Source organism: Panthera onca, chromosome B1, assembly GCF_046562875.1.
Source record: "Panthera onca isolate mPanOnc1 chromosome B1, mPanOnc1 haplotype 2, whole genome shotgun sequence".
NCBI classification, from domain to species: domain Eukaryota; kingdom Metazoa; phylum Chordata; class Mammalia; order Carnivora; family Felidae; genus Panthera; species Panthera onca.
The window spans coordinates 144489903-144634081 of NC_138342.1; the positions used below are offsets into that span (position 1 = coordinate 144489903).

At 36.7% G+C, this 144179-nt stretch overlaps 1 pseudogene; it reads right to left on the reverse strand.

Moving 5' to 3' along the window:
• Nucleotides 1–86878: 86878 nt before the first annotated feature.
• LOC132693224 (peptidyl-prolyl cis-trans isomerase A pseudogene) lies at nt 86879–87447 on the reverse strand (annotated as a pseudogene).
• Nucleotides 87448–144179: the final 56732 nt, after the last annotated feature.

Sequence of the window (144179 nt, forward strand, 5' to 3'; positions counted from 1 at the left end):
GTAGAGTTTCAGTGGCAGCTTTTCTTTCTTTTTTTCTTTCTTTCTCTTTCTTTCTTTCTTTCTTTCTTTCTTTCTTTCTTCTTCTTTCTTTTTCTTTCTTCTGAAAGGTTTAAGTAAGTCTTTGACCAGTCAAAAGAAGTTAATGAGAGAAGGTCTTTCTTTCTATCATCTCCAAGATCAAATGTGAACAGAGTGGGCCTTTGAAGGTGATCTTGAGCTGTGATCCACCAAGGCACAGACATAATAAATAAATAAATAAATAAATAAATAAATAAATAAATAAATAAAATAATGTCCCTCTGCTAGACCTTACTAGGATAATGTAAGGGAAATAAGACGATGTGCCCACTTGTGGACACTTGGGCTAAACATGAGCATTTGGAGACACCACACCCCCACAACCTCCCCTGATAAATGTGCATTCTGCTTGCCTTCCCAGCTCCCAAAAGTTGCTCCAAAGATACAGCCTTTAGATAGAAATGTGGTAGTGAGACTCTCTGGGTGGTATTTACGTCTGAACCCAGTTAAGGGTTCAATATAAACTTTTAAGATTCTGGTAGACGATGTGGAGATACACGCATCTTGTGGCCACCCCAGGTCGAGCCTGATATGTAAGTTCTCTTGCTGATTAAAACTGTCATCTGGGGGCACCTGGGTGGCTCAGGCAGTTAATTGCCCAACTCTTGATTTCGGCTCAGGTCATGATCTCACCTTTGTGAGACTGAGCCCTGCAACAGCTCTATGCTGACGGCACAGAGCCTGCTTGGGATTCTCCCTCCCTCCTTCTCTCTCTGCCCCTCTCCTATGCTCTCCCTCTGTCTCTCTCTCTAAAAATAAATAAACATTTTTTAAATTAAAAAACCACACCAAACCAAACAAAACAAAAACCATGCCACCTGCCACTCTTGAGTGGCCTGCCTCTTTCTCCAGTCAGTCTTTCCTTGTCCTCTGCCTTGGGGACCAGTTTCAGATTAGACCAAGGGAGCGCCCAAGGAGGTTGTGACCCAACAGATGAGCAAAAACGTTCCCCTTATTTCCCTTATATGTATTTAGAGTATTTGTTTAAATTTATAGTTATCTGTTTGGAGTAATGCTTCATTACTTCATTTGTGGCAGTCCTCTAGATAAGCGGAATGTGCTTCTATAAACAGCAAATGTAAACCTCAATAATGTATTTTGATAAACATGTTTCTAAAACATTATACATTTGTCTGCCTTTGAAAACAGTATGCAATTTAAGGAGGTCTCAGAAATTTTTGGAGCAGTAAGAAGCCTATCTTCTTGAAAATTCTTCTGTTTCTTGCTGATATGATTACCATATAAAAGAAGGATAGGGGATTGCTGTGACTTGTCTCCGACAGTTTTCTCTGCCCAATCACAGCTCCATTGGGGATGACAGCTCTCCCTGGTTGTGCCGGCTTGTTATGCATGATGGAGTTGGGGGTGAGGAGAGATGGAAGGCTGGCATGAACAGAGAAGCCACATGCACTTCTTTATGAGCAAAGGAGAAAGAAAACTGCCATCCCTCACACGCGAATCTGAAGAAACAAGAACATGTATAGGGATATTCAGATTCAGAAGCTTAAGTGAGAATTCTGTGAATGAGTGATCTGGAAACATTTCCTGCCTTCAAACCCCAAGGGAACCTAACTCATTCCTGTGAAAGTATTTCCACTCAAACCAATGAACCCATCAGTGGCATACAAACTAATACAAAGGACTGATGAAAAAGAAGCAAACATGGTACTTACAAAGCTGTCCCATTATTGTCAATGGCAAGGTAATGACAGTATATCAGCACATTGATGATACAGCCCATTCAAAACCACAGGGAAGAAGTAATGGATATTAAGTTCTAATAACTTTATTTTTTTAATCTTAGAAGCATTCAAATCCTTTTTTTTTTCTCATTATTTTAGGATGAGACACAAATCTGAATAGTCTGGTTCCAGTTTAGTAGAAACTGTGATTCAGCTGTATTCACGCCCCTTGTCACATTCAGGCATATTTGAATCTCTATGTGTATCACAAGCTTAAAATCTCCTGCCATCTTCTCATTCCTGTCATATAATGTCTCTCCAGAAGACTAGTAATATTCAGACTGAAAATTATTTATTGAGAAAAGATATGAGTGATTAGTGCTGTTCAAAAAAAGATTAACACAAATTTCTAAAGGTTGCAGATATAAAAAAAAAAATGGCTTATCAGTTCACCTCTGGCTTTTCATTTATGGATTCTAATTTTAGAGACAAATCCTATTCCCAGGCTCTTGATCGCTTTGTAAATCTTGAATTTATTCCTATCAATGGAGTTGGTTCTTTTAATTTAACTCCCTTGTCTTGAGCATTTCATATTTTACAAACCTCAGTAGTCACAAACACCTACCCTCATACAGACAACATTTGGTCAGGAATCAATTTGGACAGCTTAAGTATTCTATTCTAAAGATGTTACCCAGTAAAACTACATAACAAAGAGCTTTCCAATCATACATATGCACAGAGCAACCTAGTCTTTGAGGTAAAGTTGAGAGCTCTTAGGTATCATCATGCTGAGACAAGTCAATTGAAAATGAATTCTAGTGGGCAGTTGCCAAAACACATTTCATTTGCCCCGTGAATAACCTGTAAAACAGGTCTTCTCAGACTATCTCCCTTGGGAGTGCAGTTTATTTTATTATTTTATTTTATTTTATTTTATTTTATTTTATTTTATTTTATTTCGAGGGAGAGAGAGAAAGAGCATGAGCAGGGGAGAGGCAGAGAGAGAGGGAGAGAGAGAGAATCTCAAGCAGGCCCTGGTCTGGCTCAGTCAGCACTTGCCTACTTGGGGCTAAACCCAAGGTTATGAACCATGAGGTCTTGACAGGAGCCTCAATCAAGAGTCAGACGCTTAACAGACTGAGCCACCCAGTCTTCCAGGTAATGTAGTATATTTTTTTAAAACATTAAAGAATTGATTTCTTTTGTTATTCCTACGAGACAGTATTCATTGAAAATTTTAATGAGAACTGCAACTAAAACCCATGAGAACTTCAGAAAAATTTCAGGTGATCTATACAGGTAAGTAATTGCTGGAGGCTCTCCTTTGACTCCTCTCTCTGCCCTCAAGCTTGCATGGCTACTAGCTACAAAAGCTTTCAAATTGTTCTTCCCACTTGCACCCCCCTCCTTCCTAAGATTCTCCACAGAATCTTCTAGTGTCCATGAAATTATTTTCCTGGAAAACATGTTGAAAATACCACATAGCTGTTCAACAACCAACAGTGGCTCATCATTAGGAAAATTTGTTCTCTTCATCACAAGAGTAAATGTAACTTTCCATTACGACAATCCTTTGATATGGAATGTTCTCTCCCATTTTTTTCTGCCAAATCAAACTCTATATGTTACTCACTGTTCACCTCCTACATTAAACTGTTCCTCTCGAAATTAATCTGACAGTTGTAATTCCTCTCATTTACATTTCCTAAGTACTTCTTTATGTTACATGAGTCTCACTATTGCACAATTTTAGATTTTGGAATAACATTCTGTCAACTCGTATTTTGTCTCCCAATCTAACTTGGAAATGTCTTTAAATCTGAATCACAGTATTCCTCTTTAATTTTGTTTTAGCTTTGTCATTTCTCAGTAGTACAAGATGTTACCATGGTATATATTTCTCCATCCATTTACTTTTAATCTGTGTCTTTATATTAAAGTGGGTCTCTTGTAGACAACCTATAGTTGGGTTGTGTTTTTTGAACCACTTTGATAATCTCTGTTTTTTCAATTGCTGTATTTAGACCATTGATGTTCAAAGTGATTATTGATATCATTGGGTTAATAGTTACCATATTTGTTACTGTTTCTGTTGGTTGCCCTTGTTCTTTGTTCCTATTTTTGTCTTCCACTTTTTTTCTGACTTTTATAGTTTTATTTTTATTGTATTTATTTTAATTTTTTTAACGTTTATTTATTTTTCAGAGACAGAGAGAACATGAGCAGGAGAGGGGCAGAGAGAATCCAAAGCAGGCTCCAGGCTTTGAACTATCAGCACAGATCCCAGCACAGGATTCGAACTCATGAACTGTGAGATCATGACCTGGCCAAAGTTGGACGCTTAACCAACTAGGCCACCCAGGCGCCCCTGACTTTTGTAGTTTTAATTGAAGATTTTGTGTGATTCTATTTTCTCTCCTTTCTTAACATGTAGGTCATACTTTTTAAATAAAGTTTTTAGTGGTTCCCCAGAGTTTGTAACATACTTTTACAGATAATCCAAGTTCACTTTCAAATAACACTATACTGGGGTGCCTGGGTGGTCGGCTGGTTGAGCATCGATTTTGGCTTAGGTCATGATCTCACCATTCATGAGATTGAGCCTTGCATCAGGCTCCATGCTGACAGTGTGGAACCTGCTTGGGATTCTGTCTCCCTGTCTCTGCCCCTCCCCACTTCATGCACTCTCCCTTTCTCTTTCAAAAATAAATAAATAAACTTTAAAAAATAAATAAACAACACCATACCACTTCACAGGTAGTATAGAACAAAATAATCCTAGTTCCTTCATCTCATCCTTTGTATCATTACTGTCATTCATTTCACTGTATATAAGGATATGTAAATAGATAGATAGATACACATATAAGCATACATAATCAAATACATTGTTGATACATTATTTTGAGTAAACTGTATTTGTTAGATCAATTAAGAATAAAAAACATAAAAATTTTCTTTTATCAGCACTTAGCCCTTCTTGAATATCCTCCCTTTCTTATGAAGATCAAAGTTTCACACGTATACTGTTTCACTTCTCTCAAGAATTTCTTTTAAAAATTTTTGCAAGGCAGCTCTACTGGCAACATATCCCTCTTCTTCCCTTCTCCCCCACCCCGAGAAAGACTTTATTTCTCCTTAAGTTTTGAAGGATAATTTCACAGCATATAAAATTCTGGGTAGTATTTTTTTTCTCTCTCAACACTTTAAGTATTTCACTCTACTCTTCTTGCTTGCATGGTTTCTGAGAAGTCAGATGTGATTCTTCTCTTTTTCTTCTGTAAGTGAGGTATTTCCTCCTCTCCCTCAGGTTCCTTTTAGGTCCCCCACCCTTTATTCTTGATTTTCTGTCATTTGAAAATATATGCCTATGTGTAGTTTTTGATCATATATTCTGCTTGGTGTCCTCTAAGCTTCTGGGATCCGTGGTTTGGTATGTGACATTAGTCAGGGAAACTTCTGAGTCATTTCTGTTTCAAATATTTCTTCTGGTCCTTTCTCGCTTTCTTCTCCTTCTAGCGTTCCCATTTTGCATATGTCACACATTTTCTTCTTGCCCCCCAGATCTTGGATATAATGTTTTGTTCTTGTTCAGTCTTTATTCTCTTAGCTCTTTAGTTTCCAAAGATTCTATTGCTAGATATTCTAGCTCAGAGATTCTTTTTTCAGCCATGTCCAGTCTACTAATAATTAGACCATTAAAGGCATTCTTTATTTCTGCTACAGTGTAGTTTGTATCTGGTATTTCTTCTTTCTAGTTTTATCAGGATTTCTATCTTTCTCCTTACATGACCATCTGCTCAGGCACGCTCATTTATTCATCACTGCCCTTACTATAATTGTTTTCATTTCCAGACTGATTATTTGAACATCCCTACCCTATCTGGTTCTGATGCTTGTTTTGTCTCTTAAAATTGTATTTTTTTTGCCTTCTGGTATGCCTTGTAACTTTTTCTTGGCAGACAGACATAAGGCCCTGTGTAAAAGGAAATGCTGTAAATAGGCCATTAGTAACATCATGATGAGGTGTGGAAGAGGGGATGTGTTCTATAGTCCTGTGTTTAGGTCTGTCTATCTTTCGGTGGGCCCATGCTTCTGGATTGTGAACTTCACAAGGGTTTCTCAGATTTTTCTCCCACATTAGATGAGACAGAATGAGCTGGACATGGGTATTTCCCTTCTCCAGGTCAGTTAGGCTTTGCCAATACCCTGACAAGTTAGGATCTGGTTAACTAGTTTTCCCTGAAGGCAGGCCACATTGAGAAGACCCGAGTGCTCAGGTATATTTTTAAATGGTTCTTTACCCCACCCTTCATCCCCCCCATTGGAAGCTGGAGGAGATTTTTCTCCAACATTTACTGTAGGAACCTGGTTGAGTTTCTGGAAGTAAGTAAACTTCACAACATTTTGGGGACCCCTGTGACTGAGGTCCCCTGGAGTTTTTAACTCTCAGACTTTTCCACACTGAGCCACCAGCAATTCAATTACAGTTCAGGTTCTCCTCCCTGGCAGTGGTTCATGTGGCTGTTATTTCAGGCGAGTCTCTGCTCTGTTAAAAATTGACTCTCAATATTTACCTGTCATTCTCTCCAGTCCTGTGTCTTCCCTATTCTTATGAATCCAAGAAGACTTGTTGATTTTTTCAGTCTGTTCACCTTTTACTTGCTGTTAGGAGGGGATGGGTACTTCTAAGGTCCTTACTTGGAGAGCCAGGAACTGGAAGTTTCCCAATGGAATGAATATAGCAAGGAATATAAATCAAGTATCCAAACAGAAAGACAGCTAAAACCACACGTTAGGGGAACTATTCTGGGTATGTTGGTAATGTCAGATCAGTGGGATATCTGAACTGCATTAACAAGTTGGTGTCTTTAAGGGAAACAAAAATATAGTAAACAATTCAGGATTCTGATCCAAGGCAACAGTTAAGTCTAAGATTAGGGATAAGTCTATGTGTTTCATTACAATTCCACATTTAATCATTGCTAAGACATCAATGAGTTTCTATTAAATTTTTTTTTTAATTTTTTGTTTTCATTTTTAATGAGTCAAGAGATTAAATAATGATTCAGTGATATTGGGATATATTGCATACATTGTAGAATAATATATTATTATTCATAGTATGATAAGTTATCACATCTAGAACTTAACATTGTTAACATTGAATTTCAGGCCAATGATTTTATAACCTTAGTCTATACACACAGATAAGAACTTTATCTGTGTGGCAGTTGAACATTTTTAGGAGGCAGAGCAAGAAGAGGAAAGAAAAAAAAAAGTGTAAAATACTTCAGGACCCAGGGACAAATTGGAAACTTCTAAATTCATTTTTATTTAATGTTTGTTTATTTATTCATTCATTCATATTTTTTTTTTATTTTAGAAAGAGAGAGCACAAGCAGGAGAGGGGCAGAGAGAGGGAGACAGAGAATCCCAAGCAAGCTCCACACTTTCAGCTCAGACCCTGACACAGGGCTCAAACTCAAGAACTGTGAGATCATGATCTAAGCCAAAATCAAGACTCAGATGCTCACCTGACTGAGCCACCCAGTTGCCCTAAAAGCTTCTGTGCTCTTAACCAAGCTTATTTTTCCCTCATGATCTGTACCAGCACTTCAAGTTCAGCTCTGGTGATCAAACTCCCTTTCCCATACTGTCTTTCATTCCATTTGCTTTTTTTTTTTTTTTTTTTTTTGACATATAACATTATATTAGTTCCAGATTTACAACATAATGATTCAATACAGGCATATATTGCAAAATGATCACCATAGTAAGTCTACTTAGCATCCATCACCACATATAGTTAAAATTCTTTTCTTGTGATAAGAACTTTTAAGTTCTACTCTCTTGGAAACTTTCAAATATGCAATGCAGTATTATTACCTATAGTCATCATGCTGTACATTACATCCCATTTGTCTTTAGTTTCCATATAGAAAAATAAGCTTTAATATGTAATAGCCTAATGTACTTGCCCACAGCAAAAGAGGATTTTAATTTAAAGAGAATTCTCAGGCAACCAGTAGTAAGAGAATGATTTCAGTCATGTTGTCTTCAAAATAAATACACAGCACTCCAAAATGAGTTGTCTTTATTTCACACTTATGCTACTGGGGAAAAAATTGCCATTGGATGACTATCACTTAAAGGCCATATTCTTTGTTCAAATGAAAGAAAATGAAATAATTTGGAGTTTGAAAGAACAAGAGATAATTTGACAATAAAATTTAGAATTGAGTTTGTTCTGAAATGTCCTTATCACACTTGAGAATAATCCTCTCCAACCACTTGAGGTAAAAGCTTCCTTCCACACAAAGAAAAGAAATGGATTTTAAATAAGAGGATTTTCAGACTCTGCTATATCCCATTCTTAGAGAGAACTAAGCAAGTACATCAGCACTACAGATTTGGTTAGTTCAAACCAAAGTACATAAAAAGAGAACAGATAAACATAAATAGACTTCTTAAATAAAAACAGCACATCTGTATAGCTGATTTATTTCTAAAAACTAACATACAATAAAAACAATAGGTAAATGGCACTTATATTGCTCTTTCAAAGTCACACTCAGAAAAATAAAATGAAAGAAAAAGCCCAGTAGACAGACTCACCTGAATCCATATTTCTTTAATCCAGTGGCCTTTTGACATTATAAAACTTTATTTCAGAGCAACTTTCTCTTTCCAAATGTATAGACTTTAAGTCAAAAAGTCATAAGTTTAGACTGTATAGGTCCTCAAACACATTATATGTTTAATGAAAGTAAAGGAAATGCCGTTTCTCAATGTTTTAGATGCTACTATTGCATTAATCATATAACATAGCAATGAACCAACAATTAGCATCTTCTATGTGCAAACCACTGTTTTAGGTGCAGAAATTGTCTTTTAATTTGTTTTATATTTACACTTACAAAGTTATATGCATAACTAAATATAATTCAAAACTAAGCAAACAAGTGCTGTCATAAAACTATCCATTACTATGGAAGGACAAAGGAGGGAAGTCATTTAGGATACAATTTTTAAACTAAATTGAGCATTTTTCTATGTCTTGGTCCATCTTTTTTTTTTTTTTTGCAGTTATATAAATTCTAAGTGTGAATCGTTCCATAGACACCTCCCAACATTTAATAGTATTAGGAATGGCCTATTTATCTTTAAAACAACACTAGGGACCTAAAGTATCACTCATTTGAGTCTCCCGAGCACAATTTCTTCTACTAGATCTTACTGTTTATTAATCTCTTACTTCAGTGTTTGAAAGCTTAGCTGAGAATATATTATCCTAGTAGATATATACCCTAGATATATATATATATCTATATATAATAGATAAATACTAGTAGACATATCTCAGAAAATATATCATAAATAAAATACCTAATATATACTTACAGAAATGTGTTATGGACTTCCATTTTAGAAATGGAACAGTATAAAGTAACAAATTTGCACATTTATCCTCTGGAAAAAAAAAACAGCCATTTTTATTTAGAATCATAATAAAAACCTCTCATTTTTGGAACTCTTGAGGCCCTATGTGCTCATAATCAAGCATCCAAAAAACCTCCAAAGGTTCTTTTTTCTTTTTTTTTTTGGACCTAAGAAGGAAACTAAATCTATTTTTGCCTCTGTGTCTTCCTGTGTTCTCCTGTGCATTTAATCTTTATTGCCTCTCAAATTTTAGAAGATTTGTTTGGGAACCTCTCTTATGACATGTTTTTTTTTTAATTGCACATTTATTAAATACTTATAATTTGCCAGTAATGTGCTGTAGACAGAAATATCTGTCAGAAAATTTTGAAGATAGTTTTCATAACTCCCCTTTACTAAGATGGAATACAGCTCAGGCTCAGTGTAAGTAATTTACCACAGGTTACATAGATATAAGCAAAAGACCCAACTATCCAAATGCATCTAATACAACATCTTGTGCTTTCTCCTCAACGTTCTATTTAGGAAAAATATGTAGATCTCCTGAAACATTTGTATATGTTGATATCAAAGAGACCAAAGCCTATAGGGATCACCGCCTCTATTAAGTTTCCTATCTGTAGGACAAAAGGTTCTGGAAGAGAAACTGAGGACTAGATTGTGTCTTACTTGACCACTTCTTCCCAAGAAATAAGCTTCTTCTTCAAAGGTGAGGACAAATTAGAAATCATAAATTACAATGAGTAGTGAAAGATGTGTATGCATGTGTTTGACTTAAACCAAACCCATAGGTCATTCATAACAGCTTAGAACCATGCTAAATGCTACAGATTCAGCATTGAGTAAAGCAATTCTAGCTCTAAGGCTCAAACTACAAGTATGTTTACCTGTGAAAGGCAAGGAATGTGGCCAATGTACAGTGGTGTATAGCAAAGTACCTAGAACTGGGTTTGGTTCATTTCAATAATCCTGTTTTGAATTCAGTTGAATTCAATGAAATTAATATCATACTCTTTTCTCCACAACAAGGGATTTAAAAAAACACCACATTAAATATTTTATTTCTATCAAAACATCAGGACATTCCCTATTTTATATATGATGTCAGAGCATTATAATTTAGTTTACCAGCTGAACATATAGCACTTTTTACTTGCAATGCATGAAGGAACTGCACTGCTAGGTATGCTCAAAAATAAGGTAATAATAAGTAATAGAGAAAGTGGCCTAATGTTTTCTAATTGCAACACCTAATTCTTCCCCTGCTGAATTTCATTCCATAGGTCTAATATGTAAATACTTCTAATAATGAGAATACCATTACATAAATTCTGACTTATGTGTCTGAGGTTGCCATCAGACAGAGGGGTAACCTGGCTAGAGAAGTCAGAACATTGTCAGTCTGAGTCTCGGCCATGTCACATTCCTCATGAGTCTGGACTAATACTATTTGGGATTGTTATTATTTTGTAAATTAGTTCCCACTGCAGACCCTTTCTTAAGAACTGGGGAAATTTGACAGAATTGACAATGAGGAAACTTGCTTAAGATAAAAAAGGCCAATGGAAATTAAACCAGAAGAAAGGGCTTCCAGGAATGGAAATGGAGGCCTCAAACACACCTCCTGTGAGACTTTACCTGCATTCAAGACAATGGTGCTCCATTGCCATGGAGCTGCTACTGAGCTCATCCCAATAATAACTCACATTGTGGCAATATTGATGATGCCATTGGGGTTAATATATATTTAGATTCCATCCTCACAGTTTGCACTACATGTATAAGAAATATACATATGTTAATAAGATGTAGATCTAATTGAATCAGGATGAGAGATTGTTTTCTTGTACATTGAGCACCTGTTTACACAGAGCCATTCAGTGCAGAGTCTATGAATAGAATTTAGGAATAAAAACATGATTATTTCCTATGTCTTTTTTACTTTTAAGAGGCCACAAATGCCTTTATGGAGAGTCATATTTTCAAATGAGCATTTATTTCCTTTTTCTTCTTTACTGTGTGGTGTGGTATTTGAGAGCATATCTATTCATGAATGAAAGCTTCCCAAACAGTCGTATACGCTTTTAGCCACAAAAATGGATTTGAGTTGCAAAATTCACATACACTAGATATGTTTCACAGGATTTTTATGTTTTTTCTCAGTTTCTCATTTCAGAAGTCCCTGAATGACTGAATACTCATCCTTTGTTTTACCTTCTGATTAATGTAGTTGTAACACTTTTCTTGAGTAGCAGATTGTGAAGCTGGGCAGGACATAAATGTTCTGTCTTCAGCTTTTAAAAGGCAGAAATTTGTAAGGAAATTTGTTTCCAAATACTAATGTCTTTTTCTTGTTTTGTTCTTTGGTCTATTGCTAAAAACCCATATAGCTCAATGTGTCACCATTTTCTGTGTGTTCCATAATTTTTAAATGACAGCCTTGTTTTAGGACTGAGGTCGATCTGCATCTGACCCAGAAGAATCATAATAACTTAAAACACATTTTGTGGTTTCATGTGCCCTGGTGTAATTGTGATCTGATTAAGGTAAAGATAAAGCAAGTGAGCACCGTGTGGCTACCCCTCGGCCTTCTGTCTGCTGCCCAGATGGGCAACTGACCTTAAATAACAGGCCTAATCTCTCCTGGAAGCAAAGTGAATTTCCAAAGATGTATACAATTTATTTCATGCTATCACTTACAAAGCATAGGCTAATAGGGGGGAGTAATATCTTGTGCAATGAACAATTCTAAGTGCTTTCTAGGTTAAGTGTCTCACTTTTTGCACAAGATAATAATGTAAATTAGAAACCACAATCCTATGCATATTGTTATGCATATAAGAACATTGAAGTTCATGAAATTTAAATAATACAAGATCGCGTAGCATTGATGTGGTTTCAGAGTGGTGGAGGTCCAGAGCTGAGGGCCATGAAAGAAGTCTTAGATGTCTTTGGTGTAAAACGGTGATTTTATTAAAGTACAGGGGACAGGACCCAGGGGCAGAATGAGCTGCACTGGGGTTGTCAAGAGTGACTGATTATATACTATGGAGTTGGGGGACATAAAGGCAAAAAGGAGGCCTCCAGAAGGACTTTCATATGCTAAAAAGGGCTCTTAAGATACTGGAGGTCTTGTTATTGCTGAGCTAAAGTTATTTTCCCTCTAGTAAGGCATTATCATTAAGACAGTAGGGGGTTACTGGAGGAATGTTTTACACTATCTCAAATATTTGTCAATAGTGTGCTGGTAATAAAGAAATTTAATTTTATTTATGTTTTCATCTTGCCTTTGTTTCCCACACCACCATGGAGGGGAAGGTGATGTTAGGATTCCAGGAAATTGAGTCTATGTGATGAAGTTTTGGGGTGATGGTGGGGTTGTCCTGAACCGATGGCCAAGAAAGAATTCTTGAAGATGTCTTTGGTGCAAAAAGCTTATTTTAATAAAGCATTGGGACAGGACACATGGGCAGGAAGACCTGCACTGGGGTCCTGTTGGGTAACTCATTATATACTCTCAGGTTGGGAGGGGGTCAGGGATAGAATAAGTCTCTAAGGTATTTTGGAGGCAGGGTTTCCAGGACCTTGAGAGGCTATGTGTTGCTAGGGAAATGCTATTTATTAGTGTTTAATAAAACCTCAGTCATGAGACCCTTCAAATGTATATCACAGGCCATAATATTGGAGTGTGATTGCCAGCATATATCTTGGGGCAGATGAGATAAAGGAAGGAGACTTATAGGATCCTCAAGGTTGGGATAATGTTAAGCTAAGATTCTTTTTTGCCCCTAGCAAAGTGTCATCATCGAGGCAGCTGAGCTCCTAGAGGGAGGTCACTCTGCAGGTTTCAAGGACTTGTCAATAGGCTGTAGGCAGTAGGGAATTTAATTCTTCATTTGCCCTAGTTTCCCACATTACCATGGCAAGCACTTAAACCCCTTTCCTCGTTCTTGGGTAGCCAGGAGTGTCCAAGGAATATCACACATGTCTCACCTGGGGGTGTGGGAGGTGCTTTTAGCCTGTATTGTGTCTTAACCTTGCCCCAAGCTCCCTCATCATATGGATTTCTGTATGTTAGGCTATTGATAAGATTTCCTTTTTCTTGTAATTTACTGAGACATTAGCAAACTGATGGAGATTCACGTCCTGTGTGACTGTGATCTCTATCAGTTAACCGTTGGTTTTTCCCTTTCCTTTGTTCTTGAGCAGGCAAGGGTGGCTGAGGAATATTACATATATCCCACCTGTTGGGGAAGGGGTTTGCAGGGTGTCAGTTTGCCTTATGTTCCCTTATCAGCATGAAGAATGCTAAAGAAAAGTTAGATTCAAACCTGGACTGGTTGGAAGCCAAGGCCTACAATTTTTCCTGGTCACCTCACCACCTCCCATTACCTTCCAGTTAAACTTGAAGAGAAATTTTAAAACAAAGAAATGTTTTGAGAAATGCTCTCATTGTTATCACTAACAGGAGTCTAATAATGACAATATAATTAAAACCTAAATATCTGGCTCTGTTCTCCCACTGCTGTAAGCTTCTGTCCTAGCCTTGCACCCCCTAATTGATGAGGACAAGCTGACAGGCCACAAACGACCACCCCCACCCCCAGGTGGGTTATGTGTGATATTCCGAGGGCACTCCTGGCTGCCCAAGAACAAAGGGGAAAAACAAATGGTTAACTGATAGAGATCATAGTCTCCATCACTCCTCCATATGATGTGGGAAACAAAGGCAGAAAGAAATGGCAGATAGAACTAAATTTCCTTATAACCTGCAGCCCTTTGACAAATATTTGAGGCTGGAGAGTAAAACCTTTCTCCAGGAACTTCCTACTGTCTTAATGCTAATGCTTTCCTAGAGGGAAAAACAACCCTAGCTTGACAATAGCTTGGCCTCCACTATCCTGAGAGTCTTCTTTAGCATATGAAAATCTCACTGGAAACTTCCCCTGGACCTCCCTCTAACCCCGTAATGTATAACCAGTCTCAGGGCATGTCTTCCTGTCCACAGTATTGTTCCCATGCTTTAATAAAACCACCAAAAAAGACATCTTCAAGAATTTGTTCTTGGTTATTGGCTCTGGACCCCACAAACCCCACTGTCATCCCCAAAACCTCATCACAATGACTTGATGAGCCCAGGAGACTAAGGTTGATTTAAATTGAAAGTGGAACTTAGGGTTTAGTCATTATTTCTACAAGTAAGCCATAATGTTGTCCAGATTTAAGTCTATATATTAAGTTCCCAGAGCATAGAACACCAATGGTGGAATTAAGTTTTATGATTCTGTTCATGGTGGGGAAATTGAACTTCTGGTAAAAAAAAAAAAAATGTAACCATGACAATTAACATATGACATATGCTGAAAATTAGTTCAGGTGCATTAATGTTGAAAGAGATTAATTTCGGCATAACATCAAGAGACATTTAAGGTGTAAGGTCTTTTATTTTAGTAACATGGAGACTGGAATCATTGCAGGAGCTGGAACACTGAGCTCTGTGTTGTCCAGGGCTCCATGAGACATTCAATTTAATTAACTATACAACTGAACTTGAAGTAAAATCTGACCTGAACCTGAAAGTGAGCCAGGATCAAATGGAACTGTTATGTTATTTCAAAAAAGCAATCAATAGAAGAGAATTCATCTTTCAAAACCAAGTTTCAATTTTGAAACTAATCTGTTTCTAGTGATTGATAAATAAGAAATTGGAAAGGCAAAGTTCCATTTAACAGCTCAAAAAAAGATAATTTGGAAGATATTGATGACTTGTATAGTTTTACAGATTAAAACCTTGAAATGTTTAAGTTGTTTTATATCAATGCCCTTAAGTAATCATCATGTTACATTTGTGAAAATCTAAGGATAGAAGTCTAAAAGCCAAGAGAAACATACAGGTTTTGTTCATCAGTTTAAAAAATGAAATATAGCAAGTATACTTTTATCCATTAATAGAAAGTGGTGACACTTCAACATTGGAGAAGAATAATGATCAGTATTTTAAAAGCACAAAAGGAGTCAATTATCATGTTTTATAGTTTAGAGCAAAGGATTTGTAGTAAATTGAAGCGAATACAGTATAAGGCAGTAATTATCCCACAGTATCAAATGAAAAATCATTCAAATTGCATTTTAAAACTGACCTTAGAATTTGGGTGTTTGTTAGTACTACTATACTATTAGAAGCATAGTTTATTGTTAACCTGAATAAGATCTTGTTACCTGAAGAACACTATTTTATTTTTAATACACTTGCAATTTTATCTTAACAGGCAATATTAAGAATATTCTGTACACCTGGGTGGCTCAGTTGGTTAAGCATCCAACTTTGGCTCAGATCATGATCTCATGGTTCATGAGTTTGAGTGTTGGGCTCTTGTGCTGACAGCTCAGATTCTGTGTTTCCCTATGTCTCTGTCCCTCCCCCACCCATGCTTTGTCCCTCTCTATCTCAAAAATAAATACACATACTTTGTTTTAAAAGAATATTCTGTTTAAATAATTTATTTTTTAAATCCTTACTTAGCCTCTAGCTATTGAAATTTGGATACCATCAGAAATTATGTCTACAGAATAATCAGCATGTTTGTGCAAGAAATAGAAGCTGTTTAAAAACGCAGTTTGAATTTATTAAAATTTGCTCAAATGTCTACGACTAGAGTTCTTCTAGAGGATAGTTCCCTCTGTCTCAAAAAATCAGCATGTTAGATGATTTCCTCTTCTTTCTATTTTTTTTTCCTGCTCCTCAGTGGGCTGTGTAAATAGTACTGGGACATGGGTCTTTCTTTTTTCAGAAATTTCAAATCTCTAACATTTGTATTTCTAACTTTTTTTACTGTTTTATACCAATATTTACCTTAGCTGAATGCCCTCTGTTAATGTAAATTCAAGATTCAGTCATTAAAGTCTTTTGTATAAAAGAGACAAATACTCAACTAATATAAATTTAAGAAAACATTTCACCCCCAAATTAAAAAGCTATGGGATAGATTGAGCCCCTTCTTGGATTCAAAAATCAATCAAGTTCATCAGGAATTTCTCTGTTCAACCCTCAACTATGTTATTTCTCTGATTTAGTTTAATTTTTAAGCCAGTTCTCCTTTGATGATGGCAAGGTGGTTACAGGCATTGATATGCCCCGATTCGAGAGACCCCCCTAAAACAAACCACCAGAGTCCAGAGCCAAAGCCAAGCGGCAAGGGTCGTTTATTGCAGGTTCGAACCCGGTCCTCCGCGCACTCGTCGCCGGTGACGCAAGAGGCCCCGAGCAAGGATCTTACAGCTTCTTTTATAGACAGGCACAAACAAGTTAGGGATTTTTTTTGAGGTTACAGAGTTGTTATAGGCTGACATTTAAATTTGAACGCTCAGCAGAACTTGATTGGTTCCCACCTTTATTTCAAACCATTCAGCAGAACTTGATTGGTTCCCGCCTTTATGTCAGACTACGACCGGTGCGCCCTGGCTGGTTTCGGGAACAGCGGGGGAAGGGAAAGATCTTTTCTTTGCAGTTGTGAGTACACCTGGTAATTTTTCTCTTAGCCTCTCAGCATACAAATACTCACATCACAAAAGCTCACTAACATTCTTAGTAAGATACGTGTTCCTTTCCAATAGGTCTAGAAAATGCCCATAATTTAATCCATCACCTGGCTTAGATCATTTGCTTCCTTTGAAACTAAGATAGTCAGCCACATGCACACCCATAGGCTGAGTGTCAGGAGGAAAATTCTATCAACACAAAATAAAGTTTACCTTAGAAGAATTAGGGAAAATAGAGGCACAGGAGGCACAACATACTTTGTGCTTTTTGTGTATCCAAAAGGGTCACATAAACTTCCAAAAGTTTGTTTCCTGGGCATTACTCTCATCTGCGTCTGCCAAAGAACCGTGGCTATCACTAAACAGAAAAATGTATGCTGCATAAGACTTCTGTCTAGAGCTCTCCATACATGTGTGCTTTGCAAAGAAAACATCCATCACCTTCTAATATCTTTTCTTCTTAATATCATTAAATTCTAGAACAGAGGCCTTCAATCTATAATCCTCCTCCTCATAAGAAAATGAAATTTTCTTGTCAATCAGACGGATCTTCAGTCTGCTCCCAAGTTTTCAATTCTCGTCCTTCCTCTCAAGTCAGTAAAGGACGCCATCAATTGATTCTCACCTCAACCATCAGTATTTGCTTTTCAAAATTAAAGTTAGTGAATAAATCAAGAACAATCTAACTGTGGAACGTCAACCTTTAGTGATCAGGGAGAGGAGGTACACTGGGGGATAAGACTGTTTAACATTTATTGTTGTGTAACAAAAGCTTCTAAAACTTAGTGACTTAAAAACCAATCATATATCATTCCTGATGTAAATGTGGTTTGCTTTGACAGTTCTTCTGGTCTGGGCCAAGTTCAACATATTTCAGCCAGGTTTGTTTATGTGTCTATAGTCAGTTTGTAGGTAGGCTAGGGGTGACTATTCCAAAATAACCTCATTCAATGATTTGGTGATTGACTGGCTATTAGTTATGGAGGCACGAGACCACATGCCTCGACACCCAGCAGGCTGGCAAAGCCCTATTCACATAGTGAGATCAGGTTACAAAAGGAGGGCAGAAGGATCAAGGCCTATGCAGCCTAGGCTTGGAACTGGCAGGCTCTCACCTCCCACTTCTTATTGGCCGAAGAAATTCACCGACCAGACTCCATCCCATGATGGCTGAAGCCACACTGCTTGTGGATATGGAATATAAGGGAGAGAGGTGGGCTACTTATACATAAACAACTGAGCACAGTCCTCCTTCTTAACCAACTGATACTTTCAGCATTCTTCCTTGAGACTTTTTTTAGCCAAATCCAAAGTATGTGAGGTATGTTTTCTATCTTCCTACCTACTGCATGCAATTGTTTTGAAAGTTATTTTATAACTATATAATATAGGTTACCATTTTCCTAGCCTCCAAGAACAATTTCTTCACATGTCTCAAACTTTGCTAAAAATTTCCTCTCCTTTTTTTCAGCCTCAAATGGCTCCTCAGAGCAAGGTTTTTATTATTGCAAGTACCCATTTCAGGAACCAATTTCCATATCAGTTATCAATTGTCGTGTAATAGTAACTTAAAAATATTTGTATTACTTATAAGTAATTCTTCATTGTTCCCATGTTTGCATATCACATGCTGTACTAATCTGGATTAAGCCCTGCTAATCTCAGCTGGGATCTGCCATGTGCTGTGGTCACCTGGCAGCTTGGCTGGAGACGGGTTGACTATAAAAAGCCACATTCACGTGTCTGTTGATTGGCTGGCTGGTAGCTGAGGCAATAGTGGTGATGGTGCCATATGAGTAAATGTCATGCAAAACGTATTCATATGGTGGTTGCCGAGTTCCAAGAAAAATAGTTAAAGCACAAAGGTGTTTTGAGGCCTAGACTCTATAGAGATATACCATCAGTTCTGCCACATTTTATCAATAAAAGGAAGTGGAAGTGACAGTGCCAGGTCAGATTCAAGGGGCAGACAATTCTACTTCACCTTCTGGTGAGAAGAAATGTGAAGTTATATTCAAAGGTTCGGACATAGGTGTGAAGAATCATGTCCATTTTTGAAAGCTGACTATTGCTATGATTACCAACGTTTGGAACTTGAGTTGCCATAAACATTTATTTTATAGCTATTTTTTTGTTGTTAGCTTGTTATTTTCTTTTTCTTGTTTGTATGTGAGTACGGTAGACGTGGTGTTACATTAGTTTTAGTCTACAACATAGTGATTCAACTTCTCTATACATTTTGTTCATGCTCACCACAAGTATGGCTACCGTTTGTCACCATACAATATTATTAAAGTATTATTGACTATGTTCCCTTTGCTGTCCCTTTTATTCCCGTGACTTATCCATTCCATAACTGGAAGCATTTTCTATTTTACTGAACTATTATTTTTCAACGGGGCGCCTTGGTGGCTCAGTCGGTTAAATGTCTAACTTCAGCTGAGGCCATGATTTCACAGTTCGTGAGTTCGAGCCCCACATTGGGCTCTGTGCTGACAGCTCAGAGCCTGGAACCTGCTTTAGATTCTGTGTCTCCCTCTCTTTCCGCACCCCCCAACCCCAGCTCACACTCTGTCTCTCTCTCTCTCTCTCTCAAAAATAAATAAACATCAAAAAGAAAATAAAGTAGTTTTAAAAATAAAATAAATAAATAAAATATTTCACAGTTTATGCTCAACTTGTCATTAGGACTGGAGAATAAAATGTAATGTGTTTTAAATATTCTAAATTTTGTCATGAAGTTAAAAGTAGGAACTCAAGAACAAGAAAGTGTGAACTCAAAATACAATTATTAAGAGTGATAATCTAAAAAATATTTTTATCTTCTATTTGGTGACCTTGAAAAAGTCAGACAAGTTATAATTCTATTATTTGTTCAAAACATATGATGTAATGAAATTAAGGAAATTAATACTAAATAAATTAGTTTTTATCTCCAAAACTAATAAATCATCATAACTATTTGAGCAAGTTGATCATGGTTAGAAATGAATACTCCAGGGGCACCTGGGTGGCTCAGTCGGTTAAACGTCTGACTTCGGCTCAGGTCATGATCTCACAGTCCGTCAGTTCGAGCCCCGCGTCGGGCTCTGTGCTGACAGCTCAGAGCCTGGAGCCCGTTTCAGATTCTGTGTCTCCCTCTCTCTCTGACCCTCCCCTGTTCATGCTCTGTCTCTCTCTGTCTCAAAAATAAATAAATGTTAAAAAAAATTTTAAAAAAAAAAGAAAAGAAATGAATACTCCAGATCTAGTAAACATACCTTTTATTTTGGGTTTTATTGTTGGACGAGAGAGGAAAAGCGGTGGGTCCTTGCTCTGGCAATTACTCAAGGACATGGTTGGTCCTATGGCAGAATGTGAGTAGTGAGAGCTTTGGTCAGCTTCAGAGTCCCACCATTCTGACATCAAGATTTTTACCTGTGGTCTACCCAGGGTAGAATATGGCATTGGAGAGTCTCTTTTTTAGCTACAGGAGGATGCCATGCAAACCCCTGTTTGTATCAGACAATTGGTCTTCTCTGCTGTCCTAAGAAAGTTGTACATCAATACTTCTGAAAAAAAATAAGAAAGCCTCTTCCCAACTTGCCCAACAAGGCAGAAATGAAAATTAGTGGATCATAGAGAAGTCATCTGGGAAGGGGTGGAGGAAAGCAGGCTTTTGTCACAGGTCAGGAGTAGAGGGACTAGAATAGAGGGATAGAGGAAACTTGCAGTTTCCCAGCAGGGACAACATGTGAGAAAAGAACTGGAGTAAATCATCATGTGTTTGAATTTCTTGAGTCTTATAATTACTTTGGAGGGAATCCCAGGAGAAGAGTAGATTTGCTAAGTATGCAAAATCGCATTACATATATTTTGAAGATTAAAACAATAGTGGCCTTTTTTTTCCTGATAGATCCCAAGCAGCGGAAATGGGTCATATCAGTAAAATAGATAATGGATTACATTAATGCTAAAGTCATTTCCTTGTCTGCAATGATCTTATTCCTAAGTGGAAATGCCAAGTGGAGGAAAAATGAAGTAAATAAAATAGTCTGTAGATAGTACAAGACAAGATACAAATATCTAAACAGCCGAAAATGCTTTGAAATATGAAAATTTTACCTCATGCTATTATGCATATTCAATAACACAATTGGCATGTAACATTTTTAAAAAAATAATCTATAATTTATTATTAACTGAAATACTAAGACAAATTCAAAGCACCCTTTCCATAATGACACAATAAAGTGCCATAGGATTGGATGTCACAACACAATTTGCTTTTCCCTGCCCAGAGCGAAATTTGGTCTGAAAAACGTGGTTGTCCAAGATTGCTTACACTGTAAAAATTGAGAAAGAAAATAGAGTTAAACTTTGTGTGCAGCAACTATTCGTGCTGTCAGCAGGAGCAAAATTTACCACCAAAGTAAAGTCTGAAGAGTCAAATGCACTGTCATGTAGAAGTCAAACAGCCCTCCCTCCCGAGATTTTCTTAGATTCCTAATAAAAGTCTTTGGCAAGAACTGCCAGAGCTTACGGTTTAATGAATATAGGTGAAAACAGACCCAGGTAGTAGCTTTTGTGTGGGAATGGAGTATTATTATTCTTGACATAAAATTTAGCATGGGGGAGCTATGAGGAGTCATCTACTCCTGAGCTATACTCCTGGGATATCTACTCACTTTCATGCACATTTTGATAGGAAACATGTGATCCTACCTGACTCCTGTTAGGCCATATATATCTGTGTGTGTGTGTGTGTGTGTGTGTGTGTGTGTGTGTGACCTATAACCATATGCTGGTCATTTATCTTCTGGCCAAACTGTTAATGAGGGGACTACCTTCCTTTTGAGAGAAATTCTTCATTAGGCATCTATCTTTGGTGTATTCAGTCTTTCTTCTCAAATTCTACATCCTTAGTAGCTGCCCCACAGGGAACTAGGAAGATGTAAGGCAGGAAAGCTTCTTATCAACAAATAAGCCAGCTTATTATCAATGATTGCTGGAAGCCGATCTACCCAACCAGCCTGATGGCAGGGCCAGGGCGGTGGACAGATGGGGACTGCATGGCAGCCCAATGACAGTGAAGCTTCTTGTACTCCTGCTTTTATGTAATTTGGCCTTAGCATTGGTCGGGGCAGCCCCCTCTACCAATGAAAGTACCTGGGGAATTGTCAGTTGGGGAATTGCCCACGATGGGCCCCCAGGGAAAAGAACCATTGGGGAAAGAAATAACAGTCCGCAGGGAAATCATGCGGCCCTACATCTAGCCCTTGCCACCCCCTATAAAGACTCCTCTACCTAAAGGAAGGATAGCCCCATATAGTTCCCAGTCAAGGAGGGGGACAAATGGGTTCGAAACCCCCACTCCAGCAACAAAGGAATGTATCTATGGATATAAGTTACTCCAACCCCTAGGCCCACTTGGCCCCCAGGAGGCATTCCAGACGATAACTGGACCTGGTGGGTTAAGGTACCGAATGGTTTACTAGTTCCTAGGTATATATTGTGTCTCTGGGAGCACATAAGTCATGGATTCCCAGGGCCCTCCTGGCTCCCTCCGGGCACCCCAGACCAAAGCGAATACTTTTCTTCCTTGTGCCGCAAATCACACAAAGGAACAATTTAGAAGTCATGTCCTTGTAAAACATTCCACTTGAGGTGTTGTGAGCTAGATGACCTTGTAAGGGTAGGAGGGAATGTTACAAGAAAATAACTATGTTGTTCCTTTGTGGGTGATCACACAAAGGAACATTTTTAGAATTAGGTAATGCCGAGGAACATAGATAATGCATGCTACAAGGAATTTGCTAGCAAATATAATGCCACACTTGCTACAATAAAGTGGCCAGTCTAACACACTGCTGTGTCCATTTTACTTTTGTTTTATTTTATTTTATTTTCACTTTTTCGCCGACACCGTTCATCCTTCGGGAACCCCTGGACCTGCTGGAGCTGGACTCCGGCAAATGATTATCACAGGTAATTCCGGCTGTGTACTTTCTAACTCAAGATGGCCACCTGGCAATATGCTCATTAGGTTTGCATCCTCACTCATACTGGCCTTCACTTTCGGAAGTTGGAAACTGTCCTTTATATTTTTAAGCAGTGAATGCCACAGATTCTCTGGGATATCCCTTATGTCTTTCAAAAAGCATGGAGATTGTGCTTTCTATAAAAAAAATGTTTCAATTCTCTTGTTAAGAAGAGATATTTGCCTTCATTATCTGAAATTGGAGATTTTGTTGGCATACCGTTTCTTTCTAGGGTAATTTTGCATTTTGCCCTTTACGATTAGGTGCATCAAACACAAAGAGTTCGTTGGACGGGGGCTATACTCACAACTCACACATCAGGGCACATCAGTGGTGCTCATCTGGAGACTATCCCATATACATTTTAGAGAGTTTGGCATTTGCTAAAGAAGACTTCAGTCAACAGGGGCAGGAAGCCGGCACTAGAGATCCCTAGATGAAGTACTAACAGCCACTGAGTGAGGGGGCTGGGATGGCAGGAGCCTCTGCATCTACCGCAAGAGGCAAGACTCCAAGGGACTGTCAGAGACAGATAAGCACGCATGCATGGAATTCAATTTGTGCTGGTCCAAAAATCAGCAGGTGCAATGAATGACACCCCAAAGAGCCTCCTTGAATTGTTTGGAAATTAAACCTCTCTTTCAGATCCTCTGATAAAATAGCAGACAGGGCAGCTCTGCTATGGGAAAGAAGTGGAAGATCAGAAAGTGTTGGATCTCAAGGGAAACTTCTATTTGGGGCATAAAAAGTGCATTAGTCACCTGAAGTCAAGACATTGAATTTTAAGTACTGGAAAGCCTGTCTTAGGCAAAGGTGATGCCATCAATGCTCTAGTTGCTGCAGTTTGGGAAGCCATGAAGCAACACTCTCAGAGGGAGCAGGGGAGTGCCTGTTCAAAGAAAAGAAGTTATGAAGGATTAGAAATGCACAAAGACTCCAAGTACTCTAGTTTCCTGCCAGTAAAATATTCCTCCCCCCATTTTCTCCTCACCCCACCCCGCAACCAGCCTCCCTGCTAAAAGCAGGAAATAGTTGCTCTTTGGCCACTGAGAATGTCTCGGTGTACTCCCTAACTGATGCACATACATCAGTATTAAAGAGAGGACAAATTATAACAATTACACAGCTTCCTACCACGAAGGGATTTGTGTTCTTCTTGGGATGACAATATATACACAGTACAGTGTCTGGATCCTCCCTTCTGAACCTGTCTCTGGTCCCACCATGCTAGACTAATTTCAGGGTCCTAGCCAAGTCATGCTCTTTGTCCCTGTTCTTTCCTCTGCCTGAACTTTCCCTTCTCTCCCCACTCTCTCTAACCAACCCATCCTCCTCCTTCATTTTAGACCTTAATCCCTTCAGTGTCCTTTCTTGATTCCTTTCATTGGGATAAGATGTGCATCCTCCTCTAACCATGCAAATATTTACCTGTGTACTGCCCCTACCATAATATCTACAACATTCTATTCAATTTCTGAGACTACTTCTCTGTAAACTTCTCTGTAAACTCTGTACATCCCCTAGATTATACATATTGTGGCCGAAGGGCTCATGTTAATCATCTTCACTATTACATCTTAAAACACAGATTTGTACCTGGCATATAGTGGAAATTCAGTAAACAATCTCTGCCTAAATGAATTAAAATTACAATAAAGAGCTTAAAATGTTTTTATAAATTTATTTTTCCTAGTTTGAAAAATACCAGTAGTTGACTATTTTCAAATGTCCAGACAACTAGTGAGGATTCATTCATTCCAGTTATCACCAGAGAGGACGAAAAGATTGTGAGACCAATAAACTGAAGCAAGGTGTTTGTCACTTTCTGCATTGTCTCTTTCTGGAATTCTTGTTCCAACCAACAAAGAGTTCTTCCTTTCATCTGCTCTCTGCCTCACATACCCACATAAACCATCCTCCATTCTATAGACAGAGTGGTCCTCCTAAAACAGAAACCTGAACGTATTGCTCTTTACCTAAGATCAGTCACTGGCCATCTAATTCATATCTACAGGAGAAATTTCAAACCACTCCATACAGAACATAAGTCTTTGTATTATTTGTCCCTTGCCCACCATTTTAGCTTCATCTATTATCAATCTGTGCCTCAAAATTTACACTTCAGCAAGGCCAAACACTTATTTTTATTGCTTTCACATATTTACAAATAAACAAAAGGATAGTAAAACACAATACAATACAATACAATACAATACAATACAATACGGATGCCTGGGTGGCTCAGTTGGGTTAAGTGTCTGACTCTTGATACAGGCTCAGGTCATGATCTTATGGTTCATGGGATCAAGCCCTACATCAGACTCCACTGTGACAGCACAGAGCCTGCTTGGAATTGTCTCTTTCCCTCTCTCTCTGTCCTTCCCCCACTTGCTTTCTCTCTCTTTCAAAATATGTAGATAAACATTAAATAAATAAATAAATAAATAAATAGTCATGATGTTGCGTTTCTCCTATACTTACCTAAACCATAAATTCTACCACCAAAGCAAAAATACAAGAAATTATATCCCTTCTTTCCATATTCTTCTTAGTTTGCAGGCAGTCCTACGGTTGATCTGTTTCTCATTTTTTAAGGTTATTTTATGTTCATCTTACACTTACGTCATCTGTGTAGGCTCTTTTAAAACTTATTTCATCACTGCAAAATTGTTAGTACAGGAAGAAGTCAGTGTTTAGTGCTTCAGTCTCCGGCACACTAGGGGTTGACCTAATTAAAAGGATGAGGAATCCACAGCACAGTTTTGCATACAATGAACTGACTTAGAGGGTGCATAGTCATAACACAGTAACCCTCCCCTATGGGTAACAGTTTGTCCTATATGCACCTGACTGACGACCTGCATCCCACAGGGTGTGCTAGGGTTCAGATGCCATTTTCACCTTGATAGAATACCTCTAGTGGAGAACATAATAAAGAGCATTGTTTTAGTGCAAATGCTAAAGATTTCAATCAAAACTACATTGAAATCAAAGCCTACCCAGAATGGCCACGTCTCCATGCATAGTTAGGGAATTGCATACATTTTGCAGAAGATGTGCAATGGAAAAAGACTAGCCACTGGTAACGCAGATTTGAATCAAAGGTGTGCATTATGTATAAATGCATAACTTTTACCTAGTGAATAGTGCCAAATAACACAGATGTGCCCCAGCTGTGCTGCTAGAGGGTTTCATCACATTCTACATAAAATTTATTTATTTCTAAGGATATCACACTTGACTTAGGTTGCAGTCATCATGAAAACAACAAATACATCTTATTAACTGAGCTCCTTATATTATTTCAGTTTAAAATTTGGTCATTACCCTTTAAAATATACGAAATTATTAATAATTTAAAGAAATGAATATTCTTCCCGCTTGACATTCTTCCACTTAACATATTCAAATATTCCTTTTTAACATTATGCTAAGTGTACTAGAACTTATTTCAGACCCCCTTTCAACTAATTTATATGAAATGGAGACCCCCATGCAAGAAGTCACAAAAGGCAGAAAATGATTTTCATAAGTTCAAACTTAAAGATTATTTTTTTCCTCCTTTCTATAAGACAGGCTCAAATGTCAACACATCAGCATATCATTTGCTTTTCATTGAGCTGTTTGCTTAGTATTCACAAATTCAATTACTTTCAGTAGCATCAAGCAAGATTCTTACATGATTTTATTCTGCAACTCCGAATTTCTTTTCTGCTGCTTTTTGCTTTGCTTGCTTAAAAAAACCTGCCATTTTTTGGTGATGTATCAGCAGGTTTCATCCCCATCATGGGTGAAACAAATACTCATCTAAGAGGTGAATAGCAGTCTTGCTTCACACTTTGAATCTAGTTAAGATGAGATATTCCTGTGTAGTTATTTTCATGCCAAGGATAAAAATCAGTTTATGACAGATATGAAACACTATTACCCACTTTACAATTTATTTTTACCAAGTACTTGAATCTAGATTTTCTTAAAACGTAAGACTTCTTAACCTTCAGACTCCACCCCCTTACTTTATGTCATATGTTTATACTTATTATATTCACAGAAGGCATATATGTAAAAAAACACCCTTTCTTCTATTTTCAAAGAAAACATACATGGGTCATTGCTTCAATTTGGAAGTGAATTCTGCATCCATTGTTTGCCATTGGTCACAAAGCAAACATAAAGAGAGGAGAGAATAGGAATAGATTAACTCAAGGCACATTTAGAACAGCTCATCAGTATTTGAGTTGTCTCATAGTTATGTCTATGTGTTAGTCAGTGTTCTCCAGAGGAACAGAACCAAACTCCATACATATGAGATTTGCTATAGGAATTAGATTACATGATTATTAACACTGAGAAGTCCCACAATCTGCCTTCTGCAAGATGGATAACCAGGGAAGCTGGTGGTTTATACTTCAGTTGGAGTCTGAAAGCCTAAGAACCAGTAAACCAAATGTCCAAGGGTAAGAGAAGATGTATGTCCCAGCTCAAACCAAGAGCAAATTTTCCCTTCCTCCACCTTTTTTTCCCCTAGTCAGGCCCTCAAAAGTTTGGGTGATACTCACCTGCATTGGTGAGGACAATCTTCTTCTCTCAGTCAACCTACTTATATGCTATTCTCCTCCAGAAATGGCCACACAAATATACTTAATGATAATGTTTTACCAGGTATCAGGCTATACCTTAGTCCAATCAGATTGACACATAAAATTAACCATCATAGTCTACCTTTGTAGTTTTTTCCTATGATTGAGGCTATTATTTCAGAAAATTCAAAAGTCAAAAATCTTCAAACAAATGAATGCCAATAGGAAATGTAGAAACTTGATGACATCATTTCTAAACTACTCTCTTAATGTTTCTGAAGCATGAGCCATGTATACTGGGCCACGCTGTGACATTGGCAATGCACTCTACAGCCAATGAACAAAGATGAAACTAGAAATAAAGATATTCTTTCTTCTAGATGAAGTTAAAAAAGCTTTACCGTGACCTATGAGGCATTATGTGGTTCATTCCATCATGCCTTCATCTTGTATTACTCTTCCTGTGATGTTAACTGACAAAATTTTGGTGCCATGATATTAGTCTATTAGCTTGAAATGGCAACCACTAAAAGTTTACACTTGGTATAATCCTTCCACAAATATTACTTCAAGTGATTTTCTTAACATCCTTGTGAGAGATAATAATACCTATTTAAAACTGTGGATACAGGATTGGAAAGGTTAAAAAAAAACATATTAGCTGGTAGAGCCATGACACAAACCTAGGCATTCTGATTCCACACCTCATGATTTTTCCAGTCTGCCATGCCTGTCCTACTGCAAACAAAGTGATTATGCCACTTCCTTTGAGAGATTGTCCTGCCCTTTACTTATCTAGTTCTTCTAAGATACCGTATTCTTTTGGTAGTTTCCATTTTAAGCTGCAGTAGATTTTGATCCATGTGTTCTGACTTGCATTTAATCACATTTCTGCATGCTTTCATAGCCTCAATGATTAATTATCCCTATACCTCACACCACCAGAGCAGGCCACCCAGAAGTTTTGGATATGGAGCGCTGCAGACTATTTAGTAATGGTAGTCAGCCTCAGGTGGCACATTGTAAGGATAGTAGAAATCTTTATTTCCCTTGTTCGCTCCAAGATGATAGCAGTTAGAAAAGTGTTATGCAATTAGGCTCCTTTCTGTCTTGAAAACAAATTTTTCTTTGAGATGTCTGAGATAACTGGCTGATTATTTGCCTATGGGTCCTAGAATTACATTTTATAAACGTAGAAGCAGACTCCATTAAAAAAATGTTTGAATTCCATATACTTTCATTAGAGGACTGTACAGCCCTGTTAGCAGACACAGGTGATGCTCACAACTGGTGAGGCTGCTTGACGTGCCCTCCCCAGTGCCAGGAATCCTCAGGCTGACTTGGAACCACAGTCCGCATTCCTAGCAGTCTCTAGCTGCCCAGGAAGAAGGCCCTGCTACAACAAGTTAGAGGCAGTGATGGCAGAGCAAAGCTGTGACTGAATGTGGCTCCTCACTCTCCTCACAATGACTCAGTGGTTTGGGTGCACCTGTATATTTCCTCACACTTCGATTTGGCCATGGGACTTGTTTTAGCCAATAGGATGTCAGCAGATGTAATGCCAACAGAGGTTTGAATAATTCCTTGCTCGATATAGTTTCCCTCTCCTGGATCACTGCCATGATCATGAGAAGAATTTGCTCACTGATCACATGAGGAGATAAACACACGGAGCATAGCTGAACCTCCCCAGCTGAGCCCAAACTAGATCAGCCAAACCCCAGACAACCCTCAGCTCTGTGATAAAATTAACTGTTGTTTAAGGCCACTGTGTTTGGGGTTGCTTTTCTAGGAAACATTTTTTTGTAGCATTGGCTAAGTGGCACATACTGTCTTTTTTTTTTTTTTTTTTTTTTTTTTTTTTTTTTTTTTTTTTTTCCAACGTTTTTTTATTTATTTTTGGGACAGAGAGAGACAGAGCATGAACGGGGGAGGGGCAGAGAGAGAGAGGGAGACACAGAATCGGAAACAGGCTCCAGGCTCCGAGCCATCAGCCCAGCGCCTGACGCGGGGCTCAGAGCCTGACGCGGGGCTCGAACTCACGGACCGTGAGATCGTGACCTGGCTGAAGTCGGACGCTTAACCGACTGCGCCACCCAGGCGCCCCACATACTGTCTTTTTTACTGTTATCTCACAGTCAAAAAAATGAATGTACTACCTTTACCAAGAAACATGTTGGACACATTGAGTTTTATACTAGGATAAAATATCATACATCATAATATATACACTAAAATGCTGAGTTACTTATGTTGATTTTACTAATGAGGAAACTGAAACTCAGAAGGATGCCACTATTTACAAAACTAGATGGAATAAGATGGAATTATGACCTCAGAACAAAAGCCTTTTACAATATATTATTTGTCTCTGGATTGAAGGTGATTTGCCAAAATTTAGGATTCTTGCCAGCCAAATTGTCCATCATAAACAACACCATAAAATGCATAAGCGTAATAAATCCATTCAAATATTAGTTAGATCCTTAGGGTTCATGATCCTAAACTGAATCATACCTGCAATTATGGGATATAATAAGCTTTGCAGATAGGTGAATTACTGACATGTGTTCCATTTCTACCCCAACCAATCATTATAAACATAAAAGTGACTGAGCAGTAATGCAGTCATGGCTGTTAAAAAATCATCACTATTGATAACATGACTTAAAAATCCATCTATAAAAGCAGTTCTGGGCTAGCCATATTCTGAGAGATTTGGCAGTATATTATTTTCCTGGCAAATGTTTTCTAACTTAAAACGAGAATTTGTAAATAAATTGGAACACATGCAATTTTATCTTACAGTAAAACCTATAATAATAGCGTTGTTCAATCAACTTCACAGAAAGAGTAAGGCAAGATAATGGGTTGAAGACCCAACTAAGGACCTAATCACAAAATGCCTTAGAGATCATATCAAGGATTTTGGACCTCATCCGAAGCAATGGTATGCTGTATTATTTTCCTAAGACTGTCATAACAAACTATCACAAGGTAGATGGCATAAAAAATTTTCTCTTGGTTCTGGAGGCTAGAAATACAAAATCAAGATGTCAGCAGGATCATGTTCCCTCTGAAGACTCCAGAAAGAATTCTTCCCCATTTCTTCTAGCTTTGAGCTGGTGAGTGCCAGCATTCCTTGAGTTCCATGGCTTATGGCAGTATAACTCCAATCTCTGCCTCTGTCCATACATGCCTATTTCTGTGTTGAAATCCCCCCTCCTTTTTTTTTCTTTTTTTAACAGGTAAATGTAAACTATACAGATGGGAGTCAAGATAGTGATTGCCTTTTCTTTGTTTAAAAAACTTTTTTTAATGTTTATTATTTATTTTTGACAAAGAGGGAGAAAGAGATAGAATTCAAGCAAGGGAAGAGCAGAGAGAGAGGGAAACACAGACTCCAAAGCAGGCTCCAAGCTCTGAGCCGTCAGCACAGAGCTTGATGCAGGGCTCAAACTCACAAATCACAAGATCCTGACCTGAGCCAACGTCAGACACTTACCTGACGGAGCCACCCAGGTGCCCCAAAATGTCCCTTTTCTTATAAGGACATGTTATTGGATTGTCACCCACCATAATCCAGTATGACCTCATCGTAAATTGATAGCACCTTTGGAGAGCACATATCCAATTAAGGTCATGTTCACAGGTTCCAGATAGACATGAATTTTGGGGAGACACAGTTCAATTCAATGCAGAATCATGAAAAAGTATTATGCAAGAAATTAGCTTGACTATGTGACCCTCTATACATATGTCTTCTCCATGTGTGGCACTAATTAGGAATCTTATTACCTCAAGTGCTATGTATCAGTATAGACTCTTATTTACAGACAGTATCAAACATCTCAATCATTTTAAAATGTTTAACACACAGCAAATCCAAAATGCATTTGACTGGATTATTTTGTTTTTAATGAGATAATACAATTAAACTTTAATTCCCACATTTCTAATTCACTTATATTTAAGTCAGCAGAAATTTCTATCTGTCCAGGTATCATAGTCCCCAAATTTTCATATATACCTACATATACATACATGAGAGAAAGATTGAGAGAGGGTGAGAGAGTCATTTGTACTTTATGCATCAATAACAAATTCAGATTAAAAAGCTTCAAGAAAAAATTAAAATCTAATATGATAAAAAGAGGGTTTTCTCAACTTGAAATTTATTTGAGATTTTTTATTGATAAAAGCATTTCATATATAATGAATAAGAATAAATTTTTATCCTATCTTGGAAGGTTTCTGGAATATAGAGTTTATTCTCATGAAGAATTTAAAAATTCAAATGAATTCCTAGAGATAACATAATATTGTATTTCCAACAAATTCAACAATGTAATAGTTTTTCTCTAGAATAGCTTTTCTCTATAAATTTCATGACTCTTTGTTAATTGTGGGCAGAAAATTCATATATATATATATATATATATATATATATATACACACACATATATATACAAAAATATACAAATATATATATATATATAAACTTTTTTATTGGCCTTCACACTTGATTATTTCTTTTTTTCCTTTTTAAAACAGTGAGGGAAAAGTATTTTTTTAAATTTTTTATGTTTATTTATTTTTGAGAAAATAGAGAGAGAATGTGAGCAGGGGAGGGGCAGACAGAGAGGAAGACATAGAATTTGAAGCAGGTTCCAGGCTCTGAGCTGTCAGCACAGAGCCTGATGCGGGGCTCAAACTCACAGACTGTGAGATCGTGACCTGAGCCAAAGTCAGATGCTTAACCGACTGAGCCACCCAGGCACCCTGAGGGAAAAGTATTAATGGTGCATTTCTGAAACGTGTGGATGACTTGCACTGATTTAAGTCCCTAAAGCTGATAAATCTGTAATCATAGGACGCTGTGACTTTGAAGGAGTTCATCAGCTTTAGATTTCCAGTCATCAAATTTGTACAGTTCCACACTGATGATGGAAATAGAGCTTTAGATCTTCTCAGCCTTTTGGCTAAGATCAACTGAAACAGAGCCATAGAAAAGTCTCTGGTGTTCTGTTAACACTCTCAGAATACAGTTCTCTCCACCTCCCTTTCCCTGTGCCTTCTTTCTCCTTCTCTTATCCCCAAAACTATCTTCCAGTGAAACATTCAAGTGGTTACTCGTGATACTCATAACAAGATCATGTGTCAGGCCCTGTAAGAGGGAGCCTCCTTATCTCTAAACCAGGGGCTTCTTAATTCATGGATCCATGTGTCCAAGGAGACTTCACAGATGGGGATCTCAGGTCTGTGAGCCCCTTAAAGCTGTATGCAGCATTGTAAGTGTGGTATATATATACAGTGGAATATTATTCAGCTTTAAAAGGGAATGAAATCTTGCCATTTGCCATGACATGGATGGAGCTAGAGACTATTATGAAATAAGTCAGTCAGAGAAAGACAAATACCATATGATTGCACTCAGGGGTGGAATTTAAGAGTCAAAACAAATGAACAAAGGGAAGAAAAGAGAGAGGCAAACAAAGAAACAGACTCCTAATTATAGAGAACAAACTGATGGTTACCAGAGGAGAGGTGGGGGGGGGGTGGGGGTATGGGTTAAAAAGGTGATGGGGATTAAGAAGGGCACTTGTGATGAGCACCGGGTGTTGTATGGAAGTGTTGGATCACTATATTATACAACTGAAACTAATATTACACTGTATATTTATTAATTGGAATTTAAATGAAAACTTATACAAATAAGCGGTATAAATTATTAAAGTCATTATTACATGTTTAGATAGAGATCATAAGGAAACGTTGCACACTTTGCCTTATGTAAAATGTACAAAAACCCAAAAATATTTTCCCAGGTAATATAAAGATGTAAAAATCTCTTGTATCTTCAATGCCTCTATACTTGTATATACAAAGTCTGATTTTTAACTCCTGTGGGTTTAAGAAAGTCAAAAATCTTTCAAATACCAGGGTGGACTTTGAACTAAATCTATTCTCTGGCTCAAAGCATCCAACTGAAGTATCTCCAAAGGAGGTCTGCAATGGAATCTACAATTAACCTACTTACAAGATCATTAATGTCATGCTATAATGAAATATTTGAGCATATTATAGCTATTTTTAAAAAGTTTCTAAAATCATGCTATTGATGCAGAAAGAGAAGTAAATTGAAATTCAATTAGCCTCTACTTTTAGAACGCTTTTAATTATCAGGTTGAAAACCTGCACCAATTCAATTCCCATTCATCAGGGACATGAATTTTTAGGACTCTCCTAAATTTAACATGTAAAAAAATAAAATCTTTTGCTGTGAAGCACTTAGAAGTATTGTTTCACCAATGGAAAATAACTGGGGCAATGTGAGTAGGCAATGTAAAACTGTGATAATTTTCACACAGATATTGTACTAACTCATCCCTAAGATGCTTGGATTTCACCTTACCCCGTCAGCTACAGAGTATACATGTTCCAGTGCTCAGGAGCTGCTGAAAAATAGACTAATGGGAGGAGACAGGTGACCAGTAACTAAGGAAATGCTGCTCGCACATTTTAGCCATGGGTCCACACTGACCCATGGGTCCACACATGGACCAAGTCATGTTTCGTTAAGTCACCAAGTGAAACACTTTTCCATCTAATTCACAGCTTCTTTCCTTCACTAAATTTTTCTATTTCAAACAGAATCTGATGAAAGATTTTCCAAACTGTCAAAGAAAGCCCTACAAATCAATTTTTAAAGTCAAGGGACAGCTGGGGAACTCAGTTGGCTGAGCGACACATTCTTGATTTGGGCTCAGGTCATGATCCCACAGTTCATGGGATTGAGCCCTACATCAAGTTCTGTGCTCATAGCATGGAGCTTGTTTGGGATTCTCTGCTCCTCCCCCATTCACGTGCACATGCTCTTTCCCTCTCTTTCTCTCTCAAAATAAATAAATGAACTTAAAAAAAAAGTCAAGCAGCTCAATTTAAGAAGATGAACAAAATATTTGAATCATCACTTCACAAAAGAGTTTATCTAAATGTGCAGTAAGAAAATGAAATCATCCAGACATCTGGGTAGCTCAGTTGGTTAAGCCTCCGACTTTGGCTCAGGTCATGATCTCTCAATTCATGAGTTTGAGGCCAGCTTTGGGCTCTGTACTGACAGCTCAGAGCCTGGAACCAGCTTTGGATTCTGTGCCTCCAGCTCTCTCTGCCCTTCTCCCACTTGTGTGTTCTCTCACTCTCTCTCTCTCTCTCAAAAATAAATTAAAAACATTGAAAATTTTTAAGGAAAAAAGAAAATGAAATCAGCAGCAGCAGACACAAATAAAAACCATAAGTGTATTCTACTACACTCTTATCCAAATGACAAATAAAAAAATCTGGAAAGGATATGAAGCTACAAAATTTCTCATGCAACATGGATTAATAAAACCATTTTGAAAATTTCCTTAACAGTTTCTAATAAAGATGACTACAATATATAACCTATTACCAAGTGATTGCATTCTTAAATATATACCCAGCATTAATCAATATATGCTTGAGCCAAAAGACATGAGTAAGAATGTTTTTAGAAATGTTTTTATAATAACTAAAACTAGAAAAAACCAATATGTCCATCCACGAAATGCCATATTATACAGTGATAAAGAAGTTGTTGAAGTATAAATCTCATGCACATGATGTTGACACAAAATCATCCAGACCCCAAATAATATATACTTTTTTCTTTTGCCTTATTGTGGTAAAATTAACAGATATAATTGTAATATACTTAAAGTATACAATGTGATGATTTGATATACATTGCAAAAGGACTCCCACAATGAAGTCAATTAACACATCCATCACTTCACGTATTTACCTTTATTATGAGAACACTGAAGTTCCACTTTAGGCAAATTTCAAGTATGTATTATTAACTATAGTGACTATGTTATACATTAGGTCCTCAGACTTTATTTGATAATTAAAAGTTTGCACCTTTAGGGTGCCTGGGTGGCTCAGTTGGTTGAGCATCTGGCTTCAGCTCAGGTCACGATCTCATGGTTCATGAGTTTGAGCCCTGTGTCGGACTCTGTGCTGACAGCTCAGAGCCTGGAGCCTGCTTCAGATTCTGTGTCTTCCTCTCTCTCTGTCCCTCCCCTCCTCATGCTCTGTCTGTCTGTCTCTCTCAAAAATAAACATTTAAAAAAATAAAAGTAAAAAAATTCCCCACCCTTTTGGGGCACCTGGGTGGCTCAGTCAGTTAAACATCTTGACTTTAGCTCCCATGATGACCTCATGGTTCATGAGTTTGAGCCCTGAATCAGGCTCTGAGCTGACAGTGAGGAACCTGCTTGGGATTCTTTCTTTCTCAAAAACAAATACATAAACATTAAAAAAAGTTTGCACCCTATTTCTCCCATCCCCTATCCTCTGAAAAACCACCATTATACTCTTCTTATTTCTATGAGTTTGACTTTTTTTTTTTTTTTTTTTTGATTCCACATATAAGTGATATTGTGCTTTTCCTGTCTGGATTACTTCACTTGGCATAATTCCCTGTAGATTAATCCACGTTGTTGCAAATGGCAGGAGTTTCTTCTTTCTTTAAAGCTAGATAGTAGTTTATTATTCCATAATACTATTCCATATATATATGTATGTATATATATGGGAGGGGGGCAGAGAGGAGATAGCTGTTTCTTTATACATTCATCTGTTGGAGACTTAGGTTGTTTCCATACCTTAGCTATTATCAATAACGCTGCAGTGAACATAGGAGTACATATATGTCTTTGAGATCCTGCTTTTATTTCCCAGATATATAATTAGAAATGGGATTGCTAGATTACATAGTAGTTCTATTTGTGACTTCTTGAGGAACTTCCATATTGTTTTCCATAGTGGTTGTAGCAATCTGCATCCCCACCAACAGTGTACAAAGATTCTTTTTCTCTGCATGTTCACCAATGCCTGTCCTTCTGTTCTCTTTTTGATAGCTGAGATCAGCCAGGAAATTGTATCTCGTTGTGATTTTGATTTGCATTTCTCTGATAATTAGTGATGTTGAGCATCTTTTCATGTATCTGTAGGCTGTTTGTATTTCTTCTTTGGAAAATGTCTTTTTTTGGAATCATGTCTATTCAGACCCTTTGCCCATTTTTTAATTGGATTATTTGGAGTTTTGCTACAATGTTGTTTCTTCTATATTTTGAATATTAACTTCTTATCAGAGATGTGGTTTGTGAATATTTTCTTCCCTTCACAGGATGCCTTTTCATTTTGTTGATGGTTTCCTTTGCTGCACAAAAGCTTTTTGTTTGATGCAGTCCCATTTGTTTACTTTTGCTTTTGTTGCCTTTGCTTTTGATGTCAAATCCAAAAAAAATCATCGCTAAGACCAATGTAAAAGAGCATACACCTATGCTTTTTTCTAGATGCTTTATGGTTTCAGGTCTTACATTGAAGTCTTTGATCCATTTTGAGTTGATTTTTGTGTATTGTATAAGATAGGGGTCTAGTTTTATTCTTGTGCATGTGGCTGCCCAGTTTTCCCATCACCATTTAGAGATGATCCTTTTGCCATTATATATTCTTGGCACTTCTGTCAAAAATTAATTGACCACTTATGTATAAATTTAGTTCTGAGTTTTCTATTCGATTCCATTGATTTATTTACGTGTCTGTTTGTATGCCAGTACCATAATTTTTTATTTCCATGGTTTTCTAGTTTGAAATCAGGAAATATAATGTCTCCAGCTTTGTTCTTCTTTCTCAGGGTTACTTTGGCTATTTGGGGTCTTTTGTGGTTCCATACAAATTTTAGGATTGTTTATTCCATTTCTATGAAATTTTAGGAGTGTTTAGTCTATTTCTGTGAAAAATGTCATTGATATTTTTATTGGGATTGTACTGAATCTGTAGATTGCTTTGGGTAGTCTAACATTTTAACAATATCTTCCAATCCATCAACACAGATCATCTGTCAATTTATTTGTATCTTCTTTAAATTCTGTCACGATTTGTAGTTTTCAGTGTAGAGATATTTTACCTCCTTGGTTACATTTATTGCTAGGTATTTTATTCTTTTTGATGTAATTGTGAATGGACAAATTGGACTGTTTTCTTAATTTCTTTTTCCAGTAGTTTGTTTTTAGTGTACAGAAATATAAATAATCTTTACATTTTTTTGTGTCCTGCAACTTTACTGAACTCATTTATTAGCTCTAACAATTTTTTGGTAAAGCCTTTAGGATTCTCTATACATATTTTATGTGTATAAAGTATAGTGTAATTTTCAAATAGAGAGTATATTGTTCTTCATTTCTGATTTGGATATATCTTATTTCTTTACTTATCTAATTGCTCTGGTTAGGACTTTAAGTACTATGTTGAATAAAAGTGGTGAGAGTGCACATCCTTGTCCTGTTTCTCATCTTAGAGGACAACCTCTCAGCTTTTCACCATGGAGTACGATGTTAGTTCTGGGCTTTTCATATATAGACTTTATTATGTTGAGGTACATTCCTTCTCTACCTGATTTGTTTAGAACTTGTATCATAAAAGGATGTTGAATTTTGGCAAATGCATCCGTTCTGTCTATTGAGATGATCATTTGATTTTTATTCTTCATTTTATTTATGTGGCATATTACTGAATAATTAGTGTATGTTGAAACATCTTTGTATTCCAATAAATTTTACCTTCTCATGAAGTATAATCTTTCTTGTGTATTTTGGTATTAGGGTAATGCTTGTGCTTTTGGTATTAGGGTAATGCTTGCCTTGTGAAATGAGTTTGAAGAGCTTTTTCCTCTTCATCCTCTTCGATTTGGTGAGAAATTTGAAAATAATTCATATTGTCTTCTTTAAATTTTTGTTAATGTTTATTTATTTTTAATAGAGAGAGACACAGAATGTGAGTGGGGGAGGGTCAGAGAGAGAGGGAGACACAGAATCTGAAGCAGGCTGTTAGCACAGAGTCCAGTGTGGGGCTCCAACTCACAAACAGTGAGATCAGACCTGAGCTGAAGTCAGACGCTTAGCCAACTGAGCCACCCAGGCGCCCCTTCTTTAAATGTTTTGTAGAATTCACCAGTGAAGACATTTAGCCTGGATCTTGGTTTTGGGGGAGGTTTCTGATTAACTGATTCAATCTCCAGAGGGAGATAGCAGGGAACGTGCCCGCCAGCTCTGTTAGGCTCCTGGAGGATCCCAGCCTGCACCCACAAGCAGGCTGAGTAGAAGTTGGAACCTCAAGCGACAGCTGAGAAACAATGCAGTCAGATCTCTTCCAAGAGAAACTGGGAGATGAGAATTTTTGCAGGATTCCTCTGTGTTGAGCCGAGGGGTACAACCACAGCAAGTGCTCAGGTGCCCATTTAACAATTGCATCTTGGTTTTCTGTAAATTCTGTAGGGACTCCTGATTACAAGCCCTGTCGGTTATCAGCGATCAGTGATTTGGGACTCATCTCTCAAATGGCAGTTATAAAAGCTGAGAAGCCAGATGTGTGGACAAGCCTCTTACAGGGGTGAAGATGGTGACTTGATTTTATTGGTGGAGCAAGTGATAGGAAGTGAGGTAGAGAAGTATCCACTGACTCTTTGGAGTTCTGGGGGAGGTTCCCAGTTAGCACCAAGATGTGAGCTAATTAGAAGCCTGACCTTCAGAGACCAGTTGGTCAAGTATGCAGTCAAATACCTTCCAAGGAAAAGCTCAGATATGGGTATACTTTGCCAGCCACTTCTGTGCTGAGCTCAGGGAAACAGCTACCAGAATTAGTCGCGTGTCTTTTTAACAACAGTTTCTTCGTTTGCTATAGCCCTGAGGGCTCCTGAGTGCAAACTCTGCTGGCTTTCAGAGCTGGGTGATTTGAAGCCCCAGTCCTCAGATGGCAGACTTAAAAGTTGGGGTGCTATATGTGGTGTCCAAACCCTTTACTCCTCAGGGAGAAGCTGAGAGTTAGGGGTTCCCTACTGACTGTAAGTTGCTATGCCAGCGTAAGGTTTATGGCAAGAGTATATCTCAGCCTATCCTACCCATTTTGATGTATATTCATTTTGTATTCATTTCATGTGTACACTCCACTGTAGGAGCCAGTCAACTAGTTTCTGGATATCTCTCAGAGGGAATTAATTATGTATAGCTGTATATTCAGTGTATCTGTGGGAGGAGAAAAATTCAGGAACCTCCTATTTTGCCATCTTTGTGACATTTCCAAATAATCTATGCTTTAAGTTTTTCATTTAAGGGGCGCCTGGGTGGCGCAGTCGGTTAAGCGTCCGACTTCAGCCAGGTCACGATCTCGCGGTCCGTGAGTTCGAGCCCCGCGTCGGGCTCTGGGCTGATGGCTCGGAGCCTGGAGCCTGTTTCCGATTCTGTGTCTCCCTCTCTCTCTGCCCCTCCCCCGTTCATGCTCTGTCTCTCTCTGTCCCAAAAATAAATTAAAAAAAAAAAAACGTTGAAAAAAAGTTTTTCATTTAAAAGCATTTAAGAACACACAAAACTGAATTTTGGTGATAGATTGAAATGGTGTAACCATTGGAGTTATTGACTGAGTTATTGACCCAAAGAAGGCTTCTATGATGGTGAAAATGTTCTGTATCCTTGATGTTTGCAAGGGTACATAATATGTAAAATATAAAATTATGTATGTAAAATTTATATGTAGACTTCGTCAATTTGAACTTTCAAAATTTGTTTTAAATAGATACATATATGTATATGCATATGCATATACATGATGTATGAACAAATGTATATACATATTAGGCCTCAAATATCATGTGCATTTTTGGGTGCTTTGTATATGACTTCATAATGTGTCAAAGAATTTTAGGTGACTAATCATTATAATTTTCCTCTCTTCCAATATGTAACACAATGAATATTCTGAAATAACCACTAATTATGATAAGATCCTGAATAAATTTAAATTTTAAATAGACATACTTTTAATGTTTTACTACTTCTGCACAAAGGAAAATATATTTTAAAAAGAATTACAGAAAACAAACAAGGAATTGTGACATATTAAAAAAAAAAAAAATCAAGGCTGCAAAGGGGCGGGGTACCTGGGTGCTCAGTCCATTGAATGTCTGACTTCAGCTACGGCCATGATCTCGTGGTTCGTGAGTTCGAGCCCCAAATAGGGCTCTCTGCTGTCAGTGCAGACCCCCATTCCAATACTCTGTCTCCCCCTCTCTCTCTGCCCCTCACCCATGCTGTCTCTTTTTCTCTTTCTCAAAAATAAATAAATAAACATTAAAATAAAAAGACTGCACAACTGGACACATTTGCCTAGGATTTGTGGACAAGCACTTGGATGTACATGTAAAATTCCTACATTAAGCCAGGTTCATTAAAAAGCCTAAATGGCACCAAGTTGGTATCATTCTAACTCACAAAGTGGCAAGTACAAATCATCCTAGAAAAACATTCCAAACTTAGGCCCTCAGATCTGCCACAAATTGAATTAACTCAAATATGAGCTCACAATTAAAAATTATCAAATAGACAAGGAAAGGAGCAACAGACACAAAGCAAAAAACAGAGTCGATCCTATACAAAAACTTCTGATATTAATCTTATGTCCACTTTTTACTTTGCCTATTCTGAAACATTTAGAAAACGAAAGAAAAATCAGGAAAATGAGATAGCAAGAAGTAAACATAAAAATGACTTGGCTTATTTGGAGAAGCAGATTGCAATTCTAGAAATGAAAAGTATAATCATTGAAATTTAAAAAAAAACAGTAGATTTGCTGAAAAACAAGTTAAACACAGCAAAAGGAGAATTAGCGATCTAAAGATAGATCTGAAGAAATTGCTTTACATGAAGCACAGAGAGATTAAAAAATACAAAAGAGTAGTTAAGAAATGGGAGGAAAATAGAGATTAAAAAAAGAATATATACAGGAGTGCCTGGCTGGTAGAGCATGTGACTCTTGATCTCAGGGTCATGAGTTCAAGCCCCATGTTAGGGGTAGAGATTACTTAATTAATAGGAGGGTTTTTTGTTCTTGTTGTTGTTGTTGTTGTTGTTGTTGTTTTTAAAGAGTATATACATATATATACTTAGGAGAGAGAGAGAGAGAGAGACCCCAAGATTTAAAAATCTAGTGACTTCCCACTAAACATGAGAGTACTTCCTTCTCACCAGTGCTCAGAACTTAGGCACTGCAGTGGCTCAGTCGGTTGAGCGTCCAACTTCAGCTCAGGTCATGATCTAACGGTTTGTGAGTTCAAGACCTGCATTGGGCTCTGTGCCGACAGCTTGCAGCCTGAAGCCTGCTTCAGATTTGTGTCTCCCTCTGTCTCTGCCCCTTCCCAACTCATTCATTCTCTCTCTCTCTCAAAAATAAATAATAAAACACTTAAAAAGTTTTAAAAAGAAAGAACTTAGTCTCAATGAAAAGTCAATTCTTCTGACTCTCCCCTCAAAATATTACACATCAGTGATGGATTGAGTCTAGTATTGCCAATGTCCTTGTAAAACAAGTCGGTCTCATCAGTATTGAAAACTTGTGCTTCCTCATATGCTTTTCCTGAATAACTCTTCTGTAGCCTTAGCCTCCAAACCTTCAGACCACCTCACCTGCACATATAACATTTTTCGTGTCTTATCATCTTTTGAAATGTATGAGTCAATCTGAACTAGCTAAAAAGGTAACGGTTTCCTGTCCCTGGATAATATGACTGTAAATTTCTTTGGCTTTTAGCCTCATCATGATGCTGTTACTACACTTTTTGGTTAGTGGCCATTTCACAAGTTTAAAAATTTCCCTGCTTTTCCATAGCTTTATCACACATTATAGACGTTACGTTCTGGAGAGGCCTCACCTACAGATTGGAGAATTTTCTCTTCTATTTTCTGATGCGTCATGTTGTTGATTTATTAACAGTGAACTCACTGCCGCTGGCACTATAACTCATGTCTGAATGAAGCTTATGTAATACATATGTTTTCTCTGTAAGGCACATCACAGCCTTCTCTCACTTAAGAACACCAGATAACACCTCAGCGCTATGCTTGGGGAACATTTTAAACAGCAAAATCACCAACGAAAAGCACAAAAATGCAGAACTCATGGCACTAAATAGACTGCCAAAAGGATGCTTATTTATAGTAGGAAAGCTGAAATAAGAACACTGAGCATAGCCTTGTTCAACCTCCACCGGGACCTTGCTCATTAGGCCACTCAAATTTTTCCTTTCTTTGTGCATTTCCATGAATGATCACAGAAGTGCCACGAGTATTGGTTTGGGGCCACAAACACGTTTAGCAAGTAAGTAAATTTGCAAATACAAAATCTGCAAATGATGAAGACACACCATGCCTCCCACAGTTTGTATTCATTTTCTATTGAGGCAGCAAAAAAGTTTCCTCAAGCTTAACAGCCTATAACAACATGCCTTTATTATCTCATGTTTCCATAGGTCAGAAATCTAGACACAGCGTGTCTCACTTGGGCCTTCTGCTCAGAACCTAACAAGATGGAAATAAAGGCGTTACCTAGATGGGGCCCTTATCTTGAGGCTCTGAGGACAACTCTGCTTGCAAGCTCATTAAGGTTGTTGGCAGAATTCATTTCCCTCCCATGCTTTCCACATGGTCATCTCCATCTGCAAGCCACCAATGGCACTCCAATCCTTCTCAGCCCTAGTACGCCCTCTAACTTTCCCTTCTGCCAGATTTTTAGGGCTCGTGGGATTAAATTAGGCCCACATTGAGAATCCAGCCTAATTCCAGCCTATTTCAAGGTTAGATGATTAGTAACATTAGCTCTGCAAAGCAGCTTTTACCATGTGATGTAACATATTCAGAGTAACATCGCCAGGGTCAAAGTACGGCCTACCACACAGTTTTAAAAATAAAGGACTAAAATATTAGAAATAGACTGTAGGTTGGAAAGTTTATAAGACTTAAAACTCAAGATGTTATGGAGTTGGAGGTGAGGGGAATGTTAAGCTGGTAGTTAACTTTAAACTTTATTAAGTTTAATATTGAATATACAGATTAAAATGCCACACATAAGGGGAAAAGCAGCAAAAAAACGAGATAAAAAAACACACACAAAAAAATCAACTCTAACCTTAGAAAAGTAAAGAAGAACAAAAACATCAGGGCATTTATAACGTACAAAATAAGATTTTAGAGATAAATCACAGTCATAGACTCCTCCCCCCAAAAACATGGTCAGGATTGATAAGAGGAACCATACAGCTATATATTATTTTCAAGAGACCAACTTAAGAGCTAAGGATACAGAAAATTTGAAAATAAAGGATAGAAAAAGAAATTTCAGGTCAACTAAAAAAACCCTCTGGGGATAAATTTAAAAGTCTTCAGTTACCAGGACAATGGAAGGATTGTGACTGTGTATACACTAACAACATAACTTCATATTTTATGAAGAAAAAAAAGTGTTAAGTCAGGGAAAAACCAACAGATCTAACAATACAATAGAAGAATTCAGGACAAATTTCTCAGTTACTGATAGTAAAAACAAGTAAAAAGTAACAAATATATGGCTTGAGGTGATATACAGATCCCTGCACCAAATAATTTTGAAGCTAAACATTATTCTCAAGAGCACATTTATTTTATTTTTTCTAAATACGGATTTATTTATTTTGAGAGAGAGAGAAAGAGAAAGAGAGAGAATACCAAGCAGGTTCTGTTCTGTCAGTGCAGAGCCCGACACGGGGCTCAAGCCCACAAACCATGAGATCATTACCTAAGCCAAAATCAAAAGTCAGACGTTTAACTGACTGAGCCACCCAGGTTCCTCTCAATAGCGCATTTATAAAAGCTGAACAGATATACGATCACGAAGCAAGGTGAATCAGACATCACAGGATCAATAAAATGCATTTGTGCAATTAAGAGGATCACCACACACAAAGTAATCATTTCAAAGGTCATTAATCTGCAAATTTAAAAACATATCTTTAAATCAAGAATTGAAGACATGAAAGTCAAAATGAAGATGAATATAAATTTCAGGTATTCTCAGAATGTTTCCCGAATTATAGAAAACTACAGCGGTGATGTCATTTTTATAAAGCTCAAAAACAACACAAAGCAACACGTTGTGTAGAAAGCATGAAACTGTCAAAACCAAAGGAAACATAACCAAAATATACAAAATAGCAGTTTCCTCTGTGGAGGGGGCAAAGTCAGGGAGAAACTCGAATGGTGTATCAGTAGTGTGTTGGTGTAGCTTTACAATGGGGGTTAATCTCGAGAATGTTTTATTGTTATGTTTCTTTCACAACTTAAATATTCATCATAAATATCTCTCTGTGGATATACTAAATAATACACAAAATTAAAATGACCATAAAGAATAGATGTTATTTTCTGACAGAGATACTGAAGCTGAAGAGAAACCTGCCATGTATAAAGTTAGCAGAATTTTAAAAGCTGTAAACACCATGAGCCACAGAAACAAACCATAGTGTGAAATGTGCTGAAGAGTGTTGTGTTGTGAAGGACTCTAGAGGACAGCCTTTCCTTTTCCTCCCCCAGACACACACGCCAGTCTTCTTCTATGGCCTGTATAAAGAAGCTATGGGAATTTTTCCATCCCGCAATTATGCTGCTCAAAAGAAAGACGGACAGTTTTGTATCTCATACTTATTCTTGTTCACTGGAGTTCCTATCTAATATATCCACCTGGTGCCGTGGGCTTTGTCAGGTAATCTAATGCATTCCCTTGTGGGATTCCTGATTTTTTTCCCCTGCCCCTTGACAGCTTCATGCATCCACAGGACCTCATGGTAGCTGTTACCAACATGGGATCCCTCTTTCACCCTCTCACTACTAATCTCTCCATTTGTTGTTTTGTTTTTATCTGCTTTCTGAGATGATGCAGAAGTATTGTTTCCTGGTCGTTTGTGGCATTAATGAAAGTGTGTTGTGGCTTTTGTCAAAGAAGCTGACCTTCCGTGCCCACTTGGCTTCATAATATGTGTTAGGTCTTTTTACGTTATCAGCGGGGGTGATGGGTGGGCATACATGCGTGACTCTCCAATTAGGACAGCCATGAAAATTCTGGGGCTCAACAGAGATCAAAGCTGCCCCAAATGCTAGTTAGAGATCCTCCTTTACACCATTTTGGGTTTTGTCAAAGCATTTGATTAAAATGGTTTCTGCCTTTCCTTACTCTATCTTAACATGAAAAGAAGGGAAAACTCATCTGAGTGAAGTACAGACATACAGACATACACATCTACGCCCTGCCAAATACAATTTCATGATTCATATTCATACATAAAGTTTTCTAGAGTACACATGAATTATCACTTGTTTTTATTTACCACAAATTTAGTGGCTCAAAACAATGTACATTTATTATCTCTCAGGTTCTGTCAGGAGTCCAGGCATGGCTTACCTAGGTCATCACAGCTCATAGCTGTATTCATGGAGGCCTCAGCTTCTTACTGACTCTTAGCTAGAGGCCACCGTTAGGTCCTGGAAGCCACTCACTTCTCCCCACCATGTGGCCTTCTTCATAGGCAGTCATAACATAGCTGTGTCTTTTATTGGTTTTTAAAATGTTTATTTATTTATTTTTGAGAGAGAGAGAGAGAGAGAGGAAATATGAGCCAAGGAAGGGCAGAGAGAGAGGGAGACAGAGAATCCCAAACAGGTGCCACACTGTCAGCACAGAGTTTGATGTGGGGCTGGAACCCATGAAACGTGAGATCATATGACCTGAGCTGAAATTGAGTCAGATTATTAACCGACTGAGCCACCCAGGCACCCCATAGCTGTGTGTTTTATCAACAGGATAGTCACAGTGGGCAAAGATGGAAATTTTACATAATATAAAGTCATCACAGGAGTGGCATCCATTATCTTTGTCGTAGAACCTAACTTAATGAAGAAGTGATATTCCATCACCATATTCTAATGGTAAGAAGTAAGTCACAGGCTCGACCTGAACTCAAGGTGATAAAACTACACAAAGCCTTAGATAGGTCAGAGGCAGAAGTTATTAGGAGTTATCCTAGGATCTGTCTGCCACCCCACAGATATTTAGTAAAATATTGCCTATTACTGAAGAGTTACATCATGTGTTTTGAAAATATTTTGAAAAAATGATTGCCTATTCTTTAAAAAATTTTTTTTCTTAATGTTTATTTGTGAGAGAGAGACAGACAGACAAAGTGTGAGCGAGGGAGGGCCAGAGAGTGAGGGAGACACAGAGTTGAAGCAGGCTCTAGGCTCTGAGCTGTCAGCACTGAGACTGAACTCATGAACCGTTGAGATCATGACCTGAGCCAAAGTCAGACACTTAACTGACTGAGCCTCCCAGCTGCCCCAATGATTGCCCATTCTTAGTTATCTAAGTGCAAGTCAGAAAGTTACTATGACATTCAAAGCACAATATATGAAATCATATTGTGATTTCCTTAAGTTGCTTAAGTTGCTTCCTTAAGTTGCTTATTTTTCTCTTTATCTTCTTTGGAAGAATGTGACCATGGTTTTTGCTATTTTCTTTGCCTCCCAAAAAGATGAGTTATAGCAAGGGTTTTTTTATGTATCTCATTAAAACATAATCTTTATACACTCATCTAATTAAAGGTATAAATCAAATTTTAACTATCCCACTTTTATAAAATGTAAAGATAGAACATTTTCAATAAATAAATTCTAATAAACAGAGAACAGAGGAGGCACATATGCCTACTTCTATTTTTTCCACATCCCTAAAGGATTTCCCATTGTGTGTGTGATATCTTATTTGCAAAAGATAGCCTCAAGTATTCGCCCAGAGGAGAATCGGCCACGCATATGAAGAATCAGTGGTACTTTTCAATTTTTCTCATCCTTCTTACAAGTTCCAGGTGTCCATAATGGTTCTTTCCTGAATGTGATCTACTGCAGAAATAAAGACCATCAGATAACACATTGGAATGTGCCTATTTTTTCTATATAGAGTCTCCGTGGGAGTACTTTTGCCTCACACAAAAATTACATAGTTCTGCACTTTGTCAATTTCATTGTTCAAAGTTACTCCCTCCTGACAAAGCAATACTTTGTAAATCAGGTAAAAACTGAAGACGTCACATGCATATGGCTTTCACATATACGTATATTCGGTAAAAATAGCAGTTATGGCTTATACATTGACTCCAACAGCTTTACAGATGGAACTTTTTAAATTAGCCTTTCCAAGAAGTAGAGCTACTGTATTTAAGCAGCTAAACCTGTGCCATCATCATTAGATTGTTTCTCTTTCTTGTTTTCTCAGTTAAAAATATGTTTCCTTATACTGCTCAAATCCTGGGAAAGAAGGCTGAGAACTGATATTAGGATATCAACCTAAGCAGATGGGTAAGTTTATTCTGGTTGTTGCTGCTTTTGAATGTATAAGAAAGGAATAGTAATAAGGCTTCCTTTGTGAGGTAATTGGGAGGATTAAATAAGTCATTACATATAAAACCTTAGGGATAGTGCTCCTTGTATTGTAAGCCTTCAATAGGAGCTAATATTATAAATTACAAATTTGAGAGCTCAAATATTTTAAATATCATGAAATTCTAATTACAGAATCATAAGGATGAGAACTAAAATGAAAACAGGAAGATTTAAGTTGATTTGTGTAAGAGCAACTATAACAAGATTAAATTGTATCCATCATCTCTACGTTTTCTTAATACATTCATGTGGTTGGCAGGTGGTGAGGAAAAATCCCTAGACCATTTCAAGAAAGAGACTATGTCCCATGCCATGATCACAAATTGTTGAAACAGGGTTCTAGTCAATACACTTGTAAATCGAAAGTGAGTATCTTTCAATGCCTTGTGCTTTGTCAGGTGAAAACTCAAACCTATCATAGATACACGTAGTTCTATCTTTCTGATGGTTGTTAAAGGTGACAAGTGAAATGACTTCTAGCAGTTTCAACTCAGATCCCCAGAGAGCAAGAGCCAAGTTCAAGATACAAGCAGTAAAAGAATGTTGTACGAAAGTGATACAGGGCTTGATGGATTGAAACACAGTCTCAGTGGGATTAGGAGGAGAGACTAAAGCAAGTCAAGTCCTATTAAATTGTCTACCGGGCTCAGGGATTATGTTATTCAAGTGGCAAAAGTGATAGAGCATCGGGGTATTGGCTCTCTATGTCAAGAATTCAGTTACTTCGTTTTGATGGTGGGCAACTTAGGGTCTCGTAAGTTGGAGCAGCTGCAACGACTGCTAACTGAACAATATTCAGCGAAGTTAAACAAACTGGGAGTGAAATTTCTTATTTCACTTGCCCGCCGTTTATGTGTGTGTGTGTGTGTGTGTGTGTGTGTGTGTGTGTATTTGTGCAAATTTTACTTCCTAAGATCCAGATTCCAAATAAAAGTTTTCTGAGAAATTAAAAGACAAGTGTTTTGTTTGATGGGGGGCGGGGGGGGGGGTGGAGGACGCATTTCCTATGTAGATTTTTATTACTATTATTACTTAAGCAGCAGAAATTAAACTGAGGAGAAAAACACAGTTCTTTTTTTTTTTGTAGGAATTATTGTAATTTTATGTATATGTGTATATTTCTAAGCTTATTTGGTACTTTAGTGTCTTCCCTCTTCACGGTTAAAGGGTTTTTTTTTTTCCTTTTTGCAGGGGAGAAAGAAATTCAAATTGTGTAGAGACTGCATCACCACTCGGTAGAATTTGCCATGGTTATAAAGCTGGCTTTTGAGAAAATTTCATAACCAATTTCTGCAGATAAGCATCCATTCTCTCACTCGGAGGTCCACAACAATGCTTTTTTGGTAGGCATAATTGCCTATTCTTATGTTATTTCAGAGGAGAAACTGTGGTTCGAGTTTGATATTAGACTCTGCAGTCCAGCTGCCTTTATTTTATATAGGTCTGCTTCTGTAGCTATTCTACAAGCCTTTAGGGAGCGGTGAAGAGGAGTAAACCATACAACTAAAGAGGCATTTACCATAGGTGAACATTTAATTAGTCCCTTGTTCAACAGGATTGACCCTCACTATGGATCTACTATAAAAATTTCCCTGTAATAAAAACTGCACTTGATACTTTTGTTTCAGGGAAGTACTTCAAAATATACACAACATATCTTAGAAATCAGAGAGGAACCGTCTACAGTGCAATAAATTATTCCTGATACATTGCCATTTTGTTTACGAATTATGGTTTCTGTATTCTCAATTTATATGCCAACCTTACACAATAAACTACATAAAAGAAATTTTCCTGTGTTTAGGCCCAAAGAAAGTCATAATATTTCAGAGAAATGATCATTTTTGACAGCACAAGTTTAAACAATTAAAAAACACCATAAGAAAACATATTATGATCAAATCCTTGACATATACACACTTTGAGTTCATTTTTTCACACATATATTTTGTTAGCTGAAAATAACAATACACTTGTAAGATATCCATACTTAATTAATTATAATCAGCTACACATTTAGCAATGTAGATGTTGGAATATTATGAAAAAGATCTCTGAAATTTGGGCTCTCTTGGTCGTTCCATTAGTCTAAGCCCTCTGAGATGCTGATCACAAGATGATATTAAATGTGCAAATATTTTATCAAGTAAGATGCCTGTGTGAGAGAAAATAGGGACGAAGCTGGTAAAGGATAAGAAAGCCATCAGACCACCAAGCAAGTCTGACCCTGTGAGAGGAAGACTGTGGACCACCAGATTACTGTGCATTCTGAGATCAGGATGGCAAATTCATGACAGAGTCCTCTTGCCAAAGTCTGCAGCCATTTATAAGATCTTAGGTAAATTACAGATTTCTGTGCTCAGTGTTCTCATTTGTAGACTAAACAATTTATCTGTCCCTGTTAAATGTAATGATATCTATATGGTTTCTACCTTACATAAAATCCTGTCCTATTATTACAATTAGCCTAGAAAAAATGTAAAAGATCCAGTTAGTAAAAATCAAAGAAAATTCTGTAAATTCACAAGACCATTAGTGTGAGTTTAGTGATTAGTGATATCAAAATCATTATTCTTCTAACCATACAGATTGCTCTAATCTTTTCAACGAGCTAACTATGAAGTCTATAGTTTTCAATTTGTGTGCATATTTTTAGGGGGTGGAATGTAAAGAAAAAAATCCAATAGAGAAAAATGACCTTTTCATTTGCTTTAAGTTATATAAGTCAATAGCAATGATTATTTTTTAACACCTAGTTAAAAATCATACCAAAACTCATATTCCAATTGAAAAGCTAGTGAAGCATCGAGGACACTGGATGAATATAATATTTCTAAAGTTTCCTAGTAATGTTTTTATAATTTTTAACAAAGAATCATATGTTATTTTAACATTAGGCTGCTCACTGTTCGCTTATCCTATATTAGCAGGCTTTTGTTGCTGTTCTCATTGTTCATTCATACTCATTTACCTAGTTTAGTCTTCCAATTGTGTGAGTCAATGACCATCTTATACATGGTTTATAAGAGCTTTTTCTTTCTCTACTAATTATATTATTTTGATAGTATTTAAAATTCAGTTCAGAAGTCATCTGAAATAGGGGTATATATATCATACATAGATTATATATATAATATGCCTAGTTTTTAAAAATATTCTGTAGGGAAGTCTCACAAAATACAGTTTATTTGGGGCACCTAGGTGGATCTGTCGGCTAAGCACCCAACTTAGGTTTGGGTCATGATCCCACAGTTCGTCAGTTTGAGCCCCACATTGGGCTCTGCACAGATGGAGATAGCCTGCTTGGGATTATCTCTCTCCCTCTCTCTTTCTGCTCCTGTCTCACACTCTCTCTCTCTCTAAAAAATAAACAAATAAACAAAAAAGATTATATATATAGTTTGTTTTTGAGTTTCTTGTATTGCTCCTCATTTAAGACACTCATTCATACAGAAAAGTGCCCAGTTTTCAAAATTAAAGTTTAAAAAACTGTCTTTGTATGAAGTAAGGGTGCATAATGCTGAAGATGAGGTAAGTAAAAAAAGAAGGCAGACATTGGCAGACATCATCCTTATGGTGGACAGGTACAATGCATGTATTTCCAAGATTTTCCTGAGAGAATCCAGAAAAGAAGCAATCACATTTTAAATGCTAACAAGAGCCAGGATAAGAATAACTTGGCGGTGAGAAGAGCATTGCCCCTTTAAGTGAAACTCTGTAATACCAGGATTCCAGAACACAAACATCCCAGTTAATGAAGACAGCAGTGGTTGGACATGCTGTCCCACAGCTAAACATAAACCTCATTTGAGAAGAGAATCCGGCCACAATAAGAACAGTAACAGGTTTTGTTTCTCTGTTTGATCACAATCAAAAGAAGCATAGCATGATGAAGAAGAAAGAATAAGAAGTATTGAGTGTTATTTTCAGGTCTTCTAAGGAAGCTTTCTGTTTTTGAGCAAGTCATGGAATGTTTCTGAGTCTTGGGCGTTTCAACTACAAAGTTGAATGATAAAAGCTGAATGTTATTAATAAGACAATGTATGAAAAGTCTGATAATAGTAAAACGTTGAGCAGTTGTGACGGGGCTTTCTAGCATTTCATTTCTGTAAAGAAATAATTATAGATAGTGATAGATAGATAGATAGATAGATAATGAATGTGTGTGTGTGTGTGTGTGTGTATATATATATATATATATATATATATATATATATGAACCTAGAGAATTTTTTATTTTCACAACAGAAAAATTCCAACTATATTAATCAATATCAATAAGTAATAATATATTATTCTTTTTTTCTTATAATCATTAATTTACATACATTTACTAGCAAATACATGAATTCAGGGCTACTGTTTCTTTGTTTAGAAAAGTATCAAAACATACTTATGTTTCAGCAATTAAAACCACCAACATGGGGTCGCCTGGGTGGCTCAGTCGGTTGAGTCTACAACTTTGTCTCAAGTCACAATCTCACGGTTTGTGAGTTCAAACCCCATGTCGGGCTCTGTGCTGATAGCTCAGAGCCTTGAGCCTGCTTCGGATTCTGTCTCCCTCTCTCTCTGCCTCTTCCACACTTGTGCTGTCTCTCTCTCTCTCTCTCTCTCTCTCTCTGAAAAATAAATAAACATTAAAAAATATAAAAAAATAAATTAAAAACAAATACCAAAATAAATTCATTTTCTGTGGTGTCTATGAGTCTACCTTTTTCATTTTAAGCACCTTCTCTACCATTCATTCATTCCTTCTTCAGTGCTCTATCTATTGCATTTCCACTTGGCATTCTCAAGGCTTAACGTAATGTTTCTTTATTTGAAAACTGTCATTGACATAATATAGCTTTGGTGCCATCTGCCTTATGTGACAAATTTGAACTTAACAGCTTTATTGAGGCCTCATCTATCCCTGAACATACTGCATATTTTTTTCATCCAGGTGCACTTTAAAATGCCTTAGATGGAGTATAAATATTTCTACTAGCTCATCAAGTTATATAACTGAATTGAATTTTCTGCTTAAACATGGCATACACTAGAAACAGATGAAAAATTGAATGAAAGCACACACATACTTGTTAGTTATTAACATTAACAGGTGTATTTCTAATAATTTTCTGTTTATTTGCCTATATCTGTAGTATGACTGTGGTGTGCGTGCATGTGTGTGTAGTTATATGTGTGTCACCTGGCAAGTAGGGGGCTATTTATTTCTTATATGGAAGAAGTTTAAGTGTTTGAGCTTTGCCCTTTCATTCTTGCAACTTGAGCAAAAGTCCTTTACTGCCATCACCTGGAATAAACACAATCAAAAAAAAGGAAAAATAATAAGAGAGTATTGTATTTAAATTCTAAGAGTGCTCACTTCAGTAAACATTTATCTAGTAATTATCAGCAATGCACTGTCATAGTCCATGGAATACAGGCAAATACAGAAAGAAAGAGATATAATCTCTGGGTATAAGAACTTATGATCTCAAACATAAATATATGAGCTACCATGTACAAATAAATATATCTCATAATCTTGGTGAAACAACACTTTTCCTGAATAAGTTCCTCCTCTGGACCAATTTAATAAGAATATTTTTCGGTAATTCTAACGATTCATGGAAATGGGGCTGGAAACAGCAAGAAGCGAACAGAAGCAATCATGCTTTACGAGAGAATTATTTTCTAGCTGTGATATGAGGTTCCCAATTCACTGTGTTTCCAAATGTATAAAAGGTTATAATTGTGAAAGACCCATATTATTTGATATACGAATATGGAATGAAGTTATAGTTTGTTGGGAGAAAAAAGCACCAGTGCAAAGATAACGTATGTAGTACTGTCAGTTTTCCCCAACCACCTTTTGCACAATAATAGGCTGAATCATTTCTCCCTTTATTTGAACCACCAAAATGTTAATTTTTGGAAGCTGGATATAAATAGTTATAGACATCTATTGTAAATTTTAGTAATATCACAAACTGGGTGATTTCTTAAGCAGCCCCAGAAATATATGACAAGGAACTATATTAGGTTGTCTTTTTACATAATTCTGCAATAGTAATATTGAAAATAAAGTAGTCTCCTAGATGAATGCTATATTTGGTATATGGATCAAAATGGAGCATTATAATTTATTTCTCCACATTTAATATTACTAATCAAGGATCTACATTCCTCTTCCTATTCTCATAAAAGTACTATAATGATAAAATCCTTCATTGGGAATTTTAAAATGTTATTTGAAATAAACATAAAATTAATAGTTAAACTGAAGCTGTCAGAGTTTATGTGATATTTCAGAGTAAATATTTCTTAAAAGGATTGAAATATTCATGTGTCGGCATTATGCTACTAAAAAATACAACAGGAGAATTCTTGATTTTTTTTAATATTGGGAAAATATATAATCTTGAATAAGTGCTCATTTTGTTAGACAAATCTGAAAAAAATACATACTTAAAATGTATATATATGTTTACTTGTTAAATCCAAACTATAACATTCTCATACTTTCAAGAAAAGAAACATTGGGAAAGGAAAAGCTATGGGTGGAGTATTAAAATATTCTAGGAAGTAGGGACATAATTCTGGTGTTAAAAGTAAGAAGATTTGGAGGTGCTTGGGTGGCTCTGTAGGTTAAGCATCCATGGTTCAGGTTGTGATCTCATGGTTCCTGAGCTCAAACCCTGCTTCAGGTGAGCATGAGCCCTGCTTTGGGTGAGCTTCACTACTCTCTCTCTCCTTCCCTCCCTGCCCCTTGCTTACTTGTGCCCTCTCTCTATATCTCTCAAAAAAAAAAAAAAAAGGTAAGAAGACTTATTAATTACAGGGAATATAATGGGCGCAGGAATAACAGGATTTCATATTCAAGTGGATGTGGGAATGGATCCAGAAGAGGCACCTGAAGATAAAGTTAAGGTTTCTAATAATTTAGGAAATAGTGGAAAATAGAGGTATTGATGTTTGGGGGGAAAAAAAAGAGTAGGCATGAAGATATAAAGGAAAAACTTGTTTTATGGTAAAGATGATAAAAACAATTTCTTACATGAAACGTTACTCATGTTGAACTAGTGAGCAAGTCTTTACAAATATGGTACTAACAGGTAGGATTGACAGCTATCTACAGAGAGATGATGCTTAAAGTCCTATGGCAGGATGAGATTCTTCTCAGAGAGACAGGAGAGGAAGGGGTGGAAAGGGAAGGACAAGGGAGGGAAGGGAGAAAAAAAATGAAAACAGAGACAGATACAGGGAGAATCTTCTTAAGTAGAGATCAGATATGGGGCTGTTTCAATAATGACAAGGAGGGAAAATTAGAGACAAAGAGAGACTAGAAACCTGAATGAAGAGAGATATTTTTAAAAATACTAAGACTGACAAAATGATTTTAAAATTAAGAAAACATTTAAAACTTTTAAAAAAGGCTGCTTGGAGAGAATGGTGGAGAGAATGGTAAAGATAATGAAAAATAAAAAGAAGAAGAAAGCAAGAAAGAAAGCAAGAAAACAAGAAAGCAAGAAAGCAAGAAAGCAAGAAAGCAAGAAAGCAAGAAAGAAAGAAAGAAAGAAAGAAAGAAAGAAACAAGAAAGCAAGGAGGGAAGGAGGAAGGAAGGAAGGGAGGGAGGGAGGGAGGGAGGGAGGGAGGGAGGAAGGAAGAGCAAGTTGGCCAAGATGTTTAGAGTAAATAAAAGATAAGCAACACAAAACATGGATAATCTTTTTGGGAAATTTCATAATAAAAGGAAGGAAATAATTAGAATAGTATCTAGAAAACTCAGTAAGATTTTGAAAAACCTCATTTTTATAAGAAGTTTTATATGTTTTTAGAGACAGAAATAAAAAATTAAAATTAGAAGAAATCAATAGTAATCGACGGAACAAGATTCAACGAAACCTCTAAATTAACTTTCCCCCAGAGGACAAAAAAATTACAATCTAGGATTGCTAATGTTCATTTTCTTACTTTCCATCTTGAAATACTGAATAATTGAGAAAGCAATTTGATTGTACAAAATGAGGACTAAACTCATTTGAAACTTTGCCTTTTGCATTAAAATTGAGAACTTATATCATACAAGGAGGCTGTGGCTCCAGATTATTAATACTTATTATCCATTAAACACGTTTTATTTTAGGGGTGCCTGGGTGGCTCCGTCGGCTAAGCAGCTGACTTCGGCTCAGGTCATGATCTCATGGTTTGTGAGTTCGAGCCCTGCATCTGGCTCTGTGCTGACAGCCTGGAGCCTGCTTCAGATTCTGTGTCTCCCTCTCTCTCTGCCCCTTCCCTGCTCATGCCCCCTGAAGCAGCAAGAGAATGGTTGAGAAAAAGACTGTAGTGCATACTACCAACAGTCACCCCCACATCCTGAAATAAATGTTAAAACATCACGTTTAAATCACATATGGACATTTTTATTGAGTTTGTAAGAACTGGTGTTTATCTGAAGTTAGTTTTCTTGTCTATTACTACAGGACATAAACATGGTCAGCAAATCATTAATTATAGCCAATTGTCTTGGGAATCAATCATTTTGTTTGGACATTTAAAATTAGTTTCTGGGTTGATTATCTTTGATAATTTTAAAAGCCTGAGAAGAAAAAGCAGTGAAGGTTAGAGAACGTACTTGACAAGCAAATATCTAACCCTGACCCACAAGCAAATACACCAAATATCCACAATTCCTCTGCGACAGCAGCATACTGATTCAAGTATTAAATCAGCAGAGGAAAGCTGAGTGACAGAGAATGAGGAGACCACTGGCTTTGAGGGGCTGATCTCATGGGAAATAAGCACAGCTAGAGGAGAAAATGCAACAGGGACCAAAAGAGATTTTATACTTTGGTTCTGATTTCATTCTGGTTGGAGCTTCTACTAGGTCATGTTTTTTTTCCAATTCAGTTAAAGCTGTTATAAATTAATTCTGCATTGGAGCACCAATAAAGTACATGTGAAAATGACATATTTTATCCTTGAGCACTCTTGGTGGCAGAAAATATAAAACTTCCTTTTCTGGATAGTAAAAAGAGCAAGATAGAGGATATTTTGTATCACCTAATGTGTAGCAAAGCCTGCAAATGATTCTCAACAGAACACTGTTTTCCATAAGAGAAAACCCATGCCTTTGAGTTTCAACAAATCATCACTGAGCAGTATTAACTTGGTGAAAAGTATTTTTGAAATTTTTATTACCATTTGAGTGATTAGCTGTTATTTTTTAAGATAATAATAACATAATGTCTTACAATATATTTTGTTGAGGGTTTCTAATGCTTGTTCACAAACACTATCTCTTTCATTCTTGAAAATTGTGTTTATTACTGTTTGATCCAAATCAACTAAATCATGAGACAGGATATTTATAAAGTCTGAGTTCATGTAACTGAAGGTAAGACTGATTGGAATTTTCTGTTTATAGGCAGTATACCCACTATAGTGCTTGAATTATTTAATATAATAAACTGAACGGTGATAAAAAAACTCTCTCCAGTTTAGTTAGACATTTCATGTTGCTTTCTATGAGGAAAGTATCATTATGCATGGTATGAAGCATATAAGTAAAATATTGTAATCTACCCAAGATGCACTTACATTTGTGCTGGAGAGACATGTACACAGTCAAGAAGTCAGGAAACAATATGGTTAAGAGTAAATTCTGATGGGGCATCTGGGTGGCTCAGTTGGTTAAGTATCTGACTCTGGATTTGGGATCAGGTCATAATCTCCTGGTTCGTGAGATGGTGCTGTAAATTGGGCTCAGCACTGACATCATGGAACTTACTTGGTATTCTTTCTCTCTCTCTTTCTGCCCCTCCCCTGCACTCTCTCTCTCTCAATAAATAAATAAACTTTAAAAAAAAGAGTGAACTCTGAAATCATACTATCTGGGTTCAAATACTGACACTTAGCAGGTTTCAATAAATGTTCCTTGAATGAATTAATTAATTGTTGGAACGAGAAGATATGGATGCAACAGTGACTGATTAATACCTAAACAACACACAACACTCAGTGTATGTATTTATATTTGTGTGTGTGTGTATAGACACACACACACAGATATATAGATATATAGATATATATATATTTATATAAACATAAGATATATGTATAAACATAAAATTTGAATAATTGCTTCATCTGAAAAATCTTTAGTCTGCCTCCTTAACCAATAGTTCCTTTTTTCCAATATATTACATAGGACCAGAGTTCATTTCCTCTTATTTGCTTCTCACTTATCTTTCTTTTACACTTTGATCTTTGAGAGATGAGGAAAGATAATGGAAGTGAGACCAATAACTTTGTATTTTTGTATACTGTACAGAATGGTATGGAAAAGAGAAGAAAGAGAAATGAGTTTAACCTTAAAGAAATGGAAATCATCCTGGAATCAAGAAAGGACGCATTAAAGTAGACCCTATCATCAAATCCTGGAAATGAAGAAAGTCTACAGGATATAGGGTCAGAGTAAGACTGGAAAGATTTGAGTGAATAAATTGTTACTTGTGAACAACATAAAGAGAGTTATTTGCAGAAGAGATTTCCATTTCTGTCTGTAAACTACATTTTAGAAGTAGAGAAGCGTGTTCTATTGTATGATAGCAAGTCCTTTTCTTTCCATTAATGAGCTATTTTGTTGATTGTTTCCTAGTTGGATCTATTTGATGTTCACCAAAATAGATATAGAAACTGCTGTTCCTATATATGTTCTATATATATGTTGCCTTCCAAGGTTTTGCAAAAAGATGCAAACATTTTATTCATTTATTTTTACCCCAGAATTTACCCTGGACATTGTACACAACCAGCAAATATATTTTATCTCATCTGGACAGGGATCATTTACTAGTTTGAAATGTCAAAGAAATGTATTATGTTCCAGAAAGGAGAGAAAAATGAACCCCTCAGTATCAGTAATCAGATCATATACCTGACAATCAGTAAAAAGCCTCACCCTTCAAAGAAGAAAGAAGAGGCGATAAACCACCTTCACTGGGCAAATACCTGGTGTCTGTTGTTACACTGAGTCGTTTACATGTATTATGCATTTTAAACATTACAATAGCCCTGTGAGGGAATTTCTGTCATAGGTCCCATTTTACTTCTGAGGAACCCGGAGGTATTGACAAGTAATTGATTTTCTCAAAGTATCACATTCTGCAAATAATAAAGACTAATAATTGTAACTAAAATAAAAAACAGTAATAATGACAATGGTACTTGTAGTTGCAGGAATGTCTACCATTTATAAAGTTCTTACTATGAGACAAGAATGAGCCAACGCTTCACATGCACCATTTAAACCTTATAACCTCTAAGTCAATGGTAGGAAACAGTGGTTTAAATAAATAAGATATTAGGTGCATAAACAGGGATTCACTTGTATCATTGGGACTAATAACTGATGACAAACCCTTCTTGTACACTGGGCGATCATATTGTTGTTCCCCTTAAAAATAGTTTTCAAATGAATATTGGCAAAATTTGTTGAAAACATCCTAGCATAGCTAGGAAAACATGGGCTCTGAAACCATGTAGAGTAAGCTAAAATCCCAAATATACCAATTACCAATTTTTAGATTTTGGACAGATGAGTTAAATTTTCAGAACCTGTTTTACCTTTTTTTCAAAATATATATAGAACCTTGTAATTTTCAGGGTCACCGTAGAGATTAAGTAACTAAATATGTCATCTCTACTAATACAGCACAGGTGGTATGGCAGACAATAAATGGTAGTCATCAGTATCGCCAAGAGGCCTGAAAAAGCAAAGGCATTCATTCCTCTAGTTTCTAGTTTGTGGGGGATGGGGAGGGGTGGAGAGTGCAGAAGAGTAAACACAAAACACTAGATATACTTCATTTTAAAGCACACTTCTAATTGTTAATTGAAGCCAAATGTGTGTGAACATAGACTGGGCAGAATAAATATCAATAAATAAATGCAAGCTACTATATTTTAAAATTATATTTAATTATTTAAAAGCTGGAAGATTAAGACCACGAACAAGTCACAGATTTGCAGAAAATATTTGCAAAATATATATCTGATAAAGGACTTGTATCCAAGATATTAAAAAACAAATTAAAGCTCTACAGTAAGAAAGCAAACAACATAAATTAAAAAGTGGGCAAAGGGTCAAAACAGACACTTCACAAACAAGATATGCAGATAGAAATAAGCATATCAAAAGATGTTCCAGATCATATGCTATTATGTAACTGCAAATCAAAACAATGAGATACCACCACACATATCAGAATGTCTAAAATCCAAAACATTAACAACACCTAATGCTGGTCAGGATGTGGACTAAGAGGAACTCTAATTAACTGCCAGTAGGAAATGCAAAATGGTACAGCCACTTAGCAAGACAATTTGAGATTCTTACAAAGTTAAACATGGCCTTACCAAACAATTTATCTCTTGCTCTCCTAGGTATTTACTCAGATAAGCTGAAAACTTAATTCCACACAAAAACCTACACACCAATGTTTTTAGCAGTTTTTTCATGATTGTTAGAAATAGGAAACAACTGAGATGTCCTTCAATAGTTGAAAAAATAAATAAACTGTTTATCCAGACAATGCAAGATTAAAAGAAGAATAAGAAAGGGGCACCTGGGTGGCTCAGTCAGTTGAGCCTCCGACTTCGGCTCAGGTCATGATCTCACTGTTCATGAGTTCGGGCCCCACGTCAGGCTCTGTGCTGACAGCTCAGAGCCTGGAGCCTGCTTCGGATTCTGGGTCTTCCTCTCTCTGCCCCTCCCCTGCTCATGCTCTGTCTCTCTCTCTCTCTCTGTGTCAAAAATAAATAAACATTAAAAAATTTAAAAAAAAAAAGAAGGAGGAGGAGGAGAGTGGAGGAGGAGGAGGAGGAGGAGGAGGAGAAGAAGAAGAAGAAAAGAAGACGACGATAACATATAACGACGACAACAATATAATTTTAGACAGTAAAATTATAGACAGTAAAAAGATCAGTGGAAAAGATCAGTGGTTTCTAGGAATTGCAGAGGAGACAGAAGGGATTAGTAGGTGTGGCCAACTGAGGTGCCTGGGTGGCTCAGTCGGTTAAGCATCCAACTCTTGATTTCCGGTCAGGTCATGATCTCACATTTCATGGGTTCCAGTCCCTGTTGGGCTGTGCACTGAAAAAGCAGAGCCTGCTTGGGATTCTCTCCCTCTCTGCCCTTCCCCCACTCATGTACACTCTCTGTCTCTCTCAAAATAAACTTAAAAAACCAGGTATGGCAAAGGAGATACTCAAATTAGTGAAAGTGTTTTGTAGAAGATTGTAATATTAGATACATAATATTATTCATTTGTTAAACTCATGGAACTGTACAACACTGAGAGTGAATGCTGATGTAAACTATGGCTCGGTTAATAATAATGTACCAATATTAATTCCTCAATTGTAATAAATGTACTACACTAATGCACAATGATGCTAATAGGGGAAGTGAGGGAGGGGTTGAGGGAAGGATAGGTTATGTAGGAAATCTTTATACTTCCTGCTTAATTCTTTGGTCAAACAAAAAGAACTCTAAAAATAGTGTATTAGTTATTGTGTTATTTATTTCTTCACGAGAACAAAAATCAACAATGAAGATAGTCTTAAATCTAGCGGAAAGGTTTGGGAGACCTATGTATTACTGGCATACCTAGTTTTATTGGGCTTCACAGACATTGCATTTTTATGAATTGAAGATTTGCGGCAACCATGCTTGGAGTAAGTCTGTTGGTGCCATTTTTTTCCAATACCATTTGCTTACTACATGTTTCCATGTCACATTTTGATAACTTCATAATATTTCAAACTTCTTTATATTTTTGTTATGGTGATCTGTGGTCAGTGATTATGACTCACAGACTGAATGCTCGGATGATGGTTAATATGTTTTAGCAACAAAGCATTTTTAACTAAGTTGTGTACATGGTTGTTTTAGACATAAGGCTATTGCACATCTTATGGACTACAGTATAGTGAAAACATATACTCCCTGGGAAACCAAAATATTCATTTGATTCACCTTATTGCAATAGTCGCTTTATTGCAGCAGTCTGGGACCAAACCTGCAATATACCTGAGGTATACTATGCATTTGCCTCTTAGAGATCAGAATTGCACCAGTATATTAAAAGTTGAGATGACCTCAAGTAAAGGGACATGTTGTTTTTTGTTATTTTTAGTCCCATGTTTCCTGACACTTTTGATTTCTGGACCTTTTTATATACTAGAGAGAGAGCATGCGCAAGTGGGGCAGGGGCAGAAGAGAGGGAGAAAGAGAATTCTAAGCAGACTCCACAGTCAGCTCAGAGCCTGACACGGGCCTCCATCTCACAACCATGAGATCATGACCTGAACCGAAATCAAGAGCCAGCTTAACCGACTGAGTCACCCAGGCTTCCCTGAACCTTCTTTTCTCCAAAAAGTATCTATAAGCTGTATGGCACATGTTAGAAAAAGGTTGGACTGGACATTTTAAGGGCATTTTAACAGCAGTCTACTTGTATTCACATCCCAGTTTTTTCACTCTCCAGATGGGCAATCCAGTAGCATTTCAAATATAAACAGTAAGTTCTCATAAATAGTAGCAGCTATCACTATTATTTTTATTTTTCATAAATTTCAAACTGATTTTGATAGTATGACCTTCTTAAAAAGGAAGAGAATCAGAATACTGGGGCAAAGCTGTAGCTACCATACAAAAGTTGCATCACACAATATGAAAACAACTAGTCAAAAGGGGAAACCCTATGTAAAAGGTATTTTACTTTGCTACTTGCAGCCCTCTTCATTCTCCAGTTCCTTCACATACTGGCCCCAATCAACATCACACATGCAATGACTTTAAGGCTTGGTGTGCATGCATTACTATAATTTTTAAATTGCTTTGAATGTGTGAGTATCCATGGTTCCCTAAGACATAACTTAATTCAGATTTAGGGAAAATAACTAGAAATGTCAGGCTGAATTCTGATAATGAGACTTGATTATTTCACATAATATTTAATTATATGCTGAAATATTAATGTTTCACTGAACTGAAAATTTTCCTCTTCTGAAACCTGGAAATATCATAAAAATAGATATATAATATAAAAATTAGATCTATATAATACATATTTTAATAATAAAAAGTTTGTGTTAAACACTAAAAAGCCCAGTATTATTTATTAATTGCTTTATCCCACTTGTGCTAATTCTAATGAAATAAATTGATACAAGAGTCTGTAATATGTTCTTTAATATTTTGGTAATTACTTGATGATAGTTAATGCATCATTAAAACGTGTGACTGATATCAGTTTGAGATAAATTGTCAGATATTATTAATTAACCTAGTACTCATTACACTTGCATTAATCATGTTATTGTGGATGTAAAATGTTCTTTCAGAAATAGTCATTGGCAAATCTGAATTAAATTAAAGTACTTTAACATCTCCATTCTACAGGGCACATAATTAATAGTTTTTCTTCTCTTGGAATATATGTGCACATCAATGAATGGGCATAAATTTTTTATCACATTGTATCTCCTTAAGTATTCTTACAGGAGGACTAATGTCATTAGCATTTATTAACTTGCAGTTGATTCTTTATAATGGTCCTGCTGAGAATAAACTTTCTTTCACACATTTCACATAGTTTGTCCTTCTTTCATTGGGAAATATGACTTGTCCCTAAATTTGCTATAGGTATTTCCTTGTGATTGCAAGAAAGCTTGAAGTCATCCTTAAAATGCGTTTCATATCACTTAATTATCCTTCTCTTTATGTATTTTTGTGTATTACTTATTAATGTATTATATGTGTAGTTCATGATGTTTTTGGTAATTGTAATTGGAGATGATTTTTGTGCCCACAAATCAGGAGGTTAAATCACTACATGATTTTACTCTACAAGTTTGTAAATTTTTATCTCATAAAAAGTTTTACAACAGAAATTCAGCAAATTGGACACCTGGGTGACTTGGTTGGTTAAGCTTATGACTCTTGATTTTGGCTCAGGGCATGCTCATGTTTTGTGATTTTGAGCGTCACATTGAGCTCTCTGCTATCAGCACAGAGCCCGCTTCTGATCTTCTGTCTCCCTCTCTCTCTGCCCCTTCCCCACTCATTCTCTCTCTCTCTCTCTCTCTCTCTCTCTTTATCTCTCAAAAATAAACATTTAGAAAAAGGAACTCAGCATATTATTCATAAAGCTTAAATAAAAAATAAATACTATATATTTTATAATAATACATGAGTTTATAGAAGTATTGAGATTAAGGAATAGGGATTAGAATGGAAAACATAAAAAGTCTCTACAAGATCCAACAATGATTGTATACCTGAAATACCTCGTGGAAGACACAATCATAATCTCTAGGATTCATTAGTATTTTATATTTACACATTTAATAATTCTCCATTTACTAATTTAAACTTCCATACCAAAAGCAAAAAGCCTAAATGTTGGATGTGTCGAACTTGGGAAAACACAGTCCAATACTGGATCTAGTGTTGTTAGAAGAAACATGTTTTGATGATTACGAACTCTCTCCATATGTTGGCAAATGAAGAAACCAGATAACGTAATTAATTTTATAACATCTTCAAACCAGGAGTCACCAACAAGCAATTCCCAGAACGAAGGCTTGAATAGTGTTGTATTTCTCATAGATCTATGCTAGTGAAGACAGTAAAAAAATATATAAATTCACCAAACTAAAGTACCAGTGGTGCTGAGAACCATGGTAGCATGTTATTGGCCTTCATCTTGGAGTGACATGAGTACCACCTATTTTGTTCACTGGCCCAAGACTGGATCATTCCCCATTTTCCATAGGAAAACAACTGAGTCATGCATGCCTGAGTGAAGTTTGTGGTGCCAACATCCTTCATGGAGTGCCTCCAATGCTAACTTAATACTCTCCCCTCTCCATCCACTGGATTACTGAGGGATGAATCTATGTCGATAGCACTTGTCAGGAAAAAAAATGCCAGATTTAGATGACAAAGTTCTGTTTTCCTATAGCTTAAGAAAATCCCTTGTATTCACTTGACATGCATAATTTCTAACCAGAGTGAATCTAACATAAGAGGGAAGGGTTGTTTGCACAAAAGGACCTATTTGGAGAGCACTTTCCTACTCCAGACTCCACCCGGCAGTGACAGACCTCCATGCCACCTAGTATCTGGCTGTAGCAGTATTCAAATGTGTGGAAGGTTTTACTTCCAGAACACAAAGAGGCATTCCAGGTACCATGCCTCCTTTGTTGTTGTTGTTGTTGTTGTTGTCGCAGGTAATACAAGATGGAGCAATTTCTTCTTTTGTCTAGAGGATATCTTAGCATGCTCCTGAACACTGAACTCCTACAAACTTCACTGAACAGGTAGGTCCCTGAATCTTCCTAATACGCATCTCCAATCCTCTGAAGCGTAAGGTCTCCAGTATAGTAGGCCTCAGAGACATTCATTCAGATGTCTCTATCCCATATTTATGCATCTCAGGTTTTCCCAGCCAGGGTCCTAAACTTAGCATCATAGACCTGTCTTAGCTAAGTCTTTCTGGAGCTCTTCAAATTTATTCAGCTCAGCTGTTCCCACCATATCATTAAAGGAGTTATAGGTCTCCTTGTAAGTTATGAAAGAAGCTCTCTAGTTCTCACATTCATTAACTGTTTTTTAACAGCGCTCAGTATTTTTTATTCTTAGGCAGGGCATCAGTACAACCAACCAGAAACCAAACACCCTTATAGATTTCATAGGATTTGTTCCTCCATATCTTTTGATCATTGCACCTGCAAGGGGACTCTTCTGCACTGGAGCATTTCCCCAGGTTATCTCCAGTGAAATTTTCAGCAATTAGACAACAAAAAGTTGCCAGGAATTTCCTTTGTCCCAAATACCACTCAGGATTGCATGGCTTTTCCCGTCTGGCAGTGAGTGAGACAATCCCAGACTCTTATCATACTTTCTGTTTTCTTGGACTGCTTCTGGCAAAAAATGCACCCAGTTTGTCTAAAAAGGAGGTTCCAATAGGATTTGATATACAAGTGATTCATTGAGCTAATACCCATGAAAGAAAACAGAGAGAGAGCAGCCAGAAGAGACTAAAGGACCATCGACCCTGTCAGGGGGCAAACCTGTGAAGGAGGGAGAAAAGGAAAAGAGGATAGGCAGGAAGAGGCTAAGACAACAGTGAATTTCTTTAGAATTTATCCAACACCAATGGAGAGTCCTTGAGCCACAGTTATTTGTCAAAGGAATCTTGTGTCTCACAGAACTAGACCTGAGTTCGTTTCTGGGCCATGTTCATTCAGTGACTCACAACAGCTTGCTGTTAGAAGTCTGGCCACTTCATAAGGTTGGTGGTGTGTTCAGAGCCATCACTTAATTAGGCTTCCCAAAGTGACAGATCTGCGGGGCTCATTTTCATGGTGACCAAAGCCAGGAACTTAAAAAAGGCACTCAGTGAAAAACATGCAGATAGAGAATCATTTTGTGTCTCTTTTTCTGAACAAAGGAGCATCATGAATATGTAGGTTTTTCTGAGTAATTTTTCTTGCAGACCTCTCAATGCTATATTCTGGTCCTGCAGCTGCACAAACTGCATCCCTCTTGCTTACTATTAAGCGATATTCTCTATGTAAAATGGATGTGTCAGAAGGAATGAAAGCTGTTTCGTCTATTCAAAGTTACATTTGTGAGATTATATATTCAGTGTTATCTTAAGAATCCATTTCTTCTCTTTAAAGTTTTAACTTTTAATTATACAGCTCCAAGGAGAAGTGAAAAGGATTTCTTTATTGAACTACCATTTTCTGCCCACATGTCACCTTTATTTACCCCTCAATTCCCATTAATCTGGTCCAATTCCTTTATGTGTGTGCAGTCATGCATGGCAGGGAAAGGATATGAAAGGATAGAATAATGAAATATGTTGTCACATCACAGCAATAAATTCTGCCTCTCTTCTCATCACTTTGCCTATACTTTGCAAAATTGGGCTGAACAGTATTAAAGATTTGAAGTTCTATGTTTCATTAATTTCTATACTACATTGTTCCAGTACTCTCTGCCTTTTCCAGGTGTTGTGACTATCTCTTCCATCTCATCTTAGTACCATCATTATTAGTGAGTAGCCAGAACTTTTGTGCCTAGTTTTTAAAAATATCCTTTGGAAGATGCAATTGATTGTCTTCCTTGAATGCTTCTATTAAGTATATACCCACATCCATAACTGGAGATGGTCTTTATTTCATTGTGACATGTGAAATCATTTAGTCTTTTTTAAATCATTTACTCCTAATAATAAAAATAGTACAAATATATAGATATAATATGAGACATGCAAGCAGAATTTCTTTTTTCATCAATATATCTATTGAGATTTAAAGTCTAGTGAATATATAAACTGACAAATTGATATTAAACATAAATTTTAATAGATCTTTTAATATTGTCTAAAAAACAAAAGAAGAAAGTGAAAGGTGTAGGTAATGGTTTTAGCATGCTTATCATTGTAGAAAAACAAAAAAAAATCCATTTTCCTTATTTCTCCCAGACAGAAAGGAAAAGAAGCAGAACAACTTCAGAAAGGGAATCTTCCTGTAGAGGTACGAGTGTGTGAAAATTGTAGGGTGAGACTTCAGTTCTCTTACTACCTCATCCTTTCACCATAGCTGCTATTATGGAAAAGGAAGATGTGAGAGATATAGATACAGATAATGGAGTATTATGCAGCCATAAACAAGGCTGAGATGCTGCCATTTGTAATAATATGGATGGACCTAGAAGGTATTATGCTAAATAAAATAAGTCATAACTGAGAAATATGAATGCCATGATTTCACTTATATGTGGAATCTCTTACGAAATAACTGAATAAACAAACAAAAACAATCAGACCTACAAATACAGAGAACAAACTGGCAGAAGAGGTAGGTAGTTGAGGAGAAGGTGGATAGAAGGAGAGTGGGAGGTACAGGTCTCCACCTGTGGAATGAATAAGTCACGGGAATAAAAAGCACAGCATAAGGAATATAGTCAATGGTATTGTATCAGTATTGTATGGTGACATAGCTACGCTTGTGGTGAGCACAGTGTAACTTACAAACTTGTCAAATCACTCTGGTTTATGCCTAACAATAATGTAACATTATGTGCCAACTATAAAATAATTTTTTAAAAAGAAAGCACCTATACATTTGCCATACACCACCACTGGCATTAAAACTTATGCTCTACAGGCTAGGATCTTGGAAAGATAGCAGAGTAGGAGGACCTTGGGCTCACCCCATCCCACATTTACAACTAGATATCATCCACCTCCAAGTCAATCAACCAGAGAGCAATCCAAAGACTGGCAGAATAATCTCCACAACTAAATACAGAGAAGCTGCGTCAAAAGGTTAGTAAGGTCAGAAAGGTGAAGGGGGACTGCCTGCCAAAGGGAGTGAGCTGCATGCCTGGAGAGGACAGAGAAACTGAGCCCTCACACCAGGGAGCTCACACAGAGAAAACTAATTGCCATAATATTTTGGCTTTAAAAACCAGAGGAGCTGAATTCTTTGAATTTGTAAAACCAGTGGGACTTGGAGCCTAGAGCTTTATAAGTCAGCTGACTCACCACTGGGTGAGACTGGAGGGGGAGTGATAGCTGGGATGCTGCTGTCACTGCCCAGAGCTTAAAGAGACAGCAGCCTTCCCAGATAGGCAACATAAAAACAGGACTTTACACAATGCTGGGGGCAAATGGGAGGTAGACTTTTTCATCTGATTTCAAAGCATATTGAAGGACTTCTCCAAAAATGAAGGATCTGGCATTTTCTTTCCCCATCCACCAGTGTAAACACAGAGCCAACTGTGGGGGTTTCACAGACACCTGTAGCCCCATCCCAGGGCTCAGGGCAACTTTTATTAAAGCTGTGCCTGCACTCTACCCGGCTGCTGGGTAAGCAACTACTGCTGTGCCAACCCACATTCACCATACCCAACCATCAGGTGCCCAACCACTTGGCACACAGCTGCTGCATTAAACAGCATCCAGCCACCACGTGGCACCCAGCTGCACACCAGCATAGGGTGCTGTGCCCAGATGTCAGGTGCATAGCTGCCCCTCAACAACATGCCCAGGCAGGCACTGCACCAGGCCCAACAGCCTGGTCCCAGACACCATCAGGCACCAGACCCAGCATTGCCCACCTGCCTGCCCCAGTGCACAGCAACCAATCCACAGCTGTTCTTTGGGGGATCAGACATAGGACTAGTGGCACAATGCAAATTTTGCTAACACTGCCGCCCCACTCCCAAGTTCCCCAAGCAAGCATGCTCCCTTAGAGTTGGCCTGCCTGAGTCCCACTAGCACCACAGAGGACAAGCACAGCCCAAAACAGACAGTCAGTGCAGATGACTGGATGACTGCAATGGAAGGAAAGTGACTCAGACACAACAGCCAGGCCAAAACACACATAGGTTATTCTCCTGAAGTGCCAGGTTCTGGTAAACAGAGGACACTGTACTGCAGGGTACTGCAGAAACTCTTCTTTATAAAGTCACTACTTTCAAAAGCAGAAGACATAGCTGACTTTCTTAACACAGAAAAACAGACAGAGAGAGGCAGACAAAAGGAGGAGACAGAGAAATATATCCCAAATGAAAAACAGGACAACGCCATCTATTTAAGGGAAATAGATATAAGTAACATGACTGATAGAGAATTTAAAGCAATGATCATAAGGATACTCACTGGACTTGAGAAAAGAATGGAAGACATGAGTGAACCCCTTATCACAGAGACAAGGAATAACATAAAGAGATAAAAGGCTCAATAAATGAATTGAGAAACATACTCATTGGAATGAATAGCAAAATATAAGGAGAGGAGCAAATTAGTGACATAGTAGACAAAATAATGGAAAATAATGAAGCTGAGCAAAAAAGAGAAAGAAGAATTATGCAACACAAAAATAGGCTTAGAGACCTCAGTAATGCCACTAAACATAAAAACATTCATATTATAGAAGTCCCAGAAGAAGAGAGAGAAAAGGGGGCAGACAATTTATATGAAGAAATAATAGCCGAAAACTTTCCTAATCTGGGGAAGGAAACAGATATCCAGATCTAGGAGGCACAGAGAAATCCCGACAAAATCAACAAAAGCAGACCCACAAAAGATATACTGTAATTAGATTTGCAAAATATAGTGATAAAGAAAAAATCTTAAAATCACCAAGACAAAAGAAGTCAGTAACTTACAAGAGAAAACCCATAAGACTAGCAGGAGACTTTTCAACAGAAACTTGGCAAGACAGATGGTAGTGGCATGATATATTCAAAGTGCTGAATGGGAAAAATCTTCAGCCAAGAATACTCTATCCAGCAAGGTTATCCTTCAGAATCGAAGGAAATAATGTTTCCAGACAAACAAAAACTAAAGGACTTTGTGATCACTAAACCTGCTCTGCAAGAAATATTAAAAGGGACTCTGAGTGGAAAGCGAGACCAAAATGACAGTATAAAGGTAGGAAACACAAAAGTGGCAAAAATAAATATTTCTGGAAAAAGTCATTCAAGAAAATCACAAAGGATGTAAAATATAATAACATATACCTAAACCAAGAGGAGGAGAAAAGAATGGGTGCAAATTTAAACAATCATGAACTTGACTTAGACTGCTATATGCAGAAAAGGTTACATATAAACCTAATGGTAATGATGTATCAGAAACCACTAATAAACATCCAAGGAACAGAGAAATCCATATTTGTCACTAATAAAAATCAGCAAAACATGAAAGAAAGAATAAGAAAGGGTCGGAGAATATATTCAGAAACAACCATAAAACAACTAATAAAATGGCAATAAATACATATCTATCAATAATTATTTTGAATGTAAATGGTGTAATTACTTAAATCAAAAGACATAGGGTGACAGAATGGATGAAACAGTAAGACCCACTATACGCTGCCTAGACCTAATGTCACCTGCAGATTGAAAATGAGAGGATGCAGACACATTTATCATGCAAATGAATGTCAGAAGAAAGCCAGAGTAACAACACTTATATTGACAAAATAATTTTTAAAACAAGGAGTATAACAAGAGACAAAGAAGGGCACTATAGCGTTATAAACGGAACAACAAATAAGAAGTTACAATTGTAAGTATTTATGCACCCAATATGAAGGCACCCAAATATATGAACAATAACAAACATAAGGAAGCTATTTGATAATAATACAATAATCGTAGGGTATTTTAAAAACCCACTCACATCAATGGACAGATCATCTAAACAGAAAATCAAACAGGAAAAAAAATAGCTTTGAATGACACAATGGACCAGATGAATTTAACAGATATATTCAGAATATTCCATCCTAAAATAGCTGATAACACATTCTTTCAAGGACACAAGGGACATTTTCCAAAATTGCCCACATATTAAGCCAGAAAAGAAGCTTCAACAAATTCCAAAAGATTGAAATCATACCATTCATATTTCTGAACACAATGCTAAGAACCAGAAGTCAACTATAAGAAAAAATCTGGAAAAACTACAGCTCCATGGAAGTTAAATAACATGTTACTAAACAATGAATGAGTCAACAAGGAAATCAAAGAAGTTTAAAAGTGCATGGAAGCATATAAAAATTAAAACATTATGGTTCAAAATCGGATGCAGCAAAAATGATTTTAATAGGAGAGTTTATAGCAATACAGGCCTACCTCAAGAAGAAAGAAAAATATAAAATAAATAAAATAAAGTAAATCTTAACCTTACCCCTAAAATCTAGAAAAAGAAATACAAGCAAAGCCTAAGGCCAGCAAAAGGAAGGAAATAATAAAGGTTAGAGCAGAAATGAATGATGTAGAAATTCAAAAAATAATAAAACATATCAAAAAAAAAAGGAACTGGTTCACTAAAAGAATTAATTAAATTGATAAACTTCTAGCTGGAATTATCAAAAATAAAAGAGAAAGGACTCAAACTAAATCACAAATGAGAGAGAAGAAATAACAGCCAATATCACAGAAATACAAAGGATTATAAGGGAATATTATGAAAAACTATATGCCAACAAATTGGACAACTTGGAAAAAATGGTTAATTCCTAGAAACATATAACCTATCACAACTGAAGCAGGAAGAAATAGAAAACTTGACCAGAGCAATAACCAACAAAGAAATTGAATCAGTAATAAAAAAAAAAATCTCCCAACAAAGAAAAGTCCAGGACCAGATGTCCTCACAGGAGAATTTTACCAAACATTTAAAGAAGACTTAAAACCTATTCTTCTCAAACTATTCCAAAACAAAACAAACAAAAAAACAAACAAAAAACAAAAACAAAAGCAACAAAGGAAGGAAAATGTCCAAATTCATTCTATGAGGCCAGCATTATCTTGATACCAAAACCAGATTGAGACTCCACTAAAAAAGAGAACTATAGGCCAATATCCCTGAGGAACAGAGTTGCAAAATTTCTAAATGAAATTTAACAAGCCGAATTCAACAATAACAGTTTCAAATAATCATGTGTGATCAAGTGGGATTTATTCATTGGTTGCAAGGGTCATTCAGTATTCACAAATCAACCAACGTAATAGATACATCAGTAAGAGAAATGGTAAGAACCATATGATCATTTCAATAGACACAGAAAAAGCATTAGACAAAGTACAACTTCTATTCACGATAAGAACCCTCAACAAAGTAGGTTTAGAGGGAACATACCTCAATATAATCAAGGCCAAATATAAAAAATCCACAGCTAATACATTCCTCAGTGGGGAAAAGCTGACAGCTTTTCCCTAAGGTCAGAAACAAAATAAGGATGTCCACTATCACCACTTCTATTCAATATAGTACTGAAGTCCTAGCCACAGCATCTGACAACAAAAAGAAATAAAAGGCATCCAGATCGACAAGGAAAAAGTAAGACTTTCAGTATTTGCAGATGACATGATACTGCATATAGAAAACTTGAAAGACTACCAAAAAAACTGTGAGAACTGATAAAAGAATTCAGGGAAGTCACAGGATACAAAGTCAATGTACAGAAATATGCTGAATTTCTATATACCAATACTGAAGTAGCAAAAATAGAAATTAAGAAAACAGGGCATCTGGGTGGCTTAGTCTGTTAAGTGTCCAATTTCTGCTCAAGTCATGATCTCATGGTTTGTGAATTTGAGCCCCACATGGGGCTCTCTCCAATCCAGTGCAAAACCCACTTCAGATCCTCTGTCCCCACTCCTCTGCCCCTCTCCCACTCATGCTTGCTGTCTCTTAAAAATAAATAAACACTTTTTTTAAAAATCAAGGAAACAATCCCATTTACAACTGCACCAAAAATGATACCTAGGATAAAATTAACCAAAAGAGATGAAAATCCTGTACTCTGAAAACGATAAAACACTGATGAAAGAAACTGAAGGTGACACAAAAAAATGGAAAAACATTCCATGCTCATAGATTGGAAGAACAAATATTGTTAAAATCTACATATGTAATACAATCTACATATGTAATACAATCCTTATCAAAATGCCAACAGCATCTTTCACAGAAGTAGAAAAACAATTATAATACTTATATGGAACCACAAAAGATCCCAATAGCCAATTTTCAAAAGAAAAGCAAGGCTCGGGATGCCTGGGTAGCTAAGTTGGCCAAGTGTTTGACTCTTGATCTCAGCTCAGGCCTTGATCTCAAGGTTGTGAGTTCAAGCCCTTCCTTGTTGGGCTCTGTGCTGGATGTGAAGCCTAGTGAAAAAAAAAAAAAAGCTGGAGCCATCACAATTCCGGACATCGAGAGTTCACAAAGTTGTAGTGATCAAAATGCTATGGTACTGGCAAAAAAATAGACACATAGGTCAATGGAACAGAATGGAAAATCCAGAAATAAACCCACAACCATATGGTCAATAAATCTTCAACAAAGCAGGAAAGAATCCCCAATGGGAAAAAGATAGTCTCCTTAACACTGTGGGAAAAACTGGACAGCAACTTGCAAAAAAAAAAAGAAACCAGACAACTTTATTACATCACACACAAAAACAAATTCAAAATGGATTAAAGACCAAAATGTGAGACCTAAAACCATAAAAATCCTAGAGGAGAACACAGGAAGTAACCTCTTTGTTATTGGCTATAGCAACTTCTTTCAAGATAATGTCTTCTGGAACATACTTAAACATCATAAAAGCCATTTATGAAAAGCCCACAGCTAATATCATCCTCAATGGGGGAAAACTGAGAGCTTTTTCCCTGAGATCAGGAACACGACAGGGATGTCCACTCTGACTGTTGTTGTTTAACATAGCGTTGGAAGTGCTAGACTCAGCAATCAGACAACAAAAGGAAATCAAAGGCATCAAAATTGGCAAAGATGAAGTCAAGCTTTCACTTTTTGCAGATGACATGATATTATACACGGAAAATCCGATAGACTCCACCAAAAGTCTGCTAGAACTGATACATGAATTTAGCAAAGTTGCAGGATACAAAATCAATGTACACAAATCAGCTGCATTCTTATACACTAATGAAGCAACAGAAAGACAAATAAAGAAACTGATCCCATTCACAATTGCACCAAGAAGCATAAAATACCTAGGGATAAATCTAACCAAAGATGTACAAGATCTGTATGATGAAAACTGTAGAAAGCTTATGAAGGAAATTGAAGAAGATATAAAGAAATGGAAAAACATTCCGTGCTCATGGGTTGGAAGAATAAAAATTGTTAAAATGTCAAGACTACCCAAAGCTATCTACACATTCAATGCAATCCAATCAAAATTGCACCAGTATTCTTCTCGAAGCTAGAACAAGCAAACCTAAAATTCATATGGAACAACAAAATGCCCCGAAGAGCCAAAGTAATTTTGAAGAAGAAGACCAAAGCAGGAGGCATCACAATCCCAGACTTTAGCCTCTACTACAAAGCTGTAATCATCAAGACAGCATGGTATTGGCATAAAAACAGACACATAGACCAATGGAATAGAATAGAAACCCCAGAACTAGTCCCACAAAAGTATGGCCAACTTGACATAGCAGGAAAGAATCTTTGACAAAGCAGCAAAGAATATCCAATGGAAAAAAGACACTCTTTAACAAATGGTGCTGGGAGAACTGACAGCAACATGCAGAAGAATGAAACTAGACCACTTTCTTACACCATTCACAAAAATTAACTCAAAATGGATAACGGACTTGAATGTGAGACAGGAAACCATCAAAACCCTAGAAAAGAAAGCAGGAAAAGACCTCTCTGACCTCAGCCGCAGCAATTTCTTACTTGACACATCCCCAAAGGCAAGGGAATTAAAAGCAAAAATGAACTATTGGGACCTCATGAAGATAAAAAGCTTCTGCACAGCAAAGGAAACAATCAACAAAACTAAAAGGCAACCAACGGAATGGGAAAAGATATTTGCAAATGACATATCAGACAAAGGGCTAGTATCCAAAATCTATAAAGAACTCACCAAACTCCACACCCGAAAAACAAATAATCCAGTGAAGAAATGGGCGGAAAACATGAATAGACACTTCTCTAAAGAAGACATCCAGATGGCCAACAGGCACATGAAAAGATGCTCAACATTGCTCCTCATCAGGGAAATACAAATCAAAACCACACTCAGATATCACCTCACGCCAGTCAGAGTGGCCAAAATGAACAAATCAGGAGACTATAGATGCTGGAGAGGATGTGGAGAAATGGGAACCCTCTTGCAATGTTGGTGGGAATGCAAACTCGTACGGCCACTCTGGAAAACAGTGTGGAGGTTCCTCAAAAAATTAAAAATAGACCTACCCTATGACCCAGCAATAGCACTGCTAGGAATTTACCGAAGGGATACAGAAGTACTGATGCATAGGGGCACTTGTACCCCAATGTTTATAGCAGCACTCTCAACAATAGTCAAATTGTGGAAAAAGCCTAAATGTCCATCAACTGATGAATGGATAAAGCAATTGTGTTTTATATACACAATGGAGTACTACGTGGCAATGAGAAAGAATGAAATATGGCCCTTTGTAGCAACGTGGATGGAACTGGAGAGTGTTATGCTAAGTGAAAGAACCCATACAGAGAAAGACAGATACAATATGTTTTCACTCTTATGTGGATCCTGAGAAACTTAACAGAAACCCATGGGGGAGGGGAAGGAAAAAAAAGAAACAAAAGAGGTTATAGTGGGAGAGAGAGCCAAAGCATAAGAGACTTTTAAAAACGGAACAGGGGCGCCTGGGTGGCTCGGTCGGTTAAGCGTCCGACTTCGGCTCAGGTCATGATCTCGCGGTCTGTGAGTTCGAGCTCCGCGTCGGGCTCTGGGCTGATGGCTCAGAGCATGGAGCCTGCTTCCGATTCTGTGTCCCTCTCTCTCTGCCCTTCCCTCGTTCATGCTCTGTCTCTCTCTGTCTCAAAAATAAATAAACGTTAAAAAAATAAAATAAATAAATAAATAAATAAATAAATAAAAACGGAACAAACTGAGGGTTGATGGGGGGTGGGAGGGTAGATGATGGGCATTGAAGAGGGCATCTTTTGGGATGAGCACTGGGTGTTGTATGGAAACCAATTTGACAATAAATTTCATATAATAATAAAAAAAAGATAATGTCTTCTGCAGCAAGGGAAACAAAAACAAAAATAAACTACTGACACTACATCAAAATAAAAGCTTCTGGGGACACTTCAGTGGGTCAGTCAGTTAAGCATCAGACTCTTGATTTCAGGTCTGGCCATGATTCCAGGGTCATGGGATTGAGCCCCAAGTTGGGCTCTGCACTGAGTGTGAAGCCTGCTTAACATTCTCTCTCTCTCTCTCTCTCTCTCTCTCTCTCTCTCTCTCTCTCCCCCTCTGCCCCTCTCTTTGCTTGATTTCTATCTCTCTCTAAAGAAAAAATAAATTAGTTTTTGCACAGTAAAGGAAACCATCAACAAAACAAAAAGGCAATCTACAGAGTGGGAGAAGATATTTGCAAATGGCATATCTGATAAAGGGTTAGTATCCAAAATATATACAGAACTTATACAACTCAACAATCCAAAATGAATAATCCAATTAAAAAATGGGCAGAAGGAGAACCTGGGTGGCTCAGACGGTTAAGCATTTGACTCTTGTTTCAGCTCAGGTCATAATCTCATGGTTTGTGGGTTGGACCCTTGCATTGGGCTCCTCACTGACAGTGCAGAGCCTACTTGGGATTCTCTCTCCCTTTCTCTCTTACCCTGCCTTGCTCGTTCTCCCTTTCTCTCTCTCTCTCTCTCTCTCTTTCAAAATAAATAAACTTAAAAAAATTGAAAGTGGGGAAATAATTTATATTTCATGCTCCATATTTTACTGAGCCCAAAATGAAATTCTATTCAACATATAGCAACTACTACTAGCTGAGAAATCCTCTGTGTGGCCTGTGAAAGACAAGTTTCTTAATTTTCACAAAGTTTTCAGGGTCATGTAAACAGGGCTCTAACCAGTGTCTCTAATTTGTTTGGAGTCCATCATACCCATGGGGAAAACTTCTAAATGTGTCCTCAACAGAGGTTAAAGAATCCATAAACATGTCTGTTGGGCCATGTGTTGGAATTGTCTTAGGGAAGCCATACAGTGATAGATAATGCTAAACTTTGTATGGAACCAGAAAGGATCCTGAATAGTCAAAGTAATGTTGAAAAAGAAAACCAAGGCTGAAGGCATCACAATTCCAGACTTTAATCTGTATTACAAAGCTATAATCATCAAGACAGTATGGTACTGGCACAAAAACAGACATAGATCAATGGAATGGAATAGAGAACCCACAAATGGACCCACAAATGTATGACCAACTAATCTTTGAAAAAGCAAGAAAGATAATCCAATGGAAAAAAGACAGTCTCTTTAGCAAATGGTACTGGGAATACTGAACCGTGACCTGCAGAAGAGTGAAACTTGACCACTTTGTTACACCACAGACAAAAATAAACTCAAAATGGATGAAAGACCTAAATGAGATGTCAGGAAACCAACAAAATCCTCCAGAAGAACACAGGCAGCAACCTCTTTGACCATGGCCACAGCAACTTCTTACTAGACATGTCTCTGGAGGCAAGAGAAGCAAAAGCAAAAATGAACTGTTGAAACTTCATCAAGATAAAAATCTTCTGCACAGCAAATAAAACAAACAATAAAACTAAAAGGCAACAGAAGAAATGGGAGCATTTACAAATGACATATCAGATAAAGAGTTAGTATCCAAAATCTTTAAATGGATAAAGAAGATGTGGTATACATATAAAATGGAATATGACTCAGTGATAAAAATGAATGAAATCTTGCCATTTGTAATAACATGGATGGAACCAGAATGTATTATGCTAAGTGAAATAAATCAGTTAGAGATAGACAAGTATCATGATTTCACTCATACATGGAATTTAAAAAAAAACAGATGAACATACTGGAAGGAAAGAAAAATAAAATAAAAACAGAGAGGGAAGCAAACCAAAAGAGCTTCTTAAATATAGAGAACAAACTGAGGGTTGCTGGAGGGGAGTTCAGTGGGGGGGATGGGCTAAATAGGTGATGGGCATTAAGGAGGGCATTTGTGGAAATGAGCACTGGGTGTTCTATGTAAGTGATGAATCACTGGGTTCTAATCCAGAAACCAATAAATACTACACTGTATGTTAATTAACTTGAATTTAAATAAATCAACTATGTACATAAATAAATAATTTTTAAAAAGCAACATAAATAAGGCAGGTGTGTTGAAGAGGACCAAATTCAACATGGCAGTATGAGTTAATACAGTATATTGTGAGACTGAATATTGAGCACTTGAGCACTAAAAACCCAATACTTCCTCTACCCCACATATCATCATCACCATTGTTTCTGTTTGTGTTTGAGAATGATTTGGAATGGCTAAGCTACAATAGAAATAAAAGAAATGCTTGTCTGTTGGTCCAATTCAGAGATAAATGAGCTTTCTCATAAGAGAAGGCATTTTCTCTCACCAAGAAGCAGATTCTGAAGATTTAGTGAGGGGTGATAGCAGAGATAGGAATCCAAAGGGAAAATCCTTGGGTAGCATGTCCAGATGGTCCATAACTGAAGGACCCACAGATCTGCAACCCACAGATCATGTCCTCAATAATAAATAACAAATGTGTCCTATTGTTATGCTATCCCCAAAACCAACTGATTGACCACTTGCCAAGTATTAAAAGTTACTTTAAGAACTAAATACCTTTTTAAAATATATTTTATAAAATGTCAACACTATCGAAATTAAGGGCTGGTTTACTTTTTTTTTTCTTTCTTCAACTTCTATTTTACAAGAATTTAACTTTGAGGATAATATTGAAAATGGATTTGTCCAATTTGTTTTTCTCTTGCCTTTGCTGCCAACCTTAAAATTCCACTAATATTTCTATTATCAAGAGGAAAGGCTCTAAAATAAACCTCTTGAATTTAAAACCTCCCTACATTACTTGCTAGCTTTTTTACCTTAGACAAGTTGTATATTTCTAAGACTGAATTTCTTCATCTGTAAAATTAGAGCATTTCTGTTCACCATCTCTGAGGGCTCCTGAGAAAACAAAATGAATTAATACAACTGAAGTCCTTAGAACATTACCTGAAGCCAAATAAGTATTCAATAAATATTGGATACCACTCTTATCATTAGATTCTTTTAAGGACATCTGATATTTTGCCTTTGTCCTAAAGATGGAAAGGAACAACTTTATGCAAAATATGTCTCAGGAAGCAGAAGAAAGATATTAGAAGAAAAACAACCTGAGGCATGACACTTTTAAATAATTTTTTTTGTTACAACTTACATAAAATAAAATTCACTCATTTTTAAATAAACAGTTTGATAAGTTTTAACAGATATCAAAATGTGTAACCATAAGTAAGAACAATGTCAGCATGCCAGAAAGTTCCCTAAAGTCCCTCAACAATCATCCGCACCCACTCAGAGCCCCAGGCATCACAGATGTGCCTTCTATCACTACAGATTATTTATGCCTTTTCTAGAATCTCATTAAAATGGAACCATACATTATTTATTCTTTTGCTCCTACTTTTTTTGCTCAGAATAATCTTCTTTGTATTAATTCATGTTGTTTCTTTCTTTTACCAGTAGCTTATTCCTTTTAAATGCTAAGTAGTATTCTATTGTGTGAACATATTATAGTTTATTCATTCACTTGTTGAGGGACATTAATTGTTTCTGGTTTAAGACTATTAGTAATAAAGATGCTATGAATATTTGTACCCATTTCTGGATGGATACATGCTTTCTTATCTCTTGGAGCATGGAGTCAGAAGGTAAGTGTTATATTTAAGTTTCTTAGAAAGTTAACATTTTAGAAAATTGTCTAAAATGGTTGTACTGTTTTATATTTCATCCAGCAGTATATGAGAATTCCAATAATCTAAATTTTCACCTGCATTTGCTACTTCCACGTATTTTTAATTTAAATTCTACCTTACTGTGTGTAAAATGTCTTATTGGTTTTATTTTATATTTCTCTGATGAATAAAGTTGGCTAACATCTTTTGACATGCATATTGGCCTTTTTTATATCTTCAAATGTGAAATGTTGGTACAAATATTTTGTGTATTTGTAACTGAGTTGTTTGTATCATTTTATAATATTGAACGGTTTTTATTTGTTCAACATACAAACTTTTTTCTGATATATGTGTGGTAAATATTTCCTCCCACTATGTGGATTCTCTTTTTGCTCTCTTAATAATGTCTTTTGAGAATAAGGAAGTTTTCATTCTGATAAAGAAAACTCTATGTGTGCATATGTGTGTATGTATACAACTTGCGTATACACATACCACACATACACACACACACACACATACACACATGTCCACATATATAGTTTTTTTTATTTATGCATTTTATGCCTTACCTCAGAAATCTGTACCCAACTAAAAATCACAAAGATGCTCTTCTATGTTCTCACTGGCAGTGTTATAATTTTAGCTTTCACATTTAGCTTTCTGATCTATTTCAAGTTATTTTTCTATGTGTGTATATGTGAGGAAAATGGTTGAGGGGTTTTGTTTGTTTGTTTTTGCTTTGTTTTGCTTTAGTGGATATCAGTTTTTCCAGCATCATTTTTAAAATTGAAAAACCATCCTTTCTGCATTCAAAATCTCAATAGGCTTTGTTATGTTACCATAACATCTTTGTTGAAAACCAATTGACTATACATATGGGTCCATTTTTGTACTATATTTCTATACTATATCCCTGTAAGGTCATCCCTGTGCCAATGCCATGTTGTCTTGGTTACTGTACCTTTATAATATGGTTTTATGTCTAAGAAAATAAATATTGCCACTTTGGGGGTTTTCCCCCCATACTGTGTATCTTTCCTTTGCATTTTCTTTTAAATATTAGAATGAATTTGTCAATTTCTACTTACTCCCAAAGCAAAGCCTGTTGAGATTTTGAAAATAATTGCATTGACTCTCCAGATCAATTTGGGAAGAACTTACATCTACAAATGATGAGTCTTCCAAACCATGTACATGGCATGGTTTTAAATTTATTTGATATTTCTGTATTTTTCCTTCATAATGTTTTGTAATTTTCAGTGCACACATCTTGCACATATTTTTCTAAATTTATGTCTACGTATTCCATGTTTTTTGGTGCTGGTTTAACGTGAATTTATTAAAAATCAATATTCTAACTGTTCACTGCTACTATAAGGATATATTTTTAATACTAAGCATTACTTTATTTCCTCAAACATTTACTTATAAGTTCTTTTAGCTTTTGTGTAGATTCTTTAGTATTTTCAACATTGTCGATAATCACATTATGAGAATAGAGACTGTTCTATTACTTCATTTCAATCTTTATGTTTTTATTTCACTTCCTTTACTTACTTTAATGTACTTGGTGGAGCCTCCATTGTAAAAGTTCATAGCAGTGATGACAACACACATAACTCTTGTTCCCGATGAGAAGGGCAAGACATTCAGTTTTTTACCTTTCAATGTGAAATCGCCTCCTATTCATTTGTCCTTTATTAGATTGAAGAAGTTCTCTTTTATGCTAAGTCATTAAGAGCTTTTAATCATGAATTGATGTTAAATAAGAGCAAAGATTTTTTTCTACACATATTGAGATAATCAAAAGTTTTTGCTTCTGAGTTTTCAAAATTTACAGTGAGTGAATTACTTTGAGTGATTTTTTTTTTTTTAGTTCTAAAACCAGCCATCCATTTTTGAGATAAGCTCCACATGGTTAGAGTATATTATCCTTTATCTATGACTATATTGTATTTCCTAATATTTTTAAAAGGGTTTCTTTTGCATCAGTGATTCTTAGGAATATTGTTCTGAAGTTTTATTGTTTTTCTAAAACCTTTTTTTTGTTTTATCCTCAAGAAAATACTACCTTGATAAAGGCAGTTGGGACTTTTTCCCTCTGTCTTGATTTTCTGAAAAAAGAAAATGTATGTGTTAATATATTTTATTTCTTAAATTTTGGATATACTTCAACAATGAAGCCAACTGGGCCTAGAATTTTCTTTATGAGAAGGTTTTCAATTGTATATTCAATTTCCTTAGTCAAAACAGGACTGTTTTGAGTTTTTATTTCTTCCCGCTTCAGTTTTGGTTAACTTGTGATTATCAAGGACTTTATGATTTTTTCAAACTGATGCATTTATTTTATATATATATTTTTATTCCATTGTATGTTCTTAAAAACTTTTTGTGGGTCTGTACTGATGTCCACATTTTCATTTCTGATACTGGATGTTTATCTTTCCTTTTATTATTTGTTTTTACATCATTTTATCTAGAAATATATCAATATTATTTACTTTGTCAAAGAACCATATTTTAGTTTTAATCGGTTTTCTCAAATTTTTTTTTTTGCTTTTTAAATTTCACTAATATCCTCTCTTAACTATTTGCCTTCTACTTACTATATACATGACTTGTTTTGTGGCCCAGTATAAGGTTCATCTTGGTGAACATTTCATGTACATTTATAAAACACAGTTGTTCTGCAGTTGTTCAGCCCAGTGTTCAAGTTGTAGTGAGAGTGGATATCCCTTTCTTGTTCCTGACAGTATTTAGAGGAAATGGTCTCAGTTTTTCCCCCCACTAAGAATAATGTTATCTATGGGTTTTCATAGATGGCCTTTATTCTGTTGAAGTATGTTCCCTCTAAACCTACTTTGTTGAGGATTTTTATCATGAATGGATGTTGTACTTTTGTCAAATGCTTTTTCTGTGTCTATTGAAACAATCATATGGTTCGTATCATTTCTCTTATCATGTTGGTTGATTTGTGAATATTGAATCACCCTTGCAACCAATGAATAAATCCCACTAGATCACACTGAATGATTTTTTTTAATGTATTGTTGAATTCAGTTTGCTAATATTTCATTGAGAATTTTTGCATCTGTGTTCATTAGGGATATTGGCCTGTAGTTCTCTTTCTTAGTGGAGTCTTAATCTGGTTTTGGTATCAGGTATCATAGAATGAATTTGGAAGTTTTCCTTCCTTTCCTGTTTTTCTTTTTTGTTGTTGTTGTTTTTGTTTGTTTGTTTGGGTTTTTTTTTTTGTTTTGTTTTGTTTTGTTTGGAATAGTTTGAGAAGAATAGGTTTAAGTCTTCTTTAAATGTTTGGTAAAATTCTCCTGTGAGGACATCTGGTCCTGGACTTTTCTTTGTTGGGAGATTTTTTTTTATTACTGATTCAACTTCTCTGTTGGTTATTGCTCTGTTCAAGTTTTCCATTTCTTCATGCTTCAGTTGTGATAGGTTAGATGTTTCTAGGAATTTAACCATTTTTTCCAAGTTGTCCAATTTGTTGGCATATAGTTTTTCATAATACTCTCTTATAATCCTTTGTATTTCTGTGATATTGGCTGTTATTTCTCCTCTCTTGTTCATGATTTTACTTATTTGAGTCCTTTCTCTTTTATTTTTGATAATTCCAGCTAGAAGTTTATCAATTTAATTAATATTTTTAATGAGCCAGCTCCTTGTTTCATTGGTCTGTTCTATTGTTTTTTGGCTTCTACATCATTCATTTCTGCTCTAACATTTATTATTTCTTCCTTCTGGTGGTTTTAGGTTTTATTTGCTGTTCTTTTCCTAGTTTCTTTAGGTTGTAAGGTTAGATTGTTTATTTGAGATTTTTCTTGCTCGTTGAGGTAGGCCTGTATTGCAATGTATTCTTCCCTCTTAGGACCACTTTCACTGCATCCCAAAGATTTTGAACCATAGTGTTTTCATTTTCATTTGTTTCCATGTATATTTTTTTATTTCTTCTTTGATTTCCTGGTTGACCCATTCATTGCTTAATAACATGTTATTTAACCTCTATGTATTTGTGATCTTTCCAAATTTCTTCTTGTGATTGACCTCTAGTTTCATGGTTTGTGGTCAGAAAAGGTGCATGGTACAATTCCACTCTCTTTGTATTTGCTGAAACCTGTTTTGTGACCTCATATGTGATGTATTCTGGACAATGTCCCATGTGCATTTGAATAGAATGTGTTATCTGCTGTTTTAGGATGGAACGTTCTGAATATATCTGTTAAGTCTATCTGGTCCAGAGTGTCATCTAAAGCTGTTGTTTCCTTGTTGATTTTCTATCTAGATGATCTATTCATTGATGTGAAGACATTGTTAAAATATCCTACTGGTATTGTATTATTATTAGCTTCCTTATATTTGTTATTACTTAATATATTTGGTCCTCCCATGTTGCATGTATAATTATTTATGTTTGTTATATCTTCTTGTTGCATAGATCCCTTAATTATGATATAATTCTCTTCTTCATCTCTTGTTACAGTCTTTGTTTTAAAATCTAGTTTGTCTGATATAAGTATGGCTACTACAGCTTTCTTTTTAAATTCATTAGCATGACAGATGGTTCACCATCCCCTCACTTTCAAACTGCAGGTAACTTTAGGTCTAAAGTGAGTGTCTTGTAGGCAGCATATATATGGGTCTTGTGTTTTTTATCCACTCTGACACCCTATGTCTTTTGATTGGAGTGGTTAGTACATTTACTTTCAAATGTTTGTTTCTGGAGATGTTCTCTGATCTTTTCTTGTTTTTGTCAGTTTTGGTCTTTCTGTTCCACTCAGAGTCCCCTTTAACATTTCTTGCAGGGATGGTTTAGTGGTTAAGAACTCCTTTAATTTTGTTTGTCAGGGAAACTCTATGTATCCTTCTATTCTGAAATATAAACTTGCTGGATAGAGTATCCGCAGCTGCATATTTATGCCATTCAGCACTTTGAATATCATTCCACTCTCTTCTGGCTTGGTACATTTTTGTTGAAAAATCTCCTACTAGCTTTATGTGTTTTCCCTTGTAATCTAAGGACTTCTTTTGTCTTGCTCCTTTTAGGATTCTTTCTTTATCACTAGATTTTGCAAATTTAATTCCAATATGTCTTGATTTGGGCCTGCTCTTGTTGATTTTGATGGGAGTTCTCTGTGCTTCCTACATCCAGATGTCTATTTCCTTCCCCACTTAGAAAACTTTTCAGCTATTATTTCTTGAAATAAAGTCTCTGCCCCCTTTTTTCTCTCTTCTTCTTGGACTCCTATAATATGAATATTACTACATTTCATGGAGTCACTGAGTTCTCTAAGTCCATCCTCATATTCCATAATTCTTCTTTATCTCTTTTGTTCAGCTTCATTATTTCCATTATTTTGTTTTCTTGTTAGTAATTTGTTCCTCTGCTTCTTCCAGCCTGCTGTTCATTGCATCAAGCCTGTTTCCAATCTTGTTTACTGCATTTTTCATCTCTGATTGATTCTTTTGTAAGCCTTTTATCTCTGTAGTAAGGTTCTCACTGATTTCTTCTATTCTTTTCTCAAGCCCAGTGAATATCCTTATGATTGTTGCTTTAGGTTCTTATATCAATTTGCTTATGATAAGCGATTTCTCTGGGTTTGGCTTTATCTGGTTCTTTCATTTGAGATGAATTCTTCTATCTTGGCCTTTTTTGTAAGTCTACCTCCTTCTTTGTGTTAGAAAAGCCAGTTATGTTTCCTTCTTATGAAAGTAATGACCTTATGAGGAAAAGGTCATGTAGTGCCCAGGACCTGGGTGTCCCTCTGGTGTGTGCTGCATGTGCTTTGCTGTCGTGTTTTGGCTGCTCTATCCTTCAGGTCATTTGTCTACAGAGGCTCTTCCTGACTGTTCTGGGCAGTGTTTGGTCCCTGGCCTGAATGTGGTGAGTTTTCATTAGATGTATTCTGATCTGCTTGTGAAATGAGACTTGACACCAACTCTACCAGAACCAAGGATCTGCAGAACTCGGGTCAAGAAACATCATATGGGCAGGGGTTTATGTTGGGGAAAGGCCTGCCATACTGGAACTGAGGCAACTGGACTGAAAGAGCAGTCATACCAGAGCATAGAGTGTCAGGCTTGGTGTAAGCAGTTAGGCATCCAGTGTTGATGCTGGGCTGCTTCCCCTAGGTGTCTCGCTGTTTATGTTGAGGGGTGGGGGAGAAAAAATGGCCTCAGCCAGTTCCTTTCTTTCTGAGCGGCATCTCTATGAATGCTGCCTCTCAGGATCAGGCTCTGAGAAGATCAAATAATCTCCCCACTGTGTGTCTCATGTGTTTTTCAGATTGCTGTTTCCAAGCTGTCTGCCCCTGGGGTTGTTTGCCTGCCTTGTCTCCAGAAGCATTACAGTGCCCTCTGGGTTCTATCCCAGCCAAACCCACTGACTTTTAAAACACTAGGCTTTAAAGAAGTGGTGTGGGCCAGGTTTGTGCTGGTCTTCTAGGGGCAGGGCCCACCAAGCTGGGACTGAAGCACTCTTGACCGAGTCACATTCATTTTTAAATGATATTTATACTGTATAGAAATTTAGAGTTTGGCACATTTTTTTTTTCTTTCAGCACTTTGAAGATGTTCTTCCATTATTCTTTGTTTTGTTGTTGTTGTGTTTAGTTTTTATTTCACAATCAAAGCCTTAAATCTGCAATCCAGCCAGACTTGGAGGGGAATAAGGAAAATATGGAGGCCACAGAATTGTAATGAAAGCATAAAGATTATGGATATTTTGAGCAGATTGAGGCAAAGGGGTACTTTTCTGAGCAATAGAAGGAATGGCCTGGTAGTTAAGATAAAACACAAGTCAAATTTATTAGATTTGTCCACAGTCAGCAATGGGGATCTTGCTGTTCTTGCTATTCCTGGGCCCAAAGTTCTCCATGGTTTCCACAATATTCATGCCCTTTTTCACCTTGCCAAAGACCACATGCTTGCCATCCAACTACTCAGTCTTTGCAGTGCTGATTAAAAACTGGGAATCATCTATGTTGGGTCTAGCATATGGCATGGACAAGATGCTAGGACTTGTATGCTTCAGGATGAAATTTTCATCATCAAATTGCTCCCCATAGGTTGACTTCTTCCCAGTGCCATCATGGCATGTGAAGTCACGACCCTTGCACTTAAATCCCAGAATAATCTTGTGAAAGCAGGCACTTTTATAACCAAATCATTTCTCCTCAGAGCTCAGAGAAGGAAATTTTCTGTTGTTTTTGGAACTTCGTCTGTAATCAGCTCAATGGAGACACAGCCCAAGGAATCACTATCCAAGGAATATGCTGGGGTTGACCATGGCTGGGTAGCATGGGTACCTCCAAGGTGGCTGTGTGTGCAAGGCCACTGTTTCACTTTCATTTGGGTAACATTATTCTTTTGAGAGATGACCGTGTATATTTTTGTTTTTCTATTTGTATTGTGTTTCTTTTCTCTCTGGCTGCTTTTATAATAAAATTTAAATTTCTCACTATTCCTGGATTTCAAAAAATTTATTAAAATATTTCTTGCTATGGTCATATCTGTGATTAGCCTACATAAGATTCACTGAGCTTTTCCTTTTTTTTTTTTTTTTGATTTGTGGATTATTGGCATCTATCAAATTTGGAAGCATTATTTCTTAAAATTGTTTTCTGCCCTTCTCTCCTCTTTCTAGAACTGCAATTGCACATATGCTACACTACATGATAGTGCTTTGCAGGTAACTAATACTGTTCATTTTCTTTCAGTCTTTTTTTTCTTTTTTTATCTTTATACTTAGGCCTAAATAGTCCTATGCCTTTAAGTTCTCCCCTGCCTCTATTTTTTCCTTCCAATCTCTTACATTATTTTATTCTCGCCCAGTGAATTTTGCATCTCAGCTATTACATTTTTCATTTGGAAAAATTCTTTTTGTTCTTTTCTATAAATGCTATTCTTTTCTATAAATATTTCTATTTCTATATTTATATTTCTAAATATTATATTTCTATAAAAATATAAATATAAATGCTTTTCTTTTCTATAAATGCTATTTCTCTCCTAATTATGTTCTTTTTTTCCTCTACACCCTTGAGCATATTTATTATATTTATAACATATATTTTATTTTATTTTTAATGTTTATTCATTTTTTTGAGAGACAGAGACAGAGATAAAGTGGGGGAGGGGCAGAGAGAGAGGGAGACACAGAATCGGAAGCAAGCTGCAGGCTCTGAACTGACAGCACAGAGCTTGATGTGGGACTCAACTCACAAACCGGGAGATCATGACCTGAGCCGAAGTCGGTCGCTTAATGGACTGAACCACCCAGGCACCCCTATAATATACATTTTAAATTCTTGTCTTCAAATCCAATGATCTCCATTATTTCTAGGTTTTTTTTTATTAACTGATTTTCTTCTTGGTTATGGGTCACATTTGAAAGTTCCATATGTCTTATTTATTTTGTATTGGATGCTTGACTTTGCATGCTTAATTCAGAATCCTACTTGGCTGAAAAAAACGCAAATTATTGCCAGCTCTGTGTGAACACTGGGATTTATTCAATTTATAATTCTCTGAGAGTTGTCTTGCTTGGATTCCTGGAGTCACGCATTGTGTAGGTATAGATCAGTAAATAGCCAAAGACTCCAGGCTCCATAGGATTCTTCTCCTGATTTCTTGAGCTCTTTTTACTTTATAGTTACCTCACTATATTATTCTGTTCGGCAAATTTCAGCCGCCTCAGACTACAACTCCTGTCTTTTCATTTTGAAAAATTGTCGAGTTCTGCTTATATTCTCCCTTCTTGTACTGTGGAGTAAAAAGCACATGTAGTTAAGAAGTCCAGTGAAATTTTAGTTCTCATCTCATTTATTCTTTTTCTCAAGGTTTGCAGTCTTATTTTCCCTGTTGTACCAATACCTGGACACATATGTTTTATATATTTTATCCAGATTTTTTAGCAGACAGTAAGTTCTGCACCAGAAATTTTCATGGATAGAAGCAGAAGTTAAACATGGCATGGTATTTTAATTACAAATTTTATGTGGCCACCAATCCTTACTCAATATGAAATATACTCATATGTTAACTGCCTCTTCCCATCTGATGCTGTGAGGCAGCATTCTAATAACATACAGACATATAATCTCTCTGGTTTCCAATCTTCTTAATTCTGGTATGTAAGTATCCTGCAGATTATTCTCATTTTTTCCACCATGCTCTTCCTGAATCAAAACTGACAGTTAAAATTTATTACTGAATCCACATTCATGCAAACTTTGTTCCTAAGTTTATTTCAAATGGGTATAATACCCCAATTTCATTGATTTATGAAAAAAACTTAAAATATGCCAAGTGTAAACATTCTTCAGGTGCAATATAAGGAATCATTAGGAACAACAGTAAAGTGAGAAACACAGTTTTTTTGGATCTTTAAAAAATAGACTAAGCTCCCTATGAAATCGTGTCACAGGAACTAATTTATTATTTATATAATATATATAACTTATTATAAATAAATTTATAAACAATGAATAATTCAGGTCCCAGTTATTGCCACAAAACATCTTAATATGAAAGAGAAATAGCAAATAATACAGCACAGAGGTCTGAAAATGTATTTAAAAACATTTCAACAATGACTTTCATATGAATTTATGGAAACAACCAAGGATACTAAAATGCTCTTTATTAAAGAAAAATTAGGGACACCTTGGGTGGCTCAGTTGGTTAAGCAACCAACTTTGGCTCAGGTCATAATCAAATGGTCAGTGGCTTCGAGTTCCATTTCAGGTCTGTGCTCTCAGCTTGGAGCCTGAAGCCGGATTCAGATTCTGTGTCTCCCTCTCACTCTGCCCCTCCCCAATTTTCACTCTTTCTCTCTCTCAAAAATAAATAAACATTAAAAAAAAGAAAAGAAAAATTAGAGTCAGGAATAATTACTAAACGTTACCCTTGGAGGGAAAATCTTCACATTGGGTATTACTACAACAAAAGGATATGGTCGGGACAATTCTAATTTGCCACTAACAGCTTTTATCTGTGTTGAAGAAAAAAAATGGTATGAAGTTTTGATGTTCAAGCACATTTGTCACAAACAGAAGGATTGCAGAACACCTCACAAGAAACATTCTTCTAATGTTGACCACATAGGTAAATTTTCATGCATATTTTATTTAGGGGAAAAAAAGATGGTTAGAATAGGACATTACTGTGCTTTTCTTTAGATGAATATGTATTTTAAAAATGAGCAGGAGTTGAAGCTATTCACATTTTAAAAGCCATCTTCATTAGCAAACATTTATGACAAACGTTGAAATATTTTGTCTTCACTTGCACATATCTCCATAAGGATTTACAATCTGGCAATAGTTTCATTAAACATCTAAGAATACTTTGTCAGTTTGCATTTAAAAGCAAAAACTTATTTTTTTTTCAAAAAATAACAGTTACAATATGTGCTCAAGCACATAATCTGTGTTAATGTTAAGAAAAGAAACTCAAGTAAGAGTTACAGCATTCAAAGTACAGAGGGAAAGAAAAAGTCAATGTCATGAGATAAAAACCGTTCTAACACAAACATTTTTGAGTATATCCACCTACAGGTTAGTAATGTATTGGCACTTACAGTAGGCAGGGTTAGGTAAGTGCTTAGCTTTGAGTGAATTAAAATCATGAATCATAAAAATAAGCTTTCTAATATTAGGAAAAAACACTTGACTGTATTAATGTGCAAACCATTTTTAAACCTGAAGTTGATAGACTTTAGTCAATTTAAAAAATAAATGATTGAATTCAATTTAAAGTTGACTTTAATATAAACAATTAGAACTCAATATTGCTGAAATCTGTTAGTGATTTGGCTTTTAACCAGGAAATGATAAATTATTGTGTGTCATGCTGGTGAGAAAACAGTAGTCCAGAGAGATGAGACTAATTATAGGCAAAGATTGGTAGCAGGAAATTGATGTATGAGTCAATCCATGGCATAGTACCTGAAGTTCAGAGCATTTCACTTTGCAGAGTCAGAGAAGAGTAGTAAAGATAAAACACACTGTTCCTTACTTTAGTTTTGACAGCACTGGAGCAGTAATTTTGCACTCTTACAACTCATTTTAAAATCCAGTTTTCTCACCGAAAAACAAAAAGACTTCAGCTGGTCCAGTAATTTTTAGGATTCTTGCTAACTCTAAAAATTCAATTACATTTTTAAATGAAGGAAAATTTGGCAGAATCAATGGAAGGACCAGCAGTTTCTCCTAAACAGAGATAAATATAATCTCAAATTCTTTCTTTCAGTAGACAATTTAAAATTTTGTCTTCAAATATTACATATACTTATATAAAGTGTTATATGTGTAATTGCTTTGTTTCAAGTATATTTTAGGTGCGAATCTAGGGATAGAACTAAAAACAGTAGTTGAGATCAAAAATAATTTATAGTTCTAACATTCCCTTTCATCTATATAACTAAACTATGTTCATTACCAGTTGAAATTATTTCCCTGCTCTTTCTAACCAAAATTTAAAAATCATGACAAAGATATTTTACTTTCTACATTGTTTCACAATATTAAAAAATCACAATAATAGATGGCCACAATTTCATTTTATCCAGGAAACAAATAACAATAAGTCTAGAAGAAAATTAAAAGTTCATTTATCTTTAAGGATACTCTGAATAAAAAAAAAACAAAGGTGGGTATATAAACCACTATAACCTCTAATCAGTTTCAATGAGACTCACTGAATTATATAGCTGAAAAAATTATAAAGAAGCCTTTAAAAATTTTTTAAACATTTCTGTAGTATTCCCATTTGTTCCTTGCTGAAGCACTTCCAACAACAAGAAGCTTATTTCTTTATAATAAAATATTATCATTTCAAAAGTTGGATTCCTGCCTCCCTGAAACCTGTACAATTATATCTTATGCTGGCTCAACTGAGGACAATTATGTCCTTTCCTTCAACTAGCCAAATCTACCAGATAAAATGACAGGTACTCTTTTCTTCATGACATCTCCCTTAATATTGAAAGCGCTTATTTCTCATTTTGGTCTACTTTCCTCTAAACCATCCATTATTCTTTATTCATTCTTGAAATGGTTTAAAGACTCCCCTTCATAACAGTGGGTTTCTTCAAAATGCACTCCAATCTGTCAGACAGATTTAATGTTAATTAAATTATTAACTTTTAATACTGTTTAATGTTATCAAGTATTGTATTTACTCCTATGTCACTGTATTAGGGTTCTCCAGAGAAACAACCAATGCTAAGCATGTATGTATATATATAAAGACATAAATGTGAGACCTTGAAGCCATAAAAATCCTATAAGAGAACAAAGGCAATAACCTTTCTGATATCGGCCATATCAACTTCTTTCTAGGTATGATTGCTGAGGCAAGGAAAACAAAAGGAAAAATAAACTATTAGGACTTCATCAAAATAAAAAGCTTCTACACAGAGAAGGAAAAACTCAATAAAACTAAAAGACAGCTTGAAGAATGGGAGAAGATATTTGCAAATGACATATCTGATAAAGGGTTGATATGAAAATCTATAAAGAACTTATAAAACTCAACACTCAAAAAATGAATAATCCAATTAAAAAATGGGCAGAATACATTAATACATTTTTCCAAAGAGGATATTTAAATGGCCAACAGACACATGAAAAGATGCTCAAAATCACTCAACATCAGGGAAATGCAAATCAAAACTACAATGAGATACCCCCCCCCCACATTTGACGGAATGGCTAAAATTAACAACACAAGAAACAACTGGTGTTGGCAAGAATGTGGAGAAAAGGAACCCTCTTGCACTGCTGGTGGGAATGCAAATTGGTGCAGCCACTGTGGAAAACAGTATGGAGGTTCCTCAAAAAGGAGGAAAAAATTATATCACTACCCACTTCTTTGAAGAAGGTGTTATGTATGTACAGCAATATATCAGAGGATAAATTTATTTGTGAAATATCTACAGGATCCTATGAAGATAGGAACTATAAAAAGCTCTTCTTTCCAGCTTACCTCAAAACCACCCCTCACATGATAGTGACTGCTGTAAGCAAGACCTCCTGCCCACCCAGACCACCTAGACCTTTTGAGTTAAATCCCTAGCTTGCAACTTGCACCTGTGCAAGATGTACTGTGGAATGACCTCTGAAATGACCTATAATCACTTTTACCTGATTATAATACTAAAATCTCTACCCAAGGAGGAGCCTCAGCCTCATTTACATAACATACAATGTATGTATAGACATGTTTCCTTAAGGAGCATGTGTGACCTTATGTCCACCTCTGCATACAATGACAAGGTTTCCTTGTTTAAACATTCATCCTAACCTTAAACAAAAGAAACCCATTCACCCTCCCCCAGGATTCAAGGTTTGGGAAGCCATCCTCCTGATCTCCTTTAAAAAAAAAGTATGTATGCATATATGTATGTATACAGACAGAGAAAGATTATAAGGAATTTTCACATCCACTGTTTCTTCACAACTAGTATCATGTACCTATGGCTTTAGACTCAGCACTAGACCTTGCATAGACTCATCCACCAGCTCCCACAATTGCATAAGATCTAATTGCTATAATAAATTCTTCATTCTATATTATTCATTGCAGTTTTCCTCCTCTGATCAACCCTTGACTGACAATTTGATACCAGAATGCTAGGAAGTACCACAAAAAAAACCTAAAATAGGTGCCAAGGCTTTGATATTGAGTAGTGGGGTGGGAAGAAGTGTGAGCTGGCAAAGCATTAGGAAGACCTCGGAAAGACAAAAGGACCTCATGGAGAGTGTTAGCAAAAACCTTTAACACCTTGACAAGGATGCCAGTAAGGGCTTAATAGAAAGTGATAGAAATGGTGTTGAAACTTTGAAGAAAGATTCACTTGTTACATGGTGACACAAAGTTTAAGAAAACCATTTCCCATATTAATGCAGAATATAGAAAATGTCCTAATGAACTTGGTGATTTGGTTAAGATTTCCAGGCAAAATGTTTAGGGTACTATCAGATTTTTTTTTTCCAATCTATAATGAGATAGGAGACAAAAAATAAATGAAATAAATACTAGTGTTTTGGTGGAATTATGAAAAAATATAAAGGATCTGAACAGTCTAACTAGCCAGCAAAAAGTTCTTGAATTAAGAAATGGCTTTTGAGTGAAGATCAAATTTGGGATATGGCTGTAAAATTCTTACAAAGAACTCAAAAAGCTCTAAGGCAGCACTTTGTAGTCTATTTCAAATTGACAAAAGTTTGTTTAGGGTCTTAAAGGAATACCAGATCTACTCCATTAAATAATTGAGCTTTAAAAAAAACCTGGGGCGCCTGAGTGGCTCAGTTGGTTGAGCGTCCGACTTCGGCTCAGGTCATGATCTTGCAGTCCGTGGGTTCGAGCCCCGCGTCGGGCTCTGTGCTGACAGCTCAGAGCCTGGAGCCTGTTTCGGATTCTGTGTCTCCCTCTTTCTCTGACCCTCCCCTGTTCATGCTCTCTCTCTCTCTCTCTCTCTGTCTCAAAAATAAATAAATGTTAAAAAAAAAAAACTTAAGCATACTATTATTCAACAGTATACTCACAGGAAATCCAATAAAGAGGATTTGTCTCAGAGGTATTGTGAGTATACTTTTTGTCTAAATTCATTGATGATAAATTGATTACCATATTTTCTTTATAGCCATAATTTTAACCCCATGTTTTATAGGAAGTATATCAGATTATAATGAATGAGTCAGAAACAGTACAAAAAAAAATTACTCTTGAGGGCACCCGGATTACTCAGTCAGTTCAGTTGAACATCAGACTCTTGATTTTGGCTCAGGTCATGATCCCAGGGTCATGTGATTGAGCCCCACATTAGTCTCCTCACTAAGCATGGAGCCTGCTTGAGATTCTCTCTCTCTCCCTCTGCTCCTCTCTGCCTTGTGTGCTCTCTCGCTCTCTCCCTCAGAATAAATAAATAAACATAAAAAAATACTTTTGGGTCTCTGGGTTTGTTTTTGTTTGTTTTCCGCAGTAGGTAGTAGGCTGAGGAATGAACTCATTTTCAAACAAGTCATTTATTACAAAGAAAGGATAACTAAGAGAGTAGAGTCAAAATTCCAATAAGTACAAATGGGAGCTACAAAAAACAACTTTCTGTAAGGAAAATTCAGTTCTAACCAAGGAATTGAGAACTTGTCCCCGACTTGATTCCACAATAGCTGTTGTTCAATACTTGGTTTTGAAAAGTACATGTTGTTTATCCTATGTCTATCCTTCCATTGTCTGCTGGGTGTGGGCAGATAAGATGCTTCTTTAGTTTATAAGTCTTCATATTTAAAACAAGAAGATTATTCAAAGAGCTATGCCTAAGATAATATATATCAGGAGATTTATACAAGCCTATACCTGATTTAAACAATATTTTGGAATTCAAGCCTAAGCCTGATGCAGTGAAAGATAAAATTCTTGTGTGTTTCTGTGAGGAAGACCCACTTTAGACATAAAGACTCCTTCAGATTGAAAATAAGGGGACAGAGAATTATTTATCATGCTAATGGTCAAAAAAAGAAAGCTGGTGTAGCCATACTTATATCAGACAATCTAGACCTTAAAATAAAGACTGTATCAAGAGATGCAGAAGGGCATTATATCATAATCAAAGGGTCAATCCACCAAGAAGACCTAACAATTGTAAACATTTATGTGCCAAATGTGAAAGCACCCAAATATATAAATCAATTAATCACAAACATAAATAAACTCATCGATAGTAATGCCATAATAGTTAGAGACTTCAACACCCCACTCACAGCAATGGACAGATCATCTAATCAAAAAAATCAACAAAGAAACAATGGCTTTGAATGACACACTGGACCAGATGGACTTAACAGATATATTAAGAACACTTCATCCTTAAATAGCAGAATATACACTCTTCTCCAGTGCACATGGAACATTCTCCAGAATAGACCATATACTGGGACACAAAGCAGCCCTCAGCAAGTACAAAAACATTGAGATCATACCGGGCATATTTTCAGACCACAATGCTATGAAACTGGAAATCAAACACAAGAAAAAATTTGGAAAGGTAACAAATACATGGAGACTAAAGAACATCCTACTAAAGAATGAATGGGCTAACCAAGAAGCTAGAAAGGAACTTAAAAAATTCATGGAAGCCGAAGAAAATGATGATAACACCACAACCCAAAACCTCTGGGACACAGCAAAGGCGGTCATGAGAGGAAAGTATATAGCAATCCAGGCATTCCTAAAGAATGAAGAAAGATCCTAGATACAAAACGTAATCTTATGCCTTAAGGAGCTGGAAAAAGAACACCAAATAAAACCCCAAACCAGCAGAAGACAGGAAATAATAAAGATTAGAGCAGAAATTAATGCTATCAAAGCCAAAAAAACCAGGAGAACGGATCAATGAAACCAGAAGCTGGTTTTTTGAAAGAATTAACAAAATTGATAAACTACTAGTCAGTTTGATCAAAAAGAAAAAGGAAAGGACGCAAATAAATAAAATCAAGAATGAAAGAGGAGAGATCACAACCAACATAGCAGAAACAAAAACAATAAGAGAATATTATGAGCAATTATATGCCAATAAAATGGGCAATGTGGAAGAAATGGACAAATTCCTAGAAACATATACACTACCAAAACTGAAACAGGAAGAAATAGAAAATTTGAACAGACCCATAACCAGTAAGGAAATCGATTTAGTAATCAAAAATCTCCCAAAAAACAAGAGTCCAGGGCCAGATGGCTTTCCAGAGGAGTTCTACCAAACATTTAAGGAAGAGTGAACACCTACTCTCCTGAAGCTGTTCCAAAAAACTAGAAATGGAAGGAAAACTTCTAAACTCTTTCTATGAAGCCAGCATTACCTTGATTCCAAAACCAGACAGAGACCACACTAAAAAGGAGAACTATCGACCAATTTCCCTGATGAACATGGATGCAAAAATTCTCAACAAGTTATTAGCCAACCATATCCAACGATACATTAAAAAGAATATTCACCACGACCAAGTGGGATTTATACCTGGGATGCAGGGTTGGTTCAATATCTGCAAAATAATCACTGTGATTCATCACATCAATAAAAGAAAGGACAAGAACCATATGATCCTCTCAATAGATGCAGAGAAAGCATTTGACAAAATACAGCATCCTTTCTTGATAAAAACCCCCAAGAAAGTAGGGATAGAAGGAGAATACCTCAAGATATAAAAGCCATATGCGAAAGACCCAACGCTAATATTATCCTCCATGGGGAAAACCTGAGAGCTTTCCTGCTACGGTCAGGAACAAAACAGGATGTCCACTCTCGCCACTGTTATTCAACGTAGTATTGGAAGTCTTAGCCTCTTCAATCAGACAACACAAAGAAATAAAAGGCATCCAAATTGGCCAGGAGGAAGTCAAACTTTCACTCTTTGCAGATGACATAATACTCTATATGGAAAACCCAAAAGATTCCACCAAAAACTGTTAGAAATGATTCATGAATTCAGCAAAGTTGCAGGATATAAAATCAATGCACAGAAATCGATTGCATTCCTATACACCAACAATAAAGCAACAGAAAGAGAAATCAAGGAATCAATTCCATTTACAATTGAACCAAAAAAAACATAAAATACCTAGGAATAAATCGAACCAAAGATGTCTTCACAGAGTTAGAACAAATAATCCTAATCATTATATGGAACCAGAAAAGAATCCAAATAGCCAAAGCAATCTTGAAAAAGAAAACCAGAGCAGGAGGCATTACACTTCTAGACTTCAAGCTGTACTACAAAGCTGTAATCATCGAGACAGTATGGTACTGGCACAAGAGTAGACACTCAGATCAATGGAATAGAATAGAGAACCCAGAAATGGACCCACAAACGTATGGCCAACTAACCTTTGACAAAGCAGGAAAGAATATCCAATGGAATAAAGACAGTCTCTTCAGCAAGTGGTGCTGGGAAAACTGGACAGCAACATGCAGAAGAATTAACTTGGACCACTTTCTTACACCATCCACAAAAATAAACTCAAAGTGGATGAAAGACCTCAATGTAAGACAGGAAGCCATCAAAATCCTTGAGAAGAAAGTAGGCAAAAACCTCTTTGATCTTGGCCGCAGCAACTTCTTACTCAACATGTCTCGGGAGGCAAGGGAAACAAAAGCAAAAATGAACTACTGGGACCTCATCAAAATAAAAAGCTTCTGCACAGCGAAGGAAACAATTAGCAAAACTAAAAGGCAACCGACAGAATGGGAGAGGATATTTGCAAATGACATATCAGATAAAGGGTTAGTATCCAAAATCTCTAAAGAATTTATCAGACTCAACACCCAAAAAACAAATAATCCAGTGAAGAAATGGGCAAAAGACATGAATAGACACTTCTCCAAAGAAGATATCCAGATGGCCAACCGACACATGAAAAAATGCTCCACATCACTCATCATCAGGGAAATACAAATCAAAACCACCATGAGATACCACCTTACACCTGTCAGAATGGCTAACATTAACAACTCAGGCAACAACAGATGTTGGCAAGGATGCGGAGAAAGAGGATCTCTTTTTCACTGCTGGTGGGAATGCAAGCTGGTGAAGCCACTCTGGAAAACAGTATGGAGGTTCCTCAAAAAATTAAAAATAGAACTACCCTACAACCCAACAATTGCACAGATGGCCATCTGACTCGAGAAAATGCTCCACATCACTCATCATCAGGGAAATACAAATCAAAGCCACAATGAGATACCACCTTACACCTGTCAGAATGGTGAACATTAACGACTCAGGCAACAACAGATGTTGGCGAGGATGTGGAGAAAGAGGATCTCTTTTGCATTGTTGGTGGGAATGCAAGCTGGTGCAGCCACTCTGGAAAACTGTATGTAGGTTTCTCAAAAAACTAAAAATAGAACTACCCTAAGACCCAGCAATTGCACTAGTAGCCATTTATCCAAGGGATACAGGTGTGTTGTTTCGAAGGGACACATGCACCCCCATGTTTATAGCAACACTATCAATAATAGCCAAAGTATGGAAAGAGCCCAAATATCTATCGATGGATGAATGGATAAAGAAGAGGTGGTATATATATACAATGGAGTATTCCTTGGCAATCAGAAAGAATGAAATCTTGTCCTTTGCAACTACATGGATGGAACTGGAGGGTATTATGCTAAATGAAATTAGTCAGAGAAAGACAAATATCATGACTTTACTCATATGAGGACTTTAAGAGACAAAACAGATGAACATAGGTGAAGGGAAACAAAAATAATATAAAAACAGGGAGGGGAAAAAAACAGAAGAGAGTCATAAATATGGAGAACACGCCGAGGGTTATGGGAGGGGTTTTTGGAGGGGGGATGGCTAATTGGGGAAGGAGTACTAAGGAATCTACTCCTGAATTCCTTGTTGCATTATATGCTAATTAATTTGGATGTAAATTTAAAAATAAATATTTTTTAAAAAGAAGTAAAAGTAATTACCATAAACTAGAATACAAAAGAGAAATAAATGAACTCAACAATATATCAAATAAATACACATTTTCTCCAGTGAAAGGGAAGAAAGAACTAACTCAAGTAACATAACCTGCCCAAAGTCAAAACAGAATTGAAAAGAATTATTGACCTATCATTAATTGGTATCTTTTTCACTGTGTGGACTAACATTTCTGGACTACTTTGTCTGTATTTCTATAAGATTAATCAAATGATTAATATATTGGATAATACAGGCAGATTTCTCACTGTTAAGGAAAGAAGTTACAAATGCAGAAAAGGTGGAAACTAATATCAATCATGAGGTGTTATGTTGGAATTAAAAGTGTCAGAGTGAATTCATTTTTTAATATATGAACAACAGATGGATAAAAGATAGATAGGTGATAGATAAAAGTTTTATATGTATAGTATGGGCTTGTATATATACATGTATGTGTTTTGTAAATAGAATTGAAGAAGTTGATGATAGATAGATGGATAGATAGATAGATAATTTCCTAAGCCTGTCTGCTAAAGAAGGCCTAAAAGCAATGACACCTTAGTAGTAATAGATATACATATTGACTCCTAAATACCATTTTCCACTCAAAAGAACTGAGGGTCTTTGGAGGTGGTGACTGCCTATAAGTCTAAGCAGAGCAGTACAACATGATCCTCAAACACTTTGTGAATTCAAGGTGTTCTCAAAAACTGATGGACCCTTGTCAAAAGGATACAGAAATGAGCTTCAAGGAGTTCCTACTGGCCAAATCTGAAACTATTAAGGCATTGAAATAAATAAAGTGTGAGTAAAATAATCCATGAGTCCATACTGATATAAATAAATGACAAAAATTACAAAAAAGAATGACGACTGAGAGAGCTTGTGTGGAATGTCAACTAATAAATGTAGAAAAAATGACAGAGTTAGAAAATGACATTTTGGCCACATTAAAAATTATTTCAGGGAAGAATCATCAATGAAAGCTAAACCTAAGGGGTAAATATTTGATGAAGACTAGGCTATTTATACTGGTTTAGACTCATGTCCCCACAAATTACTTATTGATTACAGTGGGATCAATAATAACATGGCAGTGAAGAAATCTGGCAGAAACTACCAAGTGGTCAAATTTAAGATCACAAATAAGGGGACAAACTGAAGCCATGCACCTTCTGATATGCAGTGTGGAGGAAATCAGTACCTTGTGTTCCTGATAAAAATGTTTAACTTTGGTATAATCATGAAAACAACCTCAGACAAACGTTTATCAAAAAGTATTTAGAAAATAAACTGGCCTGTATCTTCAAAATGTCAAGGTCACTGAAACAAAGAAAATTTTAACAACTTTTTCATGTTAAAGGAGACTAAAAAGACATTACAATGGAAAACAGTGCATATTTGACGAGATCCTGAGTCAAAAACAAAAATAGCCATAAATGGCCTTAGTAGGACAAAGGGTAAAATTTTAATATAAGTTGAGATTAAATAATAGCATTGTATAATATTAAATTTCCTTCTTTATATGCATGTATAATGGTTCTGAAAGAAAAATCTTCTTTGTCCTTAGGTAGTACTGAATAAAACATTTAGGGGTAAAGTGCAAACTTAATGCCTGAAATTTACCCTCAAATGACTCAATTTTTTATTCTCAGTTTATTTACTCTCTATTTACTCAAATGATACAAATTGCATGTGCATATGTATGTGGATGGATACAAAATATAAAGAGAGAACAAAGAAAGTGAGCAAGAGTAAGCAGATGATAAGGCAAATTGAAGAGAATGTTAACAAATAGAATGAGCAAGGTTATTGGGATTTCTTTGTACTGTTTTTACAATTTTTCTGTAAGTTTGAAATTATAAATTAAAATCATTCTCCCACCAAAAAAAGGATATCAGTGACAACTTGGAATTTTCAGGTTAGCCAGAACAAACACATTGCAAGCTTGGAAAGAACAGATTCTTGGATATATGCCTTAACTATTATAGGAAGATTAACTTTACCCTGACATCTAAACTGTGATAATCACAAGCTTGATACATTCTCAAAAATTCTGTTTTATGTGGCGCTCAGTTGGTTAAGTGTCCAGCTCTTGACTTTGGCTCAGGTCATGATCCCATGGTTTGTGGGTATGAGCCCTGTGCTGTCAGTGCAGATCCTGCTTGGGATTCTCTGTCTCTCCCTCTCTCTCTGTCCCTCCCTTGTTCATGTGCTCTGTCTCTCTCTCTCTCAAAATAAATAAACTTTAAAAAAAAAATCTGTTTTACTATGGAATTTCATAGTCACTTTAAGACCAAGTAATCAACTTTAAAACGAAGGTATAAATAAAAGATGTGCCTGTTTTTTAAAATATTCTGTATAAATCCTTACATTACTAAAAGAAACTTGTCCATATTGTAAACGTAATCATGTTAACAAAACATTATTTATGTTCACTGGCATACTGCAAGAGTATAAATTCTAATTCACAAAGCACATGTCATATACAGTTTTTCATTTTCTCTAATAATTTGTTAGCAGTTAATTTTATGTATTCAATTTTCTAAGTCCCATTGAAATTCAATATTGACAGTGAAGTGTTGAATATTGCTAATTAAACAATGCATCATTCAGAAACAAAAGATTTTGAGAATTATTCTATAATTCAATATATACTTCTAAGACAATCAAAATAATTGGTATAATCTTATTAGAGATAAATATTGGGATAATTTACTACAGATACAAAGAATATCAGCGGAAACAATACAAAAATATAATGAGAAATTAATATTATGACATCAAATTTATATTAGCCAAATAGCATACTTAATGTTTTATTTAATGATGATGACTTTCACTAGAATTTAAAAATAATTATGATCATTTTATGGATATTATACAAAATAACTTTTGAAACTTAAAATACCTTCAGTAATAACAAAATATGTATTTCTTATTTCTCAATGATAGCTTAAACCTCTATTTTCAAAAATTTTCTTGTTGATGTTCAATCTACCCTACAGAAAGAAACCTTTTAGCACATAGCTAAGTCTTGAGAAATGTCAAGTGCTTGCAAACTGAAAAGAAAAAAATGTCTTTTCAGGGATATGGATCTGGCATATTTAGAAAGTGACTTGATGTAGACAAGGTGTAAAGCAGGAGGAAGGGGAAAGCTCGGATTATGACCGAAGACTAAGCTTGGGTGATGGGTTAGTGTTAGATTCTAAACAGGCTCATAAAATCAAGATAAGATATTTAGTTTATCTTACAGGCAAGAAAAACATTAACCAATTTAAAATTTGATTTTTTTGTAGAAACATATCTTTGGAAAAAAATCCTGGCAGTCATATGAAAATGAAGGGTATGTGTTCAAAATCAAAAGGAACTTAGTGATAAGATCAATTAGAAGATTTTTTTGTATTGAAGTAAAGCTGACACACAATGTCATATTAGTTTCAGGTGTACAATATAATGATTTGACAACTATTTACATTATGCCATGCTCACCACAAGTGTAGCTGGCATATAGTCTGCTGCCATACAGGGGATTATTTTCATAGATCAATCAAGTGATGTCAGGGTCATAAACTATATGAAAATAACAAAGGGGGAAGAATCTTTAGTTTTGGGCGATTTTTTGTACATTGTGCTGATATCTGGCTTTGGAGACCAGGGAAATGGCAGAACGAACACTGTCTGAAATGTGTACTTTGTAGCGGGTGGGGGTGATACTGGTCACGAAATACAGTAGACCATTAGGAATACGCCCATCTTCATACCTCCTCTGGCAGAAACCAAAGCAAGGAAAGTGCATTAACTACGTAGTCCATGTGAACAAACCAGACAACGTGCTTCATTTCTGACCTAGTTTTGAGAGTTCTGCACATGCGTTGCTACACAAATGCTAGATAAAATGCTATGTGGCCAGGGGGACTAACTACTACATGCAGAATTACACAGCAAGCTACTCCCAAAATAGAGGGCAGACTTACTTTCTAAAAATAGCATGAGTCAGCATGCCCAGATTTGTTCATTCTGTTAGCAAATGTATATTGAGTTTCTATTACATATCAAGCAATATTCTAAAAACCATTTAAGGGGTGCCTGGGTGGCTCAATCGGTTGGGCGGCCAACTACAGCTCAGGTCATGATCTCATGGTCTGTGAGTTCGAGCCCTGCATCAGACTCTGTGCTGACAGCTTGGAGCACTGGAGCCTGCTTCAGATTCTGTGTCTCCCTCTGTCTCTACCCCTTCCTTGCTTGCTCTCTGTCTCTCTCTCTCAAAAAAAAAAAAAAAAATTAAAAAAATTTTTTTAAACCATTTAAAGCTGTAAAGAAAATAGAAAAAAAACCCTCTGACTTCATATAGTTTACAGTCTAATGGATGACCTTATTCATTTATAGAATTAACTTACTCTATGAAATGACTTGGGTATGCGTTGGTGATGAGAACGTGAGAAAGATACAAAGCTAAGTTTCAAGCATGAAACATAAGCAAGAAAAGATAGATTTAGTAGAGGTAAATAAAACAACAGCAGTTTGATTGTAATACAACCTGTCTGGAATGGTGTATGTTTTTTATTTTTTTAATTTTTTTTAATATGAAATTTATTGTCAAATTGGTTTCCATACAAAACCCAGTGCTCATCCCAACAGGTGACCTCCTCAGTGCCAATCACCCACCCTCCCCTCCTCCCCCCCCCATAAACCCTCAGTTTATTCTGTTTTTAAGAGTCTCTTATGGTTTGGCTCTCTCCGTCTCTAACTTTTTTTCTTTCCCCTCCCCCATGGTCTTCTGTTAAGTTTCTCAGGATACACATAAGAGTGAAAACATGGTATCTGTCCTTCTCTGTATGACTTATTTCACTTAGCATAACACTCTCCAGTTCCAACCACATTGCTACAAAAGGCCATATTTCATTCTTTCTCATTGCCACGTAGTATTCCATTGTGTATATAAACCACAATATCTTTATCCATTCATCAGTTGGTAGACATTTAGTCTCTTTCCACAATTTGGCTATTGTTGAGAGTGCTGCTATAAACATTGGGGTACAAGTGCCCCTAGGCATCAGCACTCCTATATCCCTTGGGTAAATTCCTACAGTGCTATTGCTGGGCCATAGGTAGGTCTATTTTTAATTTTTTGAGGAACCTCCACACTGTTTTCCAGAGTAGCTGCACCAGTTTGCATTCCCACCAACATTGCAAGAGGGTTCCCATTTCTCCACATCCTTGCCAGCATCTATAGTCTCCTCATTTGTTCATTTTAGCCACTCTGACTGGCGTGAGGTGATATCTGAGTGTGGTTTTGATTTGTATTTCCCTGATGAGGAGTGACGTTGAGCATATTTTCATATGCCTGTTGGCCATCTGGATGTCTTCTTTAGAGAAGTGTCTATTCATGTTTTCCGCCCATTTCTTCACTGGATTATTTGTTTTTCGGGTGTGGAGTTTGGTGAGCTCTTTATAGATTTTGGATACTAGCCCTTTGTCCAACATGCCATTTGCAAATATCTTTTCCCATTCCGTTGGTTGCCTTTTATTTTGTTGATTGTTTCCTTTGCAGTGCAGAAGCTTTTTATCTTCATGAGGTCCCAATAGTTCGTTTTTGCTTTTAATTCCCTTGCCTTTGGGGATGTGTCAAGTAAGAAATTGCTGCGGCTGAGTCAGAAAGGTTTTTTCCTACTTTCTCCTCCAGGGTTTTGATGGTTTCCTATCTCACATTCAGGTCCTTTATCCATTTTGAGTTTATTTTTGTGAATGGTGTAAGAAAGTGGTCTAGTTTCATCCTTCTACATGTTGCTGTCCAGTTCTCCCAGCATCATTTGTTAAAGAGACTGTCTTTTTTCCATTGGATATTCTTTCCTGCTTTGTCAAAGATTAGTTGTCCATACATTTGTGGGTCCAACTCTGGAGTCTCTATTTTATTCCATTGACTATGTGTCTGTTTTTGTGCCAATACCATGCCGTCTTGATGACTGCAGCTTTGTAGTAGAGGCTAAAGTCTGGGATTGTGATGCCTCCCGCTTTGGTTTTCTTCTTCAAAATTACTTTGGCTATTTGGGTCTTTTGCGGTTCCATACAAATTTTAGGATTGCTTGTTCTAGCTTCAAGAAGAATGCTGGTGCAGTTTTGATTGGGATTGCATTGAATGTGTAGAGAGCTTTGGATAGTATTGACATTTTAACAATATTTATTCTTCCAATCCATGAGCATGGAATGTTTTTCCATTTCTTTATATCTTCTTCAATTTCCTTCATAAGCTTTCTATAGTTTTCATAATGCAGATCTTTTACATCTTTGGTTAGGTTTATTCCTAGGTATTTTATGCTTCTTGGTGCAATAGTGAATGAGATAAGTTTCTTTATTTGTCTTTCTGTTGCTTCATTATTAGTGTATAAGAATGCAACTGATTTCTATACATTGATATTTTTTCCTGCGACTTTGCTGAATTCATGTATCAGTTCTAGCAGACTTTTGGTGGAGTCTATCGGGTTTTCCATGTATAATACCATGTCATCTGCAAAAGTGAAAGCTTGCCTTCATCTCTGCCAATTTTGATGCCTTTGATTTCCTTTTGTTGTCTGATTGCTGAGTCTAGGGCTTCCAACACTATGTTAAACAACAGCATTGAGAGTGGACATCCCTGTCGTGTTCCTGATCTCAGGGAAAAAGCTCTCAGTTTTTCCCCATTGAGGATGATATTAGCTGTGGGCTTTTAATAAATGGCTTTTATGATGTTTAAGCATGTTCCTTCTATCTCGACTTTCTCGAGGGTTTTTATTAAGAAAGGATGCTGAATTTTGTGAAATGCTTTTTCTGCATCGATTGACAGGATCATATGGTTCTTATCTTTTCTTTTATTAATGTGATGTATCACACTGATTGATTTGTGAATGTTGAACCAGCCCTGCAGCCCAGGGATGAATCCCACTTGATCATGGTGAATAATTCTTTTTATATGCTGTTAAATTCGATTTGCTAGTATATTATTGAGAATTTTTGCATCCATATTCATCAGGGATATTGGCCTGTAGTTCTCTTTTTTGCTGGGTCTCTGTCTGGTTTGGGAATCAAAGTAATACTGGCTTCATAGAATGAGTCTGGAAGTTTTCCTTCCCTTTCTTTTTTTTTGGAACAGCTTGAGAAGGATAGGTATTATCTCTGCTTTAAATGTCTGGTAGAATTCCCCTGGGAAGCCATCTGGTCCTGGACTTTTATTTGTTGGGAGATTTTTGATAACTGATTCAATTTCTTCGCTGGTTATGGGTCCGTTCAAGTTTTCTATTTTTTCCTGTCTGAGTTTTGGAAGTGTGTGGGTGCTTAGGAATTTGTCCATTTCTTCCAGGTTGTCCAATTTGTTGGCATATAATTTTTCATAGTATTCCCTGATAATTGCTTGCATTTCTGAGGGATTGGTTGTACTAATTCCACTTTCATTCATGATTTTATCTATTTGTGTTATCTTCTTTTTCTTTTTGAGAAACCTGGCTAGAGGTTTATCAATTTTGTATATTTTTTTCAAAAAACCAACTCTTGGTTTCATTGATCTGCTCTACAGTTTTTTTAGATTCTATATTGTTTATTTCTGCTCTGATCTTTATTATTTCTCTTCTGCTGGGTTTAGGCTGTCTTTGCTGTTCTGCTTCTATTTCCTTTAGGTGTGCTGTTAGATTTTGTATTTGGGATTTTTTATGTTTCTTGAGATAGGCCTGGATTGCAATGTATTTTCCTCTCAGGACTGCCTTCGCTGCATCCCAAAGCGTTTGGAATGTTGTATTTTCATTTTCATTTGTTTCCGTATAGTTTTTAATTTCTTCTCTAATTGCCTGGTTGACCCATTCATTCTTTAGTAGGATGTTCTTTAACCTCCATGCTTTTGGAGGTTTTGCAGACTTCTTCCTGTGGTTGATTTCAAGTTTCATAGCATTGTGGTCTGAAAGTGTGCATGGTATTATCTCAATTAGTTTATACTTATGAAGGGCTGTTTTGTGACCCAGTGTGTGATCTATCTTGGAGGATGTTCCATGTGCACTCAGGAAGAAAGTATATTCTGTTGCTTTGGGATGCAGAGTTCTAAATATACCTGTCAAGTCCATCTGATTGAATGTATTATTCAGGGCCCTTGATTCTTTATTGATCCAGTGTATAGATGATGTATTCATTGCTGTAAGTGGAGTATTAAAGTCCCCTGCAATTACCACATTTTTTTTTATTTTTTAATATATGAAATTTACTGTCAAATTGGTTTCCATACAACACCCAGTGCTCATCCCAAAAGGTGCCCTCCTCAATACCCATCACCCACCCTGCCCTCCCTCCCACCCTGCCCTCCCTCCCACCCCCCATCAACCCTCAGTTTGTTCTCAGTTTTTAACAGTCTCTTATGCTTTGGCTCTCTCCCACTCTAGCCTCTTTTTTTTTTTTTTTTCCTTCCCCTCCCCCATGGGTTTCTGTTATGTTTCTCAGGATCCACATAAGAGTGAAACCATATGGTATCTGTCTTTCTCTGTATGGCTTATTTCACTTAGCATCACACTCTCCAGTTCCATCCATGTTGCTACAAAAGGCCATATTTCATTTTTTCTCATTGCCACGTAGTATTCCATTGTGTATATAAACCACAATTTCTTTATCCATTCATCAGTTGATGGACATTTAGGCTCTTTCCATAATTTGGCTATTGTTGAGAGTGCCGCTATAAACATTGGGGTACAGGTGCCCCTATGCATCAGTACTCCTGTATCCCTTGGGTAAATTCCTAGCAGTGCTATTGCTGGGTCATAGGGTAGGTCTATTTTTAATTTTCTGAGGAACCTCCACACCGCTTTCCAGAGCGGCTGCACCAATTTGCATTCCCACCAACAGTGCAAGAGGGTTCCCATGTCTCCACATCCTCTCCAGCATCTATAGTCTCCTGATTTCTTCATTTTGGCCACTCTGACTGGCGTACCACATTTTTTTCAATAAGGTTACTTATGTTTGTGATTAATTGTTTTATATATTTGGGGGCTCCTGTATTTGGCGCATAGACATTTATAATTGTTAGTTCTTCTTGATGGATAGACCCTGTAATTATTATATAATGCCCTTCTTTATCTCTTGTTACAGCCTTTAATTTAAAGTCTAGTGTGTCTGATATAAGTATGGCTACTCCAGCTCTTTTGAGTTCCAGTAGCATGATAGATAGTTCTCCATCCCCTCACTTTCAATCTGAAGGTGTCCTCAGGTGTAAAATGAGTCTCTTGTTTTTTATCCATTCTGATACCTTGAGTCTTTTGGTTGGAGCATTTAGTCCATTTACATTCAGAGTTATTATAGAAAGATATAGGTTTAGAGTCATTGTGATGTCTGTAGGTTTCATGCTTGTAGTGATGTCTCTGGTACTTTATGGTCCTTGCAACATTTCACTCACAGAATTCCCCTTAGGATCTCTTGTAGGGCTGGTTTAGTGGTGATGAATTCCTTCAGTTTTTGTTTGGGAAGACCTTTATCTCTCCTTCTATTCTAAATGACAGACTTTCTGGATAAAGGATTCTTGACTAAATTTTTTTTCTGTTCATCACATTGAAGATTTCCTGCCATTTCTTTCTGGCCTGCCAAGTTTCAGCAGAGAGATCCATCACTAGTCTTATCGGTCTCCCTTTATATGTTAGGGCATGTTTATCCCTAGCTGCTTTCAGAATTTTCTCTTTATCCTTGTATTTTGCCAGTTTCACTATGATATGTCGTGCAGATCAATTCAAGTTACGTCTGAAGGGAGTTCTCTGTTCCTCTTGGATTTCAATGCGTTTTTCCTTCCCCAGATCAGGGAAGTTCTCAGCTATGATTTGTTCAAGTACACCTTCAGCCCCTTTCTCTCTCTCTTCCTCCTCTGGAATCCCTATTATACGGATATTGTTCCGTTTCATTGCATCACTTAGTTCTCTAATTCTCCCCTCATACTCCTGGATTTTTTAATCTCTCTTTTTCTCAGTTTCTTCTTTTTCCAAAATTTTGCCTTCTAATTCACCTATTCTCTCCTCTGCCTCTTCATCCTGAGCTGTGGTCGCCTCTATTTTATTTTGCCTTTATTTATTTATTTATTTATTTATTTATTTCCTGACTCTTTCTTAGTCACTTGATCTCTGTAGCAATAGATTCTCTGCTGTCCTCTATACTTTTTTCTAGCCCAGTGGTTATTTTTATGACTATTATTTCAAATTCATGTTCTGTTATATTGCTTAAATAGTTTTTGATCAATTCATTACCTGTCACTACTTCCCAGAGTTTCTTTTGAGGAGAATTCTTCCGTTTTGTCATTTTGGATAGTACCTGGAGTGGCGTGGAACTGCAGGGCACTTCCCCTGTGCTGTCTTGAATAACTTGTGTTGGTGGGCAGGGTCACAGTCAGACCTGATGTCTGCCCCAAGCCCATTGCTGGGGCGACAGTCAGACTAGTGTGTACCTTATCTTCCCCTCTCCCAGGGGCAGGACTAACTGTTGAGTGGTGTGACCTCTGTCTGGGCTACGTGCACATTGCCAGGCTTGTGGTGCTGCTTGGATGGGATATGGCACATTAGCTGGGGTGGATCAGCCAGGTGCACAGGAGCAGGAGGGGCAGGCTCAGCTCAATTTGCTGCTTTGCTGTCTGGTGGTCCCCTGCAGAAGGGGCCCTGCAGGACCAGGAGGGAGGCAGACACATTGGAGGGATGGATCTACAGAAACACAGCATTGGGTGTTTGCGAGGTGCAAGCAAGTTTGGTGAACTCATTCCCTTTGGGATTTTGGCTGGGGGATGGAAGAGGGAGATGGCGCTTGACAGTGCCTTTGTTCCCTGCTAAGCTGAGCTCTGTTATCCAGGGTTCAACAACTCTCCCTCCCATTGTCCTCTAGCCCTCCTGCTCTCGGAGTAGAGCTGTTGACTCATAACATTCCAGATGTTAAGTCCCACTGGGTGTCAGAACACACTCCGTCCAGCCCCTCCGCTTTTACAAGCCAGACTCAGGGGCTCTGCCTTGCAAGGCCGGCTACCCCTCCACTGCCCCAGCTCCCTCCCACCAGTCCGTGTAGCACGCACTGCCTCTCTGCCCTTCCTACCCTCTTCCGTGGGCCTCTTGTCTATGCTTGACTCCAGAGAGTCTGTTCTGCTGGTCTTCTGGTGGTTTTCTGGGCTATTTAGGCAGATGTGGGTGGAATCTAAGCGATCAGCAGGACGAGGTGAGCCCAGTGTCCTCCTATGCCACCATATTCCAGTATGTTTTTAATAAATATATGTATATCTTATGTCTAAGGGAAGCTGGAGACTGAGAATTTGTAACTATACAGTGTAACAATGTGTGCAAAAGAAAGTGTGCTATGATCCAAAGCACCACAGTTATACTGTGTAGGCAGAAAACTCCCATATTTCTGGGATATATTATAAAATTTAGGGGCACCTGGGTGGCTCAGTCAGTTAAGCGGCTGACTTTGGCTCAGGTCATGATTTCGTGGTCCATGAGTTCGAGCCCCACGTTGGGCTCTGTGCTGACAGCTCAGAGCCTGGAGCGTGTTTCAGATTCTGTGTCTCCCTCTCTCTGACCCTCCCCCGTTCATGCTTTGTCTCTCTCTGTCTCAAAAATAAATAAACGTTAAAAATTGTTTTTAATTTAATAAAATATTCTCCAAGGAGGTCTGATTGACCTCATTCTACTTATTGCTCCAAAGCATGTCTTTAACATGATTGTCTGACCAAAAGTTCCGAACATGAGGATGTACACTATGAGAATGACTACTAATAATTGATTCCTGTGAATCAATATATATATGTATTCTTTATATATTGATTTATATATATATACATACATACATATGTTATTCTTTATATATTTTGTATATTAACTCCTTATCTGATATATGTTTTTGCAAAATGTTCTCCCATTCTGTAGGCTACCATTTCATTTTGTTGATTATTTATTTTGTTGTGTATAAGCTTTTGAGTTGGATGTAGTCCTATTCCTTGATTTTTGCATTTGTTGTTTGTGTGTTTGGTGTCATGTGCAAAAAAATCATCGCTAAGACCATTACTGATGAGTTTCTTCCCTATGTTATCTTCTAGGAGTTTTATAATATCAGGTCTTATATTTAAATTTGTGACCCATTTTGAGTTATTTAAATCTTTTTTTAATGTTTATTTATTTCTCAGAGAGATAGCATGCACGTGTGCTTGCACAGGGGGAGTAGAGAGAGGGAGACAGAGATTCCAAAGTGGGCTCCATGCTGACAGTAGAAAGCCTGATGTCGGGCTTGAACTCACAAATGGTGGGATCAGGACCTGAGCTGAAGTTGGATGCTTAACTGACTGAGTCACCCAGGTGTCCCCATTTTGTGTTATTTTTTGTGAATGGTGTAAGATAGCAGTCTAATTTTATTGTTCTGCATGTGTTTCTCCAGTTTTCCCAGCACAATTTGCTGAAGACACTTTCCCACTTACACCAAACCCTGCTCCTCTGTGCCTGGCAACTGTTTATTTAGTGGAGCAAGACGGACTCTGGGCCAATGCGGCCAGCCTCTCCTCCAGACCAGCACAGCCAGCACAGCCAGCACAGCCAGTACCCTGAAGCATCAACAGACAATTCTTTGCTTTCTTTTGGACCTTCTTCCTTTTTTCTTTTGGAATCAGGCTCACAGTTCCTTTTTTTTTCTATTTCATTTTTTCCTTTTTTTTTTTTGGAATCAGGCTTTTTTATTATTTTCTCTTCTTTTATTTTTTCTTCTGTTTTTTTTTTCTATTTTTCCTTTATTTTTCTTTGAAATCAGGCTTATAGTTTTTGATTCTCTGTTTTTGTTATTGTTGTTGTTCTCTTTCTTTTTCTCCTTTTTTTGGGATGAGGTTTCCCCCTCCCCTTTTTTTTCCAGGGTTACCTCAACAAATTAAAGCAAACCCAGTTAAAGGTCCAAACACTCCACCACTGCAAGCAAGGAGGAGCTCTGCAGAACACTGACTAGTGGGAAAGAGCAGCCTAAACACAACAGCAAAATGCACACAGCATACACCAAAAACACTTCCTGGAGTGCCAAGCCCTGGACAGTATATGACACTTTTTAATATATAATACTATCAGGAGCAGGAAACATAACAAGCTTTTAAAGGCAAAAGACGGAAACTTACCCAAAAAGACGAGATGGAGGAAATCCCCCAAAGAAAGGTCAAGAAGAAATCACAGCCAGGAACTTGCTCAAAACAGATGTAAGCAATATATCTGAATAAGAATTTAGAACAACAGTCATAAGACTACTAGCTGGGCTTGAAAAAAAAAAAGCACAGAAAACACCAGACAAACCCTTGCCACAGAGATCAAAGGCCTAAGAACTAATCAGGATGAATTAAAAAGTGCTATAACTGAGGGGCACCTGGGTGGCTCAGTTGGTTGAGCATTTAATTTTGGTTCATTTCATGATCTCACGGTTTGTGGGTTCAAGTCCCGTGTTAGGCTCTGTGCTGACAGCTCAGAACCTGGAGCCTGCTTTGGATTCTGTGTCTGTCTCCATATTGGAAGCACCCAAATATATAAATCAACTAATCATAAACATAAAGAAACTCATTGATATTTATACCATAATAAGAGACTTTAACACCGCACTTATAACAATGGACAGATCATCTAAGCAGAAAATCAACAAGAAAACAATGGCTTTGAATGACACACTGGACCAGGTGGACTTAACAGATCTATTCAGAACATTTCATCCTAAAGCAGCAGAATACACATTCTTCTTGGGTGCACATGGAACATTCTCCAGAATAGATGACATATTGAGACACAAATCAGCCCTCAACAAGTACAAAAAGATGGGGATCATACAATGCATATTTCCAGATCACAATGCTATGAAACTTGAGGTCAAATAAAAGAAAAATTTGGAAAGCCCTCAAATAAATGGAGGTTAAAGAACATCCTGCTAAAGAATGAATGAGCCAGAAAAATAAGAAGAAATAAAAAAATACATGGAGGCAAATGAAAATGAAAACACAACAGTCCACACACTTTGGGATGAAGGAAAGGCAGTTCTTTGAGGAAAGTACATTGCAATTCAGGCCTATCTCAAGAAGCAGGAAAGGTCTCAAATACAACCTAAACTTACACCTAAAGGAGCTAGAAAAGGGGCAGCAAATAACACCCAAAGCCAGCAGAAAAAAAAGGAAATAATAAAGATTAGAGCAGAAATAAATAATATAGGAACAAACACACAAACAAAAAACAATAAAACAGATCAATGAAAGTAAAAGTTGGTTTTTTGAAGAATAAACAAAATTGATAAATCCCTAGCCAGACTTCTCAAAAAGAAGAGAGGACCCAAATAGATAAAATTATGAATGAAAGAGGAGAGTTCCCAACAACACTACAGAAATACAATTATAAGAGAATACTATGAAAGTTTATATGCTAACAAACCAAACATTCTGGAAGAAATGGACAAATTCCTAGAAAATCCCACACTTCCAAACCTCAGACAGAAAGAAATTAAATATTTAAATAGGCTGATAACCAGCAATTAAATTGAATCAGTTATCAAAAATCTCCCATGAAAAAAGAGTCCTGGGTCAGATGGCTTCCCAGGGGAATTCTACCAGACATTTAAACAATAGTTAATACCAATTTTTATCAAACTTCTCAAACTTCAAAAAAATAGAAATTGAAGAAAGCTTCCAAGTACATTCTATTAAACCAGCATTACCTTGATTCCCAAACCAGAAAAAGATCCCATTGAAAAGGAGAATTACAGGCCAATATCCCTAATGAAGCTGGATGCAAAAATTCTCACCAAGATAGTAGCAAATCAAATTCAACAGTACACTAAAAGAATTATACACCATGATCAAGTGGGAATTATTCCTGGGCTGCAGGGCTGCTTCAACATCCACAAATCAATCAACGTGATACACCACATTAATAAAAGAAAGAATAAGAACCATATGATCCTTTCAATAGATTCAGAAAAAGCATTTGACAAAATCAGCATCTTTCTTGGTAAAAACCCTCAAGAAAGCCAGGATAGAAAGAACATACCTTAAAATAATAAAAGGCCCACAGCTAATATCATTCTCAATGGGGGAAAACTGAGAGCTTTCTCCCTGATATCAGGAACATGACAGGGATATCCATTCTCACCACAGTTGTTTAACATAGTGTTAGAAGTTCTAACCTCAGCAGTCAGACAACAAAAAGAAATAAATGGCATACAAATTCGCAAAGAAGAAGTCAAACTTTCGCTCTTTGTAGATGACATGATACTCTACATGAAAAACCTGAAAGACTCAACCAAAAAACTTCTAGAACTGATATGTGAATTCAGCAAAGTCGCAAGATATAAAATCAATGTACAGAAATCAGTTGCATTTCTATACACCAACAATTAAGCAGCAGAAAGAAAAATCAAGGATCAATCCCATTTACAACTGCACCAAAAACCATAAGATACCTGGGAATAAACCTGACCAAAGAGGTAAAAGATCTGTATGCTGGTAACTATAGAAATCTTTTGAAAGAAATTGAAGAAGACACAAACAAATGGAAAAAATTCCATGCTCATGGATTGGAAGAACAAATATTGTTAAAATGTTGATACTACCCAAAGCAATCTACATATTCAATGCAATCCCTATCAAAATAACACCAGCATTCTTCACAGAAATAGAACAAATAATCCTAAAATTTGTATGGAACTACAAAAGACCCAGAATAGCCAAGGTAATGTTGAAAAAGAAAACCAAATCTGGAAGCATCACAATTCCAGACTTTAATCTGCATAACAAAGCTGTAATCATCAAGACAGTATGGTACTGGCACAAAAACAGACAATAGATCAATGGAACAGAATAGGCGGTTCCGGAAGATGGCGGCGTAGGAGGACGCGGGGCTCACAACGCGTCCTGCCGATCACTTAGATTCCACCTACACCCGCCTAAAGAACCCAGAAAACCGCCAGAGGATTAACAGAAGGGAGTCTCCCGAGTCAAGCGCAGACTAGAGGCCCACGGAAGAGGGTAGGAAGGGCGGCGAGGCGGTGCGCGCTCCACGGACTGGCGGGAGGGAGCCGGGGCGGAGGGGCGGCTCGCCGGCCAAGCAGAGCCCCCGAGTCTGGCTGGCAAAAGCGGAGGGGCCGGACGGACTGTGTTCCCACAGCAAGCGCGACTTAGCGTCTGGGAGGTCATAAGTTAACAGCTCTGCTCGGAAAGCGGGAAGGCTGGAGGACAAAGGGAGGGAGAGCTGCTGAGCCCCCGGACGGCAGAGCTCAGCTTGGCGGGGAACAAAGGCGCCAGCGCCATCTCCCCCGCCCATCCCCCAGCCAAAATCCCAAAGGGAACCAGTTCCTGCCAGGGAACTTGCTCGCTCTGCGCAAACACCCAACTCTGTGCTTCTGCGGAGCCAAACCTCCGGCAGCGGATCTGACTCCCTCCCGCTGCCACAGGGCTCCTCCTGAAGTGGATCACCTAAGGAGAAGCGAGCTAAGCCTGCCCCTCCAGCCCCCTTGCACCTTGCCTACCCACCCCAGCTAATACGCCAGATCCCCAGCAACACAAGCCTGGCAGTGTGCAAGTAGCCCAGACGGAACACGCCACCCCACAGTGAATCCCGCCCCTAGGAGAGGGGAAGAGAAGGCACACACCAGTCTGACTGTGGCCCCAGCAGTGGGCTGGGGGCAGACATCGGGTCGGACTGCGGCCCCGCCCACTAACTCCAGTTATACACCACAGCACAGGGGAAGTGCCCTGCAGGTCCTCACCACGCCAGGGACTCTCCAAAATGACCAAACGGAAGAATTCCCCTCAGAAGAATCTCCAGGAAATAACAACAGCTAATGAACTGATCAAAAAGGATTTAAATAATATAACAGAAAGTGAATTTAGAATAATAGTCATAAAATTAATCGCTGGGCTTGAAAACAGTATACAGGACAGCAGAGAATCTCTTGCCACAAAGATCGAGGGACTAAGGAACAGTCACGAGGAGCTGAAAAACGCTTTAAACGAAATGCAAAACAAAATGGAATCCACGATGGCTCGGCTTGAAGAGGCAGAGGAGAGAATAGGTGAACTAGAAGATAAAGTTATGGAGAAAGAGGAAGCTGAAAGAAAGAGAGATAAAAAAATCCAGGAGTATGAGGGGAAAATTAGAGAACTAAGTGATACACTAAAAAAAAATAATATACGCATAATTGGTATCCCAGAGGAGGAAGAGAGAGAGAAAGGTGCTGAAGGGGTACTTGAACAAATTATAGCTGAGAACTTCCCTGAACTGGGGAAGGAAAAAGGCATTGAAATCCAAGAGGCACAGAGAACTCCCTTCAGACGTAACTTGAATCGATCTTCTGCACGACATATCATAGTGAAACTGGCAAAATACAAGGATAAAGAGAAAATTCTGAAAGCAGCAAGGGATAAACGTGCCCTCACATATGAAGGGAGACCTATAAGACTCGTGACTGATCTCTCCTTTGAAACTTGGCAGGCCAGAAAGGCTTGGCACGATATCTACAGTGTGCTAAACAGAAAAAATATGCAGCCGAGAATCCTTTATCCAGCAAGTCTGTCATTTAGAATAGAAGGAGAGATAAAGGTCTTCCCAAACAAACAAAAACTGAAGGAATTTGTCACCATGAAACCAGCCCTACAAGAGATCCTAAGGGGGATCCTGTGAGACAAAGTACCAGAGACATCACTACAAGCATAAAACATACAGACATCACAATGACTCTAAACCCATATCTTTCTATAATAACACTGAATGTAAATGGATTAAATGCGTCAACTAAAAGACATAGGGTATCAGAATGGATAAAAAAGCAAGACCCATCTATTTGCTGTCTACAAGAGACTCATTTTAGATCTGAGGACACCTTTAGATTGAGAGTGAGGGGATGGAGAACTATTTATCATGCTCCTGGAAGCCAAAAGAAAGCTGGAGTAGCCATACTTATATCAGACAAACTAGACTTTAAATTAAAGGCTGTAACAAGAGATGAAGAAGGGCATTATATAATAATCACAGGGTCTATCCACCAGGAAGAGCTAACTATTATAAATGTCTATGCGCCAAATACCCGAGCCCCCAGATATATAAAACAATTACTCATAAACATAAGCAACCTTATTGATAAGAATGTGGTCATTGCAGGGGACTTTAGCACCCCACTTACAGAAATGGATAGATCATCTAGACACACAGTCAATAAAGAAACAAGGGCCCTGAATGATACATTGGATCAGATGGACTTGACAGATATATTTAGAACTCTGCATCCCAAAGCAACAGAATATACTTTCTTCTCGAGTGCACATGGAACATTCTCCAAGATAGATCATATACTGGGTCACAAAACAGCCCTTCATAAGTTTACAAGAATTGAAATTATACCATGCATACTTTCAGACCACAATGCTATGAAGCTTGAAATCAACCACAGGAAAAAGTCTGGAAAACCTCCAAAAGCATGGAGGTTAAAGAACACCCTACTAACGAATGAGTGGGTCAACCAGGCAATTAGAGAAGAAATTAAAACATATATGGAAACAAACGAAAATGAAAATACAACAATCCAAACGCTTTGGGATGCAGCGAAGGCAGTCCTGAGAGGAAAATACATTGCAATCCAGGCCTATCTCAAGAAACAAGAAAAATCCCAAATACAAAATCTAACAGCACACCTAAAGGAAATAGAAGCAGAACAGCAAAGGCAGCCTAAACCCAGCAGAAGAAGAGAAATAATAAAGATCAGAGCAGAAATAAACAATATAGAATCTAAAAAAACTGTAGAGCAGATCAACGAAACCAAGAGTTGGTTTTTTGAAAAAATAAACAAAATTGACAAACCTCTAGCCAGGCTTCTCAAAAAGAAAAGGGAGATGACCCAAATAGATAAAATCATGAATGAAAATGGAATGATTACAACCAATCCCTCAGAGATACAAACAATTATCAGGGAATACTATGAAAAATTATATGCCAGCAAATTGGACAACCTGGAAGAAATGGACAAATTTCTAAACACCCACACTCTTCCAAAACTCAATCAGGAGGAAATAGAAAGCTTGAACAGACCCATAACCAGCGAAGAAATTGAATCGGTTATCAAAAATCTCCCAACAAATAAGAGTCCAGGACCAGATGGCTTCCCAGGGGAGTTCTACCAGACGTTTAAAGCAGAGATAATACCTATCCTTCTCAAGCTATTCCAAGAAATAGAAAGGGAAGGAGAACTTCCAGACTCATTCTATGAAGCCAGTATTACTTTGATTCCTAAACCAGACAGAGACCCAGTAAAAAAAGAGAACTACAGGCCAATATCCCTGATGAATATGGATGCAAAAATTCTTAATAAGATACTAGCAAATCGAATTCAACAGCATATAAAAAGAATTATTCACCATGATCAAGTGGGATTCATTCCTGGGATGCAGGGCTGGTTCAACATTCGCAAATCGATCAACGTGATACATCACATTAACAAAAAAAAAGAGAAGAACCATATGATCCTGTCAATCGATGCAGAAAAGGCCTTTGACAAAATCCAGCACCCTTTCTTAATAAAAACCCTTGAGAAAGTCGGGATAGAAGGAACATACTTAAAGATCATAAAGGCCATTTATGAAAAGCCCACAGCTAACATCATCCTCAACGGGGAAAAACTGAGAGCTTTTTCCCTGAGATCAGGAACACGACAGGGATGCCCACTGTCACCGCTGCTGTTTAATATAGTGCTGGAAGTTCTAGCATCAGCAATCAGACAACAAAAGGAAATCAAAGGCATCAAAATTGGCAAAGATGAAGTCAAGCTTTCGCTTTTTGCAGATGACATGATATTATACATGGAAAATCCGATAGACTCCACCAAAAGTCTGCTAGAACTGATACATGAATTCAGCAAAGTTGCAGGATACAAAATCAATGTGCAGAAATCAGTTGCATTCTTATACACTAACAATGAAGCAACAGAAAGACAAATGAAGAAACTGATCCCATTCACAATTGCACCAAGAAGCATAAAATACCTAGGAATAAATCTAACCAAAGATGTAAAAGATCTGTATGCTGAAAACTATAGAAAGCTTATGCAGGTAATTGAAGAAGATATAAAGAAATGGAAAGACATTCCCTGCTCATGGATTGGAAGAATAAATATTGTCAAAATGTCAATACTACCCAAAGCTATCTACACATTCAATGCAATCCCAATCAAAATTGCACCAGCATTCTTCTCGAAACTAGAACAAGCCATCCTAAAATTCATATGGAACCACAAAAGGCCCCGAATAGCCAAAGTAATTTTGAAGAAGAAGACCAAAGCAGGAGGCATCACAATCCCAGACTTTAGCCTCTACTACAAAGCTGTCATCATCAAGTCAGCATGGTATTGGCATAAAAACAGACACATAGACCAATGGAATAGAATAGAAACCCCAGAACTAGACCCACAAACGTATGGCCAACTCATCTTTGACAAAGCAGGAAAGAACATCCAATGGAAAAAAGACAGTCTCTTTAACAAATGGTGCTGGGAGAACTGGACAGCAACATGCAGAAGGTTGAAACTAGACCACTTTCTCACACCATTCACAAAAATAAACTCAAAATGGATAAAGGACCTGAATGTGAGACAGGAAACCATCAAAACCTTAGAGGAGAAAGCAGGAAAAGACCTCTCTGACCTCAGGCGTAGCAATCTCTTACTTGGCACATCCCCAAAGGCAAGGGAATTAAAAGCAAAAGTGAATTACTGGGACCTTATGAAGATAAAAAGCTTCTGCACAGCAAAGGAAACAACCAACAAAACTAAAAGGCAACCAACGGAATGGGAAAAGATATTTGCAAATGACACATCGGACAAAGGGCTAGTATCCAAAATCTATAAAGAGCTCATCAAACTCCACACCCGAAAAACAAATAACCCAGTGAAGAAATGGGCAGAAAACATGAATAGACACTTCTCTAAAGAAGACATCCGGATGGCCAACAGGCACATGAAAAGATGTTCAACGTCGCTCCTTATCAGGGAAATACAAATCAAAACCACACTCAGATATCACCTCACGCCAGTCAGAGTGGCCAAAATGAAGAAATCAGGAGACTATAGATGCTGGAGAGGATGTGGAGAAACAGGAATCCTCTTGCACTGTTGGTGGGAATGCAAATTGGTGCAGCCGCTCTGGAAAGCAGTGTGGAGGTTCCTCAGAAAATTAAAAATAGACCTACCCTATGACCCAGCAATAGCACTGCTAGGAATTTATCCAAGGGATACAGGAGTACTGATGCATAGGGGCACCTGTACCCCAATGTTTATAGCGGCACTCTCAACAATAGCCAAATTATGGAAAGAGCCTAAATGTCCATCAACTGATGAATGGATAAAGAAATTGTGGTTTATATACACAATGGAATACTACGTGGCAATGAGAAAAAATGAAATATGGCCTTTTGTAGCAACATGGATGGAACTGGAGAGTGTGATGCTAAGTGAAATAAGCCATACAGAGAAAGACAGATACCATATGGTTTCACTCTTATGTGGATCCTGAGAAACATAACAGAAACCCATGGGGGAGGGGAAGGAAAAAAAAAAAAAAAAAAAAAAGAGGTTAGAGTGGGAGAGAGCCAAAGCATAAGAGACTGTTAAAAACTGAGAACAAACTGAGGGTTGATGGGGGGTGGGAGGGAGGGCAGGGTGGGAGGGAGGGCAGGGTGGGTGATGGGTATTGAGGAGGGCACCTTTTGGGATGAGCACTGGGTGTTGTATGGAAACCAATTTGACAGTAAATTTCATATATTAAAAAATAAAAAAAAAAAAAAATGGAACAGAATAGAAAACCCAGAAATGGACCCACAAATGAATGGTCAACTAATCTTTGACAAAACAGGAAGAATATCAATGGAATAAAGACAGTCTCTTCAGCAAGTGGTGCTGGGAAAACTGGACAGCGACATGTAGAAGAATAAAACTGGACCACTTTCTTACACCATATACAACAATAAATTCAAGGATGAAAGACATAAATGTGAGACAGTAAACCATCAAAATCCGCCAGGAGAACACAGGCAGCAACCATTTTGACCTCAGCCGCCACAACTTCTTAGTAGACATGTCTCCAGAAGCAAGGGAAATGAAAGCAAAAATGAACTATTGGGACCTCACCAAGGTAAAAAGGCTTCAACAACCAACAAAGAAAACAATCAACAAAACTAAAAGGCAACCGATGCAATGGGAGATATTTGCAAATGATGTATCAGATAAAGGGTTAATATCCAAATTCAATAAGAACTTACTAAACTTAAAACCCCAAAAACAAATAATCCAGTGAAGAAAAGGGCAGAAGACATGAATAGACACTTTTCCAAAGAAGACATCCACATGCCCAATAGACACATAAAAAGACACCCAACATCACTAATCATTAGGGAAATCTAAATCAAAACCACAATGAAATACAACCTCACACCTGTCAGAATGGCTAAAATTAACAACTTAGGAAACAACAGATATAGACGATGATGCAGAGAAAGTGAAACACTTTTACCACTGTTGGTGGGCATGCAAACTGGTGTAGCCACTCTGGAAAACAATATGGAGATTCCTCAACAAGTTAAAAATAGAATTACACTCTAACTCAGCAATTGTACTACTAGGTATTTATCCAAAGTATACAAAAATCCTGATTCAAAGGCACATGCACCCCAATGTTTATAGCAGCACTATCAACAATAGCCAAGTTATGAAAAGAGCCCAAATGTCCATCGGCTGATGAATGGATAAAGAAGATGTGGTACATATACATGTGTATACACACCACACACACACACACACACACACACACACACACACACACACTACGGAATGTTACTTGGCAATCAAAAAGAATGAAATCTTGCCTTTTGTAACAAATAGATGGAACCAGAGGGTACTATGCTAAGAAAACAAGTCAGTGAGAGAAAGACAAATGTCATATGATTTCACTCATTATATGGAATATAAGAAACACAACAGTGGAATATAGGGAAAGGGAAAGAAAAAATAATACAAAACTAGATAGGGAGACAAACCATAAGAGCCTCTTAAATATAGAGAACAACCTGAGGGTTGCTGGAGGGGACGTGGCAGGGGGAAGAGGGCAAATGGGTGATGGGAATTAAGGAGAGTACTTGTTGGGATTAGCACTGGGTGTTATATATAAGTGATGAATCACTGGGTTCTACTCCAGAAACCAATACTACACTGTATGTTAACTGACTTGAATTTTAATAAGTAAATTTTTTAAAAAAGGGTACAAACCTGTAATGCGTAGTAAATATGCCATAGAGGTTTAGTGTACAATAAAATGAATGATTTTAAAAAGTTAAATAAAATGAAATAATAAAATAAAATAAATATGATCAATAATACTGTAGTATAGTGATATAATGTGATAAATATTGCTTCAATGGCAATCATATTGCAATATATAAATGTATCTAAGCAACACTCTATACCTTAAAATTACAAATTATAACATGTCAAATTTATCAAATAAATATATAAATAATAAAGGCATAAATATCAGTGCAAAAAATTTATTTCCTTTGCACATACTTTGATTTTATTAAAAGTAATTTTAAAAATATCCAAGTTATACAAGATGAATAAATTCTAGAATCTGATGGGGGCGCCTGGGTGGCTCAGTCGGTTAAGCAGCCGACCTCGGCTCAGGTCATGATCTCGCGGTCTGTGAGTTCGAGCCCCACATCGAGCTCTGTGCTGACAGCTCAGAGCCTGGAGCCTGTTTTAGATTCTGTGTCTCCCTCTCTCTGACCCTCCCCAGTTCATGCTTTGTCTCTGTCTCAAAAATAAATAAACGTTAAAAAAAATTAAAAAAAAAGTTCTAGAATCTGATGTATAATACTATGCCTATTTTACACTTACAAATTTAAGAGGGTAAATATCTTGTAAAATATTCTTTGCCCAATAATATATGTATTATATATCCATGCATATTATAGCACAATAAAAAATAATTTCATATGGATTATATAAACAATAAAAATATAAATAGAATCATAAAAAATATCTTCAAGGGGTGCTTGGGTGGCTCAGTCGATTAAGTGTCTGACTTCGGCTCAGGTCATGATCTCGCGATTGGTGGGTTTGAGCCCCGCATCAGGGTCTGTGCTGACAGCTCAGAGCCTGGAGCCTACTTCTGATTCTGTTACTCCCTCTCTCTCTGCCCCTTCCCTGCTCACTCTCTGTCTCTCAAAAATAAATAAATGTGAAAAAAAAATTTAATATGATCTTCAAATTACAGAAATAAAAAATAAAAAATTGTAACTATCATGTGTAAAGCAAATAGTTTTTAACATCTAATACTTGAGATAATAAAATCTCATATTTATTACTTCAGCTAAAAGCACAATATGGGAGGAATCATAAGTATCAAAACAATCTACTTAAGACTACATTGCCTCATATGTAATGGTTTATATTACCTTTAATTTCACAGTTAAATACTGGTTTTAGCAACCAAATAAAGTAATGACAGTTTTGGAATCTGTCCAGGCAAAAGCACCCTCTGTATTTAAAAGAACCTTAATTATAAACCATATCTTCTGAATGTTATCATTGGAAACAGATGTAATTTACTCCATTGTTTAAAAAAAAAGAGGTAAAAGTTACTACACACAGAATTGTGCCATAACTTCACAAAAATTAAACATATTCTATAATAAAAAAGGTATTTGTAGTATTTTATCATTAGATTCAACATGATTAAATTAAGCATATGTATTCAGCCTTTGCTCTTTACATGACTAACATACACATGTTATGTTAGGAGTGAAAATCACTACACTACCAAAATTTAAAGGAAAGATAATAGTTGAAGTTAAAGAAAATGGCCTTTTTATAAAACTAATATATATATATATATATATATATATATATATATATATATATATATAGCAATAAAATGGGTAAGTATTCAATATAGCAATAAAATGGGTAGTTATTTGCTGATCTGGACACTACCTACAATTTCACTACAACTGATGAATTTCTGCCAAAAGAAAAAGAGTAAAAACTAATCACTATAACTATGTCTCCATAATAATCAAGGAGAAACATGATTGAAGCATGTTGAAATGAAGCATTTTTCAAGATTTTTACATAATGAGTCTCTCTGCAGATTTTCTTAGCAGATTTTTCGCCTCTGATTAAGTTCATGCGTCTCACACAAGCAACATTTGAGAAAAATGGTAAAAGAAAATATACTCAAGACAATCTTTTAGACAAATCTCCTAGGACAAAATATGTATTGAATTTTTTCCCTCCAATTATGCCTTAATGCCCTCTCTCTACCCACCATCGCTCAATACCTGCCACACACACCACCAACACACACACACACACACACACACACACACACACTTATAGCTATCAGGCTCTTTGTGTCACAGGGTTCACACAGAAGAAAGGAAACATTTGTTTCTATATCAAAACTTACAATGAATTTAAAATTGTCACCCTTATTCATTTATTTATGCTATTAAGTGTCAGCGATTTTCTTTAAATCTTTATTGGGGTGGGTCATAATATCCAATCTTGGTATCCAGATAAAGAAAGTGATTACTTAATATATTAATTCATCAACCATATATAAATGATTATCAAAAAGCCCATAAAGTGGCTTTCAGTTCAGTGAATTTCTTTTGTTTTTATGTTTATTTTATTTTGAGATGGGGAGAGAAAGAGAGAGAGCACACACACAAGCAGGAAAATGGCATAGAGAGAGAGAATTCCAAGCAGGCTCCTCAGTGGGGAGCCTGACATGGGGCTTAATCCCACAACGATGAGATAATGACCTGGGCCAAAATCAAGCGTCAGACCCTCACTAGACATAACCACCCAGGCACCAGTTCAGTGAATTTCTAAAGCGAGATAAAATTTGCGTTACTCTTATTTTAAGTTATGCTGTAAACAATAAATACCTCATCTGGATTTTTTTAAGCCTTAGTTTTCCTGTAGGTTTCTTTCAAATCAAATATGATGCAGCATGTTAAATATATTTTTACATCAACCAGTTTAATCGATCTTACACATGCAATGATGAGAGAGACTACTCAATCTGTTATATTATAAATATATATATTTTTTATTCTGAATATGTTTCTATGTGTTATATACATCTACAGCCATGTTTAACTGAAATACCTTTCTATTTATAATTTTTAAATGATTTCTATGGTGGTTATGCTCACAGACTTCTCTTTTGATTGTTGTTTGTCTCTGGAATGTAATAAAGGAAGAGAAACATCTCTTCTTCCTCTTAACTTTTACTGTCTGTCTGGTCTTGAATTGCATTTAAGACAGTAACTAATGTATACAAATAAATGCTCTTTAGTAAATTTACAGAGTTGTATAACTGTCAACAGAATTCCATTTTAGAATATTTCCATCTCTACAAAAAGATCTCCCATGCCCCTTTTGAGTCAATCACTTCTCTTCTGCCCTGTCCCACCCACCCCCAATACAGTCCCAGGCAAAACGTAATCTTCTGTTTCTGTATACGAAGAATCAGTTTTGAATTAGCTTTTTCACTTGACATAATATTTTTTGAGGACTATCCATGTTGTAGCATGGATCAATGGTTTATTCCTTTTTTATTGCTGAATAATATTCCTTTAAATGATATACCATTTTTTTTTCTATTTACCAGTTTATGGACATTTTGATTATCTTTACTTTTTGGTTATTGTGCACAATATTGCTATTAACATTCAAGTTCAAGTCTTTTTGTATATATATATGTTTTAATTATTTTAGAGGAGATACCTAGGTGTAGAACTATTTGGCTGTAAGATAAACTTTTATTTTACATTTTGAGAAACTACTAAACAGTTTCCAAAGTGGCCGTACCATTTTAAATTCCTACTTGTATTGTACAAGAGTTCTAATTTCCCCACATCCTTAGCAACATTTGCTATTTTACATTTTTTAAAATCATGGTGGGTGTGAAGTGATATCTCATTGTCATTTTAATTTGCACTTTCCTAAAAAGTAATGACGAGAAGTATTTTTCCATGTGTTTATTAGCCACATCTTTGCATTGCATATCTTCTTTAGTGAAATGGCTATTTAAATCTTTTGCTTATTTGTAAAACGGCTTGTTTGTCTTTTTTTTTTAATGTTTATTTACTTTTGAGAGAGAGAGAGAGAAAGACAGAGTGTGAGCCAGGGAGGGGCAGAGAGAGAGAGAGGGAGCCATAGGATCTGAAGCAGGCTCCAGGTCCTGAGATGTCAGCACAGAGCCCGATGCAGGGCTCAAACCCATGAACCGTGAGATCATGACCTGAGTCGAAGTCGGATGCTTAACTCACTGAGCCACTCAGGCGCCCCTGGCTTGTTTGTCTTTTGATTCTCAGGCTCCTTTATATATTCTGTATACAAGCCCTTTATAGGACATTTAATTTTGAAGTATTTTCTCTGCAAGTCTGTGGCTTTTCTCTTCATTTTCTTTACAGAATATTTTGAAGGTTAAGTATTTTTAGTTTTGATGGAGTTTAATTAATCAATTCCCCTTTTTTTTCTTTTTTTGATTATGATTTTGGTGCCCTATTTTAGAACATTTTGCCTAACTCAGGTTTTAAAGATTTTCTCTTAAGTTTTTCTTAAAATTTTATAGAATCTCTTACCTTTAAATAAATCCACTGTGAGTTATTTTTAGGTGGGTATTTTATGAAGTTCAGTCCAAATTCACCTTTGTGTATGTGAATATCTAATTGTTCCAGAACTATTTGCTGAAAAGGCTATGTATTTTTCATTGAATTCCCTTGATTTCTTTGTTGGAAATCAACTGACCATAAATGTAAATTTTTATGTAGACAATTCTAGTCCATAGATCTAAATGCTTATGTTGGTGGTAATACCACACTGTTTTGATCACTGTAGCTTCATAAATAAATTTTGAAACCAGGAAGTATAAGTCCTCTATGCTCATTCTTTACTTTAAAACTATTGTGGCTATTCTGGATCCTTTTCCTTTCCATAAAAGTTTTAGGATTGACATGAAAATGCTATCCTAAATGTTGGGATTTTTACGGAGATAGCCATTCTCAACAATATTAAATTTTCCAATCCATGAACATGTCTCAACTTATTTAAATCTTCCTTAATGTCTCTCAATAATATCTTGTAGTTTTCAGTGTACAGATTTTGCACTTTTTTGCTAAATTTATTTCTATAAATTTTACTTTTTGATGCAATGTGAATTGAATTCTGAATGTCATTTCAGTATCGTTCACTGCCAGTATACAGAGATGTAATTGATTTGTGTACTTTGCTCTTATAGTTTGTGATTGCGCTGAGCTTGCTTATTAGTTCTAGAAGTGGTTTTATGGATTCCTTGGGACTTCTACTTACAGAGTCATGTCATCTATAAATAAAAACAAATTCACTTTTCCCTTTCCAATACAGATGCCTTTAGTTTCTTTTTGTTCCCTTGTTACACAGGTAGAATCCCAATTCAACAATGAATAGGAGTAATAGGAATAAATTTCTTTCCCTTGTTCTCAAACTTAAGGGGGATCATTCACTCTTTCACCATAAGTATGATTTTAGCTTTAGTTTTTTCTTACCTGCCCAATGTCAGGTTGAAAGGCCTCACTTTTGTTTTCTTGAAATCAATTTTCTTTTTCTTTAATGTTTATGTATTTATTCAGAGGGGGCCAGAGAAAGAGAGAGGGAGAGACAGAATCCCAAGAAGGCTCTGTGCTGTCAGCTCAGGGCCCAGCACAGGGCTCAAACTGAGGAACGATGAGATTATGACCTGAGTGAAATCAAGACTATGTCTCTTAATCAACTGAGTCATCCAGGTGCCCCTGAAAGGGCTCATTTTTTTCCAGTTTATTGACAGTTTTTATCAACAACAGATGTCAGATATTGTCTTTTTTTAATATCTTACTGACATGAACATGTAGTTTTGTCCTTTATTCTATTAATATGGTGCATTCCATTAATTAATGGTCTGCTAAATCAAGCTTGAATTACTGGGATAAATTCTATTTGTTCATGGTATATAACCCTTTTCATATGTTGTTGGATATGGTTTATTGATATTTTCTTAAGAAATTTTGCATCTATGTTCATGAGTGGTGTTGGCCTCTAGTTTTCTTATAATATCTTTGTCTGGGTTTGGCATTACTGGTCTCATAAAATAAGCTAAGTGGTTTCTCCCCCATTTTCTGGAAGATTTTATGAGGTACAGGTATTCTATCTTCCTTAAATATTTGATAGAATGGTTTCTCTTTTAATTCCTTTCAAATATTGATTGATGTTCCCCAGGGGATCTGTTCCAATTGTGTTCTAGTATTGTTTTATGTATCCTTCTTCAATTAGCTAATCCACACTCCTACTATGAGCTTGCAGTCTACGGCCATACTACCCTGAACACGCCCAATCTCCTCTCGTCTCTGAAGGTATCAGCTTGCAGCTTGTAGGCTAAGGATTTCCCAATGGTTCTTCAATTTAAATTTCCCTCTTGAGTTCTATATTTGTCTTTTCAACTGCTTATTGTCTATTTGTATCTAAATGGTTACTGACAATTCAAATACCCCAAATGTCCTATCTGTATTAATGGAGTAAAAGTCACCTATTTGCACTCAGAGCCATAGACTTACCCACATCTACTTTTCACCACCACATATTTAATAAGCACCAAATATTACAGTATTACTTCCAAAATATCTCCTGAACTTTTCTTCTATTATTCTTCTCTGATACCGTCATTATTTCTCACTTGGGTTAAACTATTCACCCAACTGCCTTCTTTGTCCTTATTTTTGGGCCACTTTCAATTATGTGTTTCAACCAGGAGGCATCCTTTGAATATTAGAGGTGAAAACACAAATGTCCCTCAATTTCTCAGTGAAATCTTCAATCAAAAGAAAAGCAGTATATGCCAATGCAATCTGGCTTTTATAGCCCCTGGGATCATAGTCATAAAGAAGACTAGTACATGCCCTATTGGTATTTACTCTTTTTTTTTTTTTCCTTATCTCCTGATAATGTAAAAGCTCTGCCTCAGGTTAATACTGTCCTTTTCTCCATTAAGAATGCATCCTCTCCTTAATTATTTCTTTCAATGATGATGTAAAATTTAAGGTTCCTTACCCAAAGCCTTATATCCAGAGGAAAATTATCAGGTGTATGGTAACATCCCAAACATAAATTATTAATAACCTTACCATAAGATAATTTTCTTTAATTTTCTCATTTGAATGTCTGCTTATATAATTTCCCTAAGATCTATAGTCTGCAAAAATAGGTAGTTTTTTATGAACTGAAAAGCCAAGCACCAGTATATATGTGTAGATAGATAGATAAATAGATAATAAAACTTGGGGGGGGGGGCAGGGGGACAAACATGACAAATAATAAAAAGGAATTATTTTCATACCCTATCCCTTAGAAGGCTAAATGAAATACATTTGCTTGTAAATGGGTATTATAGTTAAAATCATAAAAAGCAATTACAGTGACATTTTCAGTCATCTGCAGTACAATGCCAATTACCGGAGATGCCCACAATTATATATTTAAACTAACTGCCATTAATAAAAGTGCCTATTTAACAAATCAGTTCACTTTACAAATGAAACAACAGTTAATACCAATTATCAGTTGTCAAGGTAACAGCTGAATACTAAAAGGCGGCTATTTTTCTCATTTAACTTGTACAATCTGCTTCCTAGATGGGCGCATAGGGTATAAAGTCAAACATCTACGAGAGTACAATCCTTAGGTCAGATACTCTTTCTCTGACATTTAAACACTACCATTAAAGTTATATTGAAACACTATTAATTATGCCCGATTGTATCCTTGTCTAGGTTTTAAACCAAATAATTATGGAGTATTTATATCTCTAGATATTTCTATATTACTAGTTAGAAAAATATGCTTTACAAAATTGTGAGATTTCTCCTTTCAAAAGAAGCCACTTTATGTAAAATTAAAAAGGTTTGCACACCCATTTCACTTTCACATAAATCATCTACAAAAAAAAGTTACATATGAGACCTTAAAAGAATCACTTGATTGTAATTTTTTTTTCTAATTCACATTCCCTAAACTTTAAAAATATATTTACAAGAGAGTTTTTGTTCAATCTCCTTTTCAATGTCTGGTGTTACTTCTTCTGTAGAGTCTTAACTTTTAGTGTGTAAATACTTCATGCTTTGTAGCACTTGTAGATAAAAAAGTAATATTTAAGCTCAAATTTTCTCATATTAATTACAAGATGAATACATTATATGAATTACAAAATGTTTAAATTTTTGATGATATATCTGATAAGGAGTTAATATCCAAAATATATAATGAACTTACACAACTCAACACCAATAATAATAATAATAATAATAATAATTCAAATCAAAGTGAGCAGGGAACTGGGGTGCCTGGGTGGCTCAGTCGGTTAAGAGTCCGACTCCTGGTTTTGGCTCAGGTCATGATCTCATGGTTTGCGAGTTAAAATCCCATGCCTGGCTCCATGCTGACAGTGCAAAGCCTGCTTGGGATTCTCTTTCTCTCCTCTAACGCTGTCCCTCTCCTGCTCTCTCTTTTTCTCTCAAAATAAATAAAGTTAAAAAAAATTAGTGGGTGGAAAACTGAATAGATATTTTCCAAAAAAGACATCCAGATGGTTAACAGACACATGAAAAGATTCTCAATCATCACATCATGAGGGAAATGCAAATCAAAACTGCAATGAGGTATCGCCTCACACCTGTCAGAATGGCTAACATCAAAAACACAAGAAATAACAAGTTTTGGTGAGGATGTGGAGAAAAAGGAACAGCTGTTCACTGCTGGTGAGAATGCAAATTTGTGCAGCCACTGTGGAACACAGTACGGAGGTTCCTCAAAAAATTGAAAATAGAATTATCATATGACCCAGTAATTCCACTACTAGGCATTTACGCAAATAAAATGAAAACACTAATTCAAAAAGATACATGCACCCCTAGGTTTATTGCAGTATCATTTACAATAGCCAAGATATAAAAGCAACCTAGCATTGATGGAGAAACAAACAAACAAACAAAAGATGTGGCATATATGTATGTATGTATGTAGATAGATATATAGATATAGATATAGACACAATGGAATATTATTCAGACATTAAAAAGAATGAAATCTTGCCATTTGCAACAACCGGGTTGAATCTAAGGAGTATAATACTAAGTGAAATAAGTGAGTCAGAGAAAGACAAATACCATATGACGTCAGTCATATGTGAAATTTAAGAAACAAAACAAATGAACAAAAAAGGAGACAAACAAAAATACCCAGACCCTTAAATATGGAGAACAAATTGCTGGCTGCCAGAAAAAAGCCAGATGGGAAGATGGGTGAAATAAATAAAGGCAGTTAAGAGTACACTTATCTTGATGAGCACTGAAAAATGTATAGAATTGTTGAATCATCATATTGTACACCTGAAACTAATATAACACTGTATGTTAAATATACTTCAATAAAATTTTGATGTTTAAACATCTCTGGTAGGTAGAAAATATATCATATTTATTCATAACAATTTCTGGTATGTCTCTGATTTGTTTATGATTAGTTATAAAAGAATCAGCACAGGGGCGCCTGGGTGGTTCAGTCGGTTAAGCGTCTGACTTCGGCTCAGGTCATGATCTCGCGGTCCGTGAGTTTGAGCCCTGCATCGGGCTCTGTGCTGATGGCTCAGAACCTGGAGCCTGCTTCTCATTCTGTGTCTCCCTGTCTCTCTGACCCTCCCCCCATTCATGCTCTGTCTCTCTCTGTCTCAAAAATAAACGTTAAAAAAATTTAAAAAAAAATATCAGCACAATCATAAAAGTGAGTATATTGAGGATATTAAAAATTATCTAGACCTGCGGTTTTTGTAGTGTAGTCCCTGGATAAGTTACATCAGCATCACCAGAGAACATATCAGAAATGCAAATTATCAGGACTCAATCCAGCACTATGGAATCAAAGGTTTTGTGGGTGGACCCAGCAATCTGTCCCAATTTATCCTGCTGGCTATAATGATGCATGCACAAGTGTGAGAAACTCTGGACCAGACTAGTGCTTCCCAAACACTTGTCCACAAACCAATGTTGATTAATGGCAAAATCATACCACTTAGCATCAAATGGAACGCTGCCAGAGAATGAGACCACCAAGAGTTAGAGATCTGCATAGAAACCCTAATATGCTTGCATCTTCACTTAGCATTTCGCTTTCCTTTAAACACAAACTCTCTCTTTCTGTACATTTTGGTAATAAAATACATAGATTTCACATGAAATTCTTTTGTTTTGTTCATTTACTCTTAGTAGTGGGCATACAGAACCTTACCTAAAGTTTAGATACATTGGACCACAGCTCATGAAAATTAACTACACTGGGGATCCATTTAAAAGCTGATTTTGAGGGGCACCTGGGTGGTTCGGTCGTTAAGCGTCCAATTCTGCTCAGGTCACGATCTCCCAGCTTGTGGGTTCGAGCCCCGCCTCAGGCTCTGTGCCGACAGCTCAGAGCCTGGAGCCTGCTTCTGATTCTGTGTCTCTTCTCTCTGACCCTCCCCTGCCTGCACTCTGTCTCTCTGTGTGTCTCTTTCTGTCTCTCTCTCTCTCAAAAATAAACACTTAAAAAAAATTTAAGCTGATTTTGAGTCATGGGATGGGAGGCTGGAATGGAGAGATGGCGGATGAATACAAGTAACTGGCTCGTTCAAAAACAACAGATCACTACCTTGTTCTGTAACTTGATTCAAATGAGTTTCAGTGTGTAAGCAGAGTTTTTATGACCAAGGGCTGATTTATTTTGACGTAGCAAAAGTTGTCTAAGGGTGAACAGAAGTTGTAGTGGTAAATACAGTGAGGAACAGAGAGTGACATCTGTTCATAGTAGCTTTTGCTACTGTACTCTGTTTTTAGTTTATTTTTTTTTCCCTTCACAAATTAAGGAGATGTTTTTTCCATGGTTTCTGAAAGGTGATAGATATAGAAAGATATTTGTATATGGAAGTTGTTTATTGGAGTGGTGCCTGGGTGACTCAGTTGGTTAAGCATCCGACTTTGGCTCAGGTCATGAACTCATGGTTCGTGAGTTCAAGCCTTACATGGGGCTCTCTGCTGTCAGCACAGACCCTGCTTCAGATTCTATGTCCCCTTCTCTCTTTGTCCCTCCCCACTCTCTCTTTCTGAAAAATAAATAAACAGTAAAAAAAAAGAAAGTTAATTTTTGGACAGTGATCAGATTAAGACAGAACAGACTTAAGCTACAACCAACTCATACCTGGGTAAGAATTAGATAATTGTCTTACTTGTAAAAAGTATTACTGATTACAAGAGGTTATAAAATATAGGCACAATTTCTTTATGCAGAACAAGACAGTGCTTAGTACAGTGCTATGTGACAAAATCTGTGATGCATTGAATAGTGCTAATTAATCCTCCATAATAATGTCACAAAATTCCTCTAAACCAAAATATATTCAAAGACTCAACCTTTTTTTGTTTTTTGTTTTTTGAGGAGAGCTCAACTACATATTGCAGAAATTTTCAAAAAAGTTGTTGAATGGATTTAATAATCCATGAACTTGGTGGCCCTGTGTAGGTTTTATTTTGCTTGTTTCCATTCAAACTCTCTACCAAAGGAAGACAAATAATGATATCAAAAACCTCAGATGCATCTTTTCCTAACACCACTAATCTGCCTCTTTGCAAGCAAGAACGGTCCAAATGAAGAATCCTTGAAATGTTTACTACACAAAAATTATTTTCCCATTCATTCAATATTTTTTAAAATATTTATTTATTTTGAGAGATAGAGAGCAAGTGGGGGAGAGGCATTGAGAGAGGCATAGAAAGAATCCCAAGCAGGCTCCACACTCTCAGTGCAGAGCCCAATGCGAGGCTCAAACTCACAAGTCATGAGATCACGACCTGAGCCGAAATCAACAGTTGGATGCTTAACTGATTGAGCCACCCAGCCTCCCCCATTCAATGAATTTGTTAAATAGCATTCCCCTGTGTTAATCATTACCTTTCCCAAATACTCCCATTAAAAATTCAGTTTGTCCTAGATCTTAATCCATCACTATAGTAAGACTGTTCTTAATAGGTTACCTAGTCTCTTCCAACATCATTCGGGTCAGCCCTAGAGGACGACGGTCCATGGCTTGCCTTGTAAACATCTTTATTGAGTTATATTGGATTTGCTATCAACATCAAGCCTTATGGGATATAAATCCACTGAAATCAGGCTTTGGTTTTTGACCTACAAAAAGTGCTTTTATTGAGGTCATTCATTACCTCCATCAAAATTCAATGATTAGACATTGATCCTCTTTATAGATCTATCCGCAGCATTTAAGAAAGAAAAAACAACAACTTGATCATGTATTTCAAACACTTCTTTGCTTGATTTCCTAATTTTACTCCTACTCACTGACTACTCTTTTCCCTCTTCCCAGCCCTCTTCAAGCTATTTGTATCAAGCCTCAATCCTTAAATAACTACTCAATACTAGTGCCATTGGGGAACGCATCAAGTCTTCTGGCTATAAATAAGATCTATATGCTGAGGATTGCCAAATACATATGTCCAGTCTTGACCTCACTTCAGAAATCCAGCCTTGCTAATATAATGCATATACTTTATCTCTACATCAAAGTCTAGCAAGATCTAACTCAATATACCAATAATAATAATAATAATAATAATAATAATATAATGATGATAATACAATACTCATTCCTACCCAAAATCAACTCTCAATTTTTCCCATATCAATTATTAGAAATTAAATCCATTCAGTTACTCAAGCCAAAAACTGACTCATCTTTTTTCTCATATCCTAAATTTATTAGATTCACAGAATCTGAAGCAGGAAATCAAGTTGGCTCTACCTTTGCATTCTGAGTATCTCTTACCACATTCATGCTATTTACCTGGCTTATATCATGACATGTTTTTACATTTGAGCCTCCTAAGTACTCTACTTGTTTGTTTCCTTATCCCCGTTGGTCTATCATCAACCCAATAATCAGAGTTATTCATTTAAAACCTAAGTCAGATCACGTCATCTCTCAGGCCAACCTCCACTGTCTCCTGATCCCTCCTAAAATGATAGCCAAACATGCTATTCTTGCCTGCACGTCCCTGAATGAGTTCACCAATTGTTTCCCCTCACTTGCCTTATTACCTGCTACATTTCCCTGTCTCCCTTGACTGCATAAACACTAGCCTCTTGCTTTTTTCTTAAACATGCCAGAGACTTTTTAAATTTGGAGACTTTGACCTTATTCTTTCCTAAGCCTGAAACACATTTCACATGATATGGTCCCTCACCTCCTCTAAGTCTTTTCCAAAAGCCATTTTCTCAGTGAGTTCACCTTCCACACTTAATAAGTCTACCCTATTTAGAATGGAAACTTCCACCAAGCATGGCACCCCTTATTTCCTTGCTCTGCTGTTTTTCTCAATGGCAAGTTCAGCCTCTAACATTCTTTATATTTTAAAATGTATTTTGTTGTTGCTCTTCCTCTTTCAGTGTTTAACCTTGTGATAGTAGTGAGGTAGTGATTGTTGTCTGTTTTGTTCATATCTGTAACCTTATCACTCAGAGCAGAGCCTGGCACAGAAGAAGTAGTCAATAGGGGCACCTGGGTGGCTCAGTCAGTTGAGCGGCCGACTTCGGCTCAGGTCATGATCTTGCAGTCTGTGAGTTCGAGCCCCGCATCAGGCTCTGTGCTGATAGCTCGGAGCCTGGAGCCTGTTTCAGATTCTGTGTCTCCTTCTCTCTGACCCTCCCCCATTCATGCTCTGTCTCTCTCTGTCTCAAAAATAAATAAACGTTAAAAAAAAAATTAAAAAAGAAGTAGTCAATAAACACTTTTGAATTAATTTTTGAATAAATTATCAAGATATTTTTGTAAAAGAATACTCTTCAGGCAGCTTGCCTTAGAAAGAACAAAGAAGGGAAAGTCCTTCTGCAGCTAGACTCAAAGATTTAGAGTAAGGTCACATGTCTGTGGTTTTCTTCTCATGCTACCACTTCATGTTACTTACTGTTTCAGCAACATAAGTATTTTGAAAACCACTATCAATGATTTCTTATCCTATGCAAAATTCATTTAAAATCCTTTCCATGTAGTTAGTTAATCACACCTGCAATATCATTTTAGTTTGTTTCCAATAATAACTAGTCAATGACTTTATGTCCACTGCTTGCTTGATACATGCTATATACAATATACACTCACTACTTTTAAAAAAAATTTTTTTGTAATGTTTTATTTACTTTTGAGAGAGAGAGAGAGAGAGAGAGAGCAAGCAGGGGAGGGGCAGAGAGAGAGGGAGACACGGAATCTAAGCAGGTTCCAGGCTCTGAGCTGTCAGCACAGACTGCGGGGCTGGAACCCAGGAACCATGAGATCATGAACCTGAGCTGAAGTGGGTCGCCTAACCAAGTGAGCCAACCAGGTGCCCCTATACTCACTACTTTTTATTCCTCCCTCTCTCTCTCTTTCTCACCTCCTCCATCCCTTCCTCTTTTTCTCTCTCTCATATTATTACATTTTTCCCACTCATGGCTCGGGCAACTTTGCAACAAGGTTAGACACACATATGTATTAATATATCTTTTCAATGATCCTTCTATTATGCAACAGTGTCTCACTTATCCCTAACTGCATTTAATCAAGATTACATTGTGATGATTTTTGCTATGAGGACTCCTGCTGTATTTTAACTTAAAGCAGCTGATATCTGTGACAGAATTATATCCCCATGTATAATTACTCTCAGCAGTCTCAAATAGCATCAGGCTTTCAGACGTCTGTGAGTGGGAATTCCTGAAGTCTCACTCCCATTTACTACTATTGCTTTGATTTGTAAGTGTAAACAATTCAAGATGAGCCATTTCTAGCAGGTGTCAGGATTTAGAGCTTTGAGTTGTATTTAAATCTCAACTGATTCTTCATGGGCTGGTCTTGGAAATAAAATGCACTGCTTTTTGTGGAGTTTGCAGAAGGATCCTTGTATTAGTCTGCTAGGGCTGTTAATAACAAAATTCCTCAGACTGGGTGACTTAAACAACAGAAATTGATTTTTGCACTGATCTGGAAAGTAAAAGTCCAAGATCAAGGTATCAGCAGGTTTCCTTTCTTTTGAGGTCTTTCTCTTTGGCTTGCAGATGGCCTCGCACTGGGTCCTCACATGATCTTTCTTCTCTGTATGCGTCCATGGGGTCTCTCTGTGCATCCCAATCTCATCTTATGAAGACACCAGGCATATTGAATTAGCGTCCATCTAATGGTCTCATTTTAATTTAATCATCACTTTAAAGGCCCTATCTCCAAATGCAGTCACATTCTGAGGTAATGGGGTTAGGACTTCAATGCATGAATTTTGTAGAGACAGAATTCAGTCCATAACAATCCTTCAGAACTCAGTGTCCTTGGTTTGAACTAATCTTTTAGCTCCACTCCCTCTACTCTGTCTCATACTTTCTGTCATATGCAAAGTAAGAAACGTTTTTTCTTCAAATTAGAATCATGCTAATCATTAACATAAACATAGAGTTCACTACTTAGATGTTGATGTATCAATCTTTCTCTTTCACCCTAAAAGTAGTAGTATATACTCAGGAAACAGGAATCACATACTGAAAACTAAATTAACACATATCACATTCACATATTCATTTGAAAATATTTATTCATTAATATGAGAATATCTACAGAATGGCTATTATTTTTGTAAAGATTATAAAACATATAAGCTAAAGATGATAAAATGTATGAAGCTCTAGTGAGAAAAATTAAACTTACCTGGAGAGACATCTGGATTTGCCTCAACTACCTGGAGCTGGTCTTTATGCCTTTGGAATGTTCTGCCCGATGACAGTACCTGGAGGCCTTGGCCACTGAACAACCTAACAGTGTCACTTGTGACAGGAGCTTTGTTCCACACAGTCTATCCTCTACCCCTGTAAGGGCCAGCGGGCTACTATCAGCTACACAATATCTGTTCTACCTCTGGAGGGGCTGGAGATTGAAGGTCAGCTTTGCAGATAGTCCACGACAGAGCTCCATGAAAGTTTCTAGACACCAAGGCTCAGGTGAGCTTTTCTGGTTGGCGGTACTCCATGTGTACTGTTACCCACTGATACCAGAAAAATAAGGCTGTCCGTGACTCCACAGGGAGAGGACAACCCGAATCTCCACATTCAGATATTTCCTGTACTCTGTCCTGTGCACCTTTTCCTTTGGCTGGTTTCAATATGTATCCTTTAGCTCTAATAAACTATTCCTGAGAATATAACAGTTTCAATGAATTCTGCGAGTCCTCCCAGAAAACTATCAGATCTGAAACTAATCTTGTGGACTATGTTCTAATTTCACAATGGTGTGTATAAGTAATTGAAGGAATATAAAGGGTATTTACAAAAGATATACAAAAGATAAACACAGGGTGAGGATGTGCTATTTACCTAAGGGAATTAAAGTAGTGTTTCCCAGAAGAGATGAAAGCCAATTAGAAATTTGGTGAGGAGTGGCTAGGTGGCTCAGTCAGTTGAGCCTCTGACTTTGGCCAAGGTCATGATCTCACGGTTCATAGGTTCAAACCCTGTGTCAGGCTCTGCGCTGGCTGCTTGGAGCCTGGAGCCTGTTTCAGATTCTGTGTTTCCCTCTCTTTCTCTGCCCCGCTCATTGTCTCTCTCTCTCCCTCTCTCTTCCTCTCTCTCTCTTCCTCTCTCTCTCTCTCTCTCTTCCTCTCTCTCTTTAAAAAAAGAAATTTGGTGAACAATGGAAAGGTCATTTCAAGCACATGGAATCTATGCTAATAGGCAATGGAAAGAATGTAAGAATCTGCATTCTAAAGAATGGACAGTAGAGTGTTGCATGTGCTAAAAATCTGCCCATTTTTAGATGGCTATAACTGTCTTAAGTCTAGTGATACTAATTTTAGACTTCTAGCCTGCAGAACTATGAGAGAATAAATTTCTGTCATTTTAAGCCATTATGTCTGCAATAATCGTTACAGTCATAGGAAACTAAACAGAGTCTAAGACACGTATACAAGATTCTTCTTAAGTCCTTGTCTGAAAATTAAACTGCACCATATAGAATGAAAATCCAAAAAGTCAAGCAAACAAAAATTCCAGCGAATTATAAGCTGGAAAATTCCCAGAGGTCAAATAGGGATAGGACATGATCAATTTCCAACCTGCCAAAGCAGAGAGATCTGGGTGAATATCTCGGTCATTTAGTAGACTAATAGCCTACTCCTAGGATTGCCAAATTTGGCAAATAAAAATACAGGATACCTCGGCAATTTGAATTTCAGATAAACAACATTGCTTTATATAAGTATGTCTCAAATACTGCAACTGAAGTTTCAACGTCCCAATTTTTAATTATAGTATTGCATAGGACATACTTATCCTAAAAAAATGATTTGTTGATTATCTGGATTTCATAATGACAGGGTTTCCTATATTTTAATCTGGCAGCTCTTCAGACCCATCCTAATAGGCTTCAGAAAAAGTCAGAAATAGTCAAAAATGTCTGCCAACTCAAGGCCAAAAATTCCACAGAAAAAGACAAGAAAATATAAATATTTGACAATGTAATAAATACAATGCCAGTGTCTAATAAAAATAGTCATATAATCTTTCTTTCCCCTTGCAAATATACAGACAATGTGATCTGTAAACTGGGTAAAAATCAGTTAATAAAAACAGACCAAAAATTACAGAAATATTAGAATTTACAGTCAAGTTCCTTAAAACAGTTATTGCAAAAATATCCAGGAAATTGAAACTAATAATAAAAATAAAAAGGAAAAAGACAGGGACAAAATACAAGACACATATACACAAACATACAAACAAACTTGAAAATTATGAAACAAAAAACTCACTGGTTGAGATGAAAAGCAAATTAAACACTGTAGAAAGAAAGATTACTGAACTTGAGGATATACTAATATCAACTATGCAAATTGAAGCACACGAAGAAAAAATGGCAGTTAACACACAGAGTCTGAAGAGTTTACAGGATATCAACCTGTCTAACAGACATGTAATTGAAGATCCAAAAAACAGGAGTAAAAAGCCAAGAACTAAAACAGGTATTTGAAGAAAAGTGGCCAAATTTTTACAAATAATGTAAAAACTATAACCCTACAGGTCACCTAGGTGGCTCAGTCAGTTAAGCGTCCAACTTCTTCTCAGGTCATAATCGTGTGGGTTTGAGCCACGTGTCAGGCTCTGTGTTGACAGCTCAGTGCCTGGAGCCTACTTCAGATTCTGTGTCTCCCTCTCTCTCTGCCCCTCCCCCACTCACACACTGTCTCTCTCTCTCTCTCTCTCTCTCTCTCTGTCAAAAATAAACATTAAACATTTTCTTTTAAAGTCTAAGCGTACAGATTCAAAATGTTCAACAAACCCCAAACAAAACAAATACAAAGAAAACATCAAGACATCAACAAATTGTGTCAATAATAGCATATTTTATAAAAATATATTGCAAATACAATATCTACTATATATTTAAATATTTTAGATCTATGGCAGTTTAAAAAATGAAAGAAATCCAAAAATCTATCTACAAGAAAAAATTAAATAAAAATTATGTATGAAGAAATCTTCTCCCTTTTGATGAAAGCATATCATGACTCAAGTGCTATTCTTCATTATTTGTTCTTTCCTATTTGTTCTAGAATAGGTACTGATCAATAAACAACAAGAATGTCTTTTCCCATTGGCAAAGTCAGTCTACTGCAATTGCAAATCATCAATTTCTAATATCACATATTTTATCACAACTAAAATATGTATGAGTCATAACCACAAATGTCCTTTTGGGAAATATTCAGCATTCAGAGTAATTCAAGAGCAACATAAGAGATTTTCATGAAGAGTCTGTGTAGAGAAATATACTGCATTTTATCAAAATTGTGTTCTTGTTTTATTGATGTGTCTACTTAATTTCAACTAAATTAGTAAACAGTGAATGCTTGATATGTTTTGTGCATTTTCTCTGAAGTTCTGAATTTAACGTGATTAAAAGGACCATTTTCACATTTTAAATCTATATTTTAATAAATGAAGATGATTTAATAGGTGATGGGGGAAATGATTAAATGGATACTTAAATAATGGAAATTCATGTTCCTAAAGATTTGCCAGAAGAAAGGGCAAATCAAGATGCAAATTAATAAGCAAAATGTCAATTTAGGTTAATTAGAGTTCAAAGTGGCAGCCACATTATTTTCATGGGCAGAAAGATTGCTGTTTATTTCTTCCCTCAAGTAAAAAAAAATAGAATCCAAACTACACAAAATTGCTTCTTTCACTTTCTTAAAAATGGCTGCCCTTTATTTAATAGTGATAATGATTTTATTTTTTTTTATTTTTTTATGTTCATTTATTTTTGAGACAAAGGGAGACAGAGTGTGAGTGGGGGAGGGGCAGAGAGCGAGGGAGACACAGAATCCAAAACAGGCTCCAGGCTCTGAGTTGTCAGCACAGAGCCCTATGTGGGGCTCAAACTCACATGCTGTGAGATGATGACCTGAGCTGAAGTCGGACGTCTAACCGACTGAGCCACCCAGGTGCCCCAAACAGTGATAATGATTTTAAAACCCATGAGCTTATCTTCAACACAACCACACAGATTAACTATGTGAAGAGAGCTGCCAGCATGCAGTTGGCTCTGTGTTTACATCACTGTAGTTTTCATATGGATACCCTTCAGTTTAACACACTCTTGTTCCGTGGCCCCATGAAGAAAGACACATGGGCAAATGTGTTGCATGTGATAAGGTGCCATGTGAAAATACACGTGGTAATAAAACATAATATATTAAAATCTAGCAGCTTTATCTTTTAAATTGGCTCCACAATTTATGACACATTAAATAAAGGTATATGATTATTTAAATAAAGCTAAAGAGCCCACAATAAATAAGCTAGATTGATGTTCAGTAATACATCATAAAAAGTTAGATCATATAAATTGAGAGACGTTATATTACTTGGACAAAAATATGCCACCAGTAAGTGACTGGAATCACACAGGGCTCAGCGACAGGATTTTGATGAATGATAGTCCTGCTATTTATCACATCAAAGCCCTTCATGAAATGGCTGGGATGGCTGGGTGAAACTGCAAATTATATGAATAATGTAAACTTACACCTCCTGTGATTTATTTGCCCTCTTTTTACAGGTCTTGGCTTGAGAGCCAAAGCAACTTTGTGAAAGCATAGACAATTTCAAGCCTTCACTCTATGTCGTCCTTTTCAGTTTTATGGTACAATTGACATATCAAATTATAAGATGCTTAAAGTGAATAGTGTGGTGATTTGACATATGTATATATTGTAGACAGATTTCCCCCCCACCATTTAGTTAACATATCCATCACTTCACATATTTATCTTTGTGTGTGTGTGTGTGTGTGTGTGTGTGTGTGTGTGTGATTTAAATTCTACCCTTTTGGCAAATTTCAGTAATACAATACAGTGTTATCAACTAAAGTCACCATGTTACATTAGATCCACAGACCTTACTCATCTCATAGCTAAAAGTTTGTATCTTTTGCTGGCCTCTCCCTATTTTGCCTTACTCTCAGACCCTGGCAACCACTTTTCTCTGTTTCTGTGAGTTTGACTTATTATTTATTTAACCTTTTTCATTTGTTTCCTTATATAAATGATATCATGTAGTATTTGTCTTTCTCCGTCTGGCTTATTTCACTTAGCATAATGCCCTCCAGTCCCATTCATGTTGTCTCAAATGGAAGGATTTTCTTCTTTCTCATGGTTGAATACATCACTGTTTATATATAACACATCTTCATTTGTTTATCTATTGAAAGACATTTAGATTGTTTCCATATCCTGGCTATTTTCAATAATGTTGCAATGAACATATGAGTGGAGACACCTCTTCAAGATCTTGCTTTCATAATTTTCTTTGGATATATACACAGAAGGGCAATTGCTGAATCCTATGGTATTTCTATTTTTAATATTGGGGGAAACCTGTACACTGTTTTCCATAATGGGTACACCTGTTTACATTCCCCAAGCAGTGCACAAGGATTCTCTTTTCTCCACATTCTCACTATACCTGTTCTTCACTCTTAGTTTATAACACTACACCCACCCCTCTTCATTCATCCCCAGACGAATTTGCCCTTGGCCCAACCTCTAGTTCTGAGAGCCATAACACAACTTTGGTACCATCCTGTCATGGCCAAGTTCAAGATGAGAAGAAGGCTATGAGGAAAGATTAATATTTGGAGAAGAGTAGAAATTGGAAACAAAGAGCAGATTCCCTTGAATTATAAATCCTACTTCTTGACAATTTGTGGTAAGAACAATTACCCTTGAAAGCTGCGGTTTTCATGCTAGTGTTCAGCAGAATCATTTGATTAAAACAAAAACTGCAGATTTCTTCCCCCAGAACTTCTGATTCAGTAGGTCTGAGGTAGGACCAAAAAATTTGCATTTCCTACAATTTTCCAAGTGAAATATCACTGTTGATCTAACAGCCACATTTAGGGAACTATTC